Genomic DNA, 102,358 nt, shown 5'->3' with positions numbered 1-102,358 from the left:
AGGATACCACATGTCGTCTTCTCCTGGTGCTCTCTTGCTCAGCCTGTAAAGTTTTCATTTATTTTCAGAACACACTTAACGTATTCCTGCCATGTCACATCGAATTCTACCTGAGACAAACGTAACTACATCTGCCAGCTCCATGTGTGCTGAGAAATGTGTGCTGAAGCTGAAGGCTTCAGACAGCATACCTTAAAAAAAAAGCTTTGTCATAGCAGAACCCTGGTCCTGCGGACATCCTCATGTTTCACTGCTGTGTGGGCATAACGTCACCATCAGCGTCACCAGGATTACTCAGAAACACGGGGTAAGCACCTATTTACAGATCTTCCACATCTAAGACAACGCTGTGAAATATCTCAGGGTAGCATTCACAACCTGACTCTTTGGTGAACACTTAAGGACAATTCCAGGCCACATGAAGTGCCTGAGGCCATCGCATGGCTCCTTTCAGAGCCAAGGCTAAAATTTACATTAGAGACCATCCTTCTACCAGTGTTTTATACATAGTTTCTCTACCAGAAACAATATACAAAAATTTCCTCAATATAGACACAATAAGGAAGCTGTGAGACATGAAACAAGAAGTAATGGAATTCTAGAGACGTTAAAGGAGCCTCCCACACATTTCTTATCATTGTCAGAAGCCAGTAAACGTCCGTTTTGTTTTGCTGACTGTTTGCAAGCTTTTGATTCTGCAGAGGTTCTCGATAGACCCAAGAGCACTGGAAGCTCTGGCTACATCCTCTGTCCACACACCAATGCTCCTTTCAAAAGCTCTGGTTTCCAAAAATTAGGAGCTCGTGAAATTTGCAGTCTAAAGGGTCTTGCAACCCCATCTCATTGCTTAGTTAGCAAAAATTGTCAGCTGTGGACTTTACCTATTCAAATGGCAAAGCATGCACCGAGAGCGGTCTGTGGCTGCAAAACTCTTCAGCTTGACTCTCTTTGCTCTTTCATCTGGCAAGAGGAGTCCTGTCAAAATCAGTGGAGTTATAACAGCATCAAACATGTGCAACGGCTTTCCGTGGGCAAGGAGGTAGCGCTGGCCAAAAAGACCATGCAGGGAATAGCAAATATGTCCAAAACATAGGCTGGAGCTGAAGGAAGGTGGGGAGACAAAAGTCCTCATGAATTCAGATTGAATTTAGCTACTAGCTCGCACTGTTAATAAAAAGCAATGAACACGTCAATGTCTTAAAACTTTCTCTTTTTTTTTTAACCTGGTTTCAAGAGTATGTGCTGCTTTGAAGATGTGAGGGGTGAATGTTATTTTGAGATGAGGTAAAATATTTTTCGTGTTCAACACAAAGCCACAGTAATTTTTATCATTTGTTCTTGGTACAGTCCTAGGAGTCAGGCATTGCAGCTGGCTCCGTCGTACTGGCACAAGTGTCCGGGCAGACACACAGTGACCCAGATCACAGAACAGATCCTGCTGAAAACTGGCTTTTATTAAATTCATTTGGTGGGCTAGTTTCCAACTAGATCCTCTCCCCAGTCTGACACAGCTGCTCAAATGCCAGGATTGACACACATGGGAGGTGGTGAAAAAACCTGACTCATGGCAGAAGTCGGACTATGGACTGGCAGTGACCATCTTTATGGTAGCAACTTTCCCACATTGATATCAGCTCATAACAGTTGTGTCGTAACATGCTAAATGTCAGGCAGAAAGCAGCAGATTTCACTAAATAGGCATGTGGCACCCAGGATAAATAGGAGACATAGCACATAGCTGATAACTGCATAGCAGTCTCCAAGAAATGTCTTCTACATGACCTTAAATAATTCCTTTTTAAAAAATAATAGAAAATAAAATTTTAGAAAGTAGCAATTTTACAAAATGTATAAAATATACAACTTCACACTGGAAATCTTGCATAGACTATTACAAACACATAATGAAAATACTGTGAAATGAAACACAAAAGTTGAATTTATCCTTCCTTAAAAGTGCCTGTAATTCTGACCAAAGTCTTTGATCTCTGTTCATGTTTGCCAATGGTTACTGTGTTCACAGGGAATAAAGACAATGCACTTTGCTGCATTCACGTAGACATGTTTTAAAAGTCTAAGCACTTTATCCTGGCAAGTCCAGACAAGCAGTATCAGAAAAAAGTAGACCATAGAAATCCCAAGATTTGAGCATTTATGAATAACAGCGAAGATCAAAGTAAGAGCAGCAGAGAGTGACGCTTGGTGCTGCAGAGCTAAAGTAGAAAGAGAGATACGCAACGTGTTTTCTCTCACACTACGACTGTCGTAATTCAGGCATAGGGAAGAGCGAGAGGTTTTTGGATCAGAGCGTTTCAACCAGACACTTCTGGTTTTTACTTTTAACTTTAGGTTTCACATGTACTTTTAACGTGGGCAGGGGAAATGGAGTAAATTCTGCATTTGGGATGAGCGATACCAGGGACTTTACAGCAAGCAGCGCCTGACTGGGCAGGCAGAGCCGCGGTGTTCCCCCGCCAGGCATGGGCAGAGCCCCCACCAAGGAAGGGGTACGCAAGAGCTGGTTTGTTGCATGAGGAGCTCTTGCACCGGCCCGTAAGAAACTCCAAGGAGAGGAGCTTTTTTTCCCCCTTGGAAAGCAGGAGTCTCTCCCGGGCAGCCAGGACCCTTTGCCAGGGAGGATCCGACACCCAATCCTCCTGCGTCTCACCACACAGATCAGCTCTTCCTCCCAAAAGGCAAGCCCACAAGAGGAAGCGAGGCCCTCACCCCTGCCCAGGCTTACCCAACAGCTCTGAAGTCAGAGCACTCCCTGGGAATCACTTTCTATTTCTGCCCAAGGGCTGAATTTCTTGTACTACATATTTGAGCAAACATCGCCTGGAATCTGGGTCAGCCCACCGAGGTGGCACGTGAACTCCTGACCTCTTTCTGACAAAAAATGGTTCGCTCTGAGAGGAGGGATTGGAAAACATCTTGGCAAAGATTATTCTTAGGAGTTGGGGGACTTTCCTGTAAAGTAGCAAATCTGGGTTCATAATCCCTTTAGATAGGGAAGGGATATGATTCAACACCTCCCACATCCTGGTTGAGCAATGTAAACAAAAAGCACCAAACAATCTAATTGGCCATCTAAAGGAAAAATCTAGCTGAATCTACACCACTTGAATCCTCTGGTGATGGGATCAAAGTTCTTATAGCCAGCCTGGCCCCACGGAATACTTTTGCTTCAATAACAGTAATGTGGGAAGAGTGAACATTACAGATACAGCACAACCTATTAATCTTATTAGAGTGTGCTGGCATGTAATTAGAAAGGGCTCCCACTACAGTAAGTAGGTTCCCTTTCAGAAACTCCGTTTAGACCAATAAAGGAGTTTGCTAGAACTCACCCAGAAAGGAAAAAAGACTCAAAAACCCCAATGCATAAGGCAGTTTCTGAGCAGTGACATTCAGGTTTCTCACTAAGATTGTAAGGCCAAACGTATGACCAAAGTGGAAACTCCACAGCTGCTGCACCATATCACCGCAGGATCCCTGAGTTAGAAAATCTTCATGAAACCACAAAACAGCTATTGCAGGTGCATAATGCATTTTGGTTTTGTAGTTACCCATCTTCTAAGAAAAAATTCCAACACGCATAAACTGCTAATGAAATGTTGTCTCCTGAAAGAAATGCGCTGAAGGCTTGCATCTGATTCTGGCAATGGAGTTACAATACTTTTATCAGTGACCCTGGTAAGCAGTACTACCACTTCTTAGCATGTGTAAAAGTCCTCCAGGTGGACAGTCTACATGTCTCTTTATACTCAGATGGGATATAAGTCACATCTACTCACATTTACCTATATTTCCCTATTCTAAGTTCTCATATAGAAATAAAGCTCTCGGAAGCATAAGTACTATCTCTTGCGTCATTTTGCATACAGTGGCAAAATAACTGCTGATACCACCCAACTTCTGCTCTCAGTGCACAAAGAAGCTGCTGCTATCCAGGAAAAAATACAGAAAGATCGTTAAGTGCCTTGGGTTATGTGTAGGTAATTTACAACATCACAGAAAGGCAATCACCAGGAAAAGCAGAATGATAATGCACGGCTAAATGTCAGACTTAGCAAGGCAATAGTCTGATAAAGAGATTATGGGCACCAAAACAATTAGGCATGAATGAGGGTAAACACATTTAGATCTACACGTGTCTCATCAAGCAACGCATCAAACTTTTATGTAAGAGTGAAATAGATCCCACGGTTACTGAACTGAACCAGACTTGGTATGCATTCGCAAGTGTGATTACTTCCTGGATAACCACTGACACCCCTTCGGTTTCCTTAGGCACTGAGCAAGCTCCTCAGAGAGAGAACTTGCCTTTTGAATGCTTTGTAAAACACAATCTACATCTAATGCACTATGTTAAAAATAGCAAACAATAAAGATAACAAACACTTATACCATTCAGTACCTCCCATATACTCAGGCTCCTCAGAGTGTTCTCTCTTCAGCTTCATCATCTTCCCGGTGACTTTAAAGCATCACTCTTCTCCTTTGTCATACAACTTCGAATTTTCAACTTTCATGCTTAGAAAGGAGCACAAAGGGAAACAAGAAGTTCCTTAAACACAAGTGAAATTTACAGTCCATTTATTTTTTAAAAGGGGACAGAGATTTTCTAGAGAAGCACCGCCCACAATAATTTAAAACACAAAACTCATAAAATGGGATCCTTGTCAAAACAGCGTGTTGCCTTAGTGGGCGATGATCATGAACAAGCCAAACACGGTTAGCGTGCAGATATTGTGCTTGTGAAAGACAACAAGTGACCAGGGCATGTCTAACTCAGCCAGTTCTCTGCCCTGGTGACTCATGCAGCCCTGTAAAGAGGCATCAACCACCATACAGGCACACCGCACCATGATGGAGACACAGCAAGAGCTACTTTCCTTCCATGAGAGAAGTTTGTGGAATTGCTTCCTGATGCTGTTTATCAGTGCAGCCACAGCAGCAAAGCGCTCCTGGTGCAAATCTAGGTTCAATGGTGAGTGTTACAATATTCCTATTCCAGAGTTAGAATGCCTGCAATTGTTTGGATGTGAAGATGTGTCTATTTAAAGTGACCTGTGGCATTCGGATATTCCTCAAAAACAGTTATCTCCAGGATCTCTTTCACCTAGGACTGCATCCCTGCCAGCATGGATGTTGACTAGAGAAGACCATGGCATGATTTCTTTCCTTGAGATTAAGTAGATAAAGCTGAAAATCAGGACATAATATACAGCTAACTAACAATTTTTCCTCTAAACCTCCAATATAGCTTACGGCATGGAAATTCATGGTATTTGTATATGAGACACTCAAGAAAAAAAAAAATTAAGTCTACTACTACTCATCCTAGTCTTGTTTAAAAATAATGCAAGCCTGTTTTTAGGGAAGAAAAAAATGAGCAGTCCCCAGAGCTCTGCACCAAAAAATCCCCAAATGAGTCTGCAGTTCCCTGGCAAAGAATCAACAGAGAACCAAAGAACGTGCAAAGCTGCAACAGCAAAGGGCTGTTAGTCAAATGCACCAGTGCTCTTTGGTGACGTGCAGCTTCTCAAAGCAATGTTTGCTTCTGAGAAACAGGAACACAGGATATTAATGACCCGTTCAACCTGTTTACTTCAAATACAGCACAGGGCAGCTTAGTTTAACACTCACACATTCAAGCTCTTAGCAGAGCCAGTGATGACCATTTATTCAAAAATGCACGGGCAAAATAAAATTCCAGTTTTTGAAGCTTGGAGTTTTTGATGGAGACTGTTGCAAGATGATACTACTAATGCCTTGTACCAAGAAAACACCAGAAAATGTAGAGGAGAGGCACATACGCATTTACAGACCCTGTAATGTCAGTGAATGCTCAACATAAAGATCCTTAAATGAGCTCTAGAATGGGTGAAGAGTTCACATCTTGATGGACTACAAAGAACTCACCTCCACTTTTTACAAGATCTGTAGGAACTCAAGATCCCTCATTTCAAGCTTGGAGGCATTCAATAAAAAACATGTCAGGGGAACTGGACATCAACTTTCCACCTCATTAAAGACATTTGGAAGTTATTTGTTTAGTCATTGTCATGATCCCACTTGAACAGTCTACCACCAACTGGCATTTTCTTCCACACCATGTGCCTGGTGGCTGACAGAAGATGGGTGACAAGCTTTGACCGTGACAGCTCTGCAGTCTGTTGAATTCTTCAGTGGCAGTAGCATTTCCATGCTGCTGTCACCCCCACTCCTGAAAACAGCCTCCTGTCTGCAAATCTCCCAGGTTATCAGGAGCAAAAGTGGCATGGGCTTGCTCCCAGGTAGGGCCATTCCAGAAGAAACAGAACCTGTTCTGGAACGAGTCTGCGAGTTGCCACACGGATCCTAGAAAACAGAGTTTGACACATGGGATGATCCTGGGTTGGCTCCCTGGCTATATACTCACCCTCGACTGTAACCAGGAGTAATTTTCATGTGTGGACAGTCTGAGAGATTTTTTTACAACATTCAGAACTGGTCCCTTTGCTCCCACAGAAACATACGGTAGTAACATTCATTGCTCAGACAGAAGAAAAAGTTGGATAAACACTGAGAATTTCTGAATCTTTTTTAACCATTATTATAGATAGATCAGTGCAAAGTATTTCTTTTATGTGCAGTACCAATTTAAAGAAGTGGTTTTCCATAAGACTGTCCAGAGTGATAGCATAAGTATTTTAATGCTGTCGTGTAAATTCGAGTTCCTCCTTCCCTCGAATGTTACGCTTTGTCTGAGATTATCAAACTGAGTTTCTAAGGCATTAATAAACAACTTCCACTGGAGCATGTAAGTATACTGTGTACTTCTGAAAAGTCCATGTACAATCAAATTAAAAAGTAAACAAAACCCCAAAATGCAAAAGGAGACAATAATAACTGAAGGCTTAGAGACTTTCAGATGAGGAACAAAAGTTGAAATTTGCTTTTATTTCACTCTGAAGATGTAACTACACACATCAGCAAGACTGATCTCCATATATCAGTGCTCAGCACAAAAAGGTTCTCTGGAAATTGCTAAGAAACAAACATTTTCATGACCCAAGGAGAAAAGGACAGTTCTTGAAATAATGTTACAAAATTAAAAATGACAGAGCTACAAACAAGACTAGCTTACAGAATGCCAGCTGAAAAGACGTTATTAAGGAAATGTAGCCTTCTACCAAGCTTTGGCAATTTTAGGGTTAGGGTAAAGGAAATGTTTGGCGCTCTGCAGTGAACAGTGTATAAGCCGCCTGACAGCGGAAGGAAATCCCTCTCCAAGACATGTATGTCCAGGCACTATTAGAAGTTCCTCTCCCTGCTGTATCTGCCCCTGATGGTTATCAGAAGGCAAATTCCAGGCTCGTCAGGAGCATTGAGCTCACCTGGTCTGGCTGGTTTAATCCTTTGGCACCTTGCAATGGGATCTTTTAATTCGATACCGGTCAAACATACTGTTAGTGGTATGCTTCGTTCTTATGCCTAATGCCACAGACCTGGTAATGGAGAGCTGACGCTACAGATTATTGCTGTGGCTCTGCTGCCGTGCTCAGGGAATCGGGCAGGGACAGATCGCTGCTGTTCAAACGCGCTCTCTCACAGTTGTGTTTCAGTCCTAATATCTCTCCGCTGGGCAAAATTACTGCAGCTGCCTTTCCACTACTGGCAGAACGGGACATTAAAGAAAAAAAAGCAGTAGTACCTTGCTTCTTTCCTGAGGCTCTCTATCCAGGCTGTTATTAGAAAATGAATTAACAGTATCTGTTTTTTTTAAAAGGGAGAGTCCAAATGAGGACACCCAAGTTCAGTCACTGTACTGTCTCTCTCCATCACCTCTCTTATGCCCCCTATTCTGTTCTCCCCACTGTGCCCTCCTGTTAGCACCTCCTGCAGCAGAATCAGCTCTTTCTCTGGTCTTCCTGACATGAGAAAACACCACCCATTTCACAAAAAAAAAAATAAAAAGTCAGTTTGTCCCAAGCCAGTTCAACACATTCCAAAAGTTCAATGTCAGCGTGTCCTGCACAGTTTGACTTGGTCTGCGCTATGAGACCGAGCCAAATGGGCACACTTGCCCTGGATGAAGAGTCCCTCTCTGAAAGGCAAAAATTCCCACTCCACCTCAGGTAGGCAGAAGGAGATAAGGTGGCAGATAACAGGGAACTCCGTGGCATTTCCTGCAGCCACCCTCCTGTCGGACCTGCAGGAGCGGGCTTTGCTCTAGTCCCTGTGCATTTAAAGCGTACGAACATGAGGTATGAACACATAGTTCCCAAGGAGAGAAGTAACGTAGGTGCTGGGTATGTATAAGTCATAAACACTTGCATTTAGTTTCACATATATAAATAATAAAAATAGCTAATATAAATATACTTAATAAAGATTTATAAAACATTAAAAGACATTAAAATATACGAGAACATATAAAGTATGTAGGTACATAGGTAGGTATGCATGTATGATTTCCCAGACTTTCTGTGCTGCTCGAGCTGGCAGGCTCAGAGGCTGCCGGCAGCGGGACCGGACGGCTCCAGCGCTGGCCCCGACCCCGACCCCGGCCCCGCGGGGCCAGGTGAGCCGGCGGCAGCGGCGGCGGCTGCTGCGGCGGGGGTAGCCCGGCCCTCAAGGAGTTACGGTGCAGAAGCGCGATCGATGACTTCATGGCCCTCCCCGGGCCCGTTTCACAATCCGCTGCTAATGGGGCGAGCGGTCCCACCGCGCTCTGCTGCGAACACCACTCCCCCACCGTGTTCTCATGCTGGATTTTCCCAGGCCGTGAATAATCTCGAAGCCCCCCTCGATAAATACACGTTCAGGGATGCCCGGAGTTCATTCAATCCGCCAGCCTCACCGACGAGAAGGGGCCGGGGCCGGAGCCGAGGAGCCGCACCATGAAGTTTCCCCAGGGCTGTGGCTGTGACTGTGACCGTACCGGCCGCCGCCGGCCGCCCGCCCTCCGCTCCGCCGCCGCCCTGCCGCTGCTGCTCCTCCTGCTGCTGCCGCGGGCCGCCGCCGTCCCGCTGCCCGCCGCCGACTCTTCGGGGGAGGCCGAGCTGGAGGAGGCGGCGGTGCGGCGGGCGGCGCTGCCCGACTGCGTGCCGCTGGCCCGGCTGCTGCACACCCAGGCGGCCCAGCTGCTGGAGGAGGTGGGTAGGGGGCGGCCCGGGGGGGGGTCTCACGTACACACACTCACCCGGCCCGGGGGTGGCTGCCTCCCGCCAGGGTGCGATGAAAAACTCTCTCCCCAGATGTGCGAGAAGTTTACCGTCTGTGAGAACAGCATGGAAATGCTCATGCAGAACAACCTCAACCTCCCCAAGCTGACAGAGGAAGATGGGTGTCTGCTCGCCGGCTTCAATGAGGCAAGGAACCGCTCTCCTTTCTGGTCTAATCCTATATACTTGGGGCAATTTTTGCCTGCTCCAAAAAACTGCATAGGTCGACCTAAACATTTGTGTCAGCTCCAGCTGGGTTTGACGTGGCACAGACCTCCATGCCCTCTATAAGCATCATCCCCTTACCTGCTCTGTATGCGCGACCAAGGCATTTCTGAGCTGTAAGTGACTTTCTCACCTTTCTCTGATTTCAGGATAAATGCTTGAAGAAAATCTCCAGCGGGCTTTATACATTTCAGCCATACCTTAAATACATACAAGAAACTTTTACTAGTGAAAAGCAAAATGTTGAATTGCTGTGCCGTTCTACATTGCGCCTGGCACGTAACATAAGGCAGATGGTGAGTTGGTTTTACATTCATTCTGCTAATTGTTATGGCTTAGCACTGATGTGTAGTCAGAGAAACAGGATGGTATGTGAAGTTTAACATTTCCAGTTTTCATTTCTCTCAGCAGAAACAGGTAATGGTTCCTTATGCTCAGATAATTACCCTTATGACTAACTTAGAGGTTGTACAAGGTTTTGTTTTCTTTTCTTAAAGAAGCAACTCTTCTTCCTACTTTCTATTGTTGCTTCCAACTTCCTAACCAACAATTAAACAGGTCGTTGTTTTAAGAACAAATACATTAATGCTGTGTGGCTGATAGAAATAAGATTTCTCAGGGAGCATGTTCCTGATTGTTGAACTGCAGTTCAGTCCAAGCCTTCTAATATTGCAGTCCCCTGAGAAGTAGAAATAAGTAACTTCTTAAAAAAACCTACATAAATAAAAGCAAATACATTTTTACAGTATTATTAATCTTTAAAACTGTCCAAAACAAACTTTTAAGCCAAGCTGTAGCTTAAAAAATCAAGGAAGACAGTTAAATTTGGAACATAAGTTAATAACCTGACTAAATAAAAGGTGCTGCCTATTGAAAAGCACACATTTTGCTTGTAATCGTCATAAAAAAAAAAATCTTTCTTTTAAAATACCAGATTCACTTTTGAGTTGGTAAACTAAATTTCTGACAGTCATTTTCTATGTTTTGGAGAGCTCTGAAAGATCACACTTCAAAAATTCACTCCATTCCTGCAGTTCTTACTCATGTTAATAACCCTTAACATGAATACTTCCTTTGTTATCAGGGAAACTATTTGCCTGAGTAAGAACCACCCAGGTGAGTAAGGACTGCAGAATTAAGAGCTGCAGAAATCTCAGGGCATTATTTCCTTCAAGTATTTTTTGGCGTCCGAAAAGTCCATTGTGTGTTTGTTATACCTTTCCTAACATATTTATTTATGCCCATCATTCTTTAAGTGAAAGGGAGCTGAACTGCTTTTTTCACACTGTACTAGCTAAGAAGAATAGTCCCGTCATAAGACGGCAACCGATCACTGGCTTCCAAATTGTTGTATTAGTTTGCAGAAAGTTTGTTTCCTAACTAGAGGAGACTAGCTTTTTTGGGAAAATTAGTAGGATCGAGATAATTGGAACAGGCAGAATTAAACACAGTGATTAAAAGCAAAACCTGTAATTGTAAAGAGTTTTTGAGAAAGAGAGGAGTCTTGATCTCCAGGTTGGCAATTTTTCTTTACAAGAGCAGTCTATCTGCTATTTAAGGCAAGGAGAGCAAGGACAGAATCTGTCACTTGCGGTCAGGTAAATCCATCAGCACAATACCTGTCTGGATATCCAGATACAAACTTGTACAGTGTGCAAGAGGGAGTTGGATATACCAGTAACCGGAGGTGTGATCGGAATCCACTTCCAAGTAGTCTAGACAGAAAGAATATTCATATCTTACTGAACTTCACCAAAACCAGATGTTCCAGAAGGAAGCACATGTCCTTTTGTCACTTGTTAAAGGGTAGTAGAGACCCTAAAACCAGGAAGAAGCAGATAGGTTACTGTTAAGACTTCTAGACCTCAAATCATCTAAAACAGCTCTGTGATTTGGGTGAGTAACTCCCATTTTCAGAAGTTGCCTACCCACTTCACAGCACAAGCTCTTAAAAGGCACTTGGGTAGCAGGTGCCTGGTGCTGCCAGTCAGCATTAGGTACACGGCTCCTTTTACTCATCTCACAGTTAAGATCCCACGCATCAGCAAGAGCTGGTGACAGTCTCCCACGTGCCTAAATACCTGGAAAGTAAGAATTAAGCAGCTAAACAAGTTTGACATCTTTGGAAACTGTTCATCTACTACAAAATGTGAGAGTACTCCAATGTCATCTAATTAACTTATGACTCAGGATGTAGCAGCCAGTACAGGTTAGGACAAACGATTCGCATCTTCCCACCTAACCACTCCATCAGAGGATAGCAGGAGAGCTGCATCAAGCTGTTCTGCGCAGCGTGTCGGACTGCGACGCCAGACGTTGCATTCAAGCCAGAACAGCATAGATCAGACGAGACCCTCCGATTCTTCCGCAGTAATCGTAGCGGGCGCCACGTACCACAAACCCCACCGTAGAAGTAGGGCTGTAGGAAGCCCAGGTCGTCCGCAGTAGAGAAAGGGTGGATACGCAGCTGGTCTGGAACAGATTATAGATGTAAGCTGATGTTCTCCACCAAGCTCAATTACAATGTTTTAACTGGGGCACCTCAATATTGTCTTTTTCACAGGTGATCAATCCCGATGAAGTGATCATCCCAGACTCAGCTACCCAGGAATCCCTCCGCGCAAAGCTGAAGTCCGACAAGACCTGGATAGAGAAAATCACCATCCACCTCATCCTCCGAGACTATACTTCGTTTATGGAGAAAACCGTGAGGGCCATTCGCTATTTGAAAAATACCAGGAGTTTCAGTGTCTGAATGTTTTAATTCAGGCACAATCCTTTGTCACAAATCTGTCATGTGGCAGATGACAGTGTTGTTCTATTTTAAGAACCAGAAATAGTAATAATGATTTGCATTTATATACATTCTCATTTCCTTCTGGGAACCTATTTATTGTATTTAAAATATTTATTTGTAATGTTTCCTATTTATACTTTTCATACTTAATTAGAAATGAAATATGTCCTTTGTTTAAATTATTTCTCATTTTTAAAAAGGATATATTTTATTTCCTTTCTAGTGGCACTATTCAGAATATCAACTTATTTAACATGTATTCAACAAAAAAATAGTTTCAGAAGCCAGAAAAACTGTTGTATAACTTATGCTTTTAAAATATTTGAGATGGTATTTATGACTTTTTTATATTTTTAGAACAAATAAAAGCTGATTTAAAAAAAACAACTGTATTACCTGTTTGAACTTTAAATAAGACTAAGGAACTCTAATGTATGCAATTTTTAATACCTACAATTATCAAAATAATCACTTTCAAGACTTTAAACTTTATCTGTATCATTAGGTCAGTTATCCGCATAGCGCATCCATACACACATACACAGACAGCTTCATCAACACATAACTCTTAAAAGGGGATACGAAGGAACTAGATGCACTGAACACGGCACTGAACAGACACAATAAAGCATCATCACTCTTGAGAAACAAATGAACAATGAGTCCCCTGTATTTAATAAGGAACACTCCGTAAAATTGTAATTGTTTGTAAGCATCTGCTTACAAGTCAAGGAATCTTTTAAACAAAATTATAAGATAGCACATTAATGGCTTTGACACGAATACCATCATCTGATTAGACTTACTGCTGTCATCCAAGGGACTTTTCCAAGTTTGATTAAACGTCTTACCACCCCCCCCATTAGGTTCTTTCCTTAGGTGATATACATCAACATATTGCTGCTGAGATATCAATGACCATTGATGACCTAATGCATTTGTCTTTTGTCATTTACATTCCACTAGCATGGACAGGCCGCATAACATGAATGCATATTCTTGAATACTGTAGAGAGAAAAAAAAAAAAAACAAAAACCAAAACAGGTCCTCAGCCTCAGTACCAAACCTCTGAAACATTCCTTGGCTGTATGTATCATCCACTTCCTTGTGGATGTGCAGGCACCTCCTATACCCAAACTCAGAGGAATTCGCAGCACACAAAGGATGCAAGCAGCAGGAGCCCCTGAGCTTTGTCCCTACAAGTGGTGGAACATTAATTACCCTCTCTCTTTCATGAGGCACAGTGGTGCAGATGAGGAGATGAAAGGCAAGCCCTGGAATGTGGATAAGGATGTCAGTAAATTCTCCTCTTCCTCTGAGCGATGTGATCATCCACACAACGCATTCCACCGCTGGGGATACCAAAACAGTGACCAGTCCACCCAGAGCCCACATCTCAGAGACTCAAAACAAAACACACCACTTCTTTGCCCAATATGGTAAAACCAACATCATGAGTTGTGCAACATCTCAAGAAGGAATGAGGAGACCTCAAGGTGGTCACTTTCAAGATGTGGTGAAGGGGTTTTTCCTCTCTGCGCAGAAGATCCTGCTTTAGCTGTCCTGCCATGTGCCCTAGGAGACATAGGAAAGCCTAGTTTGGCTTTTTCACAGCTTACCTTCACAGAGATTTTCTCTGTGGCCATTTGGTTAGAGCCCATTCTGGCCTTTATTACGCCCATAATAGCTACAAGACCCAAATGCAGATCCCGCATCGGACCTTTTAAGGACTTTATTATTACTATGTGAGAACAGTGTGTGTGAGGGAAGACAGACCAACTGACCAAAAAAAAAAAAAAAGGCATCTTCTGGTCTCACCTCTCCCAGTAGTGGGTGGCTGCCTGAGATCACCATCAGTTACTGTGTACACTGCAGCTACACTAACTCACACTGATTTTCTCCTTGAATGCCAGGAAGCATCTAAGATACGGGATACGGAAATCTTGTGCAATTGATAGACAAGCGCCCACACTTCCCACTGGCACCCCTCAGATGGTGGCCACCCCAGGCTGTCCGCAATTCTAGTAAAGATGTAAACGCTACTACATTTTAGGATGTAGATGATGAGCAAAGATTACCGCTTGCTGAGTGGGGAGGTCAACTTTCAAGTCCTTCCTGGAGTGAAGGGTATCACTGATGCTGCCATCATTTTACCTGCAGCTCCTCCACAGCCACCCGCAATTCTCAGGGTACTTCAACGCTGCAGGTGCCTTGCTGGCCACCGTTTTGCTGTCACTGTGCCACCGATGCCTTGCTGGCCACAGGATAAGCACCACTTGCTGAAATCCACACGCACTGGGGCTTGTGGCACACGAAGACTTGCAGCGGGGAATTCATATGTAAGTCAGAGAACTAAACACCGTTAAGCATGTTATGTGGCCTCTCAAATAACCAACTTATTGCCCTTCATCCAGTTTGCTGCGTAGAAAGTATTTTACAACATCAACACACACAGACACTTTAGTTGGCAGACCAGCGCAAACATATAAAAAACCAGAACGATAGTAAAACTGTTCCTAACTCTCATAAATCAATCCTCAAAAATAACTGTGCTACTTTTAGCAACAACGAAATACCTCAACCCTTCTATTGAAGAGAGCTCCTCCTCACTGACAGCTAACTCACTGAGCAAGGAAAAAAAAAAAAAAAAAAACCCCAAAAAACCCCAAAACACCAAACCCCAAAAGACCTAGTAATATTTGCCTATAAAAACTAGAAAACTACCCAGCAAAGAAGTGTTTTGGCTGCTGCTGTACAGGACCAGTCTCTCCCTGCAGATCCCAGCTGGCTCTTCCCCATTTTCCCCACTGCATCCCTACTCGTTAACCTCACATAGAGATTTTGGAATGCTCAATGGATTACTAACTCCCTTCATCCTGGATTTGCTTTCCCAATGCAGGAAGAGGGTAAAGCTACGTTAAAAAGCATGCACACAGTCTACAGCATGCAAGAAAAAGCTCACGGTCTTAAAAGAGCGTTAAAGATGAGAAACAAAGTATTCCTCACTGCTGTGGATATCGCACTAAAATGCTAGATGAGAGAAAAAAAAAGACAAAATGCAACCTAATGCTAATTTGTAATGCAAAATTACTTTTTTTTGCAATGACAGTTTCTGAAGTATAATTTTTCTATTTTTTAACCATACTTTTTCCTCAGATGTGCAAGAAACTTAAAAAAAAAATATCCCACCAAAAAAATCATTCCAGCCTGATCCACTTTCCAAGTTGCAGTACCATCCCCTGCCCAGTAAGCCTATGTACTGATGTAAATGCTGAATTTTGGCAGAAAGAACAACTACTTGAAAGAGACAATTTGCATCTCTAGTATCTTCAGAGAGTTTATTAATGGCTGATGGCAAGTGAGGCTAGCAAAAACAGAGCTGATACTACAAGAGATGGAAGAGTTTATGCCACCAGCGAAGCAAGGGGAGCAGTAATTAGCCATTAGGTTGGCTTAGCTTGATGGGAAACTTCCCCCTAAGTTTGGCCCTGTATTTGTGATTAATAATCTTTTCCGCATTCAATTTAAAAGATAAAATGGTGGAAAGGTAAGTATACAATAGCATACATCAAAATCAGATCCTAATGGTCAAGAAGTGCTGCCAAATATAATATATATTACTGCAAACCCTGTGATGTTGGGTGAAAAGCTTTCTGTAAACCCTTGCTTCTCGAGCTGAATGATAACAATTTCTGCGCTCTCTCAGTGAATTTCTTTCTTCTTCTGGATAAGAGGAAAACCAAAACCCACCCCTTACGCCCAGAAAATGCAATCTCTGCAGGCTCCAACACTGCAATACCATTTCGTCCCTGAACTCTTCAGAAAATCAACTAATTTCTGCAATCTAAACATATTTAACCATATCTCTATATACTTTCAAGACTCATCAGATAACACACTACAGAAATTTTGCAATCTGAACTTCTACTCAGTGACATGAATCTAAAAAGATTCAATCTTTCATGATAAAAAAACCCTAGTTTTAAAAAAATTAAACATTAATCTTCAAATTCAGAAAACTGATATTTGATTTCCCTGCCATACTTACTTTTGACAGTGCTTACCTAACACAGTATTTTGAAGATTTTATTCTGTTTCACCTGTACCGAGTGGAAAATGCTGACTGGTTTCAGTAACAGCAAATGTATTTATGATTAGTTGTTTCTTTATCCCTTTGAACTTCGGTATTAACAGATACAGTTCCACATTCTGTACCACATAAATAGGGACAATATGACGTATAAGCAAATCATATTAACAGTTTTATTACCCAAGAGAATCACTTAGAGCTGTTACACACACACAGAGAAGTAAAATCACCTCGGGAAAGCTCAAAAGTCCTGTCCTCAGCTCAAAACAGAAAAAACACCCACCACGCCATCACCACTGCACAGCAAGTCCTTGTCTCCTCTTCCACTTCTAGTAACAATTTGGGGAGAGACGTAGAGGGAAAAGGGATCATATATTGACAATGCCTGCGGATCCCACATTAGCACATGCTAACAGTGAAGTTCAAAGAGGTCTCTCAAATTGTGAGACCTATACCCCTCCTAATCATATAGCACAGTGACCTGGGGCAGAGCTATAAACAAAAATGGAACTTATTAGAAGACAGAGCATTTGGGGTGAAGGCAGATGTACAGGCAACCTTCCAGTCTGGCTGGAAAGAGACTGCTTCAGGTTGCACTCTCACAAATTGCACCACTTGGGGGGGGTCTCTATGGGAACAAAGTGGATCCTGAGAAACAGAATTGGAACATAACTGGAAATCCAGGCTTATCTCACTTCCCAGGCTAATAACTGCTCCCTGCTTTGCAGCTGCTCCAACTTCTTATTTTTTGGTAGAAACTTGGAAATGATTTCTTCATCAGAATAAAGTATGAGAGCAAACACCTTTTTCCACTTGGCAGAAAAGCATCCCCTCTGCCTTAGCCATCCTCAAATCCTGAATTAACATAAGCATAACCTAGAAACAATGTGTGTAACCCACAGGCTTAACCAAGAAACAGCTATTGCACTGCACACCATCATGGAAAAGTATTTAGAAATTGCAATTAAGTAGTCACTTGTAAAAACTAAATTAGTCATATGCATTTAACCAGGATGTGGTCTCTGCTCCTGTGGTGAGAACAGATGTAATGAGCTTTTATTTCCAAATATATCATCAGTATCATCATAGCTTAAATTCCAAGTCTGTAATGAAATATTTCCAAAAATATCCAGGGTATATAGTTTATTTTAGCAATTTTTTTCCTGATAAAAACCAACATATTAGATCCCTGTTTCGCTTACAACACAATGCAATAAAAATACATCTTAAGAAGCACTTTGTCATCTACAGCTATTTTGTAAGACAGCTCTACAAAGAAGCAAAGCATGTGTTTTATAGACTGCAACACAGGGGCCTGTTGTGACAAAATTACGAACATTGCATTGGCCTGCAGAGTTTACATGTTTGAAAGCTATAGGTTTACGTTAATGTGTATTTTGCTGATGAATTAATTCAGGAAAAAAAAGCACATACCCTCTGCTTTATAACTGTGACGAGATACAGTATGCTGACTTCATACTACCCGTGTCTACACCAGGAATTTGTAGCAGAATTAAATACTTGTTCCAAATTTCCTATCAGCTTCATTTACCTCACAACTGGACAGGCCTTCAAGAGGTTTTGGAGCAAAAAGATAGGTTCCTTTGTAGATTAACTTATTAAGAACAAATTTATACTGAAAGACAGATATCTCCCGGCCCCCCGCCCCTCCTGCTTAGCAGCCCAACTTTTCCACACTCTACTATCTTCTCCGACATGGACGTCTGTCTTTTTCTCACTTCTTACCTGATATTCACCTTTAACCCTGTCTGGTTTTCCTACTCATTCTTCTTCTGACTGATCTCCTTGTCTTTATTCTCTTTTCAAGACCCTAACTTTCTCCCATCCTCCCTTTTAGCACGATCCCTTTGTCCGCCTTTGCACTGTTTGCTATGCCCACACCCGAGGGCAGCTCCTCAGAGCCCAGCTTGCAGGAGATGCTTGGCTAAAGGGGCTGTCACAACTGAGGGCTAGAGAGGTGCTGTCCACCACAACTACCCAGTGGTACCAGGTCATAACTAATCTTCTGACTCCAGCTGGATATAGTGATGGGTGAAGCAGTTTTAAGAAAGAAGTGATAGAAAATAAATAAATGGTTTTTGAATGGTAAACCACCAGCAGCTGTTGTGGTCAGTGTCCCAGTGAACAAGATATTCAGAAGACAGAATACCATATTGCTCCTTGGCCATCAGAACCTCCTGACGCAGGACTGCATCACAACCCCCGCTACAGGAAAAGAATCCTTATTTGGCTGCAGAAGGCACCGAATCACTTGAAAGAGATCAATATGGTCAAGCACGGGAGCTCATGTTCGTTCTTCAAGGGTTCCCAACTGACATTAAAATAAAACTTTCTCAAGTTTTACTGGGAGAAAGATGAAAAAGCAAGAATTAAAGATTAAAACACTCAAAATAAGTAACACCTAACTGTCCCTAGCCCACAGCCCTGACAAACATGAGAGTCCCTCCACTTTAGTCCAGAGACCTGCTCTTTTCCCCTACCAAAAAAAAAAAGTCTTGATAAAAACCCAGCATATTTGCTGAAGTTATTTTAGGGAATTAAGATTGTTCAGAGGAATCTGTTTAACGCAAAACTTCACAGAGCACTGATCTGCTCTTATAAACACATCTAAATTTTGTGAAAATGACAATAACTGCAAAGAAATTTCAAGACATTGCTACCAAAGATTCCTTCATTTTTAAACTTGGAAAAAAAATTTCTCCAATTCTGTTTTTTGCTACAATTAATTACCAAGACTTATGATTAATGCTTATTCTGCTTTTTTCAGGGGGGAAGAAAAAAAAAGTATTTAAGGACTTTCATCTTTTAGTTACAGAGCGCGCGCTATATTGAATGAAACACTGTCAGTTTGTACTAATGAAAAATGTTATACTACACACTGGCATTCAATTTAACTTGACCTGAATGTATCATGAAAGACATTTTTTCTTTAATTTGAAAACCCAAAGGTTTTCAAATGCTAATGACTTTCCTGAACCATACTTGATTTTTTTTTTTCAGAGAACAATGATTTCATTTATTTTCATAATAGCAGTGAATTACCAAAAATTTGCTATCCGATGTGCTTAAAGTGACATTTTGAGTAAGAACTGTGCAAGCAATATTTAGACAATAATTTCAAGTCTTTGAAAAAAAAAAAAAAACCCACACAACCCTGAACTATAATAATTTTTAAGGGAAATTAGCAGGACAGTGAGGTCACAGAATCTGGTCTGTGCTTGATATATCCATGCTTATGCAAAACTTCTAGAGACGAGACAAGAACACTTCTCTATTTCTCTACCTCTCGCCAAAAACTATTATTGTTGGAAAGCAGCCAGAGAAACCATGTGGCGGTTAAGACCCGCAAACCACATCCCCAAATGTCTGACACACAATAGAGAACATGAAATACACTTCTGCAGGTGTTCAGGACCATCCACCCCTGCTGCATTTTGGGTATTGTATACCCTTGTGAAATGCAAAATCTGATTTTGAGAAATCCAAGCTACTTTACACTGAATACCGTATCACTTAGTATTGACTATTGCAGGTTATTCCATCAGATTCAACAGAAGAAAAATGTTCCTGATCATGATTAAAGCCACTGTCAAGTACCAACAGATTATTTCACTACTAATGTAATTAGGATCAGTCAAGAAAAAGGATCAGAATTTGAAGTCCTTTCATAATTTAAGACATATGAGTGGTTACATTAATCTCAAATTACCATTAGAAAAAAGGCACTAGAAAAGCTACAGTATCAACAGGATACAGGGTCACAAGAAAAGTGTTCTGAGTTCAGTCCTTGCTCTAGTCCCCTGCCAGCAGTCTAGTATGGTTAGCAATTCCACTATTCATGACATTTCATTACTATGATTAATGGAATTTTAAGGAACATGCTAGTTTGCATTAGCTCTCATAAATGTTTGCCACTTTTTTTTTCTTCCCAATTCTTGTCTTTCATTTTAAGTTTTTTTCCCCTCATTTCTCATTTTCCTTCCAATCACATCTGCCCTTAAACACAATAACATTTTACCATGAATTTTCATAGCAGATGAGAAACTGAGGAATCTCCTATTCCTTTAATATTTAATTAATGTAAAAACTGTCTGAATATCTATCGGGTTAAAAAAAGCCAATCTGAAATCTAGAATACTTTTGTTGCAACAAAATAACTTGGAGCCTATAACCTTTTTTTTTTTTTTTTTTTTTTAAAATCACTGCATAGATACAAACTAGCCTGTACATTTCTAGAGGGGAAAGAGTAATCTACCCAATGCAGCTTCTATTTAACAGAAACCAAGAAGTTGCCCTTTAGTGCTTGAATTTCAGTGTTAAAAAGGAGAAAACCAAGTGAAACCAAACCAACAATATTCCAAAAAGCAAGACTTTGGAGTAAAAATAAAGCATATACCTTGTTTAGCATACTTGTTTTCTTCCATCAACTGTACATTAATAACTTCCTCTTACAAGAAGAGAACTATATATGCATACATATGCACACAGAGCACTTTTTTTCCTGTCCTCCCATCCCAAATTATGGAAAATGCACATAGTGTTTAAAGATGTGGCAGAAAAGTATACTTTTTACTACCTGACTATGCTAGGGAAAAACATATACATCTCTCAAACCTTAAGGTATCCAGAGATGAACAAATTAAAGAGGAAGGGGGGGAAAAACAAACAAAAAACTAGGAACACCACAGCCCACCCCAAAAAAAGAAACACACACCAAAACAGGTCAGCATAGTGACCACCTGCAGAGGCTTACCAACATTCGAGCAAGAAATCTTTTAAGAATATTGAAGTATCTAAAACATTAGCTCAGATTTCTGGTTATTCTGAAGACAAAGAGGAATCTTTACCCAAAAGACCATCGTAACAGGGATAAACATGGGGTTGAACGTCACCATATTTTAGAACAAGAAACTTCACACAACGAGTTATCCTTTCTGTAATAAAGAAATGACTACATTATACTTATGTAAAGACTTAAAAACAATGCACATCCATTCAAATTGTATTTATTTAATTACACTGTAATGCAAATAAGTTAGGTCCATATAAACTTCATTTCGTTGTATGTACAACCTATGTCATTAGCAAGCTGATTGAGCCAGCTGGTGTAAGTGTCCGCCTCATCCTCTGGAATGTACGTATCTTCAGACACTTTCTCTGTCCATCGGCTGGTTCTAGAACAGGACCGCCACATCCTTCATCCCCAAAGTAGACTGAAAGGGGAGGGGGGAGGAAATAAAAGTCAGATTTGCAGCACATACTTGTTTTTAAATGGATATTTGTAAAACAGAAGTCTGGAGGAACCACCCTGTAAATGTATAGAATAAGTGCTACCCCACAAGATACTGAAATTAAGCCACCTTTAAAATAAAATTTAAGCCTACACAGCATGAACATGTGCCCAGGAAAATGAGCATCTGTAAGCTTCAGATTAGACCAAACCATGCTTCTGGTATCCATGTACCTACACACTCTGGTATGAAATACATACTTTATGCTGTGCAGAGACACACTCGATGGACCAAGAAAAAAAAGTAGTCTCAAACTGCTTGTGAAGCTGAACATAGAAACGCTGCAGCAAACAAACAACTCCAGCAAGTTAGCTCTTAAGAGAACAGAAGATTTTACTGAAATTGTAACGCGATCGTGACACTTTTTTTCCAATATTTTCTACTGTTAAAAGTAGTTCCCTTAAATCACTGAATCCTAAAAATGAGATTTCTGTACATTGTAACTATGTGAAGCTAGAAGAGTTAATATATGACAAACAATACAGTTCATCAATTATTTGTCTGAAGAATACCTGGTTCTGCACAGTAACCAAAGTTATTTCAAGAAAAATAACTTCGATTTTATTAGTTTGACCCATGGAAGCCCTCCAATAAAACTCAAATATCACAAGAATTCAAGTGTTACTAATGCCATGACATTACAGCACTAAGAAACAGTCCCACAGTAAAGAGGCAACATGAGCAAATGTACTTCTGCTTCATGACAATGACTAATACTGAATGACATAGCCCCTTCATGTAGCTTTTATGCAGTGTTACTAGCATATTTGCAAACGCAGAAGGAGACCAGGTTTTGCTTTAAACTCATGCTAGAAAGCTGAAAAGTTATTCCTCAGTGCAGAAACTTGCACAAACTAGCTCTACAACGGATTAGAAGGGCAGCTTCCACTCGAAGGGTACAGGAAGTCCCATATAGTAAAAGCCATGCAAGATTTAAGAGTATAGCCTCCTAAGAACTTGTGTTTTGTTCTCTTCTCATTTGGATTTCTAAAGAGACAAGAACCACAACCAGCTAAGCTTTCACCCTAAACAATTAAAAACAATGGACGAAAGCACTGTTGCTGTCCAGAGATAACACCCAAACCGGTAATTATCTGCATTGGGTTTGCATGTACATTTGGAACTGATACATACCTCCAGATAGTTGGCTCAGGCATTCCAGGATCTGCACCTCTCTTAAAACCTGAAGTGAAACATACATTACATACATATATATGTAAATATGTATGTGCAGACTCCTACATAGTTAAACCATCAAATTTTTCCAGCCCGTTAAATTGCAATAAAAAAGAAAACCCGCTGAGCAGAGAACTGTGATTCATGAAGTCGCATACTAATCTGAACAAAACCTGTACGTTCTTATCAGGGTTAGAAAGCAGAGAAAATAAATACAAGTGTACAATTTTTTGTTTGGTTTGTGGGTTTGTTTGGTTGTGGGGATTTTTTTGTTCTGTTTTGGGGTTTTTTATTAATTCTTACCTGCAACTTTATCTGACTTAAAATTCAGGAACAACTAGCTATGCACGATGGAGGAAGTTACCTACCCCGAAGATCAAGACATATATACCTATACACACACAAACACACAGATTTTAATGTTGTTCAGAAAGCAACCTAGTAAGGCTGTATCAACAGTGACTGGTATAAGCTCGTCACTTAAAAGTCACCGTAAGTTTGTAACTGGTATAAGCAAGCACCTCGAATCCTAACAGGCACTGTTCTGCAATGACATCTGATGCATAACTTCAAAGTAGTATTTCAGCAACAGTTCACTCGATTTAGGATGAGAGAATTCTAAATTAAACCTAAAATCTTCTACTTTTACTGGCACTTTTTGAAAAGCTAACTAGTACTAACACTTGCACAGAAACAAGATGTTTGTCAATCTACTAACATTCAGGAAAATTAAAAGAAAGTTAATTACAAAGAGTTCATCTGCAGCTAATGACTCAACTACCAATTCACTAAACCAAACGTATGCTAGAGAAGCAATTCAAGGTTCAGCGTATCAAGTATCTTTGCCTGCTGGACTGTAAATTAAAAGTCCTGAAGCAGAATCATGCAAATCATGCGTTGTTCAACACAGTCACACCTACATTTGCTGTCTAGAAATGGATGCTATATGAAAAACGTATTATTTCCCTTGTTTACAGAAAAGAAATAATTAATGTCAGCTTGCCTGAAACATAGGCCATGAAGGTTAATGGAAAAACTTCCATTAACTTCAAGGGCACTGGGTTAGCTCTTTGAAGATAATCTTGTGTGATTTGAGACTATTAAACATCCTGACCCACTTTGGTTACCATACTTTCCAGCAAAATTGCTTTAAAATTCATGAAGCTGTATTAGGAGTCATACTCTGTGCATGTGAACATTTCTGGCTTTTTTTCCCTACCCAGTACTTTTAAATAAGCAAGCCCGGTTTAACTGAACTGCACTGGTCTAATTTACCTACTTAAAACAGGGGCAGCCACTTCAAAGCAAGTTTAAAAAAATACAACAAAAAAAACCCCTGACCAATGACCTATAAATGCACATTCACATACCGGGCTCCCTTGTACATCCCCTGAGCATCCCATCCTGACCTAGAAAGCCTTACAGAGAAAGTTAAAAACTCAAAATTTCTGAAAATTTCCTTGCCTGCATTTAGTTTAGCATGTATTTCACATATGCAGAGGTCAATGCAAAAATTTACCTTAAATCAGTGACACCAAAAACTGTGTGGCCTCTTGCCCTTCCACCGCATCACACCTTCCCTCCCAGATTCAAATGTAATCCCAAAAGAGGTTTTCCATATCTACAGACTTTAAGCATATGCCACCTCCAAGAGTCTATGGCAAGCAAAGGTTGCACCTGCACACACACACCCACACCATCTGCTTACACTTCATGTCCTTTCATTACAGCACACAAATTTATGAGAAGGCAATGTAGATGTAGAACAGCAAACTTATTTTCTGTAGGTATGAAGTTAAACTACTGCAACTTAGTTTCTTACCTCTACATAACAGAAATACACTAGGCACCCTGATATTAGTACAACCATAAACACAATAAGATGGCTTTATATGACTTGAAGTAACTTAATTTCCTCTGGTGTCCCTCAGAACAAAAAGCATCTTTCTTATATTCACAGATATGGTCATAAAAGCAAAATCAAAACACAACTTCAGCGAGACCAAATTAGGTCACAAAACACTGCTGAAATTCCCACCCAAAAATTATCAATTTAGAATAACTGATAAACTAAAAATGGAAATGTAAGTAAACCTTAAACCTAATACAGCCAATTAGTTTTATACATAGCGTTTGAAGTTACCTCTTTTACTTGTAGTTGTTAAAACATGTCTGTAACTGTTGAAAAGACATTTTCCTGATTGTTATCTATTATGCGAACAAAGCCTTTCAAATTGGACACTGCATTCCCCTCAATTAATTAAAACAAACTATCAGCTTTGACCATAAACACATCAAGCTCCCAACTCTCCTCCATGTTTGCATTCAAAGCAGAGATGCCTGCCTGTTTTAGATGCTTTTCCCCAAAGGCCCAACAGAGTTGGGGCAGAAAGTAAGCCAGATAAACACAGGGATCAGCTTTCCTGGGACCCCTTGTCATAAAAGACGTGAACAAGTGTCAGGCCTGTTGCGCACGTGCGTATCTTAAGTAGGTCAGGCTCTTTAACAGGGACAGTGGATGGCATACAGCCCAAACTCAGCAGAACTACCATGGGGCTGCCTGGGCACCACTACCACATGACAGGAGCAAGCAAAATACATCCTGGGCACCAGGCATGACATCAAACCATCCCCTGAATGTTCCACTGCAGTTTGGAAACAGGAGCCACGCCATTTTGGGAGAGACTGTAACCTGTACCTAGCTGGAAATTCAACCTCAACCAGATGCTGGCAACCCCCTTGGTGCCACAAAGCAGAGTATCCAGTCACAGACAGCTTTCTCCTTGCACACTGACTCCCTAATCCGAAGCACCCAGGCTAGCCTACTGAAGCAGTGAGTCACTGATGTACGATTAAATCGCGGCCTCGTCTGCTTTTACGCTGCTCCTGTACATGCTCAGCCCGCTCCCCAGAAGGGGCCGACCCCGCGGCCTGCCGCTGAACGCCGGCGCCCGCGGCCCTCCCCTCACTGGGCACGCAGGCCCAACACGCCCTCCTAGCGCGGGCACAGCCTCCGGGAAGGGAAAAGAGCAGAAAAACCTTCTTAAAGAAACAAACAAAACCTATCCCGCAGTTCTGCCAAGGGCAAGACCCCACCCCTACCCCGCGGGTCCCACAGGCCGCCACACCGGGCCCAGGGGACTCCGGGTCACCGCCGCCCCTCAGCGTCTCGCCCTCCCCGGCCGCGCATGCGCGGTGAGAGCCGCAGAGCCCGGGTCGCAGCGGGGAGCGCGCGACAGGGCGTCCCTCCCCCACGCACACGCTCTGCCTTCTGCCCCCCCCGCGGAGCCCGCGCGCTGCCAGGCGGGCAGCAACACCACAGGCGCGGGGAGTGGGGGGGGGCGGGAAGAACAGCGCGCGCCCTCGGCCACCCCGTCCTAAGCCTCCCCAGCGGCCGCCGAGCGCTGCCCCCGCTGGAGTCCCGTGTTGCCGGTCCCCCGGCCGCCACTGACCTAGGTAAAGCACGACGGGGATGAAGCCCCAGCGGATGGCGAACTGGCCGCCCTTGAAAAGCTGCTGTAGCCGCTGCTTGGCCTCCTTGCTAAGCTTCGGCATTCCGGCGGCGGGGCAGAGAGGAGGAGGAGGAGGAGGAGGAGGAGGAGGAGGAGGAGGAGCAGGAGCCCAACCGCCTTCGTAACGCTGCGCCAGCGGCGTTGGGCGGGACCCCATCGCGCCGCCGCCGGGTTGCGGGGAGGAGACACTCCCTCAGTGGCGGGCGGTCCTTCCCTCAGAAGGGCGAGGAAATGGCGGCCGCGGGCCTCCTTCCGCTCGTCAGCGCCCGCCGAGCATGCGCAGCGTGGCGGCCTGCAGCCCGGAAGGGTTTGTTCCGCGCCGTCGTGTCAGCCCCGCAAGCCGGGGGTGGCGGGCCGAGGGTAGTCCGCCAGAATTGAGGCCTTTATTCCAGGGTGAGGGGGTCACGAAAGCTGTGGGGGTTCTTCATCTGCCTGTAGGTCCTGTGTTTATCTGTTTGTGTTTCTCTCCCGGAGCTCTCAAGGTACACGCACGCTTTGTACTCCGCCTGTGGAGGCTAGGAAGTGCCTTTTGGTAAGTGAATGGTAGAGATAAAGTGATAAGGAAAATGTTACCGGGTGAAATTGGAAATGCCTCTCCATCTTTGACACCAGACTGTGCGATGTGTTCAGTCTGTGGAAACGTGGAGTTCTGGGAGAAAGTTTGACTAGAAATTGCTGGAGAGGCGTTCTGGTTTTAGACCTAATATCTAAAAAATGCCAATACAGCGCTTAGGGCTTGTTGTGCTTACAAACTCAGAGCCTGGATAAGTACCGAGGCACTTTCTTTTCTAACTAATAAATGAGTAGTCTCTGCAAGAACCTCTTGCAGTGCCCTAACCACCAAGCGGTTGTCTGACACCACTACTTAAGAGACATCTTCCTTCATGATGCCTGTGCCGTTGACTCAGCCAGTTATGTCACATCTGTACCATGTGTTCATTCTTTGTCAGTTAGTCTGCTGCCTGTTGTTGTAATGACAGATCCAGATCTTCACATTCCTAGTATGACTAACGTGGCCACAATATTCAACATTGGCAATCTGTATCATGTCTTCTAACTATATCAAACTCCTGTCATAGTTTGAGGGAATTTAATTGCATATGGAAACTCTGAAAAAAGTTCTCAAAATTTCTCCTCATGACACTGCAGAAATCTACTCAGTTTTGTTCATAGTCACGATTTACTGACCAGACACAGTTAAAAGTTCTGCATGTTATGTATTGGTTTGCCCAAGGCAATTCCTTGAAGTGCTGTAGCCATTTTGGCGCATGAAGAGTGACAGCAGGTGAGTGCTTTTAGATCGAAAAAAGAATCCAGGGCTATAATAAATATCACTTACACAAATACCTCATCTCTCAGTAGTGGCTTGTCATACTTGAAAGAGAAAAACTCAAATGAATGAACCTTTTCTTCTGACCCTTGCAAAGGAAAAGAAGTGGTTCCTGCAGGAACTTATTTTTCAGCAGTTTGTGTTAAAGTGATTTTCCTTTGTAGATGAGACCAAATCAGATCTGTTTCCACAATGTAGTTACTGTTACACCTTGTTCTTTTTAAACATACAAAACCAACTGTTCGTTAAAGTACACAGATTGTTAATCTTACAAAATAATACAATAAAATGTGACCCACTGTATTGGAGTTGAATTCTAAAGATATTTTCCTTAAACGTCTTGTAGTTATAGCGTAAGTGGGATTTGGAAGGTCAGATGTACGAAACAACTGATCCAAATGGTTAAACAGCTCTGTCTCCTTTGAGTATAAATTGGTTGAACAGTGTCACATGTGATACAGTATATTCTTATTGTGGATGTTCTTGAGAAAGGGTAATCACAAAAGTGTGGCATGTGTACCAGCTGCTTCTCTTCTTTCCTTCACACATCAAGTCAAGGAATAATTTTCAGATCACAGAAACTTTCCTTGATAGCTCTCATTTCTCATGTCTGCTAGTTCTAATGTTTGACTAAATGCTTGTAGGTTATTTATTTAACCATAGAAGCCAGGAAATGAATAGCAAGAAAGTTAATACTTCTTTGCCACAGTCCTCTTAGAAACAAAATCAGTGCTGTGGGCTAGAGGAGCACAAGTGCATGTGTTTTGTATGCAAATAAAAAGAAGATTCTGTATAGCTAATGGTCTAAATTTGTATTGTGTTATAGACTGAAGCTGAGAAAGGATATCTGTAAACTAAGAAAAGTGACCGTAGAACAGCACTTCTTACATAATAGCACACATCCATAGTCTCGTACTATCCAAAGTATCATATTTGCAGTAAAGAAACCAAAACCCAACAACACCCAACACAACAAAACCAAACGCACAAACAAAACTCCAAACAGCAACCCCCCCCTCCTCCGAGTATGCCAACAGTAAAGGTTTGTACTGACTCCACGAGTTTTCTGTGCCTTTATTTGGCTCCTGTTGCACCTGGGATGTCAGAGTGTCTGAGCGCTCAACAGTCCTTTGGTGAGCTGATGACTCAACCAAAGAGTAAGAGAGCAGCAGTCATCTTTCCTGCAAGTTCAGGCTGGTAGGGCTGCACTATTCAAATTAGTGAAATAGTGAAAATTGGCCCCTGAAACCAAAGATGCCTGTGCTTGGGCATGCAGCAGTGAGCTGGTTTGAAAGGAGAAGTAGTAATACCCAAAGAAATGGGTACTGTAAGAAACTGATGGAGGCAGCTTTGCCTGGAGAAGACAGAACTAGGATGTTGTGAGCGTGCTGTGGGTACTAGTTCATGTTTATAATTTATTGTATTAACGCTTCTGTGAAGAATGTTGGTTTTACTTGATTTATTTTTTTTCTTATGGCTGATAATGAAGACAAACCCACTTGGAATGGTGTTACCATTAAATAAGAAAAAAAAGAGCCCCAATTGCTGAAGTGATAAAAGAAAATCAGTAATACCATAGGTGCTGACAGTTTTTTGTTACAAAAAACCTCTTTTAATTTCTCTTGTAGTTCATGTGACCAGCAACAACAATAAAATCAGAAATAAAATTGCAGAGGTTGTAACTGGGGCAAGAAGAATGTGAATCCCTATTGTTTTATTAACTTGATTAGCAGTAATTCCACCAGTGCTGTGTTTTCATAGCAAATAAATTCCACTAACAGTCATTGTAAACCTGCCAAATGTTTTCAGTTTTTATGAGTAAAGGAAAGATTTGAGATTCTTACAGACATCACTCAATCACTTAAGCGTCAGTTTCTTGTTCAGGGAAATGTCATTCGGTCTGATGGCTTTATTTAGCTTGTCTCTGGTTTTTGGTGCAAAGGGTACATTTCAGGTTGAAGAATTCCAGACCTCTAAAGCTTTATCTCGGCACACCATAAAGTAAAGCTGTGCAACAGTGCATGCAACTCAGAAGGCTGAGGAAGGAGACGAAGTGAACTGATACATTAAAGTTTGTAAAAAATCACTGTAAACTTGACACAAGAATTCCCTGCAGACCTCCATTATCTACTTACTGATCTCACTTTTGAGGTTTCCCCTTCAATTTACTGCCAATAAACTGCATTAAATTCATCTGCTTGGGAATGAAGTCTGAGTTTGTTTAGGAGGAGCTTACATTTCAAAGATACTACAGTAGATATTTCATCCTTGAGGATTACACCGTAAATCAGTATAAATAATACTAACTACACTATTTATTTGTTTATTTTAAAATAAAACAAACCTGTGTGGTAATATGGAGTTGAGTGCAAACACCATAATAATTTCATTATTTTTCATTACAGCTCCTGAGGCCGGTGAAGGAGAAACACCAATCTGAGGTGAGACAGCATTCAACAGAAACTCATCAATTGCTTTCAGAGCCCTTAGAGAAGAACTGCTGTTGTGCTTGAAAATTGAATAGTACATGCTGCACAAGTTTAATGTTGTTTGAAACTTGACTTTCCCATTCTCCCCATCTTCATTTAATAATGAAAATGAAGTGTTATATTTCAGGATACTACTACCTTTTACCATAGGTAGTTCCTGTAAAAACACGGCAGTTCTTAAATACATGTTTTTATGATTGCAGTACTTGGCCGAGGATGAAAACAATAATCTGACTCCTTACATAATTTCAATGATACGCAAAAAATCTGATGGATTAAAGGATTTTCTGAGGCCAAAACTAATATCTGTATTTATTTGTTCTTTGTTTTTAAATTAAGGGTTTTTTTAGCATCTGAGCAATGAAGGTTTCAGTAGCTCTAGGAGGATTTTCCTCTAAAGACATTTGAATGTACGCCTTTTATTTGTCAACAGATCTCGACTAGATTTTTGTTGCTGAACAACACGTTTTAACAGTTCACATATACAAAGACTTTAACGAATTTACAAGATGCTTGGTTTAGGCAAATTTCTACTATGATTGAAAGAAGATGAGGAAAACAGTGAATATGTTCTGATTTCCAGACCCGTCTTTGCCTCAGTATACTTGGGTTTATACCAATTCTGACCTTAGTACATTGTATTAAGGTGAGGCAGCCGTGAAACTGAGAACGTAAGTCTTTGCAATCAGTTGGCAGCATTGCACATGAAAATGAAATATTTGTCTTTGATACAGAACATGGAATTGGAGCATTTGAAAAATAAGAATTGTAATTAAAAGTCATATTCTGCTTCCTCTCTTCAATGAGCATTTGTTGTAATAGTCTTTCCTTAGCATCATCTACAAAATATAAACATGCTGCTGAAACAACTTTTTCTGACAAATAATTGAAAATCATAACTGACTGATGTATTCACTTCACTGATTTACAGTAGTGCTTTTGGATGCACTCTTTCAGATTTTACAAGATAAATGTGTACAAGAACAAGAAGCTACTAATTATCTCCTGGTTATAAGCAAAGAGAAAACAAGTAGTAAAGCAAAAAGAAGGACCTCTGAGTTGAAATATGCCAGGTGGATATGTGGAACAGGTCTGGGTGGGTTTTCTGCTAGTGTGTGAGCTTGTTCTGGTTTTTATCTTATGTCACTGTTAAAAAAAAGTACATACTTTTGGTTACTGTGTATATCCATAAGTATCTTTTTCCTTTGGTGCCTCCAAAACAGTAAGGGTGCTGTTAAAATTAAGGTTTATTTTTTTAAGTATAAATTAAATCTGAATTTAGCATAGCTTTAATTTAAATAGTATTTAAAGCTTAGCTTTAATTCTTACTTCAAAGGTAGTCTAGGTTTTAGTGTTGTCATTATAATCATTTTTAACAACTCGTAATGCAAATTACAGAATTCAGAGCATAATAGGAAAGGTAAAAATAGTATATTTTCAGATCTTGAATAAGATTACCCAGTCAACAAAGTAAATGTGTCATGTATATGTATAAGCTGAATCTTTCTCGATATATCTAAATGTTGAACAAATCAGTTAGATAAACTGAATGTAGGTATTGATTAATCTTGGTTGTTCACTTTGGGTGAATTCACTTCGGGTGAATTCATTTCAGAAACTTAAGGACAAATCTTTTGTCACATTCCTAACTGAGCGTGACCTAACCATGACCAACAAGGTGAGGAGCAGTTCTCACCTCCTCTTGCCAAGCACCATTAGAATGCATTGGGTGAGCTTCCTGCTGGAGGGGACGCTCCAGAAAACTGCCTTTCAGAACTCGAAGTCGAACTAGTATTGACAAAAGTATCGGCATTTATGTCTGTCTGTATTTTTTGCATTTCAGTAGGTCAGATTTCACTGAAAATTCTTTGAGATCTTCAGCACATGGAAGATTAGAATCAGTATTTTAGTATTATAATAAGGAGTAATTAAGGCTTCTCATAGATACCAGAAAGTGATCAAGGAAAACTCTTCTCTTCCTTTGCAAGTCTTGTGTAGTGCTATCAGGATTAAATGGAGTGCAACTCATGGTTAATGAAGTTTTTACTCTTCTAGTAAAATAACACTTAATTTCTTAAAATGCTGTCCCTTATGGCTTTCATACATAATTTCTGTCCAGACTTTCTATTTTAGCATAATCATATGCCATAGTTAGCCCAGACAAATGTTTTTTAGATTTTATTAATTTTAAAATACAGTCAAGTAGACACGCACGTATATCTTCTCTATATATTGACGGTCTAATTCACATATCTAAGTTCATCTTAGAGTCCTTCTACTAATGCATAGAACACCAATGACCTTTCATGAAAACATCTGTGTGTTTCAGTGTGGCAACGCTGCTGCTTTTCAGTTAGGATTATTAAAAAGCTCGAACAGTAGTCTCCTAGAAGTGCAGAATAGCAGTCATTTGAGATACTGGGGTTTTGGAGTCTGGTTTAAGAGGGAACAGTACATACTGGAGTGATTAATGAGATTTCCTTAGGTTTTTGCATAGCTTCCTACCTAAAGCAAAAAAAAACAAACAAAAAAACCCCACACTCAAAACCAAAAAACCAACCACAAAACAGTAAGAACAGAATAGTTGTGTGCCTTTCATTCCTTCCTAAAGGTTTTACTTTGAATGATAGCCATTTCAGCAAGAATTTTAGCAGATGCAGAGGACATGCAAGGAACTTAAGGAACTTTCTGATGTTCTGCTTTATAAAGTCTGTTAGGCACACTTGGCACAAGCTATGAAAGGTCCAAGTAAAATGGCATTTCTGTAATACTTTTATTCTTTCCCTTTTTTCTAAGTGTATATTAAGTACACATCTGAAGAAACCACATTTTACTCATTTCTTTTAGGTTTGGGTAGCAGTCACAAGAGATTAGATGCTGTTAAGCATAACAAAGCGTGAAGATGACAAATTAACCAGAGGCTTTTCAGCTTGATCACATCCTCCAGTGCATAATGGTATAAATTTTGCATTCCAGACACAAATGTTACCCTGGGGTTGAAATCATGCTGGATGACTCTATGTGAGTAAGTGTAACTGATAGTTTGTTGGGGTTTTTTTCCCCCCATTCCCTTCCTACTTTAAATATAGAAAGGAAAATGAGTCCTCCTGAGTTAAGAGATGAGTTAATTGCATGTGAAATTTGTGATGGAAAGTTCTGTCTAAAAATAACAGTAGTAAAAGTTGTTGTTCTTTCACATTTTAGGGGGAAAGTAAGAGAGTACTAGACTAGACTGATACTCATCTCTTTTGGGACATTAGTACTTGACTGATACATATAGCACTATAGATTAGAATGGTTAATTGTATCATAGCAAAATATTTTTTCTGTAGTTTTTCTATTAAATGTCTTTAAAACCATATGCAGAATGTTACTTCCCATGTTGTATGTTAGTTCCAGCAACTCTGGAATGAATGATACGCTGGTGGGCTTTTGAAAACCAGAAGAACAAAAGTCTGCCAGGGATCCTAGATGGGACTTTAAAAAGAAATTTACAAATTATTTTACTACTATTAACAAATTTAAAAAAGCAATGGTGACTAAAGGTCTCAATTAATAAATTGTATCAGCTTATATTAATTTAGTTCCTCCACTTCATTACAGAAAGACACTATCGATCCAAAATTTATTAGCAGTGTTTCATTAAAGCCAGCGGAGGGCAGACTTGAATTGGAAACTATTTTTGCTACTTCAGTTACTTGAGCTTAAAATACCAGATAGTCCCTCGAGCTCAAAGCTGATGACAGTCTCATCACTCCTCTACTATTCTAATTACCCTTGTGCTGGATAAAAGCTTCTTCACAATTGCTGTTTGACAAAATGAGTGTTTTGCTATGTCACAGTGAGAATAGCAGATGTTTAAATAAAGATGCTAATATGAAAGCAGATAAGCCAGTGTATTAGCAGCTGTGTGTTACTCACAGGGGAGAATCCACACTGCTTAATAATTAACCATGTATATCTTAAAATGGTTTTTAAAAGCTAGTGAATATCATTATCCCCATTTTACAGATGAAGAAACTGAGGGATAGAGTGGTAGCCTTCCAAGTTATTCATCTAGGTGACCTACAGAAGCAGGAGTAAAATACAGGTATCAGATCTAGCCCAGTGCTTAAGCATATCTTTCACACAAGTAAACTATGACATGGCTAACTCTTGTAAACATCATGGAAATGTTCGCTAGTAGCTCAGTTTGCTGAAGCTGAAGAGCTTACACTAATGAAATAGGCAGGTAACCTGACAGGCAGGTTGTAGCTCTTGAAAAGAATATTCTCCTCAAGAAGAGGGGTGGTGATCAGATGACTAATGATCTGCTTTAAGGATAGTATTTTAATAATAAGACAAGTACTCTGCATTTTTATGTATATTTGTCATTCTTTAAGTTAGGTTGTACATTTTCCAAGGAATGAAGAGGCTTTCTATGTAGACCTTTAAAGGCATTCCATTCTCAGTACTAGGAAATGTATGGTTAAAAAGTCAATTTGCGTACAAGTGAAGGATTAAGATGCTAATAGACTGTTTCCCCCTTCCCTTCATGTTTAATTACAAGGGTTTCAAATTATGAGTGCTACAATAGGCTCCCTGTTAACTCACCAAGCCTACCCTATTTCCTGTACCTGGGGTCAGTAACATTTGTGGGATTAGTGTGACTCTCTGTTCCATTCTCTTTATATGTTTAGGAGATCATTACCCATTGTAACAGCTTTTTAAATTATAAAAATACGCTGATTTCATTTTTATCTGTAAACCGCAGTGTAAACTGTTCTTTCTGTTTCTAGTGAAGACTGGAGTCATGCTGTTACAAAGCTTGCCGTTCCTCAGACTTGTATAAGATACACCACAGAACATTTGGTGCTGCAGGTTGAAAACGCCATTTGTAGAATGAATGAGCACATTGCACAATGCATTTTTTTTGTTTTTCTTACTGCTAATTTGCAGTGGACAGTTGTTGATGGTGGGAATTAGTCATTGGTTCATGTGACTGAATGACAAGGACCACATTGAAAATTACAAGTTAGAATGTGAATGAGTGGGCACTTACAGTCTGGACTCAAATACTGTATAACCTATTACTGTGTAATTCATTTCTGGTATATTTCCAGTCAAATCATGTTGAAATAGGAGTCAGAAATATCTGGCAGTGATTTAAAGTAAATTAAAACAATGTGGGAATTACTCCAAAAGTTATTACTGTAAATTCAAGCAATGAATGTCAGGTTAACCTTCAAAGAAGTCCAGAGTCCGAGATGTGCAGGGAGGGCTTTCAGCAGCCTTTACAATAGCCCAGTACTGACTTTTCAACTCAATATTCAAGATTTTCTAAGTACTGTGTGAAAGTTTGTAAGAAGAGATTACAGAAGAGCCTGCTTTGAATTCCTTTAAGATTCTTGATGATTTCTCCTTGTACTTTGTAATTTTACACCTCACGAAGAGTTGCCATCTCCAAATAGTCATCACTTTCCATACCCCACAGAGGCCTGAAAATGCAATTACCTCAAAAGGGAAAAGATTAATTTTCTCTTCTGCAGAAGGAAAATCTTTTCTCAAAATAACCAGTAATCAAAGGCATTTGTTTAAACTAATCCTAGATGGTGTATGTTCTCTTTTGTTTGTACACAGCTTTCCCTTTTACTTGTAATAGATACTTGAAATGTTAAAAAAAATGATTTAAGTGCAGTTAAGATATTACTACCTCAGAAGTATGTCATTGTTATGTACCATTGTGTTTGTTCTGCTAAGCAGGCACGACTCAATTAGGGAGTTGCAGATAATGCAAATTAAGTGTCTCAGAGCAGTAGCTGTGGTTGTAGGCAGATTGACCAAAAGCCTGTTGCTATATTTCTTTACATGGAAACAGTTGGATAGGTATATACTGTCCGAATAAAGAAAATGGCGTTGTTGTGTGCCTGTGACAAAAAATAAAATAGTATTTTCTTGGCAAAGTATACTTAGTTTTGGATTAAAACAAAGAAATTTGAATTTACCATGTATAAAGCTTGTACAGTAGTATTTGATCAAAATCAATTACTCTGGTAATGTACTTTCAGAGATGGGAGTTTTGCTGACAGCGAAAAGATACTTCTACACCTCTGGAAATTAAAGCCCACTGCTGTCAAGTTGCCAGGACCCTTGCATGTGTGCTGAGGTGTCCTTTTTAGTAAGTTAAGGATGTTTATACTTACTGTCACGAGTAGCAGAAAAACAGCAGTGATCGCTTCCATGTTTAGAATTTTGTTGAGTCTACTACCTGTGAGCAGACTGCGCTGAAGTTATCTGAAACTCCTCATCGCCAGTCTCGTTCTTGACATGCTTCAGCCTCCAGCAGTCTGCTGCAACTTCTGTTACACCTCCTGAGAATCTGTGCCTGGCAATTCCTTTTTCTCCCCCATTGGCCCCAAGCCAGAAATACATCCATTTGCACAAATGCTTCTTAACCTTGTTCACACTGCTTCTTGCCTTTTTTTTTTCTCCCCTCTTTCTGCTTCTCTGGTTGCTGTATGCTTTTATACTAAATTTAGCGCTTGTGGAGTTTTCTGTGTAATAAACCAGTGGTTACCATGAATTTTCTATACTACTGTTTGTTTCACTTTAAGTGCACTGAATACTTATTTCTTCATTGGCATTTTATGGGGATCTTAATGTAACATAGGAGTCATAACCGGTAACACATTAATTAGCTTTCTGATAAGGTCATATTCTTCCTCCTCAATAGGGTGTCAGGCCCGGTTCGTAGAGGAGGGCTTCCACATTTGCAGAGTAACCAGCACTTTGAAGGCTGAAAAAACACAAAGGCACAAACATTTCTCACCAGCTGCCTGGCAAGGTGCAGCGTCCCTGACATCAAGAAACAGGTTTGTAACACAGGGAAGGTTGTGCTTGCTGCAGGAATGATATTCCTATCCAAACTAGCTCATCTTAAGTTCATTCTGAAAAGCCTGCAGTTCATGCACATACAGACATGACCACATACCAGCTGATGCCTTCTAAGAGATATGAAAGATCCATCCAGAAACTATTTTGTTGTCCCAGTCGAGGGGAACCTTGGATGCGTCATGAGGGCTTGGCAGTTGGCGTCTCTGCTCCTTTGCGTCACACACAAGTGATCCTGGACAGGCCACTTGGACTTGCATGTCTTGGTGCTCATGAGTACATGAGTGTCAAGAGTGCAAATTAATTAAATCTATAGGAGAAGGAGTGTGAGGGGATAAAAGCAACTTAAAGGTTTTGTGAATGAATACCCCCTTCCCCTCTCATAAGCTCTCACACTGAACTTTCTCACACTAACTTCTCTCTTACAGCATTTTCCCATTGTTATACAAATGAACAGTCATTTGTGTTGAGGACATCAGAACTCCCCCACAGACAGAGGGGCAGAGATATTCATGACTTGATCTAACTCATGTATTCATTCCTAGATGTGGCATAATAACAAACCATATGTCAGTTTATCTACAAGTATATAGATGATAATTCCCTCCCATTTCTTTTCTAAATGCTTAGTTTGCTGAACAAAGAGGGACTTTGTGCAGCATTTCACACCATGGAATTTAAGCTTCTCTGAGGACACCTGTGCACTACCGGAGTAAAATAATGACGTGGTTTAGCCCCAGCCGGTAGCTGGGTGCCACGCACCACTCACCCCTCCCCCAGCGGGCTGGGGAGGAGAACGGAAAAACAACGGCAAAGCCTCGAGGGTTGGGATAAGGGCAGGTTACTGGGACAGCAAGGGAGAGGGAAACAATCAACAGCAGTACTGATAACAGATATTCACAATGGGTGATAACAAAGAACAATTTACCGATCCACGACCGACCGACCACCGGACGCTCAGCCTGTCCCAGAGCCACACCGAACCCGCCCCTGCCCGACCGGCCCCCTTTTATGGTGAGCATGATGTCACAGGGTATGGAATAGCCCCCGGCCAGCTTGGCTCACCTGTCCTGGCTCTTTGTGAAATTAACTCTAGCCTTGCCAGAACCAGGACAAATAATCATAAATCATAGTTGAGTAGTTGTTGATAACAGTTACTCCATGGAAAGCCACATGAAAAATAGAGTTGGAGAGAAATTGAAGTCTGCTTTAAGTCCTTAAACAATGAAAGTGAGGATATAACATGTTGGCCTGAGACAAGGATGATACAGACTTGGCCAAAGTCACAGTATGACTCAAAGATGGTAGAATGCTTGAATCATGCCTCCCAACACCCCATGCTAATGTGGCTCCGTAGCCCCAGAGGAGGAGACAGCTAGAAGGGCTCAGTTACCGTGAGGCTGCGCTGCAGCATGCAGAAATGGAGATTTGAATGTGGTGTTTCTTTCACAAGCTTTGATAGGCTTCACATATCAAGTCCTCTGAATGATAAGATTAAGGCAACAGACAGCGCTGCCTTTTGCACTCCCCAGTAAAAATCTAGTGGAGAAATACGTGTCCTTGTCCTTCTCTCTCACCATAGTAGCATTAAAAGATGCTACAGAACGTACATCCATTTAGCTGGTCACCTGGATGTCAGTGGGGCTCAACATCCTTGTGTTAAATACTGCAAAAGGCTTTCTCTCTGAGGACTAAACATTAGATGTTACCTGGCAGCCAGCTGCATTTCATCTTAGATGATTATCGCAAAAAGAGCTTAGATGTTTGTTCTGACACAATTATATATTCTTTCAAATTCTGTTTGGGCTTTTGCAGAAAGCACAAAGTCTGCTGGTAGCTCAGGCTTCTGCTGTGCCTGGAGATAACTCTGAGCTGGTCTTCCTAAGTGTTTATTGACGATATCACACTTGCTGGTTTAGCCAAGACTGGTAACATGCTCACTGCTGCCTAACAGACTCCCTCACAGCAAGTGGGGGAAAAGAGGGCAGGTGCTATAAGGAATTGATGTTACTTCGAGATCAATGCCTGGCAATATTAACCAAAGGCCTGATAAATGTGAAAGCTTTCAGAAACCAAGTTTGTTCCCAAACACTCAAGTGTTTTACTATTGACATCACAAACTGGATTTTTCTACCCAAGTAAAATGTCTTAAATCCAGAGCAATCTCAAAATTGCATTCTCTGGAGTGTCTCTAGATTTACAGAGCTCAAGAGCAGAATTTCACTCCATGTCTGTTCTCTTACAAGTGAAGTTAGAAGGCTTGCAAAACTTCTGCCTTGATACGTATTTGGCACATACTTTATCTCAAATCAGATGAGCACTGGGGAGGGTAAAAGCCTGGTTTGCCAAGAACCATATCTGCCAGCCAATAAACTGTATTTGGGGAGAAAAACTGATGTGCAAAAATAGGTTTAAACCTCATTTGCCCCCTCACGCAGCTGGACCATTTGTTACCAGGGTAGGTGACCTGAGGGATACTCTCAGTCATGCTGGCTACCAAGAGCTGCTAGAGGCAGGAGATGACCTGAGTACAAGGGACCACAAGAGGTCCAGCCTGGCCTGGGGTGATGACAAAAGCTGTCCCACTGGCAGTGCTCGGGACCTCCCGTGCTATGTCTGATGCCTCACAGCTGACCACAACCACTTTTGCCAGGCAAGACAGGTGATGGCAGCCCAGCACAAAGAATAATCCACTTTCAAGATCATCTCCAAGGATAAAGAGTCTTAATTCAGTCATTACTAAATTACAGAGCCCCAAAATTACACTGTTGAAGTTAAATTAAGCTGTGAAAGCAGCCAAGCACCAGGTACTGACAGTAATTCAGCCATGCCACGTGTGCTCAGTCTCAGTTCTGTGCGAGACTGCGGCATCCATAGTAGGCAGCAAGGCAATAACCAGGAGCTGGAAGGAAGAGGAGCATGAGCTACTGCCAAAAAGTAAAGCAGCTCTCATCCAGCTTTGAAACAGCTCTGTTTTGAAGCTATCACAGAAGTGGTTTCATTAGAAAATAAAGCAGCTCATTGCACAAACCCTATCGCCATCCTGAAAAGCCCCATGAACCGGCCTGCATAGAAGTACGATGCAAAGAGACTGGCCCAGGCATTGCTTGCAAATGAAGTTCAAACTATCAAATCTCCAAGAATATGAGGCACGTGCTGAGGAAAAGGTTTGAGATGTTACTCTAGCTACCGAGGGAAGAGGTGTTCTATCATCCGCTGATAGGTATGTGTTAAATACAGTTTTGGTTAACTAATTGCAAGAGATAAATCTGAGGGAAACTAACTGACCGTCTTGTGAAGTTCATGTGAAGCAGTGATACAAAAAAAGTAATGGGCAGATCTTTGACCACAATGGCCAGAATTCAGCTACATGCACAAACATCTTTGGGAGCTGGAGTAGATTATTTCCTTTTATGTATTTTATATAGAACACACAGAGAGACAGTGGAAAGACACAGAGTACTGATTCTGACATGTTTTTCCTTGTAGAAGTCCCATTTAGGAACAAAGCATTTCAAAATGCTGGCATTTCTGTGTAAGAGAAGTTCATGCTCCCACCCAGCCCTGTACAGATGGTGAGTGTTTCTCAGATGGCAAGGTCGTGATTAGGTCTGGCAAGTGAAATACAAAACATTAGAAAAACACAACACTGCTCAGCAGCAACACCCTTTTTCCTGGCCAGGCCAGCGAGAAGAAACTGCAATTATGGAATCAGTGTCTTGACACTGTAACTATAAAATACCTTTAATAAGTGGGATCAGTTCCTTCCTCCAGAGCCAGGTTTGCGCTACAGTCAGAAACTGCGGTTTGTTCTCACTCACCTCAGGGCAACTGAGGTGTTAACGCAGAAGGAAAGCGAAAAGTTTTATAAACACTGCTAGAAGACTCTAGATTATCTGAAAGCATGCAGTTTGTCATGCGACAAGAAGAAATAAATTCCTTTAACCTCAAGCTTTAACACGCTGACATCTGTATAGGCTCTCAGCGTCTTGCTTTTGTTTTTAACCTCTTCACCTGGGATATTGCATTTCCCTCCTTCGCAGGAATCGTAAATAGTCGTTTCTTATTTGTTCTCTGTCACCGCAGTTTCCAAGTAAGTCTACAAAGAACTAGATGGAGGCAGCCACCACTAACCAAAAAACAGCTACCAGGAAGAGATTATACCTGTGTAATCCTGTGAAAGATACGTACATTGCAAAATACCATCTGAGTAAAATGGAAAAGGTGGAATGATATTTTTGTTTCCGCCTGACAAAGCAGACCCATACCATAACTACACAACCGCAGGAAGAGGGATGTATGAACACTTACATTTTCAGCTCAAATACCAACATTTCTGGGCATGCTGCCCTGAACAGTCTGGTGTTTGAGTAGATACCAGCTCCTGGATAGATTTCTGTACTTTCAGAAATAATAATGCCTCTCAGAAATGACATTCATCCTGGCCTTTTGGAGCAGAGCGCCCCAGAAGGATACCCATTGGGCCCTTGCTTTTCTGCTTGTGGCTTCCTAGGAGGACCAAGGTGAGGGGGAGCAACCCAAGGCCAACAGCAGCCAAATTAGAGAGGGCTTTTATGCCACAGAGGCCGTACATGACTGGTATACCTTTTCAGCAGCCACCATATGACTGAAAGGCAAGCTCCAGCGCTGCTCCAAAACCAGAACCACAGCACCAAAAACATAGGACCAAGCAGAGCAAGCCACTGCAGAAAGCTCAGAGCTCATCTGTTGAAAGCTCGGGTTCCACAAAGTATCTCAACGCTGGCCTGAAAAAAACAAATTTGAAAGCCATTGATTTTCAAGTAATAATCTGCATGCAAGAGATGCTTATTTATGAAACTACGTACCCAAAGAAGGAAGGGTAAGGCAGGTGCAATAAAAACCCACAGCATTAATTAGCCTTTAATTTTTCATCCATGCTTTTGAGTCCTCAGTGTAAGCTGGTGCAGACATTTAGACAGGTACCTAACTCCCTGTTTTCCAGACACAGGTGGATAAATGAATGTTCAAGTGATGTGCTTTCTCGCCTTTAGTTGAACCTTCAAGCAACCAAATGATGTAAAGACTCGACTCCCCTTTTCAACAAAATACCACATTACCAGTTTTTATTTAGTTAATAGGGAATAAAAATTATTAAACACACTGGCTACAGTATGCACAGTGCAACAAACTGGACTAATAATGGTTTTGTTAGCACCACAAAGCATCGCATTTTTGCATGATGTCCAATATTGAGCTATCTGAAGCAGAACAGAAGACAGGGTTGACCCGTATTGGAAAGTGCCTCCCTTTCACAATTAGCCTAGCTAGCTTCATCAAGCCTACTTTTGCCCTTCATGCCAAATACAGACTGTTACATTCTGGTTTATCCTCGCAGACGGAAAGTGCTTACACAGCAGAAAGTCAGAGGAATGTCTGGCAATATATTCTAGTGTATATTCCTTATTGACCTTTTTAAATATTCCAGTAACTAGGCCATTATCTCCAGTTCCTCAGCGGCTGCAGGTCTCAGCCCTGGGCTCTATTGCACCAAACTGGCCTCTGGGGTTTAAGGCTTTGTCTCCGTTCCCACACTCATTTGTGGTATCTGCACCTACATGGACCAGTCCTCTGGCCTGAAAATCCATCAGGAGAGGTGAGGTAGAGGAACGATTTCTGTGGGACACTCATTTGAAAACCATGCTTAGTTTCTAAGCGGTATTTTAAATCAGGCACAAGTATATTATCAAATAGAAAACAAACATTTGAGAAAAGCAGTCCTTTAGATAATTCTGCATTTTTTTAGGGGGCAACCAAAGCCACTGTAGATTAAAATTAGCCAATTTCCAGATACCTGGAGACAATAAATTAGTTTGGGACAGCTCTGCTTAGCTTTAAGAAGTCTAAAAAAAAAAAATGCATTTGGCAACAGCTCTTTTCTCAGAAATTCTGTGCCTTCATCTGCCACTTCATCTATTTTCTTTTGTATTTAAGTCTGTTTACGATAAATAGCAATAATAATAAAAAAAATCACACACTAATACAACACAATAAGTGTATGTTAGATTCTGGCAGAATATTTGCCCTAATTTTAATTCCTACACTTTGAATAAAGATGAGTTTTATGCAACACTGAAACCAGTCGGACTCCTGTAAGGCATTTAGTGCAGGGGTACGGCAGCTCCACCGGCGCAGTGATCGATAACGTGGCATGTTACTGTTAAGCCAGAGCAAGTGACATATGGCCATGTAGCTGCACATTATAATTAACCACTGATTTACAACAGAAAGAGGATAGACTGCTGCATTCAATTAACTCGCCTTCCTTTCAGCTGACAGGCAGCTGAGTGCTGAACACTTAATATACTTTTTGCAAATTTCCTTCTCCACAAGCATTGTAATTGCTGTAATTAGCACAGATCAACTATGACAGCAAAACTCTCATTTCATCTATACAATGCAGCAGCTTATAAAAACTGAGGATTTATCAGTTTTATTAAGTAGCTAACTGGCATTTATCATACATTCTTACACAGTTCCATGTAGGGTTTTTTTCAGATAATTCAGTCACCTTCTATATAACTCTGCAGAAAAAAAAACATTTTCCCAAGAAATATGACTTGGGATGAGTTCAGCTGCTGACAGTCACATGCACACCTATTAAGAGGCACAGTGATATGTGAAAAGTGATACAGGTACTCCACACGTTTGCTGTTGAATGAGAGTCTGTATTTTCTGCCACACTGGGGTTTGGTTTTTTTTTCCCTACAGACTGTATATTAGTCCCTAGGAAAAAGGCTGTCAGAGCACCCTAAACCTCCGTTTTGACTTTCTCCTGTTTTCTGTACGACAGCCTGCTGTCATAGGTGCTCGGGTTTTATTTGACTTGATATTTTGATTTACCTGTCAGAATAGTGTGGAGGTTAGAAGAGGTGACTGGCAAGGCTAGGGGAGTTCATGCTAGCTAATCACTCGCCCACTGAGTAGATATCGAGAGATTTGAGCAAATGTGGTCAAGTCAGATCACTATGGGACATCTTGCTCCTGACTGCTAGAAGGACCCACAGAGTGACTTCAGGATTGTAACCTGGCCATGCTTCACGCCACCTGTCCAGGTAATGAAAGCTGCAAAGAAAAAGTTTAATGCGAGTATTTCCGCAGAGCACAGCACAACAAACCACACGGAGCCTTCTATTACATTTGCTTGAAGCCTCAAGGAAACGTAATTTGCTGTGATAACTAAAAGCTTAAAGGAGATCAGCCGCTGACTTTGTGAGTCACTGGGTTGTTCTTCTTGGCCTAAGGAGTCCACTGTATTCAGACCATGACCGTAGCGTGTAAAGGTGGGGGTTACACTGTGTCTGTGGTGGGAATGACGAACAGCTCAGGCCGTGCCCGACCTTTCAGTGTTCATTCAGAGAAGCAGTTGTGACCCTGACCGTGGGATCGTAACCTTACCGTGCATTCTGCTTTAACCTTTGGGTGTGCGTCGCTATGGCCTTATGCTGACTGGCCATGGGGTGGCAATGTCAATCTTCTCAAACACATTTTCTTACACTTGCTGGTCTCAGCCCCCCTGCCTGCTCCTCCCCTTTTGTGCTTTGTTTTTAGCCCTTCTATTTTTAAGAGTTAAGGAATCTGTACATGTATTTTAAAACTCAGTTTTGTCTTCTGGTAATTCAGTCTGTCACAAAAACTTTCTGATCCCACTAGACTGTACACTTTCTTCTGCTCCCCCTTCATTCAGTCCATTACAGGTGCTCAAGTACACTTTTAAAGTGAATTCTATTTCAATGCCAGCTTTCCATACAAGGTTTCTCCCCTTCTAAAGGTGCAAATGCTAGAGACTCTGTCCTTTGACTAAAGTTTCTTTCAGCTTTTGGGGTTTTTTTGCTTTCTCTCAAGCTAATAAACTTCACTGTCAAGTCATCTTCATTTCTCAGACTTTGCCTTTTGAAATAAAAAGTCCTTTCATTCAAGGTCTATTTTTTGTTATTTGTCTAAAACAACAACAACTACAAAGTTAGTTTTATAAAACTATCTCTTACTTCACTGTAAGTCTTGCACAGGGGTACGTTGAAGACTTGTGTAGAAGTACCAGAGCCCCAGCTGAACAAGGTGGTTTACGTGCCAGAAGAGCGCTCTCCCCCGCTGAGTTCCCTAGGGCTGATTTACTGCTTTTCCCAGTTCCAGGAATCCACTGCCCAGCAGTATACAACACGGAGATGCTCACAAGCCTGAAGCAGCACGCCCTATTCTTGGTTCAGGAACATTTTGTTGAACAAGCGTGTCAGATCTGACATACAGAAGCAGTAAGCACTTGCAATTATCGATAGAATTTGTCCTCCAATCTATAGCAAGAAAATGTCTCTCCTAATGACAGTTTTGCTAACATTCCTCTGCAAAGATTACAAATATCTCCCCAAAAGATTATTGCAGACCTGTAACACTACCCCACTAAAATGTTTTTACTACTCTTCAAGAGATTTCAGCTCAAAGACTGTACAGTCATTTCCTATACTTTTAAATCTGCCACGGTGTTGGTGTACTGCACTAGTCCACCAGCCTTACCTTTACCTGTGCTTTTCTCAGTCCCATGGATCTCTCCAAGCTCATACGCCACTTATGAAAGCTATTCGGTGTATTCTTTCTATAATAAACATTTTCACATATGGCTGTATGAGTGGTCTCAGTTAGCCCTGTTATGCAAACTCCCTGCATTATTAAAAAACAAAAAAACAAAAAAACCAAACACCTCCTAAGTCATATCACTCTGGCCTAATCAGTGAGACAATCAGCAATTTTTTTTATTGGGATCTCTTGTAGAGTCAGATCTGCCGCTCGATCTTGCTCTGGGTGGACAGATCAGTTATGCCATGCCATATGGACAGCTTTGTTCCTCCATCACACCAGACTTGCCATTTCCATGTACCTTGTGAACCGCAGGCTCCTCATTCTCCTCTTTGGTTGACATCTGCAAACCCTGAGATGTCCAACTTCCAACCCTCCATCCTTACTGATGCCTCCTTCACACCTTGTAAGGTCAGATCTGACTAAAGGCTGTAGCCTTTGCACCATCTCTTCCACAAACTCCCTCAGATATCCAGCTGTTGGCTAGTACATTCACCAAGTCATCTTAATTCCATTGTCTCCTCCAGTTCAAGGGGCACCTCAATAGCCAGCCTAGTGGCCACCTCCTTTAAGAAAAAAAAATAAAATCCTTCACACACACTCATTGTCTCTCCTCCTTTTCTTTAACCTTCTGCTGGAAACAGTCCAGAAGTTCCTGACATTTTGGCTTCAGGTAACAGTCACGTATTTCACCAAAGCATGACAAGAAAGCCATCGACACTTAAACCTACGCAGCCAAGCGCAGCCACCAGTACTGCCCACAAATGCTGTTCAAGTCCCATGTCAGGTTGTTCCAGCGTTAGTTTCCTGTGTGTGTTGCTGTGGTAGTACCAGCACCCAGGTTTCTCTCCAAGAAGGAGGCAGAGGCACAAGTTTTAGGCAGAGGGAGGGACGGGGCAGAACACCATAGCACAAGCCCTGCCTGATGGGAAGATGCTTGCCTTTGCCGTCAGGTGGGAGCCGTGGGAGAAGAGGTTTCCTCCAAAAGCTCTCCCTTCCAGGAAGCTCTCAGCTTTGTGCCTCTCTCATTTCATGCAGCTTCTTCATTTATTCAAAACTGCCTACAGAGACATGCAGAGAGGAAGCGTACTAGACATTTTGAACTGCTTTTAAAGCTTCTAGGTTAGCCTCCCATTCACCTCTTTTCCCACAGTTCAGTACAAAGTGCGCTTTATACAACGTGTTCCTCTTTTCAAGCATGAAACAAACTATCCCTCAGTACTTGTGCTGTACAGTGCCTGCTCTTATTAGAGTAGGAAGGAATAATTGCAGGGATTATGAATGTGGTACTGAATGTCAAGGCATATTAAAGCTGTTCAATATCTCGAGATTGAATAAAGATTCTTCCAAGGCGCTGCTTTTCTGTCTGAAATTAAATTATGGCATCAAATAGCTTATTAGTGGATCTACCCAGTAACTAATTTTGTTGGCGTAAAAAGTTACTCATCTCACCATTACCAGAACGCGTCTTTGTGCTCACAAGCATCACAGAGTTTTTTATCCAATACTGCTCCTAAGGTACAAAACCACTCTGTCATTCATCAAGAATGGGGCGCACATGCCACAATACCATGCATGCCAGGCTTTACGAAAAAGATGGATCACACAGTGCAGGATCTTGGAGAAATCCATTGCTCAGTAACTTTTTTCAAGTTATTTATCCATAAGCACATTTTATTTCGTGTAATGATGCCAGAGCAGTGAACTAATGCATTTAGAAGCTGGATTGCAGTGTTTCAGGAGATTGGCAGCTGAAGCGCTGCTTGGGCTCAACACAGTGTCCGGTCCGAGACTTCTGAAATTGCCTCCAGCTGCATTTGGGAGGCGCATCCAGCCTCCTGCTATTCCACACCACAGAGCTCTGCCCACGCATAGGCTGACTACTGGAAAAGCCCTCCCGCTGGCGGTTGCGCTGCCCTCCGTCCTCACTCCTCACTAACTGGCTGCCATACGAAGCTGTAACACACATCTGGTGTTGGGCAGGAAGCCTGTCTTGGGCAAAGACTGAAGAAGTGATGAAAATCTCTCTTCAGCCCTTCCTTGAGCTGGGGAAGAGACTTGCACACCTGAAACACATTCAGGTTCATGCTAGATTCAAGGGCAATGCTTTTGTAACATGGCTTCCTATGCTGGTAGCAGGAAAAAGTAAGTTCTTACGGATAGCCAAAGAAGCTTAAAGTTATGAACTTGATGCAGTATGCGAGGCAGTCAAGGACCTCCTTCCCAGGCTGAACAGTTAAGAACCAAGCCTTGTATCTTTCAGAGGATTCAGCTGGGGCTGAGCAGGTATCATTCAGTTGTAAGGAAGCTTTAACAGCCTTGCTGCTATTCTGTGTTTAAATTCAAAAGCTGATAAAGCTATTACTTATTTTCAAGTGGGATCCTGAAGCAAGAATGGCAGAAACAGGAATGCTATAGAGAGTTTGGTGCTCCAGTTCTTTCCTTCTTCCCTGCTTTAGACATTTAGAAATGCAGCTACTTCATGACTCCTCAAATAATCCAAACAGATGCTATTTGAATCTTAACTCCCAGCACCTGTCCACATTATTTAAAGCTGATCTTTCCATCCTGGCCAGCAGAACTACTAAAGCAGATCTGTTCTTCCTAAACATTTGCCTCCTTGTAAGGCCTTTAGTAAAACCAGGACAGCTGCTGACATCAGGAGCTATGCTGAAACTTGTTTTGGCTTTTTGCAGCAAGAAGGGGGATGTACAGATTCGGTCCGGTGGGAAGCAGTACCGGGAAGTAATGCTAAACCAGTTGCTCGGGATGAGAAGGAAGCGAGAGGTGGGATGAACACTTCTCGGGTGTCAGAGGAGCTCCCTCTCTCAGGGTGGGCTGAATCAGTCTGACAGTGCCTGTACCTTTCTCCAGTCAATACGGGGAGAGCTGCAATTAGTAGCTTAGCTAAATAGCAGTTAGATTGGGTTTCTTTAATGGCCGAAATGAGGAATACAAATCCCAATGAACTAACAAGTAAATAATCTTCTGGGGACTATCAATGCTGTTACCATGTGAAAGTCTTTCCCTTTTGTGATTTATTATAGCAGATTTCTCAACCACTACCATTTCAGGGGCAGGATGGTCTGCTGGAAGCTGACATTTGGTATGACAGCTGGCTCACACTCAATTCCAAAATGTTATCGTATATAATGTTATCTTAATTCAATTATTCAATCCGAATTATTAGCAAAGTCTGAACTGCAGGTTATTAACAATAATGAAACCACAATGCATTTTAAAAACAAAACAAAAATTCTAAAGAAAAATATTAGTATTGTGATTAAAAAAACATATTTAAGGAAGAAGTGCAAGATCCTTTACCATTTATATTCAATTCAATTTACTTTTGGCAGATAATACCACAAGGAAAATACACCAGCGACTTTACAACTTTTTAGTGCCTAGCTATGTTTATTTTAGATGGTATCATCGGTCATTGACATCAGTGATGGCCCAAGTCTTTGCCAGCTCCAGTAGTCTCTCCAATAGTTCTACAACCTCTATACCTTGACTATCTGAAGAGGAAACTATATATATGCGTGTATATGTATAAATATATATACACACATACATAACATATATATGCTTTTATATGTATGTTTTAAATGAGTCACTGTTCTGTTCCTACTTCGATAGGAATCAAAGATGCTATTCAAGTTTCATGCACAAGCAAAGTGTCTTTTCAGAGAAAGCACTGAATGTTCATTCACTATTTTGGTTCACTATTTGTATTGCAGAAACACCGGGACATCATATCCAAACTGAGGACTTCTTGTGCCAATATCCAACACTCCTTCATTTACTTTGTTGTGTCTTGTGGAGGTAAAAGCTGGTATTTCTCCTTACCTCCTCTGAAATCTAGCCTCTCACACTAGAAAAATCTACTGTCATAGTCCAGACCAAGGAACTCTACATAGAAGACTGCCAGTATTAGTCAGCATTAACGACGAGAACAACAACTAGGTAGCTTGTCAGGAGTACAGTGTGACTCAGACTGACTTCCACAAGTCTTTCCGCACCATTAAATTTCAGTATTGTCCCAGCACATTCAGAGTAACAGATGATTAAACACAACCTCATTTTAGGAATCAAGTTAATGAAGCGAGCACTGTGCAATGTAAAGGCTTGTTTCACAAAGGTTTCTGGAGTCACAGTGACATTTTCCCCTCTATTCTGAATCAGTAGATGTATTTATTACCTAGCAGCTGTGGGTTGGGAGAAAAACCCCATACCACAAGTCATCTTTAATACAGAGCAAGATTAACATAAAACATGAAAAATAATTATTGCAAGCTCAATGCAGGCAACTAGCTGTAAACTCTGTAGAAACAAGTGTCATTTCTGTAACTGGTTACGAACTGCTTGTATTACCTTCAAACACCCCTCTCACCGTGAACTGTCCAGCGGGCTCTCAGGTACTCTCATCCTCCATTAAGGGCTGTATTTTGGGGCACTATTACTTTCTTTTGTACTCACTACCATATTTTGGGAAGAGAGGAGGTACTCACAATTCACTTTGTCATTCACTGATCATTAACAATTCCAACTTGAAACCACGTAAGAGCCTGTCTAAGCACTGCCTTTCACCCACCATAACTCAAATAGCAAATCTTACACACTTAAAGGACAATCACAGCATCAACTCTAATTTGTACCTTTTGGAAAAGAAAACTTTTACCTTGTTCAAGTGAAATGTTAGGAATACGAGATTTCCTTTCTGACCCATTTGTATGAAGGGAAATGGAGTTTTCCCCATTTAAAAGAACAGGTTAAAGACTGACATTTGGAGGAAAAAAAAAGATACACAGTGAGATGTCCCACTGCTGCCATCTACTACAGCTCTTCCATTTATCCAGGCTTCTCTACAGCATTGCACCAGAGACAAAGGAAAGAAACCTTTAACAAAAGGCATGATCACAACCCTGGACCTACAGAAGAAGAGAACTTGCCTTGTGCAGGGAATCTGCTTGGTGGATGCCCATGGGAGACCATCCTGGAGAGAAGGGTGGCTGGTTGAAATTCAAGAATTATCTCCTCCAGGCTCAAGAATGCCCATCCCAACACACAGGAGATAAGCAGAGGCAGCAGGAGGCCTGGATGCATGAACAAGGAGCTCTTAACTAAACTTAAAAATGAAAGACAAGTGTATAGAGGTGAAAGGAAGAGCAGAGGACCTAGAGGGATGATAGATGCGCTACCCACGCATGCACAGGTGGGGTTAGGAAGGCCAAAGCCCAAATGAAGTGGAATCTGGCAAGGGGGGTGAAAGGCAACAGGAAAAGCTTTTGCCGACATATCAGCAACAGGAAGAGTAGGGCACCATGACTGAACAGGGCAGAGGACCTGCTGACAGGAGATACGGAAAAGCCCAAGTTACTCGCTGCCACCTTTGCTCCTGTTGTTACCAGTGAGAGCAGGCCTCAGGAACCCCAGGCCTGAGCCCAGGCAGTGGCCTCGGGAACCCCAGGCTCAAAGGGCCTTGACCAGCGGCACAAAGCCCAGCTGGAGACCTGGCCATACTGCTGTACACCAGGGAGCAATGCCCAGGCCAGGCCAGGATGGTCTAAAAGCTTCATTAGCCAAGATGGGTGATGGGACAGAGCTCACCCTCAGTGCGTTTGCAGAGAACACAAATGCAGAGGAGAAGTCAATACCCCCAGAGGGGTGTGCTGCCATTCACAGGGACATCAGACAGCACACGTGAGCCAGCACATGAACCTCAGGAAGTGTCAAGGGCAATGCCAAGTCCTGCTCCTGGGGACAAACCACCCCAGGCACCAGCACACACAGGGGCTACGCAGCTGGAAAGCAGCTTTGCAGAAAAAGCCCCAGGGCTCTTCAACAACCAAGGGGAACATGAGCCAGCCACACGCACCATGGCAGCAAAGATGGCCAACAGCCCCCAGCGAGCCAGCAGGTCAGATATACATGGTGAAGGCGGCTGGACAGAAGACCCGATAATAAAGACACATTGCAGGTAATAGCTGCATATCACACCGTTATACTAACATCATCAAAACTACAAAGTTGCCCAAGTAGTGCTACATTACTGACAGGACAGTCACCTACTTCGGCCATCAATCAGTTTACAACTCATCTGCTTGAGCTCACCTTCGCCTGTCAGTCAGTGTTCCTCATCCGAGTGGTGTAGGCATGGCGTCTTACCTGACAAGGCTGCATTTGCACAGCCCATGCTCCATAAAATGGGTATTCAGCACATTTTAAGTAATGTGGTCAATCTTATTGTGACTTCTAGACATCTATAATGAAAACTGAACAAATACATTGCTATCTAGTGTGTTTTTCACAAACCCCATAAAGAAGAGGCGAGAGTATTTACAAAAGTATACAACTTCAAAAAACCAGTTTAATTTACTGCCCAAATTATTAAACAGCTAACAAGACAACCTTGTAGTTTATACATTAGGAATGTAAGTTTTCATGTACAGTTAAGAGAACACTTCACTGTAAAAAAGGTGAAATACCGTGTTACAAAAACACAGAACAGTCTCACAGAAGGAACTGAAGAAGATGAGAAAGTGTGGCACACTCATTTAAACTTAGGTTCTCAGGTGAAGACAGACATCTACAGACTGATGCAGCTATTCCACAGACTTTGGTCAATATTAAGAAATGTACACAGCTAGTAACAGAAGTAGAATTATACGAATACAAAAGGCAATATATTACACACCTATATACAGCACTGTAAGCCTCAAACACTGACAAAAGATATCAGACATAATAATTATGTTAGAAATTTCTAGAATCCTCATAGAAATGAGAAGAGACCTCCTTAGAGAGAAGTGTGGCTAATACCGAGTATTTCTGTACCTGTCAAATCCATCAGGTATTCAAGGCAATTCCCTTCAGAAAAGTCATTGCAGCTCTATTGCAAGTGGTTAGAGGCCATACGCTTTCTGCACAAATGTTACAGATTCTCACAACACAAATAATAATTCTCTGCTCCAACAGAGTTTTAAAAGTGTTGCTGCTCAAAGCCATCATTGGGAACAGTGTCCTTTGATTTAGAACAGTAAGGTCAGTTGTAAATGTCAGCATTAAAACAACCCATCTTGTTATAACTTGAGATGATTCACTCCTACATAACATTCTGCCTGCAGAACATTGCAGCCGTGTGTGATGTTTGGAGTGCACTCATCAGATCTACCCACTCCTGGGTAGACTACAATATGGGATGCATTAATAGGTTTTCCTTACACTGTTAGAAGACTTCTTTAATATATATTTTTCATTCATCAGTCTAAAGTGATCAGACAATGCTCAAAACCCAAGAGCCTGACAATTTTTGAGATATCGTGAAAGAATTAATCTATATGCTTCCTGCCCTACTTTCCCTCTTTCCCTCTCCTCCCCATGCCCCAATCCTGCACCACAGATATTTGGACAACAAATAATTCTGCCCTCCCTCTCCTGCTTTTTTTTTTTTTTTTTCCCATTTTTAAGAAAAGAAAGAAGCACAACTGAAAGTTTTATTACTCACATCAGGAAAGAAATTCTTTAGACTTGATCAGTATCAAGGTGTGATGTCAGTTCACAAAAACACGCTCATTGTGTAAGTTGCTCTAGAGACCAATACACACATATTTATATGAAGCCACTTATGTGTGGAAACCGCAGCTTTTAGTACCAAGAACCTTACATCATTTTCTCAAAAAAGTATGAAGCTTTATGTAGTTTCAGTTGTATCAATATGAGCCGATGTCTTGGCTTCAGGCCAAACCACAGTTAGAATAATTAATTGGATAAAATGATAAACTAACTTTACTGTAACACTGACTTGTAGCCAACAAGTATTGCAAACATTATGTTACATATCTACATTTTATGGCATTTTAGATCCTTTGAAATTCTAATTATTTATAGCTAAAGTGACTAAATCTTCCCAGTACAATAAACATCGTTTATACCAACGCCCAGCTTGAAAGAGCATCTACTGAGGAGATAACTGAAACAATCATGAACTAAATGAAACAAAACAAAACCAGTAGAATTACTTAAAAATTCTAGTCCCTTAACACTAACTCACAACTAATACAGTCACAACAAACATTTGCCAATTGCAATTTTATAGATCTATTCTAGTTTATGTTTCAATTTAAGTTACTGTAAAGTGTTTCCAAAGTATTCTTAAGTGCGGATCATGAGGCAGCTGTAAATTCTGCCGGTTATTTCTTTGTAACACCTAGAACAAAGGTCAAGGGAAGGAAGAGCTCTCCATTCAGTATGTGTAGTGCTAGCCAGCCTCTGCTATCAGCTGCCTAAAGCCCTTCTATTGCTGGTGGTTATGCGTGCTCCAGCAGCAACATGTATTAGCCAATCTGAAACAAATGCGCTGTCTAATGTGTATTGCAGAAAAACCTGTAAAAAAGAGGCAACATTTTCTGCTGTACAAAGTGTTTACAAAAACATACAACTTCAAAGAACCAGTTTATTTCACTGGCCAAAGTATTAAACACTAAACAGGACAAACTTGTAGTTTATACATTAGGAATGTAAGTTTTCATGTACAATTTAGAACAAACTTCCCTGTAAAAAGGTGAAATACTGCGTTACTAGAACAGAATGGTGTCACACAAAAACCTGAAGAATGAGAAAGTATGGCACATTCATTTAAACTCAGGTTCTCAAGTGAAGACAAACATCTACAGACTGATGCAGCTACTCCACAGACTTTGGTGAATATTAAGAAATGTACACATCTAGTCTGCAGTCTTAGAAGTAGAATTATACAATTAAGTTGTCCCTATCAACTATGTCTCCTCATCTCTTTTCGTTAATTAATCAGCTTATTAATCACTATAAACCTGAATAACATTAGCTGCTCAAAATCTATTTGTGCTTCAGTTTAAGTCAAAAAGGGATAGCTAAACTTATCTCCAGGCAAGTAGGAAAGTCTAGAATTTTAGTGTTCATTTTGTTACAAGGTTCTTGACAATAAGGGATCACTAGCTGCAGAAATCCGGACATGACTATGTTGGGCACGACTATGCCTTAGATCTTCATCTTATTTCTCCACTCATAATAATATATTGTCTGTTTATCAGCTAATCACTGCTACTGGAGTGGTTTTGTCAGCTATTGCTTCTCCAAAGTTCTGTGTAAGAAGTTTTAATGTCCATTAAAGTCTTAATGTTATAAAAGTCGGTATCAAACAAGGTCACCAGACTAACTGAAGGTTAAAGGTTAGGTAACCTTGAACAGGCCCCTGGTTTAGAATTTCAAACTAGAAAAATAACAGATATAAAAGACTAGGAATTACAGTGCTAGTTATATTTACATTATAATTTCCCTTTGTGCTTGCAAGTTACTGAAAGTACACATCCTTTGGTAGTATTCTCTTAGTCTCAAGTAAGAAGCTCACGTTAAACACATTCACACTCCTGATTTGCTTGAGTCAGTGCAAAGAGCTCATACCTTGTTTCCTACATAACATTGTTACATTAGCACATTTCTTCCCCATAAATCATACAAATACTGATAATAGCGACTTTTCAATGAGTAGTTTTGTGCCTGATATTTAACAATCTGAAAGAAAGACAGAGTCTGCCACACAATTTTAAGTGTAAAGAGTGACTACTATAGCAACTGATAAGAACTCCTATCTGCAAGTACTGCTGCTGTATGGCTTTTGGCCCAATTTGAGATGCAAAGAAAAAATCAAAATGCATCTATAATTCAGACTCATATAGGCATAAAGAATATGAACATTGCAATGTGTACCAACTACCATTACAAAAACTGCCATAACATCAAACACTGAACTGATGCTTCTAGTTTTAATCTTACACATAAGCACAGCTTTCTCATGGCTAACGTAAGAGAATGTTTGTTCTTACAATGCTGTTCCAAAATTTCACGCCCATACTGCGAGACTCCTCTTAACTAAAACAAGCACTTGCAGTTTTGCCTATGCCAAGTGGCAGTGAAAAAGTAGAATCTGGGAAAGAGGCTCTATTTGTTCCCGCACTGTGCATTTGTAAAAAAACACACATTTGGTCAGCAGCTGAACAGCCAATCAATGCTTGTTAAACTGGTGTAAACTTCACATGAAGCCATAAGCAATCAGGTGCATAAATACAGTAAGTCAAAGAGGAACTTTCCAAGCTATTAGAAGTTGACGCAAAATAATTATAACTGTTGTCTATTCACCATTACTGTCAAATGTGAGCCAAATAAGAATTTACAGGCTTGAGGTTTAAGTAATGTGTAGCATATTAAGGGGCTTAATGTACCAATGTACCAACATCAGCATGAACCCTCAATATTTTATTTTTTCATACTTGCCAATTTAATATCAATCTGTTGACAAAGTTATGCTAATACTAGGAGGTCGCTGCTGATTAGGTTGTTTGCTTAAAATGGGAAGATCCATTCTTTCTGTTCCATATATCAATTTTTCCTCCTGAAGACTGCAAGCCGAAAACCTGTTCGCCTCTGTACCAGATACCCCACCACGGTTATTTGGAACTGTGACACCACTGACCTGTTCAAAGGATTTACTAAACACGGTAGTGGTCGTTCTGGCCAGACTATGGCTGCCAGGCTTAGGCAGGGACTGGCTAGTTGTCAGTGTCAGTCTCTTCAGAGAGACAAGCTCTAGATTCTCACTCATGGCTCTCTGAGTCTGTTTTCGTGACAAGTGTTCTCTGCAGGTTTCTCCTTCTTTTTCTTTTCCTCCAGCTTTGCTTCCTCCAGACCTTCGTTGACTCTTCCCTAAAAGGTTCTTACTGCTCGTGCTGCTGCTGTTAGATAGGGCAGACTGACTTGTACTAGAAGTAGCCCTAGAGTAAAACCCTTCATCAGTTTCAGATACTTCTATCAGTTCTTCTTGAATGGCTACATCAGTATTACCTGCATGGTAGAAAAAGAAAGGAAGAATTAGCAACTGACTTTCTCACATTAATTGATTTGACATATTGCTAGATTTTGATATGACAAGCATGAAGCCATACAGCCACAGAACAGAGAACAGAAGACAAAACACTTACCTATTCCATTACATTTTGGAATTAAGGTTCATTAGGATATAAAGTTACAGCAAATAATGCTGCATTAACTAGATCAAAAAGCATGCCCACAGTCTCATTTTGTAGTGATTTTGGGGAAAAAAAATGCAGTCTTGTTAATTCATGCAGGAGATTAGAAACTTACAGATTAGAAGATACCAGACAGAACAAAAAAATTGTAAATCTTATTCTGAGCAAGTGCTCCAATACATGATTTTGCAAAGCTCATTAATTATAAAGGTATGTGATCAATGCCCCAGGATACCCAATATGGCACCTGCACGTTTCGCAACCCAAGAATGCTTTAGGACTGAAAGGTCACCTTCTGCATCATAGGTCTGGTGGTATGAGTTGGAAACTCAAGTACATGAGATCTCCAGTATACCGTGAAAGGTGGAATTTGGGAAATCTGAGGTACACAGCAAGATGGTTTTCACATCCATTTTGATGGATTCTTCATATCATTGATCACTGGATTTTGTAAGCCAATTAAATATGCTTTATGAACTCAAAGGTATATTGAGTCTCACAGTGTATTTTCTCCAGATTAAATAAATCTACTTGCAAGTACATTGTCATTGTCTGTGGCACAAAGCCGTGTGCAATACATGCATTTGTGTTATTACACATGCAAATATATTAACTGCATACTTTAATTTTCCAAACATGCAGCAGTGACCCTTTCAATCAATAGTGGTACCTTAGAGTGCAGCTACAAGTGCTCTGCTAAAACTGCACTCTGCCAGATGAGTTTATTCCATCCTCCATCATTTTTCTTACAGATTTTTGCCTCCTGATTTCTGGCATGCCTTTGCTGTCAGTTCTAGGATCTGTAGCTGTTTCCTGTACTCCCTGCAAATGCTGAACATCATTCTCTGCTAGTGCTCTGCTCTTTTCCCCATTCCCGGTCCTCTCTCCAGCCACACTTGTGACACTAATCTCAGGTATGATAAAGTTGCCCAATTCAGTAGCATCATTACCATTCTCTGGTTGTTCTAGAATTAAAGATGGATAAGAAAACAAAACAAAAGATGTCTGAAACAAAACATGAAACAAAAGCCAATAGATACAGATGACTAAAGCATTATGAATTAAAGCAGATGTTCACATATTAACCTCTTGTTAATTAGCAACATTAGCGAGTATGGAATTTTGGTTTATTTCTAAATTGCAGGCTTCAATCTTCCAATTATTGGCCTGCACCCACATACTGGAAAGCCCTGTGCTTGATCTTTCAAAAACTGAAGTTTCTGAGGATCATGAAACAAACAAACAGTCAGAGATTATCAGAAATCAAAGAACTCTCCATAATTCACTTTTATGACTATATTCTCTGTATCGCCATGCTAAAGTGAAACACTTTTACAATGAAATAGTATATCAACTTCATGTGTTATCATGCAAGACTAGAAATTCTACACATACAATGTCATGATAATGCACAGTGGTCAGCCTGAAAACTAATAGTGAAACAACTAAGCCAACTCAAGCACACTTTGACTTCTGTTTTCTTTCTTCATTTCAAAAAACTATTTTCAACCAGAAAGATATTTACAAGTAGGAAAATTCTCCAGTTACTAAAATTAACTTATTCAGATAAAACCTATGAAGTTTTACTGCAGTTTTTGCCACCTACTAATAATATACCATAAATGTTGATCTACTCAGCCTTTTTAAGCTTCTTATATGAGCTTACAACTAAATTAGTTTGCAATAAACTTATTTGTGTCACACAAGTCAGTTACTAAGTACAGTTGAGAAAACAGATTAAGCTGGGAGGAGGGAAAGCACCACAACTTCCTGCAGCGCTGAAAATACAAAACAAACAAAACAAAACTAAAAAATTAAAGGCAAAACCCAATGCAGCTTGGTTCTAAGATTACTTCTTTTCATTTGGCTAAGTCATCAACAGCAGATACACAAGCGCTCAGTGTGGCAAAAAAAATTATTTCAAGACAGTCAAAGATTCCTGCAGACATAGCCAAAAATCCCCAAGCAAACAGAAAACTCCACTGCTACTCAAAGTGTGAGAATGATGGTTGTGTTTAAGCACAAGAGATTTAATGATGATATTTAGTGGTAAGAATGCAATAGTTCCCACAAGGTCCTGGTAAAACAAATCTCAACTCAAAAGATGCCTGTCTACATTAGATGAAGACAGCTTTGAGAAGGATGAACTCTTGAGAGGAAAAAAAGTGAAAATAAAAACAGGAGTTGAAACTATGGAAATTCCAAGTATATGCAAGTAACAAGTTACAATCCTAGCAACCTGTCAGCTCCAGTGTTTGAAGTCTCACTATCTGAAGGTCTTTTTAAAATTATTCAGAATTGCTTTATCAGCACTAGCTCTACAACCGCAAAACTGCATTTACATGACCTGGAGAAGAAAAAAAAAGAGAAGCCATCAGTTACAGATAGTCACGGCACATCCTCCATGAAGGTGTATACCACAGAAATACAAGTGAAGAAGAGCAAGAACTACACTATATGCTATATAGTTATATATTCTACATGTGTTATATTAGTATACTATATGCAAACACTATGGCCACAAACTTGAGAAGACTAGAAGTGCACTAAAAGCACAGCTCAGATTAAAGCTCAACTGAATCCCTGTGTTTTTTTCGTAACGCGGCTCTTTCAGACCTGAGGTTTAAGTAAGGACCACCCAGACTATACTGTCAGTTTGCTACTGCATGTGACAGAAATTGGCAGTACAGACATTTAACTGACAGTATAAAATCCAAACCCAGAGGAATTTATGATGAGATTATTTTTCACAGTGGCAGCTCTAATGCTTTTCAGCTGGAGGGGATCCTCTCTTCCTCCTGTCCCCACAATGAGGACTCTTGCACAGGCACAGTGTGCACTGAGGTCAAGCAGGCTACAGTGCTGGGCTTTTCGTTAGCATTTGTGCTGCCTGCGTTTACCACAACAACGAAGTAAGTCTCAGAGCTAGGTTATTCTGGCAGGGATGGACATCATTGTCCCCTAGTCTAAGAGTTATCCCTGATTTTACCTGCAAATGCTAAGTATTGTGATTCTTTCTAACTACTCAACTACTAATGAAAGTATCTAATTAACAAGTTCTGCTATCCAAAGGAAATGGCATTAACAATTGCTGCTATTAGCCACTAACTTCCTGATACTTGGCAGGAAACTCAAGTTAGAACTGTTTCCAAGTGTTACTCCTTCTAACAGCACTTTCTGCAAAAGACTTCTGTCGTCAGTAACAAAGGTAACAACCAAGCACCATGAACTACAACAGTATTAATAAATAACAAATACAATAAATATTATATATAATAATACAATAATGATAATAATAATACAATAATACCACCACCACCAAATATAGCCTTTTTTTCTAAAAACATAGAAGCAGAAAGGTTAGTGAGGAGAGATCAATGTTCTGAGTGGCCTCATAGGTCTAATTTTACTAGGGTGAAGTACCTGCACCTCTCCCATGGTAACCTTCAAAGTCCTTCCTGCTCCCCCATCAGTGCAGCTACAGGCACCTTATTTCAGCAGAACTCCTTCTCGGGATCCACTGATCTCCCTATCCACAAGTCGATTCTGCTAGAAACGTCATTTGTCATTTAGAGCCAGGACACCCGAGAGAAGCAAGGGCAGACCAGAGCTTACTGTCAGTGCCTGCCCCACCAAGGGCAGAAAAGCACTTGTTAACAACACCCAGCTCCAAAGAGACGAGACTCAGAGAGCACAGGAGAAATTAGAGAAACAGAGGAAGAACTTTTTTATTCCAGATTTTGTGTAACATTTATTGTTGTTTGGTGGTGTGCATTTCTAAATGTAACACAGTCCTGTGATATCAGCACTTTACCCATCATTGCTCCATTCCCAGAGCTCCGTAACCATTACCACAATGAACTGAGGGAAAAAACAAAAAACCTTAAGTTTTACCCAGCATAATTATGGCTAATCTTTTAGGTAAGTGCTATTAACCACTTGCAATGAAAGGGAATATACCCTTCTCTGAGTTTAACACTGAACTACAGAAGGAAATTAAGTGAAAAAATGGGATACTGGGTATCTCAACTCCTATTAACACTGTCTACCAGAGCATGTACAGTCTTGTGGCCAGGATAAGACCACACAATCCATGTCCTTCATAGTAGGATCGCCTCCTTGTTTTAAAACTTTTAAGAACACCTAAAACAAACCTTCAGCTTCATAGTGCTTGGTTTTGAAGATAATACTGCTTCAAGCTGGACAACTCTGAGGGTCTATCCTTTGAGAAAGGGATATTAATACCCAGTGCACAAGGCAATGTAGCAAAAGAGAAAACACTGCTAAACAGCGTAGAGACAAAAACAAATACTTATGTCAGTTTGAAAGTTAATATAAATATGCTCATAGCAGTTGAAGAAAACTGTATTTGGAGTTAGATTTCTGAATGCAACCAACCTTGATAAATGCATTTCATGATTACTAGCTGCTAAGAATTAATTCAAAAGATATTTCAATCATAGTCTACCTCATGACTACAGTTGCCTACATCATTTACGTCAGACTGCACAGGCAAACTGCCCATTTGGATTGTAACTCAATCTCAACCACCAGAAGCTCAAGCTGCATTTCCTGCATAACAATGTTAGCATTTTGAATTATTCACAAAAGCATCAAGGTTGTATCCCAAAATTAACATTCATTCCAGATTCCTAAAAGTTATAACTATTTCAGGACTTAATACTGTTTCAAAAAAAGTAAAAAAATCCTCTCCACAGAGATTCAAAGACTAATGTTTCTAAACCTTGTGTACTACATGAAAGGCAATCTCTGCAACGGGGAAAAAATAACGTCTTGTCCTTCTTCTATAGCTGACGTCTTTGTTTTAGTGTTATGTGTCTTGCCAACATCTGCTTATCTCTTCTTATTCAGTCTGTCACATTAGAGTATTTCTCTTACATGCATTACCTCTACACGCAGGAGTTTTGCAGAGCAACCATTTTATAGGGTGGTTTGGCAGATTTTACACCGGCAAGGAAAGTGTTGCTACAGCTTGCTTTGTTTTTTCCTAGCTTCCATAAATAACCATTCATTTAGGTGTTTATGCCCCTTATACACTGTATGATTTTTCTGGTTTTCCTTTATTTGTGAATGGAAGTGGAAATGCCACTTAAGGCTCGTTTTTAAAACATGAATGCTACAAAAAACTAATTCTAGATAGAGGCGCTAATGCTTCTCTTTAAGCTTTATGATTTATAGGCAATCCAATTCAATAACACTAAACAATTTGTTGATAAGCGGTGGCTACTATCAACTGAATCTATAAATACTATCCATTTGTGATTAGATGTTTCCATTTTGTAAATAACCTTCATCTTTAGTACCTCTAAAGTACCTACCTTAGAAGTCCAGATTCACAATACTAATTTGATTTTTAAAAAAGTCCTTCTAAGTAACAGTTCTAATGAACAAGTTACAGGATTGAGTGTCTCAACAAGATTTTTTTCAAAACTGACTTCAATCTAGAGTTCTAGTAAAGGCTAGTAATATCTAATGCCTGAAAAGTTTTATAGTAAGCTGAATTTTTTAAAACATAAAAAAATAAAGCCTGTGTTTCTCAGCTGGAAATGTGATTGGCTGTAATTCTTTCATTTATTTTATACAAATAGCTAATGATTAGAAAGTGCTGCTCTTGCTTCCCCAAGGGATGCTTTGCTTCATCAGGTCTTCTGGTCCGCATAGTGTATAAGATCAAACCGCCTCTCAGCTCTCTCCTCTAGCTTCCTAACCTATTTGTACAACTCTTTTTATTATACTGAAGCACAAAGATAAAACCCCGAATATACTTTTTCCCCTTACACCATGGGAGAGAGAATAATGGTCAGGAGGAGGTACAAGGTTTGTCATCTGATTTCTACCAATTCCAGAATTTATTTTAATTCAAACAAGCATCTGTAAGCACAAGCCTCGTTATTCTTTCTGCAGGCTGACCCTGAAGATCTATTCCATCTCTTTCTTTCATCAAGAATTGAGGGGCACTGAATTATGAAACCATCTATGCTGACTTTAAAAAGGCGTTTCAAATCACAGAAAGCAATTTTCAGTATTTTATAATGAAAATTTTGAGATAAGCTTAAGTAGTATATGCATGGAACAGTTACCATTTAAAATAAAACAATTGGACAGTCAAAGATACCATAGACTCAGTTTTGGGCTTTAAACTAGCCTAATGTTTACATAGCCTTCAAACTTACAACTGCTCTGACAACCTGCTACAAAAGTTCCCCTCCCACTCCGCCCTACACCAAGTGATTTTCTTCCTCTTCATTAAATCCACTAAATCTTCATTAAATCGAGGCAAATCCAAAGTTTTCCCAATAACCCAAACAAAATGTTGACAAGAGCTTTTTTGTAAAAGTCCTTGATTTTTCAATCCTCATCCCTAAACACAGACTACTACTCACTTGGGTCACACTAACCAGATTATCACCGTTTCTCTCAACTTGTCCTGCTTTATCTGACTCCCATAAAACACAGCATACCGCCCCATTTCTGTAAGTCCTACTATTATTCTCATTTCCCTTTCACCTTACTGTTATCTGCTGCACAGCACAGTTGGCCCACCCATTCTACCCTGAACTTCACCAAGCATCACCCCTGCAAGAATGTAATAGTTGTAAAAACTTCTGTATTTCTGTATTTGCTGAAAAATTTGCATTCTTATAAGAATGGTTCCAACACTGATTCTGTAACATTTTTATTTTTTTTTTCCGTAAACGCAAAGGGAATGTTTATTTTAATACACTTTCAATTCCTCTGAATGAACTAGCACTCAGTATCCCTAATCTGTGTTCCCATCTACTACGTGTGCTGGTTTTGGCTGGGGATAGAGTTAATTTTTTTCAGACTGACTAGTATGGGGCTATGTTTTGGATTTGTGCTGGAAACAGTGCTGATAACACAGGGATGTTTCAGTTACTGCTGAGCAGCGCTCACACAGAGCCAAGGCCTCTTCTGCTTCTCACACCACCCCACCAGCCAGTGGGCTGGGGGTGCACAAGGAGTTGGGAGGGGGCACAGGCGGGACAGCTGACCCCAGCTGACCAAGGGGATATCCCACACCATATGATGTCATGCTCAGCATATAAAGCTGGGGGGAAGAAGGAGAAAGGGGGGACATTTGGAGTGATGGCGTTTGTCTTCCCAAGTAACCATTACGTGTGCTGGAGCCCTGCTTTCCTGGAGATGGCTGAACACCTGCCTGCCCATGGGAAGTGGGGAATGAATTCCTTGTCTTGCTTTGCTTGTGTGCGTGGCTTTTGCTTTAGTTATTAAACTGTCTTTATCTCAACCCACAAGTTTTCTCACTTTTACTCCTCCGATTCTCCCCCCCATCCCACTGTGGGGGGAGTGAGTAAGCAGCTGTGTGGTGCTTAGCTGCTGGCTGGGGTTAAACCACAACACCAAAACATAATAATTTATCCCTCTACCCTTAAATCTAATTTTGCTTTAAGTAATTTAAGACAGATGAGGTTCTACAGTAAAGTTGTTAAATGTTTGCTTTGATTCAGGTACTATAAACTATTTTTCAGAAGAAAATGGGAACAATGGCCTCTCTAAAGAATTAGTAAGTTTGCACAGCTCCCTTTAAGAAAGAGGCTTTTGTAATTTTGTTTTTTGTGGGGTTTTTTTTCTAAACATGATTAAGGAAATAAAGAATATACTTCATCTGAACTGCATTAAGATTCCCGTTCACCAGTCAAGAAAATAAAAACCTCTAAACCGCTGCTTGCTTACTAGCAATGTAGATGTGCAATAATAAAATTCTCAATGCTATTTTAAACACATGTAAAAAGTTGAGAATTCATTGCAAAATGTGTTTCTTACCATGCCTTTTCCATCTATGCCCTCGAATTGACATGCTAGTCACAGCATTTCTTGATATTCTGGATGAAGTAGGTGTAATTTCAACCTGAATGCATCTTGTACCTTCTTTACTAGATTTCATGGCACCCTGAGGCAGTGAAGCTTTTATTGCATTAGCAACCTAGAAGCAAAAAGATGCAGTTAAGTTCTTAACATGAAGGTCCAGATTTTAGAAGAAGAATTCTGTCAGGGGATTCTTATTACTCCAAGAAGAATATTGTGTACAGTTCCACTTTAAGGTCAAAAAGCACACTAGCTTTTTGCACAGGTTATAAAGAATGGTGATTGCAATTACCTCTCAGAACTAATGCTTGCCACTTTTTAAAACCAAGTTTCCAGTTCAAAGACATGGCTGTTACTTCAGAGTGCTTCTGCACTATCTTCTAAGCTTTTAAGACTTAGAAGCGTTCTACTGAGAATAGCTTGTTCACTAGGGAAGATGACAAAATAACTAAGTACGTTGAAAATACCTGTGCGCCTGCATGTACACTTACAGATTTAGCTATGCACATGACCATAGTCACATAGACCCCATGGGATTTAGGTTCCTGGTGTGATGCTGCATCATGCAGAAGGATTTCCGAGACTAAAAATTCTACTCAAAAAATGCTGAAATACAATACCTACCAGTAGAGGTTCTGGATACAGTTCCAGCTGTGCTCTATACAAAATGTCATCCATAGCTTTACGAGCCAGATCCCATTCTCCATTATAACTACAAAGGTAAATATATACATAATAATAAGCATCTATATCAACAGATGAACCTTCTTGGTCACATAACATTCATAGATTTAGTGTTCCTTGAGAGCTCAATTTAGAGGAGTCGAACTACTTGGGTTCATTAGCAGTAAGCCAGCTATTTAGAGAACTTGTTCTGAAGTAGCATCTATGGAGATAAAGTATTATTTTTGTTGGCCACCCTGAGCAGTTTAAAAATGACATAATTAGTTATCGATCAGCTAGTCATGAAACATTCTGAAACAGGAACGTTTTAATATTACTCCATCTTTTGAGTATTCCTGTGTTACTAGTCTCTAATTATTTCAGTTAACGAGAAAGCTTCACACATTAACATGACTATCAAAGGGTAGATGACATCAGCACTTCAGAGAAAAAAATATAAGACCTTTTTTCCTTAACCAGACTGATGTCAAAACTAAGCATGCAAAAATGCAGACAGCAGACAGTGGTTGAAAAAAGGGTTTTTGAAAGATTTTCACATCAGCAGTTATACCTATTAAGTGCTGTTCTAGCCCTCTTTCCCCCAATACGACATAAGTAGCTTCAGCCGACTAGTTGGAGAACTATGTACTCTTCCCAAGGACCTTATTACTAGACACAGCATCTATCCACTAGAACATAAAACATTTCAAAAGATAGGATGCCTAAATGAGTGTAAAAATTAAGCTGACATTTATTTTGTACACATATAAAAAACCAACCAACTTACAAGGCATAATAAATCCCTGTTAGCATTTGCACCATGAATTCAGATGAGACTGGAATCCTACTGTTGACTCCCTTGTACTTTCTCACTTGTTGGCGAGGATATCCACAGACACAAATTCTAAAGAAATTATGCATTTGTCATTAGCAAATAATGTAGAACCACCTTTGTACAGAACACTACAAAGCTAGGTGTTTAGTATGCATTTTAATTACAATAGACCCACAGGAAGGTAGCCATTAACAACCCTGTGCTGAAGCAGACTATTTCTTATTATGGGAGAAGGGTATGCCCTCTACCGGCAGAGTTCAAAACCTTCACAATAGAGATGTCCTAGACACTCCTGTTAGACTACGTGAACATGAAAGAAAACTGCCAGTAAAAGCCATTCTGAATCCACACATTTGCTGCAGAATAGAAAAAAATAAGTTAACGGTATTTAAGGAAATTAAGCAGCAGAGCGACTATTAATATTACAGACAGAAACATAAGTGTCATTGCATATAATATGGAAGCTGCATACAAGTTTTCAAGCAAAGAAAACCACATCAGGTTCTGTAGTCAAAACATTTTGGAAATCCAAGGTACTGGGCAGTTAAATATTCAATTCATTGGCTATTACTGGACTTCTGGAATGACCTTTAATGACATTAATCAAAGTATTTCCTTCTCCAAAGCATGGATTAGAAGGTTTAGTCTCAGAAAACTTCAATTCTTCAGCTTCAGTATCAGAGAGCTTGTAACACTCCTCTAAAATCTTTTTTTTTTTTTTCAGAAAAATAATTAAGATTGTATTGTAGTACCTTTGAAATTACATATGTAATAGAGATTTCAGGAGCCTTTTTTTATTAATACTAAATTTGCCAGTAACCTACTGCACTTTTTTCCTCTTCTCCTCTAGCCCACAACTCATCTTCTGCTTTGGCTACTTAAAAAAAAAAAAAGCTGACAGCACCCCCAAGATCTCTAAGGCTCAGCAACAGTTCCAGCATGTACTTTACACCTACTATGACTCTTCATGCTGGTGTCACCGTATCTCCAAATAAAAACAACCAAAAAAGATTTTAAACACTTAATCAGGAAAGACAGGAAGTCATGCTAGTGATAACATGCAAGGAAACAAAAAATATTAGGAGATGTTTATAAAGGAAGAATCATAGAACAGATTGGGTCAGAAGGGACCTGAAAGCCCATCTGGTTCCAACTCCCCTGCCATGGGCAGGGACACCCTCCACTAGACCAGGTTGCCCAAAGCCCCATCCAACCTGGCCTTGAACACTTCCAGGGAGGGGGCATCCACAGCTTCTCCGGGCAACCTGTTCCAGTGCCTCACCACCCTCATTGTAAAAAATTTCTTCCTCATGTCCAATCTAAATCAACCCTCCTTCAGCTTAAAGCCATCACCCCTTGTCCTATCACTACAGGTCTTGGTAAATAAGCCTCTCATCTTTCTTATAAGCCTCCCTTATATATATATTGAAGGGCTGCAATAAGGTCTTCCTGAGGTCTTCTCCAGGCTGAACAACCCCATCTCTCTCAACCTGTCTTCAAAGGCACAGTGCTTCAGCTATGATAATTTCTGTAGCCCTCCACTGCACCCAGAAGTCCACAAAACAAGTCTATGTCTTTCTTTAACTGGGAACCTCAGAGCTGGATGCAGTACTCCAGGTGGGGTCTCATGAGAGCCAAGCAGAGGAGGAGAATAGCCTCCCTCAACCTGCTGGCCACACTTTTTTTGATGCAGTCTATGATATAATTGGCCTTCTGGCTCTATGCACTCATCCATAAACCCTAAGCTTGTGCTGACACTTTTATAGAGTTGGTCAACTGCTGCTCTGAGCATCAGCATTTAATCATAACTCTCACTGAAATTTACAACCCTAATTACAAACTTCTCAGACTGGCCTAGATCAAGATTTAAGTCATTGAATTCAACAATCCAAAATCATACTTAAAAAAAAAAATAATTTGCTTAGTTTTGGATTTTGATTTTCAAGAGTAGCCAAACATGTTAATTTGTAACTAATAGTAAGTTTTCCCCTAAATTTGATATTTTTGTTGGCCAGACGCACAGACTATTTAAGTACTCCTTGCTTCTTCATTCAGATTTTAAACTCCATTTTTCTTATTGTTAGGAATACATTACTTCAGATTGTATTGTGATTTGTGTCTCATTGTTCAAATGGCTTAAAACTCTAAATTTTTAGAAACCAGAATGCAAATAAATTTGTACCTTAAATTACATAGAGTTCACCCTTCAAAGTATACAAACAGCTAGCTAAAACAAAAATCTTTCTTCCAGTTAAGTGAATCAAATTCACTCTTCTGTTACATATGCTTAAGATGTTGGAACCAAATGAGTTCGTCCTCTTACATTTCATTTTGTCCATAAATGGTAAAAGTTAAAGCATGAAAGCTGTTCTTCTGACTCTTACCTAGTCCTAAACCACATGAACCAGTTACTGAAATTAACTAGGTTGAATAACTCCTCCACAAGAATGCCATCCCATTTTCCTCCTCTTATCCCCCAAAAGAGACTATTATTAGGCAACTTGGGCAACACTTTAGCTCCGGATAGTCCGTATTTTCTACCAATGGTTTGGCTCAAAGATGACACTTGTAATCCACTAAAATAATAAGCATTTCAGTGTCGTGTAAAGCCCGAGGGGTGGAAGCAGCAGCAAGTGCGTGCCCAGTTTAAATAAAGATGCTAGTTTACATAAAATCCATCTAACCAGGTCATTTTTATGCCAATACATATATTTATGCATTTACTAGATGCTACTGTACAAGAAAACAGTAAGAATTTGGGGGGGAAAATAGCGAACTCACAGTAGGAATGTGATCAGTTAACACTGACAGTTATATAGAAAAGACCTTAATACAGACACTCTTTTAATGCCAGTATTGATTAGTTTTAAAAAGCCCTAGTCTAATCTGAGTTACTTCCTCTAAAAAGGCTAGAATGACATCAGCAGAATTGCTTGGCTTTACATCACAGTAAGATACTATTCTTATGAAAAGAGACTTAGTAACTGAAGATGCCCGAATGCAAAAAATCTGGATTTACAACACTCGAGATCAGCACAAAACGTTTTGTGCTGCAATTGTCACATTTACAGTTCGTGTTTGTAAATAAGTACTAGAAGCTTTTGCTTCTTTAGAAAAGTCATAAAAATTTAATTAGATTTACTAGAAGAAAACACATTAATTGTAGATTGCTTTCACACACATCTTCCAAAAGCAACCTAAATTCAACACTGCTCAAACCAAAAATTTAATTAGATTTACTAGAAGAAAACACATTAATTGTAGATTGCTTTCACACACATCTTCCAAAAGCAACCTAAATTCAACACTGCTCAAACCAGTTATTCTATAGATTCTTCCAAGAATTTTGTCAGGACCACATCCAAATAGGACACTGACATATTCTGGTCTTCTGATATGAATTTCCTTGAATCCCTAAAATGATGTCAGCGTGAGATTTTTCAGTAAGCAGAGAAACATGGATGCCAAAACTAGTAGGGAATGAAGAACTAAGATAAAATTCAAATTGTACAGTATCAAATAATTCAGTATCAAAACATTCAACATTTTGAAGTAAATAGACTCGCTTGCATCTACTGGTAATTTGCTTTTTTTGGATGCTTTTTAACAATTATTTATCCCAAATATAATCAAAACCTTATCAAGCCAAATAAGCAACATCAGTCTCCTGTCCACAAACCTTAGCTTCTGAATATTTTCTCCCTTAAATTTTAGAGCAGCACATCTGACAAAGATCTTGTAAAGACTCTAGTAAGTATTGCCAAGTGCTCCAATGCTCTCTCACCTCCTCTGAGGAGGAGAGAATCTTACAGGCATCCATTACCATGTTTTGTTTGTGTGAGGAACCTAGGAACTATGACAGAAGTTGCTGTAGCTGACTTCAAGGCCTCTCTTGAGTTTCCTGGGTTAACGAGAGCATTCTAATTTTTTCCTTTACCCAAAGTCCACTTTCAAAAATCTAGAGATAGATATGCTTACTACCAGTTCTTCCTCTCTGAAAAAAGAGATGGATCAAAAATAGATACTGTAATTAAAGCTGAGGTGGGTTTTGTTTTTTGAAGTAACAGCAGATTTTGGAAATATTCTTACAGATACTTTGAGTATTTCTAGTTTCAAAGACCTACTATAATTTTAAGAAAGTTTCAACTTGCAGAGCATCCAAATATATTTAACAAGCTTGCAATGCAAAATTCACCAAGATTTTAGAAGACATTACTGATTTTATTTAGTTCACACACCTACAATTACTTTGATTAAAAACAAACAGTTCCCTTGCTTTGACCTCTCAACAGCACTGCATACAAACCAGGTTATTGCTTCCCCATTTTGAGATCTCAACCCAAAGTTACATAAGAGATACTTTAAAAGCAAATAGTGCAGCTGTGAACACTTACGGAAGTCAAGTTTACAAGCAGCTTTTGGAAACCTGAAGTTTGTTTTTTTAAAAAAAAGTTCAAACTGCATTTCAAGTTGAAAATGCCATTTAAAGTGTAATCAACCTACAGAAATTACCTTGAACAAATTTGACACAATGACTGAAGAGAAACTGCAGGCATGTAGCTCAAGGCAGCATTGTAACAGAGCAGAAGGAAAGTCAGCACTTCAAACCTGGGATTTACAAGAAACATTAGAATTGCATTACCAGTTTTATTTTGGAAAACAAAACAAGTTTACATAGACATGTTCAAGAGTTATTTGAACAGATTTGGTATTTCGTTTCAATAAAATTGACAATTGAATAGGTTGGTTCTGTAAGCTTTTCCTCTTCATGTAGTAATATGCACTGCTAGTCTTTCTGCATCTACATTTACACGTGTTAAAAAAACCAAAAAACACCACAAAACACAGCATACATCTATCCACCTTCAGTCTACATTAAAAATTATAAGAAGTTAAAATTGATTAGTGATTCTCAAGCAAAATCGTATTACACAATTTCACCTGTTCTGTGCTGTTAACATCTCCCTCTGAGGATGAGGTCCACTGTATACAACCCGGGACAAACCATGCTGCGATAAAGCTCCTTCAGTGAGGGCCATGGAGCCAATGCTGGAAGGCTAAAGGAAAAGGGGTCATTCAAAACATGTCCGCCTGAAGTCTTGCTACAATGCAGGTGAAAATAGACAACGATCAGCATCACCATATTTGTACATTTTCAAAAAGCTTAATGTTATCTGACTGTTTAGCTGTCTTAGATTTGAGAAGTTATTTTACACCAGATAAGGTATATGGCTTCAGAATAGAGAAAAAAAAAGATGGTGCATGGATATTATGGAGTTATGACTATTCAGTCTTGAAGAGCCCTTAGAGACCAGTTAGTAGTACTCAGAAGACTGAGAAATACATTCCTATGTCATCATGCAACACATTAAAATTACTTTTCACTTTTATTCTTAACAAACAGGCCCCCAAAGCATGCTGCCTTCCTCAATCAGTAACAACTTTATGTTGTAGATGTCACTTACTTCATGATAGACTGAAGGTTTGGACAAAGATGGAATTGTGAAACTCAGCACTTTGCTATGTCCCTCTTTGTCAACTATCTCCTGAAAAAGACAGGAGATACCAATGGTTATAACTGTACTATAGAAGCCAGACATTCAAAAATGTTAAATGCTGGGTGGAGGTGAATGGATAAAGAAAGTCAACAAATTATTATAGGAACAGATAGGGATACTACAACAATTTCTAGCTTGTAGCTCGGATTATCTCAGTATTTGCTTTCTATCAGAGTGCACTCGCTTTGTTTCTGAAAATTATTCAAATTACTTAGCAAAGGGCACATGCATTTGCATACACAGTCCACCTTAAAAACACTATCTGGAAATCTCAGTATGTTCAAACAGTGTTATCTTTTTTTTAATTATACACTATTTGCTAATTGTGAAGGTTAATGCTCAATAATTCTTTTCTGAAAACTATTTACCCATCAAGTAATGATTCTACAAATAATTTGTTTTGGAAATAGTATAGCTCTGGAATGATTCCAACCTCATATGGTTTGATAGTAGCAGACATCGTCGTATTTGCAAAAGCCCATGTTTGATAATTCCATACTTAGAGTGCAAGAAGCATGGATGCAAAGCTTTAGGGAAGCTACTTTCCTGCAAGATACCACCACAGCAGCTGGCAGACTTCTCACTCCTGTAAGTTAGCGCTTCCGCTAACTGAACTAATGGGTAAGGCAAAAAAAGATGTGCCTACATATCACAGAAGAGCACTGAAGTACTTAAAATAAAAAAAAAAAAAAAAAGACTTCAGCAGTTCCAAAGTAGACCTGACCAATAACCAATAGCACACACACAAGAAGCCACCCTACACACACACAAATTTCAGCAGCAGATTTCATATATCCATAGGCAGATATTAGAGAGGCGCTTCAGCCTTGGAAGGCTGAAGGACTAACTTCACATAGTAATTATTAAAACTCTTATCTCAAAGTAGAATATGAAGTGGTAAAGGAAGACTGAGAAGTATCAAAAAGGCAGAGCTGTTCAGTCTGAAGAGTTATACAGCTCCTCCACTCTCCACATAAACCACTGATACTTTAATTTTCAACACTGCTTCTGCATCAGTGTGGAAAATAGTTTCCTTAATATATGGGAGAAGGGAAGAGAAACTGGCTACATCCAAACTTTTAAAATCTAAAAATATAAATATTTTGACTCTTCATTCAGATTTGTAATTAAGTTTCAGGAGTGCATTTCAAGATCTGAAACATATTAGAAAAAAACTGATACCTACAGCCAAGAAAGCCAGAAATATCAACTGCATACACTACCACTGTATATCTCCAAGTTGAAGGTAGAACAAACCAGTTCATGACCTCAAGGTTCAGCCACAATAATTCCATACCCCGACAACATAGTGAATTTGAAAAATTAAGTATTGCTCAGAATAATTTTAATTTCCTTTAGCAAGAAACTGCAGGACTCCATGGAGCATGTTAATTCCCTCAAGTTCCAAGAGACCATCGTACATATTTTCAGAAGGAATACTATTTGTTTTAGGCTACATCTTTCCTCTTGGCTTTTGGTTCTTGCTGGTTAAAGAGAAAATGAGTATCTAAGCAGCACACCTACTACCTTTTCAACATTGTATACTGAAGAACAATACCATCTTGATTGTTTAAGTTCCAAGTTTTATACGACATCAACATAAGGGAAGAAGTCAGCATCAGTAACATGGCATTACTTAAGCATAAGCATTGATTATTCCTTAAAGCAGAAGGGGAAGAAAAAATGTCTCAAAAAAATCAGGTTGATCTACAGCTTCCAACAGAAGCTTGCTGTAAAATTCTTATGACCCCAAGCTGCTGGAGATGGATAGCTATGTTACTAATTGAGGAAGAAACTGTTTATAGCTAAGAGAAGACATTACTGGACTGGTTTCAAGCTTAACTGTAAATGTAATCTCTTCTAGGAGAAAGACAATTGATTATAGCCACATCCATCAATCATTTAATACACCTTCATCATGGAAATAAAGGAGTGAATTGACTTAAGGCATAAGATATACCAGCTGCTTTCCAAGTATGTTTTTCTTCTCAGATACAACTAAGCACACAGAAAACACATGAAGCCTGCACTCTGCCTAAAGAGTTGAATATAAGGGCTCAGGCCTTTTTAAGATGACTCCTGGGTGAAAAAGTGTTTTTTGCTCACTTGGTAAAGACACTTGAGATTATTTTTAGAAGGAGGATGGGAGCTGCCTTCTCCAGATTTTCAGAATGGGAAGAAGACTTGAAGTCCCATCACTGTTTCACTTCCCAAAAAGCCTTCCTAAAACATCCAGAACATACAAACTACACTGAAGAGAATCCCAACAGACATAACAACACTAACCTTTTTATATCCATAAAAAGACTAAATGCATAACTCTTAAAGGTTCCTTCATCATTTTGTTCTTCAAGGCAGTAATTTAGTAACAAACAGTATCTTTTCATACAAAATACAAAAAAAAATGTCAAGGTTATTACAAAACGAAAGGAGACCTTTAATTTCTCAAAGCTAAGAAATCTGTTCAGCAGCCAAGAACTAAGACTTTGTTCAAAGTGATTTTTTGTGTTTTCTAGTCACGATAGATGATACCCCAGAAAATATGGGCAACCACTTCAAAAGTGGTGCTTCTAAAAGCTCTCAGGCAGAATGTAAGTTTAATCACCATACCAAGAATTAAGTAGCAAAAAAATTAAGAGGATCTCTGGCTCCTTCAGCCATTAGTGCATTAACACTTTCCAGGAACCACAAGAAGAACAGAGAAAATATTCACCAAAATAAAAGAATAAAAGTTCATGTTGCAGATTTCTGTCAAGGACACCAATTTGAAGAGTCAAAACTGAGATACTCAATCACTTCATTTTAATTCTGAAACAAAATTGTTAATTATTCCTTAGTAAAATACTCTACAGGATCCCCCAAAAGCACACCAATGTTTTTAGGCCTGAATAATTACATGCAAATACAAACCAAGTTATAAACTCCTAGGAGAAGAGCCTCTATGCACCCACTGCTCTGCAAATCTCTGCTGGCTGAGACAGCAAGATAGCACCACATCAATTCCGGTAGAAACTGCAGCGTAAATCGTAGCAATTGTTCCTCACCACTGCGATAGAACTCAAAGAGCTGATGGCAAACTGGCTCCAGAAGCTGAAACATAAATTACAATTGTGAATGAATAAAACATTACAAGAAACTGCAACTTGGTGTGGATCAATCCTTTGGACAAAACTGTAAATTGGTAAGTGTTACATTTTAGCTATTAGGGAACAACTGATGGAATAACTACCCAAGTCACCTGATACACTTTTGATCCCTTGTAACATACTTTCAGAGGATAAGAGTAGAGCTTTCCATCCCATGTGAGGAAAGAATTCCAATGGCTCCTTTCTCTCATTTTTGGCTCACCTCCTCCAGCCTCAAAGGCATAAATAGAGCATACTTGTTATCACCACACCTCATACCATGCCCTCTACCTCTAATATACAAGAAAAGTGCATGAACAAAAGGTCTTGCTATTCTAGAGCTCCAACAGTGTACACACAAATTGCTAGAAGCTTTTACTCACTGAGAAAAACTGCATAACACTCAAATTCAAAATATTACAGTAACTTGGTATACAGTAAAATTAGTTCACTTTTCTACTCTCATTAAAATCTTCTAGAAACTCCAATGCATTTAAGGGTTTGAGACAGAAATGGGAAGCCTCAAGAGTAATTTTACAATCAGATTTGTTGAGCTGGTATAAATGGAAGCAATATATTGAACTGGGAGTAATACAATGAACTAGAACAAGTTAAGAAAATACTTAAAACAAACAACCAGCTTGCACTGTGTTTCTGGATTTAACGCGCATTCTTGTGCTACCACCTACTTCCGCTAGAGGACAAAGCGTTAACCATCATATGTAAACATACAAAAGCTACATTTTTATTTTATCACTTAGATAGGAGATTTCCTAACTCAAGTGGAAAAATACTGTCAAAACCAGCAGGCGCTTTCAAAGCCAGCTGAACTGGGCACTGAACTCTCAAGCAAAAACTCAAAAGCACATACTTAAAAATACTTTTTGGCAGCAAACATAGCAAACCATGGATAAGAGTTTGGAACTGTAAAAGGATTTCTTCTAAAAAAAAGTGGGGTAGGAAAGAGGGGATTTTTAATTAAATCTTCTAAATCATTTATTTGCAAGTAATAACAAATAGAAGGACTCTATAATCTAAGAAACTACTCCCTGAAAAGGTATCTATGCAGTTGATATTAGGGAACTTTACAAAATGAAATCTGAGATTCCAGCTATTTAGAATTCGTTTTATCAGCTCCAGCTAGTATGTAAAAAAAGCATTACATAAAACATGACATTATCCAATTGCAAATCTCTGAAAGACAAGATTCAAATTGTAACATACCTAAAGGACTAGCTTTGCTACCTTGTTTCTTACCTCCAAGATTTAATGTCTTAACAGTTCATCTACATGACTCACAGAAATAGACTATAAATTCATTTCAAAACCAGGAATGTTCACGCTAGTAATAGACCTTCACTGAAATGTATTCCCACACAAAATCCCCAAAAGTTGCAACCTGAAAATGATGGAATCCAAACCAGACATGCATTTTAGACTATTTTAGACATTGCACTGAGAAAAGATACCATAATCATTAGAATTGCTGACTTCAGTTCAGAAAGCAAAGCATTACTCAACACCTTTCTGAAAATCCTTAAAAACTGGAATACAGATATGTTCTTTACTGCTAGTAACGCACAGGTCATGTTTTCCATTTTATTCTAACTACAACACTCAATTCTGCTATTTGTCTAGGTCACACTTTCAGTTTTTCAATGGAGCAAGCTTTTCAAAAAAGTAAGAAACCCATTCTTCTATATTTTCCTTCCTTTATTGCAGCAAAGGAGGCGACATCTCCAGAAGAGCATGCTGGGGGAAAAAGAAAAATCTGCTTGCTTTCCTAAGTTTTTCCTCCTGAATACAAAGAAAGATGAGTCAACATTTCTCACCTCCCAAAGTTACTTCCAAACTCAAAGGATCTTAGCAGGTTTTGGTTCTTTTTAAGAAGTAACTTGGGACAATCTGATCCATACAAAAAAAGAGGAACGTTTAGCTTCCGACAGATAGAGCTTCTCTTTGGAAAAAGCATCTGTGAAAAATCTACGGTGAAGGCAAAAAAACAATGCCAAGCTACACTAGTCATCAGTTTTAAGAGCAGAGTATCAAAGATCCTTCTAGAAAACTTTAACAGCACAAGCGCTTTCCATCTTCAGCTTACATATTTCACACAATTTGCATGCTTCCTTTAATGAAGTATCAGTTCAGAATGATGTGCTTGAACTTTAAAAGGCACATAAATAGCTATGACAGGTATCCATGTTCACATCGTTATCTCAGTTGAGACAGCTTTATATCAGCATATATAAATGCATAATCAGTACAAAAACAATTTTCTTCCTCAAAATGCCACCACATGCTACAACCTAATATCAAAACGCACTAATGATTGTTGCTGTTTCAACATATTGTTTTACCCTAAAACACTTCTAAAAAAGTATCTAGACTGGAACAATTTTTAATGCTGGAACAGAAGAGTGTTGAAGCAATTTCATCCCTCTTCCTTTTAAGGTGCATCCAAATGTGTTAGACACTCCAAACATTTTCTATTTCCTAATGCAAATGTCTGCATGGCTACCATCTAAAAGGACAGCGCTAGTGTTTTAGGTAGAAAGTAAAAATAAAAATCTTGAATTGGTGAAAAAAACAACCCTCTGAATTATTTATTTTACTGTTGGACTCTTGAGTCAATTAAAAGTCCTTTAAATCTTCACATCTGCTGAAGACTCTCTTTGTACTGAATTACATTTTTCACCTATCAGTGGCCCAGGAACCTCAAAAGTAACCAACAAAGTCTCTATTAACAAAGCTGCTATGAATTGGATATTTCTTTGCTATAGCAAACAAGCAATTCATTTATCTCTCAAATTGATTATTTTTTTTTTAAAAGCTAACCACCAGGAAAATGCAGTCACAGATGCAAATACACACGATCACTTTTCAAATGCTTAAAAAAAAAAGAACACATCCATCCCCCAAAACGAGATTAATCACAATTTTAAGGTGCAGATAACTATTATATTAGATGTACATATGTTCAAAGGTATACAGATGGGGTTGTTTGCTTTTAATCTCAACAACATTCGCAGTGTTCACGCTTTAATCCTTCCCCTTTGCATTCCATACATGAGATAAAAAAGAACAGCACATAGCCTACACTGTAAAGCAAGCTGTCATTACACAATGCAGCTAACAGATCTCAAACAGCAGTTGAAAGAAGTTACTTGTCTTTTTAACTGCTAGTTTATAACTATTTTCACAATGTGGAAAGCTTCAAGTAGCTTCTTCCACAAAGTGACAGGTACTCAGAGAACGGTCCAAATAAAGATTTTAGGACTGTTCTCCCAAGGCAGCACAACACTCAGTGTCAACACTTCAATTCAAAGTCTCACTAACAGTGAAATCTTCGATACCTTGCCCCCAGAATTATCCCAACCTTTTCAAGCAGCATTTGCAGGGCCTGTAGCAGTAGCACCCTGCTACTAAGGTCCCTGAGAAACCCAGCAGTAGCCAGAAGTAGTCAGAAATCAAAGAACATATGAAAGTACCGATTTGGCTATCAACAGGGAGACTCATCAGATTAATTTACACGTTGATATGCATTCCGAAGACCAGACAGGCTTGACTCAGTAGTTGGAATGACTCAGAATGCCCTTCTGAGCAGCAAAGTAAAATTGCATTTCTTCTTAGCTGGACAACCTGGGAGTTTATTGGCATTCTCTCTGAAAACATATATACTGAAAGCATTTTATCCTGTGACCACTGTTGGCATTATCTCAAACTTTGGAAAGGTTCTGTATGCTGAGTCTTTTCAGAAGAGTAATTAAGAACTTGGTGCAATTTTAAAATAATACACACAAGGTTTGCTGGATGGTAGAAAGTAAGACAATACACTGAACAAGACACAACTAAAACCAGCTCAGCATGTTCTGAATTCACCTGGACACTCTGTAACAAGTGTACTCACAGGGTATGGAACCATTCCTGGCACCAAGCAAACCTGCCCCCTTCCCTCATTTTTTTTTTCTTTTTCATCATCATTTCAGCAAGGGTACATCCGCTGTACAAATGTGTGTATTTATATTGTATGTATTTAAAACAACAACAAACCCCCCTAAAACCTAAGCAATAACTTAAAAGGACTGCAAACCCCTCTAACATTCTTTTCTTGGGTTGTAATAGACAAGCTTCTGATAGCTATAGATTCACATTCAAGTGATACTGAATTACAGAAAGAATTCCATCAGTCTCAAACATCTTTTCAATTCCTTAACATGTGTCTCAATTCTATACCCAAGTCCTAAAGCCCATGCCTATGAGTATGATCTACAAGCTTAGCTATGATCAGTAGGTAACAAAACTTATGAATTGTTTCCATGGTAGAATGTCATTGCTAAGAACAAACATTTTGACGGAGATTCTTCATTTAGTTCTGCAGTTCACAATTAACTAGCATGCAAGGTCTTATTTTATTCTGCTGGTGTTATGTCAGACATTTTGTGTGAGAGATCTGATATACTCACTTCACTCTGTGGCTCCTGAATTACTTTGTAAAGAGATGAAATCAAAGCACTCTTGTCTTTCAAGTTTGTAGCATAGCTGGATATGGATGCTTCTGGCAGTGTCTGAAATAAAAATATTTTAACTACTAGAAAATGCAATTTTTATCATTAAAATATAATAATTTTCCATTACAAGCTACTATTTATCAGACTTTACTATAAACTAAAACTTGTTTCACAGAGAAATCCTACAGAAATCTCAGTGTTTTCAGGACAACAAAATTGCCAGAAGACACACTGCATTTATCATTTTGCAGACAGTTTCATACAGAATATAATGACAGTGGATGGGAAATAGATAAAAATTAAGTTTCACAGGTGCAACCCTGAACAGTGCAGATCCATACTTTAAGGAGTTGTCTCAAGACTGACTGTACACAGCTAGTGAACATTATGACAGGATACAGCATTACTCTGAAAGAACACAAATTCCAGTTGACATGAATAGCTCTTCTCTAACACTAAACAGATCTTCTGCCAGTACTTAAGAGGGTAAAAATCTAATCTTCTTAACAGCCCTTTGGAAGCTGTACATTTGAACTTACTATCCATAACTTACAGTACTTCTTATCTGCAGTCCTTCAAATGAGATCATACTCCACTATACAGATATGAAAACACATTCCCAGTGTATCTAAGCAGATCAGGAGCAGAATCTATAGTCAAGTCTAGTCCTTACTCAAACCAACAAGACCATTCATCTGTGATATATGTTTTCACTGCTCTGTATCAGGAAGCATGTAATCCCAAAGAGAACAAGGAAAAAAATTCTTTCAAGTAGACATTTGTCTATACCACATTATCTCAGCAAAATCTAAGGTTACTATTTTTCTTCATTTTCTACAGCAATCAAGCACTCTTGCATACTGCTCCAGCAATGACTCAAACACAACTGGCTAAATATCTAAGAGTGTATTACCTTGAACTCTGATAACCACTCCTCCACAACCCCAGTATCCACAGCTAACATCTTCCAACATCCGTTCCAAAACCTTCAGCCTGGAAGAAGAAGCAAACACAGTTTGTGAAAACTATGCAGTCACTGCATTAAGCAGATGATGAAAATTAAGCCCCTGTGAATATTTAAAGAATATTATCATGCTTTTACTTGTTAACATTTCGCATGCTGACATTACTTTGAACTTTTATTCTACCTCACTTATGCAAGCTGCTGGAAGCATTAAGCATGGGAGTCTTCACGTACAGCAGTTTAATAAATTCCAAGTATGTATTGCGTGGGAAGCTCGATAAGTCAAAGATTTGTAGAAATGGCATTCTGAAAACAGAAAATATTACCTTCTTAATTTCAATTTATTTTTCAGCTTACAGAACTCAAGAAAACTGTACAGACTAACTGAAGAGAAATCACTGTTTAGGTTTTTCCTAGTCAACTGCTATTCCTAACTTGGAAAAGGTCACTGAAATAAAGGCTGATGGAAAACCTTTCAATCCTCCCCCACCGTGGCAACTGCAAGACAACGAGCCTGCTGCCTCAGCATGTAGCCTAAGATGGACTCCCCTGCCCAACATCCTGCACAATCTCAGACAGAGCAAGATCATCAGCACTAAGACTTGAACACAAGAGATGCAGAGTGGCTGTTGAGATTCATTTCTGATTTCTCTTAATTTTTGAGAAAACACTTAAAGACAACTGTCCCTTGGAATGGCTTATTCTGAAACAAAGAGCAATATATTGTTAAGACACAAAACTATTAAAAGTTAAAATGGCATGTTGTGGGGGAAAACCTAGGCATAGGTAAACTATTCAACAATACACATTAGCTCATCCAAATTGTGACCATGGATTTCAAACAATGACAAAATTAAATACTCATCTGAGGAAAAAATTTAACACTTTGTGAAATGTTTAGTCATGTCAGATATCCCATCAAGTTTTGCTTTCCCAGTTTAAAATTAGTTATGAAGTACTGACACCCAAGTACAGGCTTGTTGATGAATGACAAGCAAGGAAATTTCTGGAGAAAATAGCAGCAGAAGCTGTAATCACCTAGGAGGTACAAAGCAGCCACAGTTCCACTAAAAGGCTTCTCCTGGCAGGTAGAGGGTTGGGGCAGCTCCACGAGAAGGATACCAGCAACATCAGGGGAGGCAGATGACAACTGACAGCCAAGTAAGGAAGTGGCAGACTGAGTTGGCAAGCAAAGGGTAGAGAGATGTAAGCAAGGGAGACCTTGTAAACAAAAAGAACAGAGCTAGTCAGAGCCCTACCTCAAATGTAAGCACATATAAGTGCTGCCTACAGGACAGCACGATGGGGGAAACTAATACCTTTTCTAGCAAATCAGCATGATTAGATGCCTCTGTGAGGTGCCCATACACCAACACACACTCAGCATGGTGACCAAGCAGGAGGAATTAGCAGCCTGGGTGTAGTTGCAGGACTATGATCTCAACAGGATCACTGAGACACAGCAGCATAGTTCACACAACCAGACTACTGCCATGGCTGGATATGGGCTCTTTAAGGACAGTCTGGGATGGCGAGGAAGGAAAGCTGCCCTTTATTTGGGAGAGGAGCAGGGATGCATGGAGTTCTACCCTGCAAAGGACAATGAAAGCTGAGAGCTTATGGGTCACAGGTGAGAGGGCAGACCAACACGGGTGACATTGTGGCAGGTGTCTGCTACTCATCACCTGATCAGGATGAAATATATGACACCTTGTTCATGCAGCTGAAGCAGCCTCACATTTACAGGCATCTGGTCCCCACATAGAACATGGACTACCCTGTCACCTCCTGGAAGGGCAACACGACAGGGAACAAGCAACCCAGAGGGTTTTTGGAGAGCACTGATTATAACTTCCTGAAAGAGGTTGCTTAGGAGCCAACAAAGGCAGGCACTCTGCTGAACATCATAGTTACAAGCATGGAAAAACTCAGTAGTGATGCGAAGGCTGGGGCAGCCATATCTGCAGTGACCATGACAAAACAGAGCACAGGATCCCAAGAGGAAGAAGGATCAAGAATGCTCCAGAACAGTTCACAGGCTTTTGCCAACATATCAGCAACAGGAAGAGTAGGGCACCATGACTGAACAGGGCAGAGGACCTGCTGACAGGAGATACGGAAAAGCCCAAGTTACTCGCTGCCACCTTTGCTCCTGTTGTTACCAGTGAGAGCAGGCCTCAGGAACCCCAGGCCTGAGCCCAGGCAGTGGCCTCGGGAACCCCAGGCTCAAAGGGCCTTGACCAGCAGCACAAAGCCCAGCTGGAGACCTGGCCATACTGCTGTACACCAGGGAGCAATGCCCAGGCCAGGCCAGGATGGTCTAAAAGCTTCATTAGCCAAGATGGGTGATGGGACAGAGCTCACCCTCAGTGCGTTTGCAGAGAACACAAATGCAGAGGAGAAGTCAATACCCCCAGAGGGGTGTGCTGCCATTCACAGGGACATCAGACAGCACACGTGAGCCAGCACATGAACCTCAGGAAGTGTCAAGGGCAATGCCAAGTCCTGCTCCTGGGGACAAACCACCCCAGGCACCAGCACACACAGGGGCTACGCAGCTGGAAAGCAGCTTTGCAGAAAAAGCCCCAGGGCTCTTCAACAACCAAGGGGAACATGAGCCAGCCACACGCACCATGGCAGCAAAGATGGCCAACAGCCCCCAGCCAGCAGTTCAAGGGAGGTGATCCATCCCTGTGTTTCCCTGGTGAGACATTTGGAGCGCTGGGCTCCCCAGTGCAACAGACACAGGGACATACTGGAGAGAGTTTGGGAAAGGGCCACAAAGCTGATGGACAAACTGAAGCATTTCTCACATGAGGAGAGGCTGAGAGAGCTGGGACTGTTAAGCCTTGAGAAGGCTTACGGGGATTTTAGGAATGTAGATAATTACCTGAGAGGAGGGATTAAAGAAGAGAGAGCCAGGCTCTTCTCATTGGTGTCTTGTGACCGGACAAGAGGCAATGGGCACAAATTGAAATACACTAAAAAAGGGTTTAAATGTAACTTCATGTAAGGGTTATTAAACACTGCAACAAGTTGCAAGGAGTGGCTTGAGGAGTCTCCATCCTTGGAGATATTCAAAACCCAGTTGGACAAGATCCTGAGCAATCTGTTTCAATTTTAACTACTTTTGGTCAAAGGAGGTTGGACTTGATGATCTCCAGAGGTCCATTCAAACCTCATCCATTCTGTCATCCTGTATCAACTAAGAAATAGGAAGGATTGTCATGAAGGAAACTCATCTAGCTAAATACCAACTCCTTCTGACCAGCACTGATGGTCTCTAAAGGTATAATGATGACAAGATGGATTAGTGGCCAGGTAATGGTATAGGTTGTGTGTCAAAACATGCTGTGAAGTAAGGTTTTTAAGGATAATACTGTGTGCTAACAAGCACAAAGGCTAGTCCTACTACATGTATTGAAGGAACAGCCTCATCAGTTCCTACAGAATCACACAATCTACTAGCCTTACTTTCATTCCTGTGAAATCCAGGACTTTTGCAATGTCTCATGCTTCAGCAGGGTTGACAATAGTAACCATTCCCTACTGACCCTCATTAACAGCACAAATGCCTGTGCTTAATATTGAGTGTTCAAAGAAAGAAACATTGCTTTGAATTAAAAAAGATTTTAAAGTGTCCAGAGGAGTCCTGGATACTCCAAGTCCATAGTTGACACCACATTTATCCAAGAGATGCATTTTTTCACCTATTTCTACTGATTCACCAAGTGTTATTTTCAGGCTAAAGGCTCCCAGAGAGCATAGGATTCATTTGACCAATAATAACAGTAAGAGCATCTTTGGCTGGCATTATCCATTGGAATAAGGACAATACTTCAAGCTTTTATGACTGTGTATTTGAAGGCAAGTCTTTTTTGGCAAAAACATGAACTTTTGAAATGAAATCTATAAAAAGCTGAACTAAAAGAAACAGGACAAAGGTTTTGCTGATCAGGTCTTTGATTTTTGAAGTAACAGAGGCATTCCCTTGAGAGTTAAGGCAGTTGAGATGCACAGAAGATAAACTGTTGTTATTTTACCTTCATGCATTAAAAATGCACATAGTCTTCTGAATATGTTGTTTAACCTCAAGTACATATGCATCCACAGCAACACAGGTTTGAGTGTCACAAAAAAGAAATCTAATTTTATAATTATTTTCCTTGAAGACAAAGATTAAGATTATCTGTTAGACTGATCTCTCTCTATAATAAACAAGCCTCAAATCCACACATCAGGTGTGTGGGATCTTTCAAAACAGGCAACCTACTGTTTTGCTGAGGATTGCCACATTTTGCACTAGTTAAACAATAGATCAAGTTGGACTGCAACAATGTATGGACACAGTCCGCAAACCCAAGACTGTTCTAAAGGAAGGAGTAACAAATTTCAGTTAACAATACAATTTTTTTCTGAAGCCCGTAGAAATTTTACAAAACGTAACTCTAAAATGGAATTTTTAACACAAAGTGGGCCAAAATAATGCCTAACTTATAGAATCTGTTAACCTTTTCCAGAAAAAAAATCCCAAAAGGATTCAAAAAACATGCCTAAGTACAACTCCATTTTAGTGGATTCACCTGCAAGATACAGGCCACCGTAAGCATTAGATGCCCCAGTCACTATGGAATTAAAGCAACATAAAGTGGATAAAGTAAATACATGCTACCTTGAAAGCTTGCTGTAAAATTATATTGAAGATGTACTTTATAAACCAAAACTGTAATGAAAAGTCAAACAATACAGCAAGCACTACAGAGCATTTCTCCTCCAGAAAAAAGTCTTGGTTTAAGGTACATCACCATGTAATTCCCTTTGAATAGACTTTTTTCCTTGGTCTCTTCCTCTTAAGTCCCTGCAAAGATTTCCAATGAGTAGAGTTTGAGAATTTCTTTAAAAACTAATTTCTTTTTTCCTCACAAATTAAACAATACTTTGACTAAAACTAATGAGCAGCTTCAGATGACCCCATGCTCCTCATTCCAAGAGATTAAGAGGCAGAGTCATTTGGATGCCCTGATGGAATATAATTGCAGGAAAGAGGAGTAAGTCTCAGATTCAAATGATAACACAAAATTATTTGTGATGGATCTCAGTAACAGGTTGTCACATCTCTGTTGAACTTTTATTAGACACATACATATTTTCAGCTTGTATCATACATAAAATAAAGCAACTTTAAGTGACACACTTTCATTGCAGGTCTTACCACATTACTTCACATTTGCCACATGATGAAAGCATGCATAGCTACTGCAGCCCAGCTAACACATAGCAAATTTATCTGTGTGTTTATGCCTTGTGACTTAAGAGCACTTTGCAGTATTTTCCACAAGACTCTCAACTTGGATTAGCAGCAAGAAATAGGATTTATACTAAACAATAATTAACAAACTAGCTTTCCTAGTAGAACATCTATGTAAAGTAACCATACATAAAGCTGTACAGACCCTACTAATCTCTAACACTGGAACTCTAGGACATATGCAACTTGAGCTCTAATACCAACAAGAGGAGAATAAGTCTTAACTTACATTCCACTCAAAATCTGCAATCCATTTTGATATAGCTTGAGGTAAGACTGTTCTCTGGATCTGTTCCCAAGTAATAAGCAGCCTCTGAGAGCTGTAAATTGATCTTGCTCTATTCTAATGCTATAATAAAACTCTCCTTACATAGGAGATATCAATTTTTGCTTTGTTTCAAGATGAGTAGTACAACAGGAATAAGACATCAAGCAAGTTTATCTGACAAAAGTGAGTCTTCTTTGGAAGAGACTTCTACAAAGACCATTCTTTTTTCCATTACAGCACAAATACCACAGGAACATACTGTTTTTAAAAGAGGGGGGAGAAAAAGTTGCTATACACTGAACTGGTGGAGGGCAAGCCAAGATGAATTAGTATGATTCTCTGGCAAACTTACTAATGGATCTATCTACTGAAATGGCTTCAGTTTTTCATACCTGTCACTCAAGACTTTAATACAATAATATCAAATCATAACCTTGAATGAAATCACAGACAACACATGCACAGGTTGTTCTTTAAAAAGACATTCTCACAATAGGTGGCTTTCCTGTTATTTAAAGCTACCCAACCTTTGTAGTATTCATCCACAGAATACATGTGTGTAAATGAAATCTGGATTAAGTACAAGGACACTGGACTTGGATGAAGAATGAACTCTTGAGTTCTGCAGAACTGACCTTCTGGAACCGCAGCATTAGGCATTTGCTAGTTGAAGTCGCAGAGCTGGAAAAAACAAAACCAGGAGCCAAAAACTGCTCAAGTCCTGTCCTCTGGGAATTGCTGGAAGAGAAGGGAAAGCATATACTGTGTCCTTACCTAATCTGAAAAGTATCTGCTTGGAAGTTTGTACTATTTGCTAAGAAGAAAAAAACCAAAACAAAACAAAAATCAATTAGCCTAAGGGAAACATGGAGCAGAAATTTAAGATTTTTATGAACCACCAGCCAAATTTGTCAACTCATCCCAGAAGAGGAACAAGTAAACTTGTGAGCATTCCGTTAGGATGTATCAGACCCGTAAGAGATCAAGTCCCTGGTACATATTGATCTTGCAGTCTATAGCAGTTTGTATACAAAAGTAGGGAAGGGCCAGTAAGGACTCAACTTTTCTTACCCTTTTAAGTGGTACAAGTAGTATTAACAACTTTTTAATCAGCTCTACATCATACATGAAGCTCACTTACGGACTACAATCTATACCTAAAATTCATGCTGCTGAACCCTTTTCTCTCTCAACACATTTCAGAGAAAGACACAATCCTTGGTAAGCCTCAGAACAGGAAAAGCACTCAGGCAAGTGTAGTCTTGAACAAATTGCCAAAGAATGGATTTTCCTGATGTTAATACACAATTCATTCTAATGATACAGTGATCTGTTCATTTACTATACAATTTTGAATGTGGTCAAGCTATCCTGTTCAACAGATACTTGTAGGTGTAGTAATAGGTAGCAAATAAATCTCTTGAGAAAAGAAACTGATGCTACTGTGGACTCCAAAAACCACCCTGGCAAGTTTCAGAAACCACAAAGGCCAGGTCTGACTTCGTGACATTCTTTCAAACTTGCACTAAGAAAGAAAAACCCCATTGTACTAAGCCACGTGCTCTATTGAAATACACACCACAAGCAGTGCTCAAAGACTCAGCATCAAATGTACTCTGATAATTGCTATCTTCAGCGTAAAACCAGGCAGTGTTAACAAGATAGCTATGGTGCACTGAGCATCACTGACTCAAGCAAATTCCTAAAATGACAAGAGATGGCTTTTCAGCATCTTCTAACAGGAGAACTAACAAGCATTAGGTGAAACTATAGGTGACAGGATCAAAACAAACAGAAGGAGTCACCAAATACAATGCAAAGGAAGTAGGACTTGGGACTCCAACACAAAGTACATGAACTTTACATAAATGCACAGGAAAAAAAAGCCCGGACACATTCATGGAAGAATCCATCCACAGCCACTAAAGATATAAGCACTTCTTCCAGTTCAGAAAGCTGAAGTCAGAAGTTACTACCCCAGTACAGTCTTCCAACTTCCCCTATCAGTTCCTTTCTAGGCCTTTACTAACAGCCACTGTTAGAGAATGAGGTTGCAGAAATTCTGGTCTGATTCAGTATGCTCATTACTGCAGTCTTCTTCACAATATGGTAGCGAACCTACGCAAAGATAACTGTTTTGAACAAGCTTGTTCCCACTGGTTTGTAAAGGCTACCGAACCTTAGAAACTGAAATTGCAGTCAATGTGAATTTCATATTGCCAAGGGTGTTTTTCAGTTTTGCTACCTTTCCCCCCTCCCCATCAGTGCGAGAAGCCACCACTTTATTTGCAGCTTACCCTTTAGATCACAATGTGGAACATCAGCCTAGAAGAGTCAGGGGTCAATGGATTTTTCCATGATACAGATATTTAAATAAGATTTCCTGATCTTGTGCACATATGCTTCTTGAATAGTTTACATTTGGGATATGACAAAGTAATAGATGTTTGCCTATCAAATGGAAAAGTTCTTCTGAGTGATATCCACTACAAATTTTTAAAATCATAGGGCTAATAATATTCAGCCACAGGCGACAGACCTCAATTCAGTTTTGATGACAGCAAATAAGGAAAAAAAAAGTAACTCTAAAGAAAGAAAGCATACATTAACTAGACCACATAAAAACTATGAATAACTATCTTAAATGCAGTTGTTTCTTGTGCAAAGGATCCAGTGCCATAGAATACTGATGCTTTGCAGCCCAGAAACCTACACACAAATACTTGGCATATCAAACTAGCTCAGCCTTTTACAACCTTCCTATCTATCTGTCAATAGAAAAAACCAAACAAAACCACCTACAGTTGAGGTCACAACATCATTTACAATGCTGGCAAATAGTCATATGGGCACACATGACCCAACACGTTCATGGTGACAGCTTTCTAAAGTCTTGAGCAGAAGGTAGGATCCCTATAAGCATAGGCTTTTGAAGATTTTAATCCTGATCTTTGACTCCTGACAATCATATTTGCTCAACTTCAGATTAGCAAACAATTACAAACCACCTTTGTACATAACTAACCTCGTACCTGCCCTTTAAAAGCAAGGAGATAACTCTTTCAAGACTCATGCCCGCTAAACAACTCACCAAGATAGAGAGATGAGATTACACACCAATATATTCACTTGAATTTATACAGGCCATAGTAAATCAGATTTATATTGCTACAGCTGTACAAAAACAGTCCTAGCAGTACAGTACCAAACTGAATTAAGATGAAGTAACTTCCACAGCTTGAATTTATTATTTTTAATCCTACTTTACTATTTCTTCCTTGCTGACTTCTACACAAAACCACACTAAGTACAACCGCTATACTGGTAACCACAGAGTTAGTCAAAACTGACCACCTGTAAGCCAGTTACAACCCATTCTCCAGCTTGCAGAAGCCCTACTCCCTCTCAAGCAATTTCATTTGCAGTATATCTTGAAGTGGTAGCTTTTCTATCATCTGTAGTATATCAAGAGTTACATTCATTGTAGGAAAATAAGAGCTATTACCTTCAAAACAGTTTTTCTTAGCAGCTGAAATACATTTGCTTCCTTTTTTTTTTTTTACTTCATGCAAATGCTATTGTTTACATCTTATTAAATCTTTAAGAACGAACAGATATAAACAGCCTAGTCTTAGATAAAATAAAATACATGTAGTTGAAAAAAAAATCTTGCCTTAAAGTATGTTGATTCTTAGGCTGGATTAATATAGTTTACAGTTTAACATACATGAAGAAAAATCAAAGTAATAACTATATGCATCATAAGGAAATACCAGGTAACCATTCTGATATGATAACATTAAAGTGAGTACAACCACAAGCTTAACCAAACATAAATGAAACAACAAAAATGTGTAAGAGGAAACAGTGTGCTGATACTACAGAAGTGACTTAATCCACACAGGTCTTCCAGTTTTTGCTTTAGACAAAAAATTCCGTAGTATTAAAATAAAGGTATCTTCTTTATGCTCTGATAAAAACTAGAAAGCTCTAGAAATTTTGACTCTTTTCTGTGTATCAGCACTCCTGCAACTTGCGTCAAGAGCATCTATGAGCAGGCAATACTGCAGTAGACAATGCTCTTAGCACTTCTGTAAGGGAAAACAGTGCTGCAGAAGTTACACACTTAGAAGAAACATTCTCTACAGAACCCCAAGCAAAGTAAACTTACTGTTCTCATGTGCCCTAGTTTCCCTAAGCCCAAAGTACACTACATCCCTATGAAGTCAGGAAGTTTTCTTGAAACCCAAAGACAACTTAAATTTAAAACAGTGAAATAGAACAAACTATGCAGAGAGAATAATCACGTTGCAGCTGCCATTTCAGTGTTGCATATAAGCTTTGAACCAACCAATGGTCTTTTCAAGAGCACAGTACACTATTTTGGTAGCAATACCATGACATCTAGTTCCTTGCCTCCTCAAACTTCAGTGCTGCTGTACAGTATACATTTACTAGTAGTTATTAATTTAATCTAGCCATTTGTGAAGTCTGTTTGCTACAAGCTAATTTTACAAACAAGTTTTCCCTTCAAAGTGAAAATTGCAATTCATCTCAAGTTAGAGTTTGTTCAGAACTTTCAGCCACATGTCAAAAAGAAAGGTGTCAGGTAATTCAGCTGTTGGAAACACTCTCAGTGTAAAGCATGCATAAGCAGATGCTGCACAATAGCTTGAGTATGACCTATAAAGCATGTGGAGAATTGAGCAGAGGCTGTACTTCACCTTTGAGCATCAACTGCTAAAGGCACTATTTCAACACCTTCTACTGTTACAGCATGTAGTTTCAGCTAGAGCAAGTGGAGAAACATTCATGCGGCAAGTAGTTTAGCAGTGACTTATCAGAAGGAAAAAGACTCAGCTCACAAACTAGGGACAGGAGTTTGAGCAGGCTCTTCACCTTCTGTTTTTAACACTCTTCAACTTCTGCTTTTTAGTAGCAACATTAAGAATGCAACACTTTTGGCCAAAACTTCCCAGCTCCACTGGCTGAGAATGACATTTTGGGATATTCTGCCTGTTTGATGATCCATCAATACATGCACATAATCTGTGTGTAACACCTTCAGGAAAAATATGCTTTATCTCTCCATGGCAGTTTTCTCATTCTTTCTCATCCCTTCCTCCCCCCACAACAGCCTTCCCGCACACAAACCTGTTATACTCACAAGAGTGGAGACATTAATTTGAAAAACATTTCAGAGCACCTAAGAACAATTTGTTGGTTTTTACATACTTTATAAGCAACAGAAAAACATGACTTCTTTAACTAAAATTTTTTAAAAAGTAACAGCACAACCCATAGTTCTGTCTCATTCAGAAAAGATACATCCAACACATGAAATGCTCTATTGCCACATATAATTTCAATGCTATAGTACAAAGTGTGTGCAACTTGAAGTCTCAATTTACTACCCTGTATGTCTCGCTCTGTATTGTAATTTTTTTAAAAAGTCAAATTCCCTAAGCATAATAGTGGCAGAGCAGGAAAATAGTGTTGTCTCACATTGTTGGGCATATTAATTTCAGTTGAATTCATATTAGATGAAAAAACTCTCCAAGTAAAAAGTTCCCACTTCATGAAAGCATGTAAAGCTCAGAATACTATTCCAAGAAAGAAATACAAACCTCATGAAACTCAAAGTCATATAGGTTCTGGAGGGACTCTGATTTGAGCAACTCATGTACAGATTTCCAGGGTAAATGGTATCACCAAGTAATCTGCTGCTGTTCCACAGGCATAACAACAGAAAGTTTCTACTGAATTTATATTGATATCACTTAAGTAGCAGAAAACAGTTTAAGATTAAAAATAACAGAGCATGCACTCATTTTCTTTTCCTGTTTCTTTTATTTGCATTCTAATTAAATCCTGAGATGTTTGCTGCTCAAGACAGGCCTGATTTCTAAGTGCATTCCTTAAGACCTTCACATCTAGTATTTCTAGAGTAAGTCAGCAGTACTTCAGTATTCAGTTACAAATTCAGAGCTCTGGTTTAGAGCACAGACTTCATGATTTAGAGCCTGACAAATATTTCTGTAGCCTAACAAAGTAGTCAAAATTTATTTCTATAATAATCCGAAGTCTATCAACTTGGAACTTGATTTAATGATTAGCAGCAACTAAAAAGTCACTTGAATGGCAGATGCAATTATGACAATACATGGAAACTGGTCATTGACTACACGTGTGTTTGGGACAGTGGACTCAAATGAACCAGAGCTGAATGACATTAATACAGCTGAACAACCCTAGCAAGCAACATGTCATGTTCATAAAAAACTGTCATACCCATAGGAAAGAGGAGTTGCAATGAACCAAGAGCAAAGCGAGCTATATCACATGATAAGAAATAACAAATATGATCTCAGTGAATGGCCATTTTTCAAACAGTATGACATTCAGGGGCAGGGGTTAATAACTGCACAACACAAAAGGATCATACATCTATTGTTTAAAATTAGGAGACACATTTAAGGAACCTCTTGAAGGGTAAATATGGCATTATTTGGTTCCTGTTTCATCACTCAGCTCACTTTCGATTTACACTTTTGTCAGTTCCTCTGTTTACTGTACAAGCAGGAACCTTCTTTTAGGTGTTCCTTCTTCCCTTGGCATCAAGTATACCCACATCCTACTGCTGCTACTGAATTTATACAGGACTTGTATTTCACAACAAAAAGCAGTTATAAATGTTTAAGTGAGTTAGTCCTTGCCACTGTTTCACTGGATTGCTGCAACTTTGTGAACATAGGTGAACTCTCATCCACTTCTTTGCCAGAATAGAACAAAACATCTAAGACACTTCAAAATATCACTAAAATGGGAATGAATGAATGATTTTCATTGCTTCCTTAAGGAATTACTGTATGGATTATGTATGCAAAGAAACTGTACAGTTTAGAGATCTTCTCTGATTATGTTAAGTTTCTGGTGGAAAATTCTTATCGGTTTTACCTGTACAGCTACAGCTTGCCAATAACAACAGTTTGGGATAAAATACCACTGCGCAAATAACCATTACATTCTAGTAAGAACTCTTGGTAACTAGCGCAAATGTGCATGCTTCATATGCTCTAAAATTTTGGTGTAAGACAAAAAGAGTAATATTGAAAATATGTGTGCCAAACAAAAGTTACTACAGCAAAAAAAATTAAAAGTTGAATAGATTAGCAATCTCTGCTATCTCTAACATGATGCAAGAGTGCTGGAAGAATAGTTCTGCTATATTTACACACATTACTGAAAATTCAACAAAACCCCAACCAACTCTAGCTGAACAACAGAATTCTGATACTTTAAGCAGTATCATTAAGTACTCTGCAAAACAGATGTTCCCTTTGTTGTGTTTCACGAAGTAACATGACGAATTTGACTGTCTGTAGTGTAGTGTCTCATCACATCACCACTGTGGTGAAAATACCCATCATTTACAGTACTGACAAAATGCTCCTGAGGAAACAGGGAGAGGGGAAAGAAACTAATTTTTTTTTCCTCAGCTTTACAATTAAATGTAAATCACATTCTCTCAAGACAGGCAGGAATTGGTAAATACTATACCAGCACTGGCAAAGCTACAGAATGCATGTGTAAGTGATGTGCAGAACTACTGTCAAAAGCCTCTCACCTGCTCCTCTGGTTGCTGCACTGGGAATTTAGTTCAAAGCAGGAAAAAAATGCAGGAGCCTGTTAGTCTTTCTAGACCTGACATATGGAGTCAATATAATTACGAGTGAGAGAGATGTGAGTGGAAAGACTAGAGCCTGTTGAGCCTAAAAGCTCTGAATAAAAGCAGTAGCATGTCCACAGCATGTGACATGAAGCAGGTAGGTATTTTGGCACAACCTAAAGAAAGCCAGTAAGAAAGTTATTTTAACTGAGTAGACAATAATTGGTTCAGCCAGATGTGCTACTAACCACAAACTATAGGAGAACACTCAGAATTTCACTGGCAAAATCCAGTGTAAAGTAACTGTAAGGAACATTAAATTGTTGCTTTAGCACCAAGTAGCAAGAGCTAAGGAATTCCCTAATTCACTCCTCCCCATGCTTTCAGAGAAATTTCCCTTCATCAGTCTAACACAAAATATATAACATTGCAGTCTGATTTTGCAACCTACTTCAGCTCTGGAAGAGTAACACGATTTCCTTCAGCCAGCAAACACTGAGAAGGAATGTTACTGGGGGGAAAAAAGTTTTCAGTTTTGCACCTGAAGATCCTATAGATCTCTTCCTCAGATAGAGATGTTACTATAGTACACCCAACATGTCTTACATAATATACTGTTTGAAAATACTCACAGTATCCTAATTTTCAGGGATGGTGGCTGGTATAAAAAACCTGCTAAATGCAGTTTTTTAAGATTTACTAGGTCAGCTTAATGCTTTTACGCATATTCCAGTCACTTCCTTTAAGACAGCAAATACCATAGGATTAAAAAGAATTAAAAATGCAAAGCAATTGTCTTTGTGTATGAGAACGGGATTCAAGTACTTGAAAACAAACCACAATGCTATAGTACAGCCTTGTCCATTAACCAGACATTCCCGAAGACCTTATATTATCCAGCACTAGCTTCTGTACAATACTCAGACTGCTAGACAGCTTAATTATTGAGTATTAGATATAATTCTCTATCACATATTTAAAGTGTAATGGGCTTTTTCCCCCCTTTCTAAAAAAAGAGTTGCAATAAAATGTTGTAATAGTACTGAATCAGGGTGTTTAGTATTAACAAAAATATTAAAGTTGTATGCACTATTCGTTAGGTTAAAGTTAATGCCTTGCTGAAGCATAAATATTTGTCCAGTGCAAACAGCAGGAAATCTTAGGAGACAGCATGGCTTTAAGCACTGGAGTTAATTAGTATCCAGTGCAGCTTCAGAGCTTACTATGCTATTTTTAATTAAAGGTTAGCTTCCAAATCAAAAAAAGTAACAAGATGTAAAGGATATCTTATCTCTTACCTAAAAGAGCAGTCTCATAGCTATCAAAAGTGCCAAAAATACACAGTTTCTGTCACTAAGTTTAGAATGAGAGCTCTTATGCCAATCAGGATGGAATACAAACACTCAGCGACTTTTGCATCAGCAATGCGCATGTTTTACTACTCAGCTAGTATTGCTTTTACCTTAATTTCTTTGTTATGCTTTGATTGCTACACAGCATTTCATATCATCAGAGGTTTGAGATGGAAGAACACAAACACACATCTGTTTTGGAGAGATAACCCATTTCCAGTCTTCCTCTCAACAATCAGATGATTCTTCAGCAACACTGGTCATTTAAAATAAACTAAGAAATGTTTTCATGCACACCCTTGCTTTTCATTGCATTCTCCATACAGAAGACTGATGATTATTAAATATCTGTCCAAATTCCACATGCTTTATTAATTCCAGTTCAAATAAATAATACTCCTAGTAACAACTGTTTATCGAACCTACTTGTATTAAATGTGTACACTGTTTAGAAGTTACACTGAAGCCTTATAAACAGAGCCCTTAATTCATCACACTGAAACAAACACACATCCTCCCATTTCTGGCACTGCAATGACAAGAAAGGGTCATATTCAAACAATTTCAGTACTCACTTGGGCTGTAAGTTATGCTGCTTTCATTCACCACCTTTCCACTTGTTACCAAAGCACATAAGTTCATGTGGGGATGCGTCTAAAGAAATCACTGTAAATAACAGTTGCCCTCCCAGACTAAGCCAGCATTCTATTTTTATTCTGCTGCTCTTGAACATGGTCCTAATTAGGACAAAGGGGTCACAACAGTTTCACCAGAAGTACAAGAAAACGTTTCATATCCTGCATTGTTTTAGATGTGCTATAAATTGAAAACTATTATAGCTGTTGGATCTTTCAGACGTTGGGTTGTTGGGTTTTTTTAATCTAATCCAGGAGTTCCAGCACAAATTCTGGTAGAAATCTGATCATTTACAATAAGAACAAATGCAGAAACATTTCACTCCTCAGCCTCATGGAAAACTTTTTAAATTTCATCAATGTTTTCAAATAACTTCAAATATTTTAAGTGCCAGTTACTTATAAAGAAAATCTTGAGGGCATGCAGAAGTACTTCATCTTAAAAGTGTGTGCGTACACTTATAATATACACTATAGAGTATACGGAAGATTCTGGTCAATGCAGGAACTAATAAAACATTTTAATGGCATGCTGAACTTGCGCAGGCTAGAAGCTTTAAACACAGCCTTGCAGCAATATGCAGTTGCTATACATTCAAAACATTTTCATACTCCTTGTCTTCAACAACACTGATTTGACACAGATTTCAGTCCTTATCCTGACACCACTTTGTTATTGCCTTCCAAGATTATCTCAAGAAGCATTTCAAATAAATTAATCCAATTTAAGTTCCTAATTAACTAATGCTAATAAAAAAATAATGCTTTAAATCCAACACATTCTCCGCTCCCAAATATGCATTTAATATGCCACCATTTCAATTCTGGCAACTGAGGACAGTAAACTGCCAAAAGGCCCAATTTTCTGGAACAGAAATAGAATATGGATTTAAAGAAAAGATATCATGCCCACAATTCTAATTAAGGTGGGAGTGCTTTTTATACTTGCATAATTCAACAGAATAGCATTAACAAATTAAAAGCTGTAATTTTGTTGAGCAGGAAAACTATCAGAGTCCAGTAAAACAGCAAATACTTTCAAGTACATCCTACCAAGTACAAACCAACACACTGAAAAACACTGCATATAAAATGCAGGTTTTAAGCTCACTGTTATTTTCATAATTCCATGGAAGAAGTCTTAGAGATTACACAGTGCCACTCCAGTCATCAGCTATTACACCTCAGAAGATAAATACAAATTTGCAGTCTTCAGTTTTTCTAAAGCGTAAGAGATTCAGACTCTAGTTCTCCTAACTTCCAAGACAACAGAGCATACACACAGTTAAGATTCTATCACCAGGCTTCTCGCTTCCCATACAGCATGATAGGACGTCCTGCTTAAACTTCATGCATGTTACTCCTGGAAGACTGACTGCTAGTAACACTGTAAGTAACACACAAGTGCAGTGATTCATATGTGGAATCTCCATTTACACTAATGAAACTACCCGCACAAATCCTTTGACAGACTTAAGTATAAGCTTTGTACGTAATCTTGCATTTGCGAGAGAGGAAGCATCCCAGGTTATACAAAGAGCGTATTTGCCTAAGTGAAGGCTTGGGAATGAAACCTGACCTGGTGATCCACCTAACGGATTTAAGTCTAAGCTGTTCCAGATATAGGCTTTGTATGTTTGCAGAGTGCCCAGGTGATCTTTGTTAAGAGTCCAAGTGCTATTGCATCTTAATATTCTCATCAACATAAACATTTAAGCCTCATCAAAGTTTCATTTGAAAGCCTCAAATATAAGGAGTACACCACAGGCTCTTCATCCCAAAGGAAAGCCTGGCAACTGTGACTTTTCTCTTACAAATCATGCAGATTTCTGAAACTACGCATCTTCCACACAACCTGAAACAAAACGGTGTCATGTTGGGCCATAAAATGTATGTTTACTTTCTAATTAAAATAGCTGAATATTAGCCAACATTTGATAACTAATAAGTCTCCAGAATGAACAAGGTGATTTTCACATTGCATGTGTTAATGTCAGTGACAGATTAAGAGAACACCTAATATTTACCTTAAGGCAAGATTTAATGAAAATGCATTTCCTGACACGAACGTACAGAGGAGGTTCAAGATACTGGGGTTTTACACTAACAGGTATTAAGAATTAGACTTTAACTCAGTGACTTACTATTAGCTTTGATACAGTCATAACATATGCGTCAGTAAATGGGCTCTTCTCCCAGCTTACAGCCAGCCCCATTGTGCTAAGTAAAATATAGATGACACATACCATTTGTAGTGCCTAGCCTCGCAATATCTTACACACATGCTTGTTTGTGATACAAGTCCTTGCAAAATTAGAACCCAAGTGACTTAACTATCCAGCTATGCCTGTGAACATGCCTACCATGGACTCTCTGAAGTGAAAGAAAACCCTCCCATTCAAGAGGCTATGGCAGAAGTTCAACATGATTCTGCTGGTGAAAGCCTTTTTCCTTGTAAGAAGCATTCTGAATTAATTTAACTTCTACCTTTAAAACAGCTCAACACTGAAAGGAAGTAAATTGCTAGTTAATAAATCATCCAAAGCAATACTGAACTTCCTCAATATTGTCACCCCTCTGATAAAAGGCCTGTTAAAAGTACCTCGTCTCACAAAGAGGTTAGCACAGAAGAGAAGCATCCGAGTTCTGCATTTCAAAAGTAGTATTTTCATATTGTCTTCTTATTCTGGAGGAAAAAATATGTCCAAGAACAGTGCCAGATGGATCTAAGACTCAACTTCAAAGTACATTACTCTTACCAAAAGTATTCCACTGGTGAAAGTAAAATAGATTGGAAGTTAATTTGACCAAGCTTCACAATGCTACTTACTTTTCACAACATAAAAGAACTTGTTGGAAGCTGGAGAGCACAACAAAAACAAGGTACTACCATAGAGGAAGGTATTCTGCGAAAAGCACAAGCTTCTGAAAAGAAACTGTAGCATCTAGCTGCATTATTGGAGGGAAAAACTGCAGAAAAGCCTTTTAGATGCACTGAAAAGCAATCATTAATGTCACTCTACACCTCACTACATAGAACTGCTTTTTGCTTCTTTGCAGTGTCATTTGTTCAGTTGTCTTAAAAAAAACTAAACACCAAATCTGAATTTGCAGCTAACAAAACTACCAAACGGAAATAATAGAAACTTTCATATTTTGTTCTTCTACAACCTCACACACTAGGAGCATATATTAAAAATTATGAAATATCAAAGCTAACAAGACTTAATAATTCTTGAGTACACAAATTTTCTCCTTGTGAACTTAAGACTTCTGGAGCTTTTCAGGATAGAATTAGAATTCAATTGGATGGGAAACAAACGTGATGGCTTTCTGGATTACACAGAACAAGTCAAGTTCACGGGCATTACCTCTGCTTTTACTATTTAAAACACAAAGCAGGTGGAAAGTTCCTCCAATTTAACGTGCGTGAAGTTAAATAAGGAAGCCTACACAGGCACAATCCCCTGCAGTCTGCGGGCACTTCCTACATACGAACCTCAACCGCAAACACTCTGCAATTCTAACTGTTGCTGCTACCTCTCGCATCCCCACCCGCGGACACCGAAGTCAACGCGGAAGGAAAAAACCCCTATACAAAAGAGATGGATTTAGAATGAATGTATTTCACAGCACGCTACTGAACTATTTCCCAAGTCTTCCCAGGAGCAGGCACACGCGGCCAGCACAAGGAGCGGAAAGTCTGCTGCCAGGCACCACGCTGTCTGCCCCTGCTCCGGGGAGACAACCGGGAGCCGCTCCTTTGTCTCGCCCGCAGCCGGCTGCCCTCATCCCAGCTGCCTTCTCCAGGCGACACAAGTAACCGCTGCCCCGCCAGCCCCGAGCACACACCACAACCCCACACCCCCCCACACACACACCCCCTGCGGCGAGACCGCCGCTTCCTCCTCTGTCCTCCCCGATCGCCGCCCGGGAGCCGAGGGAGAGAGCGGGCGCGGGAGGACCCCGGCAGGCGGCCAGACGCGGCCGGGATGCCGGCGGCCCTCCGGAGGGACCCGCGGGAAGGGGGCAGGCTGAAGCCGGTCCCCGGAGCGCCACCCCGCGGCCCACTCACCCCGTCTCGCGCCAGGGGCAGAGACCGGCTCTTCCCGGCAAAGCGACAGGGGGCCAGCCGAGCCCGTCACGGCCCCCCGCCCTGCCCCTCCACCAGTCCCCGCCACCCCCAGGCGCCAGCCCCGCCACAGCAACTCCACCGCCCCCTCCCTCCCCGCCCTTCACCCACCGCCACCGCCCTCTCTCTGCCCGCGCGCGAGCCCAGCGGGTAACGGCCGCTCCAGTCGTGCGATGACGGTTGCCCCTGGGCGGGGCCGGGGAGCCCGCCGCACAGTCGGCGCGCGGGACCCGGAGCCAGAGGGGCTCTCTTCAACCGGCCGTTAGTTGCCCAACGGCCAGCAAACCGTCCCGGCGGCGCAGAGGGGTGCTCCAGCCCCGCGCGGGAAAAGTTAGAGGCCGCTAGTCACACTCACCCCTCCTGCCCGGCGGCTCCTCCGCCGCCGCGGCCGCTCGCGGACTTACTCGCCCGCCGGGAGCGACAGCGGCGAGGGCTAGCAGCGGCGGGCTGGTACCGCCCGACCCCGCCGCTGCCTGGCGGCGGCCGTAACCAATGGGAAAGCGAAGCGCGGTCACGCCAGCCAATAGAGTGGCAGAGCGGACCGTGCTGGCGCCCGCGCCCTCCTCTCCCCCAATGGGTGGTGCTGCCCCGCTCCGAGGGCGGGCGGCGGCGGCGGGGCTGGACGGGTGGGGGCCGCCGGTCCGTGAGGGCGCCCGGGGAGGGGGGCGGGCACCGCCGTGTCCCGCCGCCGCAGGCCCGGAAATGTGAGAGGCGGCGGCAGCTCTGAGGGGGGAAGCAAGTCATTGTTTCCCCGCCGGGGCTGAATCGGGAACGTGACCCCGGCGCCGGGGGAAGCTGAGGCGGAGCCCGGGGCGCTGGGGAGGGTCGTGTCCCGAGGGGAGACGCTGCCTCCGGGGCTGCGGGAAGCGCCCGCTCTCGAAGGTGCCCTGCGAGCGCTGGTGGGAGCTGTCGCACAGAGTAAAACACGCAGCGGCAGCGCTCGGGATGGCTTTGAGGGAGCCGGCACCAGGTGCGTGTATTTTACCGCTGTCTGAAAACAGCCCCCTCCTTCTCCCCACCCCCGGCTACCATCGCTTAGAAATAAAAATAGAGCTGGCGATAAGCTGACCAAGTGAGACGATAAAGCAAAATAAAGACCTTAACTTCCCCAGCCTTAACAAAAAGACGATTGTACTGTCTGACAGCTCCGCGAGGGATGCTTCCAGGCACCGTAACGAGAATGCCTCATAACTGAACGCTGCTTAATTTTTGTCAGGCGTGTCTTTATTGTTATTTAGATACTGGATTCTTATCAGCCTTCCCAAAGCAGAGCAACTGTGGGCAAGTCTCATTTCACTGCAGTCTAAGGCCTTTTTCAATTTCTTTTTTTTTTTCCCAGTTTTTTCTCCTACTGACTTCATCCTTGGATTGCTCTGAAGAATGATCTTGAAATATGAATAATTACCTACTTTTTGTTTTAACTGAAGTTCAGTTTACATTTTTTCTTACGATCATAGTTTCTTTGCAAGTATGCTTTGAGGATTGAGTTTTAATCCTCAGAAGCACATGCTTATGGTAATCTTCAGGATTAATAAAGATTAATTTAATCAGTAATCTAATTGCTGTGTGGTGAAACCGAGGCAAGGAGGTTGTGATTTGGTCGGTGTCAAATACCATGTGATGACAGAGCCTGAATTAGCTCCACCAATACTTACTGCCACAAAGCATCGTCCCATACAGCTACTCATTTAAAAGCCATGCTCTTCTATGCCTTAGCAGTCTTAATTTCCTAAATGACTCCGTACAGGTCTGCACTCACACAAAAGTTTGACTTCCCTAGAGCATTGAACCTGAGCAAATGGCAGATTTGATGCATTTCTTCAAGATTTTCTGGCCATTGTGGGTGCGTACATCAATGTCTTTTTGCCTGAGCTGTATCTGGACTTGTGCTATTGTACCATTCATTTCCACAGGTATCTAGTATATCAATTTATTGATAATAAAATGTATGGGTTGTTTTCAAGGGTCTTTTATAATACAAAGTATAAAACCTAAAAACTGCTTTTAGAATATAAATGTCTTTCTTACTAACCCATTTGTCTTTAGAATACTCCCACTGTGTTACGGTCTAAATTCATTCTGGCATCAGTTTCTATGACACTGGATAAAATAGGTCTGTTTCCTGAAAAGAAAGATTATATTAGTTCCAACATAGGTGTAAGAGAGCTTTATTATTTTACTAAGAGAGACAATTAAATGCCATGATCTTAGTAACAACCAAATGGAACTTTGAGTGAGATAATAAATTTCTACCTTAGAAAGAATATACATCTGAATCACAGCCAGAATACTTAATGGGTTGGGGGGGGGGTGTGGTTCAAGCTCTTTACCTGAGTTTCTCTGCATTTCCACCACTATTTCTGCCAAAACCAATGCAGGCATATGCAGCTCCCATCACAATGTCTTCCCCACCTGCTGCCTGTACCTATTCCTGAGACCAAACACCTACCCACATCACCAAACCAGTTCAGTTTGAAGACAACCAAGTAAAAAAAAAAAAAACCCCAAACAAAAAACCACCAAACAATTCTGTTCCCTGAGCTGGTTCACTGCTCAGTCCTGCGGCATGGACCAAAGAACAAGTGATGGGAGCAAAGATACAGCAGTGCAGGAAGAGTTTTTTAGCCACTGGGTACTGATGTGGCTTGTGACGTAGATGACATACTATGTGACCCTAATAATTGCAAAGAGATGTACTGAGATCATACTGTCATTAGTTATTATTTTTACTGTTATTGATGCATTATGACTCTAATGATTAGTAAAAGTAATGAATCATCCA

General features: G+C 40.1%; 3 protein-coding genes, 1 long non-coding RNA gene and 1 other non-coding gene across 20 annotated transcripts; 3 read left to right on the top strand and 2 right to left on the bottom strand.

Annotated features, from left to right (window-relative positions):
- Window positions 1-8,850: 8,850 nt before the first annotated feature.
- Window positions 8,851-14,885, top strand: IL6 (interleukin 6). Its single transcript, XM_054817369.1, has 4 exons — window positions 8,851-9,146; window positions 9,249-9,362; window positions 9,590-9,736; window positions 12,004-14,885. The coding sequence occupies exons 1-4, from the start codon at window positions 8,892-8,894 to the stop codon at window positions 12,193-12,195; spliced, it is 708 nt and encodes a 235-aa protein (XP_054673344.1). The 5' UTR covers window positions 8,851-8,891; the 3' UTR covers window positions 12,196-14,885.
- A 6,454-nt stretch (window positions 14,886-21,339) lies between these two features.
- TOMM7 (translocase of outer mitochondrial membrane 7) lies at window positions 21,340-26,514 on the bottom strand. Of its 2 annotated transcripts, none has more exons than XM_054817370.1 (3): window positions 26,437-26,514; window positions 26,269-26,406; window positions 21,340-21,562 (listed from the first exon to the last, which is right to left on the bottom strand). In XM_054817370.1, the coding sequence occupies exons 1-3, from the start codon at window positions 26,483-26,485 to the stop codon at window positions 21,423-21,425; spliced, it is 327 nt and encodes a 108-aa protein (XP_054673345.1). In that variant the 5' UTR covers window positions 26,486-26,514; the 3' UTR covers window positions 21,340-21,422. The 2 variants fall into 2 exon arrangements, with proteins under 2 accessions (XP_054673345.1, XP_054673346.1); XM_054817371.1 differs by adding an exon at window positions 22,775-22,823 and having other exon boundaries at window positions 26,269-26,500.
- A 16-nt stretch (window positions 26,515-26,530) lies between these two features.
- Window positions 26,531-36,709, top strand: LOC129203216 (uncharacterized). Of its 5 annotated transcripts, XR_008575951.1 has the most exons (6): window positions 26,531-26,721; window positions 26,803-26,860; window positions 30,064-30,099; window positions 31,105-31,237; window positions 32,995-33,172; window positions 34,926-36,709. It is a non-coding gene; the product is annotated as an uncharacterized LOC129203216 (long non-coding RNA). The 5 variants fall into 5 exon arrangements; XR_008575947.1 differs by lacking the exon at window positions 31,105-31,237 and having other exon boundaries at window positions 33,124-33,168; XR_008575950.1 differs by lacking the exon at window positions 31,105-31,237 and having other exon boundaries at window positions 32,995-33,168.
- LOC129203822 (small nucleolar RNA SNORD93) lies at window positions 30,355-30,443 on the top strand. The gene has a single exon (XR_008576176.1). It is a non-coding gene; the product is annotated as a small nucleolar RNA SNORD93 (small nucleolar RNA).
- A 15,256-nt stretch (window positions 36,710-51,965) lies between the features above and the next one.
- HYCC1 (hyccin PI4KA lipid kinase complex subunit 1) lies at window positions 51,966-100,055 on the bottom strand. Of its 11 annotated transcripts, XM_054817359.1 has the most exons (13): window positions 86,563-86,584; window positions 86,424-86,469; window positions 80,162-80,241; window positions 79,204-79,305; window positions 74,526-74,705; window positions 71,523-71,603; window positions 70,999-71,114; window positions 70,570-70,665; window positions 66,010-66,126; window positions 65,184-65,271; window positions 64,518-64,677; window positions 57,641-57,655; window positions 51,966-56,505 (listed from the first exon to the last, which is right to left on the bottom strand). In XM_054817359.1, the coding sequence occupies exons 3-13, from the start codon at window positions 80,210-80,212 to the stop codon at window positions 55,949-55,951; spliced, it is 1,563 nt and encodes a 520-aa protein (XP_054673334.1). In that variant the 5' UTR covers window positions 80,213-80,241; window positions 86,424-86,469; window positions 86,563-86,584; the 3' UTR covers window positions 51,966-55,948. The 11 variants fall into 11 exon arrangements, with proteins under 11 accessions (XP_054673334.1, XP_054673341.1, XP_054673332.1 ...); XM_054817366.1 differs by lacking the exons at window positions 86,424-86,469; window positions 86,563-86,584 and adding an exon at window positions 99,932-100,055 and having other exon boundaries at window positions 57,441-57,655; XM_054817357.1 differs by lacking the exons at window positions 86,424-86,469; window positions 86,563-86,584 and adding an exon at window positions 99,932-100,055.
- Between the last annotated feature and the right edge of the window lie 2,303 nt (window positions 100,056-102,358).

Source organism: Grus americana, chromosome 2, assembly GCF_028858705.1.
Source record: "Grus americana isolate bGruAme1 chromosome 2, bGruAme1.mat, whole genome shotgun sequence".
In the NCBI taxonomy this organism is placed as follows: Eukaryota; Metazoa; Chordata; class Aves; order Gruiformes; family Gruidae; genus Grus; species Grus americana.
This window is presented reverse-complemented; position numbering and strand designations above follow the sequence as displayed.

Excerpts from the sequence above, each read along its gene's own strand:
- IL6 (XM_054817369.1), top strand. The coding sequence starts at position 8,892 with ATGAAGTTTCCCCAGGGCTGTGGCTGTGACTGTGACCGTACCGGCCGC. Across the intron at positions 9,147-9,248 it reads CGGCCCAGCTGCTGGAGGAG|ATGTGCGAGAAGTTTACCGT; the intron begins GTGGGTAGGGGG and ends CTCTCTCCCCAG. Across the intron at positions 9,737-12,003 it reads CACGTAACATAAGGCAGATG|GTGATCAATCCCGATGAAGT; the intron begins GTGAGTTGGTTT and ends TCTTTTTCACAG.
- TOMM7 (XM_054817370.1), bottom strand. The coding sequence starts at position 26,485 with ATGGGGTCCCGCCCAACGCCGCTGGCGCAGCGTTACGAAGGCGGTTGG. Across the intron at positions 26,407-26,436 it reads GCGTTACGAAGGCGGTTGGG|CTCCTCCTCCTCCTCCTCTC; the intron begins CTCCTGCTCCTC and ends CTCCTCCTCCTC. Across the intron at positions 21,563-26,268 it reads CCCCGTCGTGCTTTACCTAG|TCTACTTTGGGGATGAAGGA; the intron begins GTCAGTGGCGGC and ends CTCCCCTTTCAG.
- HYCC1 (XM_054817357.1), bottom strand. The coding sequence starts at position 80,212 with ATGTTAGCTGTGGATACTGGGGTTGTGGAGGAGTGGTTATCAGAGTTC. Across the intron at positions 74,706-79,203 it reads TTCAGGAGCCACAGAGTGAA|CTTCTGGAGCCAGTTTGCCA; the intron begins GTGAGTATATCA and ends TTTATGTTTCAG. Across the intron at positions 71,604-74,525 it reads TCCTAGGAGTTTATAACTTG|GAGATAGTTGACAAAGAGGG; the intron begins GTTTGTATTTGC and ends TGTCTTTTTCAG.